Source organism: Solanum lycopersicum, chromosome 10 (assembly GCF_036512215.1).
Source record: "Solanum lycopersicum chromosome 10, SLM_r2.1".
Classification (NCBI taxonomy): Eukaryota; Viridiplantae; Streptophyta; class Magnoliopsida; order Solanales; family Solanaceae; genus Solanum; species Solanum lycopersicum.
The window spans coordinates 6,310,922-6,455,100 of NC_090809.1; the positions used below are offsets into that span (position 1 = coordinate 6,310,922).

The 144,179-nt window shown below is 32.1% G+C and overlaps 5 protein-coding genes and 4 long non-coding RNA genes across 10 annotated transcripts; 5 read left to right on the plus strand and 4 right to left on the minus strand.

Annotated features, from left to right (window-relative positions):
• Window positions 1-8,792: 8,792 nt before the first annotated feature.
• On the minus strand, window positions 8,793-10,249 carry LOC109121351 (uncharacterized). The gene is made up of 2 exons (XR_002028750.3): window positions 10,083-10,249; window positions 8,793-9,253 (listed from the first exon to the last, which is right to left on the minus strand). It is a non-coding gene; the product is annotated as an uncharacterized lncRNA (long non-coding RNA).
• A 700-nt stretch (window positions 10,250-10,949) lies between these two features.
• LOC101249310 (ATPase GET3A) lies at window positions 10,950-25,616 on the minus strand. Its single transcript, XM_004248524.4, has 7 exons — window positions 24,128-25,616; window positions 23,503-23,627; window positions 17,105-17,255; window positions 16,799-16,909; window positions 11,758-11,896; window positions 11,495-11,610; window positions 10,950-11,331 (listed from the first exon to the last, which is right to left on the minus strand). Exons 1-7 carry the CDS (start codon window positions 24,389-24,391, stop codon window positions 11,149-11,151), a joined length of 1,089 nt encoding a protein of 362 aa, XP_004248572.1. The 5' UTR covers window positions 24,392-25,616; the 3' UTR covers window positions 10,950-11,148.
• LOC104649556 (uncharacterized) lies at window positions 11,895-14,623 on the plus strand. The gene is made up of 3 exons (XR_011212165.1): window positions 11,895-12,139; window positions 12,371-12,471; window positions 14,117-14,623. It is a non-coding gene; the product is annotated as an uncharacterized lncRNA (long non-coding RNA).
• Window positions 25,617-33,773: 8,157 nt separating the features above from the next.
• Window positions 33,774-35,015, plus strand: LOC101256530 (serine/threonine-protein kinase BLUS1-like). Its single transcript, XM_004248577.1, has one exon. It carries the CDS (start codon window positions 33,774-33,776, stop codon window positions 35,013-35,015), a length of 1,242 nt encoding a protein of 413 aa, XP_004248625.1.
• A 5,625-nt stretch (window positions 35,016-40,640) lies between these two features.
• LOC109121222 (uncharacterized) lies at window positions 40,641-45,608 on the plus strand. Its single transcript, XR_002028675.3, has 2 exons — window positions 40,641-42,154; window positions 42,751-45,608. It is a non-coding gene; the product is annotated as an uncharacterized lncRNA (long non-coding RNA).
• A 4,829-nt stretch (window positions 45,609-50,437) lies between these two features.
• Window positions 50,438-53,576, plus strand: LOC543655 (uncharacterized). Of its 2 annotated transcripts, none has more exons than NM_001247534.2 (8): window positions 50,438-50,664; window positions 51,698-51,897; window positions 52,245-52,319; window positions 52,398-52,472; window positions 52,564-52,644; window positions 52,731-52,805; window positions 52,888-53,061; window positions 53,295-53,532. In NM_001247534.2, the coding sequence occupies exons 2-8, from the start codon at window positions 51,706-51,708 to the stop codon at window positions 53,328-53,330; spliced, it is 708 nt and encodes a 235-aa protein (NP_001234463.1). In that variant the 5' UTR covers window positions 50,438-50,664; window positions 51,698-51,705; the 3' UTR covers window positions 53,331-53,532. The 2 variants fall into 2 exon arrangements, with proteins under 2 accessions (NP_001234463.1, XP_069145784.1); XM_069289683.1 differs by lacking the exon at window positions 50,438-50,664 and adding an exon at window positions 51,174-51,401 and having other exon boundaries at window positions 53,295-53,576.
• Window positions 53,577-70,980: 17,404 nt separating this feature from the next.
• On the minus strand, window positions 70,981-78,769 carry LOC101249028 (F-box protein At4g00755). Its single transcript, XM_004248523.5, has 6 exons — window positions 78,640-78,769; window positions 77,301-77,481; window positions 72,580-72,996; window positions 72,271-72,440; window positions 71,946-72,064; window positions 70,981-71,596 (listed from the first exon to the last, which is right to left on the minus strand). Exons 2-6 carry the CDS (start codon window positions 77,425-77,427, stop codon window positions 71,293-71,295), a joined length of 1,137 nt encoding a protein of 378 aa, XP_004248571.1. The 5' UTR covers window positions 77,428-77,481; window positions 78,640-78,769; the 3' UTR covers window positions 70,981-71,292.
• An 11,191-nt stretch (window positions 78,770-89,960) lies between these two features.
• Window positions 89,961-91,615, plus strand: LOC138338683 (uncharacterized). Its single transcript, XR_011211869.1, has 3 exons — window positions 89,961-90,805; window positions 90,940-91,051; window positions 91,223-91,615. It is a non-coding gene; the product is annotated as an uncharacterized lncRNA (long non-coding RNA).
• A 12,002-nt stretch (window positions 91,616-103,617) lies between these two features.
• Window positions 103,618-107,270, minus strand: LOC101248523 (F-box protein PP2-A13). Its single transcript, XM_004248522.5, has 3 exons — window positions 106,163-107,270; window positions 105,607-105,725; window positions 103,618-104,270 (listed from the first exon to the last, which is right to left on the minus strand). Exons 1-3 carry the CDS (start codon window positions 106,475-106,477, stop codon window positions 103,826-103,828), a joined length of 879 nt encoding a protein of 292 aa, XP_004248570.1. The 5' UTR covers window positions 106,478-107,270; the 3' UTR covers window positions 103,618-103,825.
• Between the last annotated feature and the right edge of the window lie 36,909 nt (window positions 107,271-144,179).

Sequence of the window (144,179 nt, forward strand, 5' to 3'; positions counted from 1 at the left end):
CATTCTATTTTTTTCTCCTGTTTAAGAGTATGATGATATATGTTTAATTCGTTCGGTTAAGTGTCCACTCTTTCGTCAAATTTCTTTCTACGCCTATATTGACTAATTGTTTTATGCCATTTTAGTCATTGTTCTCTAATTTGGTTGTATACCGTTGATTCAATAAATTAATTATAGGAAGAAGGTAGTTGAATTTTCTTAATAGAAATGTTAAAGAAAAGGCATTTCATAAGATTTGCTTAACTCCAAATTATAAGAGATTTATAAAAATTAGTTGATACACTTTCTCATAAGATTAGTGTAATAATTGCTTGTGGACTTTAAAGATGTTGTTAAGTCATTACATTGAATTAAGAACTGAATGTTGTCAATACCAATATACTTCCATTTCCCCCTGAAAATATATCAATTAAATCTTGACTAATGAAATTTATGATTCAGAGAGCAAGTATCATGTATTTGTTTGGTGAATCTCGCGAAATTATAAAATGAAAAACCTACACAAGTACCTATTTGGTAGAAGGTGATTCAGAGTTGTGAGACACAACCCCTTCCGTTTCTCTTGTTAATCCTGGTGAAAATGATCTAACTACTACATCGACTCGCAAAAATTTTAATTAATCACCTTATTGTATTTTAGATATGTTAGAAGCTTAAATTTGATAATAACAGAATTTGTGTTGAATGAGGCTCAGAATATTATTGCTAGTGATCTCTTTTACCACTAAGAGAATCAGAAGACTTGAATTAATAAAAATACAAAAGAACAAGTGAAGATTAAGAGAAAAGTGTTGTTTGATTAGGAGGTTGAATGTCTGGAATTCAGATGTAAACATAGTTTTGACAGAGGTTTTGAAGCTTGGCCAAAATGGACAACATTATTCAAAAGGAAGAAAGGGTTGTCCACTTTGCCCAAGCTTCAAAACCTCTATCAAAATTCTTTTACCTATCAACTGAACTCCAGACGTTCAACTACCGAGTCAAACAATTCTCTTCTCCTAATCTTCGCCCGCTCTTCTACATTATTAATTTGAGCCTTCTGATTCTCCAACTAATCAAAGAGATCAAGAACAATAATTCTATTAGTTTCACTCAACATAAATCTTCCTGTTACCAAGTCTGTGCTCCTAATTGTATCTCTAATATAGAGATAATGCACAAGTACCCCCTCATCCTATGCCCGAAATCTCAGAGACACGCTTATACTATACTAAGGTCCTACTACTCTCCTGAACTTATTTTATTAATAATTTTCTACCCTTTTCGACCTAAGTGACTCTATCTTGTGGGTCCAACGATGTTCCATTCCAATGCACATTTGAATTAAAATCAGATAGTGAACTATATATTATTACCTATAACTCATAAAATGTTAAACCCTATAAAGTGTCAATTATAATATGACCAAATATATAATAATTTGATTCTCATATTTTTCTCTAACAACATTAAAAAATAATAATGGACCCTATACAGTGTCAATTATAGTATGACCAAATATATAATAATTTGATTCTCATATTTTAATCTCTAACAACATTAAAAAAAAAAATAATGGAAAACGATGTGGTAATCTCTAACAACATTAAAAAAATAATAATGGAAAACGATGTGGCTGTTGCTCAGATGTGCTATTTTGTCGTCATATATCAGAGAGACATTGTGAAGACCCAAGTTTTCACATTTGCACAATAATCTTCATGGCACTCACAGCTAATGGACCAGCCGTGAATCGAACTCGGGTATATACCGTGGCAGGGTACTATTCTACCACTAGACCACTGGTACTTTGATGCTATAATATAGCCTTCATTATTATTTATATGTCATCGTTTTAGATTTACGTGCATTAAAAAACTAAGCAAGTTTACTATTCTATCCTTATTCACCTCATATTCGTTTTCTATGTTGGTCAAATGAATATCTTCAAGGCTATTAACTCATATGGGTAAAATAGAAAGAACTTTGTAATTATTTATGCATTGATTTTATGAAATGACAAGTATTACGAACCAACTAATCATAGAAATGATGACATATAAAAAGAAACTGATGGAGTATATTTCATCTTCTCTACTTAGCAGCAAGGTACCACCCCCAGAATATTTTATATTAAATAAATTGAAAATGTATGATTAAGTGTGGTATCTGCTCTTACCAGTATAATATCTTATATTAAACTTTCCAAAAAAAAATATTTATAGTAATTAAGTGTGTGCATTGGTTGATTCAGTTTGATTTTATGTATTATTGGTTCAATTTTTTAATTTTTTAATTTTTAATTACGCTAAATCAATAACAATCCAATAAAATTTTTTGTGCCAAGACTGTGAGACAAGCAAATCAATTGTATTGTTTTGAAATAGTGAAACAAGAAATATAATGAGAAATTACATCAATAAAAGTAGATATAATAGGCTACAATAACATGTTACAACCAAAACATAATATGGACTTTCTGATGTAGACTAGAAGTACCATGACGTCTGAAGTAGTTAGATTGTAGTATAGTACTGATATAGTGTCTAGTTATGTTAACTTATTAATATTTTATATTTATGAAGGGTATAATAGTAACTTACTATCGTCTTAATAAGTTATCGATTTACCCAATACTAAAAATTGATACCAACCTGATAAGTTTTTTTATTACACCATTAAAAATTTGTTTACTCAATAACCCAATAAAATGAAATTGATCAGTTCGATTTTTGACACATCCCTTATTCATATTATGTAGTTGCAGCGAGGTACCACCCCAAAAATATTTTATATCAATAATTTAAAAAAGTAATTTCTTACAAGTATAATATCTTATATTAAACTTTAATTAGACTTTCAAAAAAAACTATTCATAGTAACTCGACACAATATAGTCACTATTTTAGAAAATTATTATTTTCTCCACTAGAAAATATTCAACTGCAGATATTTTGATGAACTCAATAATAAGAGAACAAATATATTTTAATATAAAAAAATTGGAAACTTCATTATTTTAGTTAGATTTTATTTCCTATCACCCTGTATTGTTTCATTAAGTTGATTAAGTGAAAAATGAATAGAGAAATAATATCCTATTACATTAATTTTTCATTGAGTCATGATTAAAAAGAAAAATTGTTTTCTAATAGTTATCCGAACCCACACTGAGTCAAATTTAGCCATGAAAGAACATGGTTTCCCAAACCCAAAGCAAAACGAATTGAATTGTATTTTGACCCGACCTGATCCAACAACTAAGTATCTATCCCTTCTAGTTCTAGTCTACTCATAAAATTCTTAAATTATATCTTATTACTCCCTTCTCTCTAAAACTACCCCTCCCTCTCTCTCTAAATATAGGAAACTCCCTACGTTTGTTTGAAACTTTCTTCCTTGTAGCTATGTTGTTTTTGGCCACTGGTTTGTCTTTCTTTTTTATCAACTTAATTGTACTTTTTACGAATAAAAGTTTAAATATATTATCGAATTTTGAGAAAAGATTCATCTATATCTTTTTTTTGAAAGAAGATTTATTTATGCATATTGTTATTTGTTAACTTAAACGATATAAATGAGAATTTTTTGAACAAATGATATATATGAGTTTTTCTTTAAAGTGCGATGAGATATTTGAATTTTTTTTAATTAAAGAATTTATTTAACTAATAACATGGTTGAATTATAATTGATTACGTATATAAATGAAATGGTTTTTGTAAAGTTGAAATTGTTTAGGGTTAACAATCCGTTCTCAAATGAAAATGCATAGATGAGTTAATTTTTTTAACAAAATACATAGATGACCTTGCCTTGTCTTGCCTCGCCTCTCGCCATAAGATTAAGGAGATAGAGCATTCAACACATGAAGTTTAGAGAAACGAATCAAACAAGATAAGAAATCATTAATAACATAAATCTTTCTCTTAATTAGGGAAAACGAATCAAACAAGATAAGACAAACAAAGTTTTGTTTCCAAAAAAATAAAAATTGAATTCCTAGATACAGAATTACTATAAAGAATTAAGTAATACTGTTGTAGGAATTAGTTAAGAAAGGTATAAGAAAAATCAATAATCACAGAGATTTCTCCTTGACCAGAGTAATGGTGCCAACAATCAATAATAACTTATAATATTAGTGAAAAACTTACAAGATAATAAAATTACAATTGAAAATAAAATGAAGAAATAGATCTCTTTTGGCTGAGGCACGGATATCTCATCTTCTTTAAGGAGATTTAAGCTCACTGCAAGAAATATTTTCACTGGTCCAATAGTAATCATCTTTGACTTGTCCCCTCCAGGATCAACAACCTTCACAAAGTATAACTCAACAACTCTGGACAAGAGTTGAGCCCAAAACTCAAAAAAAAAAAAACACCTCCCTTCAACTAATAAGAAGTCTTTTTTTGACAAACTTTATGTATTTTATATTTTCTTGTGTATTTTCTATTACAAATCAAATAAAAATCATCACTATCTATACTAGAAGAAGTCTTCTTAACAATAAATATGAAAATAATAAGGTAGTACATAGTGAAAATAATAATTTTAGGAATTAGATATGTTACTAACGAATAATGGAGAATAAAGAATGAAGAACAAATGGCAAAGGCCACCAACGACTAAGAATGCTAACAAGAAATAGTGTAACATAACAAACAATAACTCCAAAATGGAGTAATGCAACAAATAAGTGACACACACGGTCAATGTCAGAAACGTCAAGTAATTGGCAATTAAGCCTCAAAACATTGATTCCAAAATACAATTAAAGTAGCCACTAATTGGCAATTAAGCCTCAAAACATTGATTCCAAAATACAATTAAAGTAGCCACTAACATTCTGCTAGGAATAGCTGCAGAATGAATGAGAGATATGCACCTTAACCATTATTTACTAATATTAAAGTGCTCTCAAACGAACAATCCCTCACTCATTTTAATATTAATTAAGAGAGTATACCAGTTAAAGGAACATTATTATGCATCATGAAGGTGTGCTCTGCATTGAACCTTCACTTAGTGAAACAATAACTCTTACTTCAGAATCGTAATGGTCTTAAACTTGAACTATGACTGTTTAAGGAAAATAAAATATCACTGATCACGCATAATAATCAAGGTATTGGCATGAGCTTTAAAGCCACCATGTTATGGTCATATGCTATCTCGATTTCATGAGTGCTTTTGAGAATAAGTCCAATTCTCATAGGATGCAACCTACTTCCACACATCACATAGGTAAAATTTGTCAAGAGTGCTCCTGTAAGTTTAACACTCCACTCATACTGCAGTGGCGGAGCCATCCATTTTATAAAGAGTGTGCATAATTTTAAAAAGTATTCCTTAATATGAATTTTGACTAATAAAAATGTTTTTTTAAAAAGTATTCCTTAATATGAATTTTGACTAATAAAAATGTTTAAAAACACTTGAAGGGACCAAGGATCGAACCCTTAACCTTCCAACTTCGCACTTCCAATAATACTCAAGTGTGTGCAAACCTAAATATATATTAAAAATATCATTAATTTGTCTCGTAGGTACGATATAACTTTCCGACAAAGGATGTTCACTTGCGCACCCTTCATTAGCTGTAGCTCCGCCCCTGCCATACTGGCTACAGATTTTCATTAAGAGTTTTTAACAACTTAACCTTCACAAACTATAGGAAACATTGCACTCACATTATAGGGAGGGAATAAAAAGATAGTGCATTTTTCACAAGTCATCGTATGATTAGTTTTTTCCCTTTGAACCTGGTTATAGGATCTATAGTCCCCAGGTTGGGTTTCCTTATATATGACTCAAGAATTTCTAGGCTTCAATCTCATCCCCCTCGATGTGCTCCAGACTTTTTCTCTCGTTAAGGCCCTAGTAAGAGAATCTGCAAGATTATCACAAGATTTGACATAATCAACATTTATGGTACCATTTGTCAAATACGATCTTACATTACTGTGTTTTCTCCTTATAGATCTTAAAATATTTAAAAACATATAAAAAAAATTTAGTTAAGCTCTCAATATCTCATACGTGCTCACAAAAAAATTGGAACAAAAATAACATATACTATTCGAATTTACATAAAAATAAAAGTATAATAAATTACAATAATTAATAATTTAAAATATTAAATTGAGACAAATAAAATAACATATATTAGGTCGTGCTTGCACGAACTATTGTGTGTGTGTGTGTGTGTGTGTGTGTGTATATATTATTTTAGTTAAATGGGTTTAATAAATCAAATTGGTCTATTATTAAAAAAAGATGCTAATGACATGTCATGCCAACTAAGAGAAAGTGAGGTTTTTGAAGTGTCAAGTATATTTGAAGGAAAATAGTTATAGTTGAAAGATATTTCAAACCTAATGAAACATAAAGAATATTTCAAGACTATTCTCTAAACTTGGGTGATCATTTAGGAAAATAAAAATAACACTACACACACATTTAAGATGATAAATATCAAGTTATAAACATACTTTTTAATAATAAACTACTTATAGCATTTTATTATCAAGTTATAGCATATCAAGAAAAAATATATTATTCTCATTAATCTTTTAAATAATAATTAACTTATTTAAATAATTGCATTTGTTATTCAGTTACCTTTTTTAAACCAATGTATTTAATTAAATTAATTATTTTAAGTTACCTTTTTTAAACAAAACTCTTTAACTAGTGTAAATTAAATTAAATATTATATAGTTACCTTTTTTAAAAAAATTACTAAATATTACGGATTTTATCATTTCATAATTAATAACTACCCATCAATATCTAAAATAATAACAGTTTTCTTAAACTGTCAGACGTTATTAAAAAAAATTATATTCCCCAAATATATTGTTCTTCCCCAAATCCTCACAAAATTTTCTTTTTGCACGCCTAACATTTAAGCTTCACCAAATTTGGCTAAAAAACTTCCACTTTTAACATTCTTCTTCATCAATTCTTCCACTTTTGCACTCAAATCTTCCATTTTTGCACTCAAATCTTCATCTTTTGCACTCAAAAATGATATAATGCCGAAGAGAAGCAATGAAACCCCGCGAAAAAGTAGAAGGTTGAATGATGAAGCAAGATAGGAGTTCCGTGGGATAGGGTTGACGAAGTAATCATCCTAGTCAGCATCAACGACAAATTCCATTGGTTCCTTGTTGTATTCCGGATCAAACGTAGATGTCTATATGTCTATGATTCGATGATGGGAGGATTTGTTCATTCAAGAAAAGTTAAAGAAGCTGTTGATAAACTTGCAACCATGATTCCTTTATTTCTGACGAGCACAGGGTTTTATGGCAAAAGGCTTGATTTGTATGCGAATAATCTCCCTGATTATCAACAAAAGTCTCATTCTGAACCTCTCAGTATCAAGAATGTTACACATGTTCCTCAACAAGAAGAAAGTTCAAAGTATGTATACTTGTTACATTATTTTTTCTTCATCTTAAATTAAATTTGCTTTATAGTCATTATAAAATTTTTATTATTTCAATTTTTTTACAGTGATTGTGGTCTATACACATCTCTCTTTGCTGAATACATGAGCAATGGTGTTTTTGATATATCACATATTGATATTGATTCAAAATATCATCGTCAAAGATATGGTACATTACTTTGGGATTATGCAAAATCAAAGAATGATGAAGGCGCAATAAGTGAAAGTGAAGTTACAGGAACAGTTGCTAGCAAGAAGGGTGGACTTCGAACTCATAAAGAACAAGTTATGGACACCACCAATTATCCTATTCCAAAATTCCGTAACAGGAAGTAGAAATCTTCATGGCACAATGTACATTTTTTTGAATGACTTGTTTTTTTAACTTATGAACAATTTATGTAATTTCTCAAATTTTTATTATGAATACTGATGGTTTTATATAAATTATTACTGATTATTATTAATTAAAAAATGTGTCTCACTTTGTATAAATTTTTAACGCAACAAGAAAATATAGAAACATTGTATGAATCATGTATTAACATTATATGAATTATGAATGTTATATTATAATTTGATATATAGAATATAGACAATACTATTTTTTTTTAAAAAATTATATAAATGACAGTCTGCTTCAATATATATTTTATATAATGTTAAATGTGTATGATATTTGTATAAATTGCACTTTTCAATATATAATGTTAAATTCTTATATGCATAATGTATGAAAAATATAAGAAATAGTACTGACATATGATTCAACATGACAATATGAATAAATATATAATTATACCTTAATAATTGTGTATGACTTTTGCATAAATTTGTTTTGTATGAATACTATATGAATATTGTATACTTTTAAATACAAACAGAAATAGATTTTACTTATATTACTGGTATGAATACTGTATGAAAAATGTATGAATTATATCATATAAATTCTTATATGCGTAATGTATGAAAATTATATGAAAATAGTACAGACATATGATTCAACATGACAATATGAATAAATATATAATTATACTTTAATAATTGTGTATGACTTTTGCATAAATTTATTTTGTATGAATACTGTATACTTTCAAATACAAACAGAAACAAATGTTACTTATATTACTGGTATGAATACTGTATGAAAAATGTAGAACATAAACATACATTATTTTTATATGCAACTATTGCTTGTATAAATGTATAGATTTTGTATATAGTCCTCATTCATTTTGCAATAACTGTATGCATACTATATGATTATATGACTTACTAATGGTAACGAATGTTAATATATGAATAGTTGTATATACAATGTATGACATTTGTATGAAAAGTAATATGATTCAATAAAAAAAATAATGTTATAACAATGTAAATACTCAAAAAAAAACAGATGTAACAGTAGGAAATCATTGTTTTTGTACAGGATAATTTGAACATGTCTTTTTATTGTGTCCAACTTGATGGCATCTACTGCATGTGCTTTTTGTCCTCTTGAATTTCACATCAGCGAACCCCTTCCAGCATTCAAATTTGGGTCTTCCCGCTGATCTTTTTGGACCGGGTGGCATCATTTTAGGCTCTGAAATATGACTTGGTATATCCCATGTACTCTCGCACGGGATAGGCTCGACAGGAATGGCATAAGCATCTCTGAAATTCTTGAGGCTATAATATATTTTATCTCAACAGAATTTATATTTTCTTCTATATTAAGTAAAGATACTATAGCATTAACTAAACCAATATAAAGAGTATAAGTATCATATAGGATGCCCTCTATCTCAAAGTCAACGTATTTTCCTGTGTTCACAACATTAAAATTACATTTAGTGCATCACAGAATACATACAAAAGTTATACACAATTTAAATACAATTCACGGATATATACAAAAAAAATCCAATTTAATACACATTTAATACAATGTTTATACACAATTCACACATATGAAACATATCAAGTATGAAAAATCAATTCATACACAAATACTATACAATTCACTGCTACATACAATCTAAAATGCACTTCATACACAATTTATACAATTTAAAAAAATTATATACACAATTAATCCAACCTTTATACAAAATTCATATATATATATATAACAAATCAATCACTGATATATACAATAAAAAAAATTGGCGTTCATACATATTTCATACAATATATTGGTACATTACATACATAAATAATACAGTATTCATATTTCACCAATATACAAAATTTTAACATCTGACAATTTAAATATAATATGGAATAGCTTTTACCAAAAATTCACATTTCATATAACGTTCAAACAATATCAATACAAATTGTCAGATTTTGTTCATAATCTTTTCATAATAAAAACTGCAAATTGATTCAAAATCTATAAAATTTTTGTATTTTATCCAGTAATCAATTATCACACCAAACTTCATTTTAATTACACATCAAAACAAAATTATTATTACGTAATATTTATTACACATCGTAATTGTATCACAAAAAAATACATCAAATCAACATCTGCAATATAACAAAAATAAAAAAAACGACACATTCCATACACGACAACAAAAAAATATATATAATTACAACCAATAATTTATAATTAAAACATAACAAATCATAAATAAAAACTAACCTGATGAATTCCATTTACCACCATGTTTAATTAAAATTGACACAATTTTCTCCATCAAATCAAATCTAAACGTTTTCAACCTTCAATTTTAATTATTTTTCAAAAAAAAATGAAAAAATATATCAATATTCAAATATAAGAATAATCCTCACTTTCTGGAAAAAAAATCAAACAATGCACGTTTATGGAAAGAAAATAACAGGTTAGAGACATTTATGGTGTCTATCTATTATTAAAATATTTTCAAATCCCTTAAAATGTGCACATTAGTTATCAGTTAATAATAATAACTAATTTCACGCACATTATATAATTTTAAATTAATCCGTTTTTTTTGTTTACTATCTAATTTTACAAAATTAAAATTAACATTATTTTCTTTTTAAGAAAATGCTATAACTTGATATATTAAATGTTATAGAATGAAATCAAACTCTTATGCTATAACTTGAGAATATGACTATATAAAATGCTATATACCTAATTTACAATTTAGGAAATTGACTCTTTATTTAAATAGGCATCCTAATAATATTAAAACTTTATTGTATATCTTAATCATTCAAATTTCTACATGATTCATTAAGTGGTTATATCATAGAAAATAAACGCACTTCATAGTTAGATTGACATGATTAAGATCCAAATCTAAATATTACATCGACTTAATACTCGAGATCTAAATAATTATAATGTTAAAAAAATGAAATACGTTAAGTGCAAACAAATGAGGTGTTAAAGAGTCTTTTCTTAGTCCTCGCTTACAATGAAACTTAAACCTGTTGAATGCACCACGTCAAGACTCACTGATAATCGCTAACATTAATCAGAGTCCACTTTAAAATACACTATAATGGTGTGTTCAAGTTTACTTTATGAATACTATTATAAACCTCATTTATTGTCTTCTTGAAGGTACAAACGAACTAAAAGAATGAAAAAATTATACAAAAAAGACAAAATAATTATCTCAAGAAAAACATTTTCTTTTTCAGATGTCACTGTTTCCTAAAAAGGATAAAGAAAAAGTGAAGGCAACATAATGCCCTCCGCCCGCCAAGTCTTTCTACATTATACTTTCTTGTTGACCTGCTCTAAGTTTTTCCAGTTCTTCTTCAGCATCTTTCAACTGTTCTTTCAGTGTGGCTATTCTCATTTCCAGCTCTTCCACTGAACCCCGAAGAAGTGAAGGTTGATACGGTGTCAGAAAGTTATGTGAAAACACTTTCAGCGCTTCAACACCACAAACCTATCAGCGAGTAGCACATCACTTATCAGACTAGCAAAACTTTGGTTCTTGAAAAATTCAGAAAATAAATGATCATGTTCTTCCCCCGAATAAAGAAGTCATTTTATGTCAGGCGTTTGGGTGGAGGGATATATCCAGAATATATGCAAAAGCATCTTCAAACCTCTTGTGGCAGCAAAGGCAGCTTGGTAATATTGAAGTCGTCGTATAGCATGTAAAATTGATCCAAGTACTTTTGTTGCATCCGCATCCTAGCCTTCAGCAGCTTGGATTCAACAACTAAAAACAGACGCAGGTTCCAAAAGTTAGTTTTCTCTCACAGAAAACAAGCTTAAGAGGAAAAGCTGATACAGACAAGACCAAACGCAATTGAAAAGAAACTGTAAGGAATTAATACTATGTAAAGGGAACATATGAGACTTGTACCTTCTTCATCGAAAAGCACTTGGTTAATTATAATGTTATGTGTATCAATCTCGAATTTAGTGAGTTCCTGAACAAGCCTTTCAGTCTCATATAGAGAGAGGAATTCCGGAATGCAAACACAAACAAATGTTGTCAAGCCCTGTTAAAAAAAAAGTGGCATTAAAGATCAGAAGAACTTGAGAAGTACACTAAATGGTTCAATAAAACAAAGAAATGAGGAAATGTATTCAGCCATTCCAGTAAGACTCAGTAAGAAACTTTCCCCTGCCTTGGCCAAAGCTAGTAGTAGGTACTAGAAATCTAAATAAGATGAAAAAACCAAATAAATGGATCAACAGGCGACATCAACAGACTACTCCACCTCCACACTCAAACCAAAAAGGTAGAACACATTGGTATTTCAGTTATTTTACCAAAAAATAAACTGCTCAGATAAATAGTTGGTAAAACCACTCATTAACTGTTCAAACTCATTTTCTGTAAAAATGCAAGTTTTTGCAAGGAGGAAAAGAATTGAACTAGACAGCACATTAGTTATATAGCTCCGTTCATGCAAGTATGCAACTTCTATATCTGTGATAACTACTTCTAAATTCTACTTATGATTTTCAAGAATCGCGAAGAAATCTTCTTCACAGTAAGACAACAGCAGCAGATGGAGAAATGCACGACTTCTCCTGAATCCCATTACTCTGTGACATTCATGCAAAAGCTGTAAGTTCTTCTCTATTTTTGATGAAATACGTGGTTTCATTAATGGTGTTAGAATAGGGATAGAAACATGAATAGTATATACAATCCATCCAAGGATTGTAATGTAGTGTCTATAATAGGGCTTAAGTGTAGTAATTTTAGATAAACAATTCAATAATATTTTTCTCCTATATTTCTCACATGGTATCTATGCAACTGTGAGAAAAGTATTGTTGTGCATCATTCCAGCGAAATCAGCTGTCATTGTGCAGTTTTCCAGTAACCTAAACGGTTGTCTGAATAAGTAACATTTTTGTCGGTGTTTTTCAAAAGCCAAAACCACTCAAGTGGTTGTCACATGCACCCTCACTTGCAGCCAGAAGCGATTCTCCGGCGAGTGTGTCAGATATACATGCCGGTACGTGAGTCATTTTCTGGCCACTTTATTGAGAAAGAGGTAACTTTATTTTCTAGACAAACAATTCATCACCCAAAAAATGATGAATCGGAAACTTACCTCCCAGAGAAAAGTGGCACACCCGGGTAAGGTATTCTTTACAAGTTTCTTATAAAATCAACTATTTCAATGTCTCCCCCTACCAGATTCTGTTTACACAAAAAAAATTGGCTTATACAATTAATTCTAATCTTCTGTAATTTAATCTTTTGTCCATCAAAGCATCTTGAATTCCTTTCTTTTCAAAGGATCCACCATATGCATGCTGGGATGGTTCTCCATAGTGCTCGTTTCTTCCTCTGTTCCCAATACATTTCCAACTGCTTAGAAGTTCAATTGTTGTCTTAGGCATCACCAAGTTAACTCCTAGTGAACACAAACACATGTTCCATAGGCTCATAGCTGCTTTACAGTGGAGGAATAGATTATCATTGATTTCTGCTTCCTGCTCTCTCATGACAAACCTGGAGCAAATCTGCCAGCCCCTTTTCTGTAAAACCTCATGAGTTAGGCAAGCCTTTATGAATACCCAACCAGGTAAAGCAAGCTACTTAGGATAGTATTTGGTCTTCCAGACCAGCTTCCAAGACCATGTGTCTAGCACTGTATGTGTGTGTTGAGCTCCCAATAGCATGACTTAACAGTAAACACACCCTTGTTGTGTAGTTTCCATCTAGGTTTGTCAGGCCTCATGGATAAAGCTGGGTGTGAGTTAGTACTTCCAGTAGGTTGGCGACTTCCCTAATTGCCCAATCATTCAGTGCTCTTCTAAATGATAGGTCTCATCCTTGTTGACTCCAAACTTGGGATACCCTGGCATTCCTCTGCAGACTTAAAGTACAGGTGTGGGATGGCAGTTTCTAAGACTGTTCTCCAATCCAAACATCATCCCAGAAATCAGTTTTCAAGCCATTTCCAACCACAAGTGAGATGAAATGGGGCCATAATCTTATGGTTTTCCAGACACTACACCCAAAGGTTTTACAGCATGTTTTCTCTTCTTGTGTTTGAGGTCTATTCTCAGTGGTCTTGGTGATGAGTTGTTATTTCTGTCGATTTTGTGGTACTTTTTAATGATAAATAATTTATTGGAATTGCTAAAATTAGAGGTTCATAAAGAAATTAAGTCTATCTACCACGTTCAAATTACTGGCATTATTATTCATGCCCCAATGTGAGATTAGTGGACTAACAATGATATAATTTTAGGTTTTGGGAGTTTGTGGAAGGCTTAAGGAGTGGAATAGCTTCTAATGCTTGAGGAAATGCAACTAGAAGGCCAAAAGTTGAAGAAAAAGAACTAAAAAGAGCAAAGAGAAAATTTGTGTGGAACATTTGCTTCACCCACATAGGCGGCCTCATCCAGTAGCCAAGGAAGCCATGAAGGAGAGCTTCTGGAATCGCCCATGTGAGCTATGTAGCGCACCCACATAACTGGACATGAAGGGGTGTTTTTGGCATATTTGTGCACGACTTCCAATAGATTTTTAGGGTACTTTCGCAGGGAACCTTGTACTGCTGGATCTTAGGGAAGAAACCATAGCTACTTTTGCAAGGTTTTGAAGAATTTCATCATAGAGTATCTTTCCTAAGTACTTTTTAATTATGGCTTCCTTTTCTTTTCATCTTGTATTTTTCATTTATAGTATGAGTAGCTAAACCCATTAGCTGGGGTTGTAGACTCTTATGGCGTTAATATGAATGGGTGTTAGTTTATCTTGGCTATGATTACATGGGTACTGATTATCTACTTGTTTACATCCTTTTTTGCTGATTTGGTGGGTTGCAAACATTAGATTAAGCCCTACACATCTATTTCTTGCTTGGGAAAGTGGAAATTGGATTGGGTTTTTAACAAGTGGCAAGGAATCAAGAGTATTGAGGATTTTTTATGCTTGGTTAATAGAAACGAACTAGGAATAGGAAGATTCCTACTTGGTCTATCAATTAGATTTTAATATTTCTCTATCTTTGCATTTGGAAGAGAACTTGTAGAGATCAACTTGCTAGAGTTGGAAAATTCAAGTAAGTAGCTTTCAATTGTATTATAATCATCAATCCATTGTATGTAAGCAGGATACTTATATCCATGAATAGACTTGTCATATTGAGGCTACAACTCCGGTACCTTTAAAAAATAAAAACAAATCATATTTTCTCGCATTTCAAATGTTCGATTAAATTCCCAGCTCAAACAATAGTCTAGTTTTAGAATTAATCACTCAATTAGTCTTTTATTTGAAGATAACCCTAGGAAAGTCACAAATGCTTACATACAAGGGATTGCTGATTATGGTTCAATTGAAAGCTACTTGCTTGACATCCTGGCACACGCGTACTCCTCGTGGGATCGACCCAAACCTTTGTTATGATTGCTACGACCATACAACATTGCATATGAGGTGTAGGACTAGACATGATCACCTGGTCCACTTGTAAGAACTCATTTAGCGCTTTGCTCCTTCTTGCCTCTACTTATCCAAAACTTCTCTGTTCCAGGTAGTGATGTCCTTTTTGAGATCCATTAATTCCAGCATGAGCATGACAACAAATTCATGAACCTGAAGAAAAGAGAATTGACATCCCCCATTCATATTTCAGAATAACTTCCGGATTAGGGCTAATGCTGAAATATCATTAAAGCAACCAGTTTGAAAGGAACTGAGAACTGTCATTTCCTGCCTCAGGGTGATCAGCATTCTGTTAGGAACTTCTTTAGCTGTATGCCTTAACCTATCTGACCATTGATGGATTCTTTTCCCATCGGCATATGACTCTGTCCCAAGGTTGGAGAGGTTGTATCTCTGATTAGAAGATTTACCTAAGAAGCAAAAGATTTTATCAACTATGTCTCCCCATTCCTGTTGTAAAAGCTCTTCGGGATAATAGTACCAATCAAGATCCAATGCTCACATAACGACAAAAGTTGTTGAAATTCTTTGGAACTCTGAACATACATACTTTAATTTCCCTTCCCCGTCTCCGAAAACAATCACCAGTCCCACACCGAAGCTTGCTTATGCAAGTTCTCTTCATCTATTTTAATATTTACTTGTAAATCTCCTAATGCGCACTATCAGCAGAAACCAACTATTCTCAAAGGACTTATCACTAGAAACAAGGTAGGTTTTCTCCTATCATAAGTCATCGCTAAAATCAATGGCCTCAAAGGACTCCATCACCAGAAATACAGAAGATTTTCTCTTCCATAACCAAACTGATACAAAGAATCATCAGAAGAGAAGCTTGCTGGAGCAAAGTGAAAGGGAGAGAGTTTGGATAGTGGCCCATTTCCCAAGAGAGCAATATTGTGTAAAAAGTTAAAATTAAAAAAAAAAAAGGTTAAAAAAATGTGAGCTGTAAATTTATTCCAAAATCTAGTGAACATTTTTGGTAGTAATTGAAAGCTGTAAAGTTCTTCGTTCTTGTTCAAGCCAAATAGGACCTCTCATACCACTGCCAACCCCATTCGCCAAAACAACAGACTGAAAAGAAAGCTACATTGGGTGGTTTTTTCTGGGATGAGGGGTGAGGAGCTGTTGGGATGGAATTTGCAAGCAGGAGTATTATAAATGCAAAAGAAAAGGTATGAATGCTCAGTAGTATGGAGTTATAGTGCTAGCTGCTAATGTCTCATCGACAAGGAGATATTATGTGTCACTACTTCCACTAAACACAAGACATATGAGTAATTCAGCTCCCATAAGAGATATTCTTCCACAGCTTCCTGATTTTGTTGATGCTTCTTATTCGAACTTATTAGCAATTTCCCCAGGTCCAAAAAGAAGATTCTTTAAACTTTACTAATTTATCACAGTACAGTCTAGCAATAACAACATAAAAGAAACTTTATCAATATATGGACGAGCATTTGAATGGTAAAAATCTTACTGGATCCTTGAACTGTCTGTTTACTTGTTCAATTATATCTTTCATGCCTTCAAGTTTGCCTAGGATCGCATCCTCGCCAAATTCAGTATCGACACCAAAGATACGACTCATCTGAAATAGACACGTAATCTTTTAGTAAATTCAAGCTGCCAGATGAAGATGAATTATCTTTTCTGAAACATTCCAATGATCCTTCCGTTGTTAAAATAGCGACCTCCCCACCCCTGCCCTCAAATCATTACATTAGAAGCTCAAAGGGGGAAAAGTAGAAAAAGACGTTTTTTCGGGCAGGGGGCAGAGATTTACCTGACTGATAACGCCACCAAATTTATTCCTCAAACTCATTACTTTGGCAAGCCCCTTCTCTAGTGTTGATGGGAATTGTAATAACCGTAAAGTATGTCCAGTTGGGGCCGTGTCAAACACTATGACAGAGTAGTCCATTGTTTGCACCAATCTAGAAAGAAACAAGAGGAAATGAACTTTAGTCTTAACTGATAAAGACAACACATTATATATATTGGCAAAAGCTCAGCAAATTTCGTGGCCTCTAGAGAATCTACAAAATAGTGATATCTGAGCACTACGAATGTACCATAAGTAAATAAATGTTGAGAATCAGGCATGCTAAGAGTATCTGTAGTGATAAATATTCTGGTACCACTGAAATACACAAATGATCTGGAATCCTGTTCGGACACTCCAAAGCTCTATAAATATAAATCACTCCCAAGACCTTAATCTCCTATAGACGGGTTTCCTATGAGCTTTTATCAGAACTTTTGGAAGATGCTCAAGGTAGATATCATGAATACCATTAGACAATTTCATGATCAGCAGGAGCTTGAATGATACCTTTGTGGCTCTTATCCCGAAGAAAACAGAAGCAGTTGACCTTAGGGACTTCAGACCCATGTTTGATAGGCGGGGTATACAAAATTATAGTGAAGCTGCTAGCTTGAGAGGTTGAAGAAAGTAATCAGCAAACTGGTAAATAAACATCAGATGGGAATTAATAAAAGGCAGACAAGATCATGGATGCTGTCCTTATTGCTAGCGAATATGTAGATACTAGAATCAGAGGGGCTGACTCTCGAGTTATGTGCAAGCTAGACATTGAAAAGGCATATGACCATGTCAATTGGGAGTTTTTGCTCAATATGTTAAGACAAATGGGGTTGGTGAGAGATGGTTGAGATGGATTGAGGTCTGTATAAAAACGGTTAGATTCTCCATTCTGATAAATGGAGAACTTACTGGTCAGAAAGAGGTCTCAGACAGGGAGACCCTTTGTCCCCTTTCCTTTTCATCATAACCATGGAAGGATTCGATAGTATGATGAGGGTGCCAACTCAAAACTCATTGTTGCAAGGAGTCAAAGTAGGCATTTTCTCACGGGTGGATATGCAGATTTGTCACTTGTTTTATGCTGACGACACTGTCATATTTTGTGAAGCTAAGGAGGAACAAATTAGAATTGTCAGAATGATATTGGTAGTCTTTGAGGCGGTCTCGGGATTGGCCGTCAATTGGAGGAAGAGTTGTATATATCCCATCAAAGAGGTTACACAGATCCAGGCCTTAGCAAATATATTGGGGTGCAAAATTGAACCATAAAGAGCTAGTGATATGGGATGGTATATTGAAAAAATTGAAAAGAAGCTGGCAAACTGGAAATCTCAAAATCTATCCTTCGGCGGGAGAACCATTCTGATAAACTCTGTACTAGACTCTTTACTTACCTATGTGATGTCCCTATTCCCTATGCCGGCCAAAGTGGAAGAAAGACTTGATAAATTAAGGAGAAATTTTCTTTAGCCGGGAATAAAGGAAGGTAAAAGAATACATCTGTTCAAATGGCAAACTGCTTTGCTGAGTAGAAGCTCAGGGGGGTTAGGGATCAGAAACTTCGGGCTACAAAACAAGTGTTTGTTAGCAAAATGGTTGTGGGGGTTCAGAAGACAGGATCAAGCACTTTGGAAGGAAGTTAACATAACAAGTACGGAGAGAATAGCCCATGGGTTTCCGATATGGTGAATATCCAGTATGGTGTCTCGGTGTAGAGAACTATCAGAAATTTATGGGGTCAACTATAACACAATATTGGATACGAAGTGGGGAATGGGACCAGGGTTCTTTTCTGGAAAGTTCACTGGATTGGTCAGGATTCCTTGATGTCTTCTAATCGGATATATATATCCTCAGCTTGTCTCCAGATGCAATGGTAAATGAGGTACAGTCTGAACAAGGGTGGAATTCAGCTTCAGAAGTTACTAAATGACTGGGAGATAGGGAGAGCAGCCGAGATGCTACAAACACTAGATGATTTCAAGGGCACAAATCTCGAAGTTGATGTAATGATTTGGAAACACAATCATGATGGTATGTTGTCAGTCAACAGATTGTACAACAGGAAAGTGAAGGAACTTCCAGGGGAAATCTCTGGACCATAGAGTAAGGTATGGAAAAACAAAGTGCCAACTAACGTGAGGTGTTTCTCATGGCTAGTGGCTAGAAGGGCATGCCTAACTCATGAGAAGCTGCAAAGAAGAGGCTTTGAAATAGCTTCCTGGTGTTCATTGTGTAATGAGACAAATGAGACTAATAGCCATCTATTCCTCCATTGCAAAGTAACTGCTCAATTATGGGCCATTTTTCTAAGCAGAACACACACGAACTGGACAATGCCAGAACACACTGCAGACCTTCTTAATTGCTGGGTGAGAACTGAGAAGAGGGGGGGAGTAAGAGCCATAAGAACTGGTGGAACATGATACCCTCTTGTATATGGTGGACTATTTGGAGAGAAAGAAACAAGAGGTGTATGGAAAATCCTGCAGAATCAGTACAAAAGATCAAATGGCGTTGTATAAAGACCTTCTGTTTTTGGTGTAATGTTATTTGGAAAATCCTGCAGAATCAGTACAAAAGATCAAACGGCGTTGTATGAAGACCTTCTGTTTTTGGTGTAATGAGGAGGGTATAGAGGATGCTGGACAGATTTTAAATTTTTTCTCTTCTTTTTAAGTTCAGTAGCAATTTCTTGAGTTGGTCTTTTTTGGGTCACTGATGTAAATCTTTTGGGTGGTTGCCAGCATACCCTCATTACTGAGGTATACAACTTATTTTAAAAAAAAAAAAGGGGGGGGGGGGGGGGGGGGGTCAAAATACCCCTCAACTTTAGTTTATTAGTTAATTATACCCCTGCCGTTAAAACGAAGTTATGCCCCTGCCGATACTAATTTCACCATATATACCCCTCATTTAACAGGAAGCCCCAAATTAATCCGAATTTAAAAAAAAGCACCCATTTGTCATTTTAAACCTAATGCCCCGACCCCTCTATGTTTTAACCCGTATAACCCGTTCCCATATACCCATCCATTTCTCATTAATCTGGATCAATTTCTTCTTCCCCAATCTCCTTAACCTTCTATACAATTTTCTCTAAAACACCGTCGTCATTTCATCATCAAAAATGAAAAATCCTCCAAAATTCACATCATCTTCATCTTCAACATGATCTTCTTATCTTCTTCTTCCAAATAATCAATTTCGTCTAACAAAATTATAGGGTGACAAGCCCAAATGCTTTGCCAATTTTTGGACAAAATACTAGTTTTCACTGCATCAATCCGTGAAAAGCAACAGTGAATTTCACGGATGATTTCAATTAGCAAATACGAAAATCTGTCCATCGAATTTTTTGGTTGTTTTCTATGTCTGTTACACCTTCTTCTCTTCGGCATTTCAGACGGACGTAAGCGGTGGTAAAATGCAAAACTATTAGGTTTTTAAGAAGATGAAAAAATGTCTCTATTTACGAAATTGATGGAGATGAATGAGAAATGGATGGGTAAATGGGAATGGGGTTATATGGTTAAAAGATAGAGGGGTCGGGGCACTGAATTTTGGGTTTAAGATGAAAAATGGGTCTTTTAAAATAAATTGGGTCAATTTGAGTTAATTTGGGATTTTCCGTCAGATGAGGGGTATATCTGGTGAAATTAGTAAAGGCAGGGGCAAAACTAACTTCGTTTTAATGGCAGGGGTATAATCAACTAATAAACTAAATTTGAGGGGTATTTTTAATTCTTTTCCCAAAAAAAAAATAATACCTTTATCCACGGTCCACCTTATAAGCAAGTGAAAGACAGTTTGATTTTCTAAGATTTTCCAGCTCAGACTCTGAACACTAGTTCAATCTCATTAAACTATTCCAAACACAATTAAGAAACAAGACAAGAGATACAGTAACCAAGAAATTTGAAGCAACCAATTCAGTAACATTGGTAAAATATGCTACTAATACTTTCTCCTCCCTCATATTTTGAATTTCTTCTGGGAATCATAAATAGATGCTACTAATACTTTCTCCTCCCTAATATTTTGAATTTCTTCTGGGAATCATAAATAAATTTTGTCTTATCTGGAACAAGAAAGAGAAACATCTAATGCCAGATCAAAAGAGACTAGTAAACGACTTTAATTTTGGGAGTCTAGTGGCAGGCTGGATGTTGAAATATAGGAAGTTGGATTAAAACAAAAATGAAGAATAAAGAAAGTGAAACTGTCAGGATGTAATGACTAGTGATTTAAATGATGACAAGGGTATCTTAACATGATGGACATAGAAGAGAACTGATAACGATCAAGAGCAGATAGAAAATAGTGAATACCCAATAAGAAGATCAAAATCTACAAAAATATAGTATGTTCAGAATCGGTTCCAGATCCCTTAGGTAGGAAATGCTTAGGGTTGCATAACTCAAACCAAGGGAGTTGCAACAGAAACATTATCCACAAGCGGCATCCTCTTATCAATTACTCATAATTTCCATTTTACTATTTCATGGTATATTGACAATGCAAGTATAGGTTATTGCACCCTCATCAGAAAGATTTAATAGCTTGTTCGTCGCTGCAGTTAGAGATGGTAATCTTTTCTTTTGTGAACCTGGTCATGTACTCTCTGACTGTTTCTTCTTGATGGTGTTTTTCATATCATGACTTCTAACACCAACATGCCCAATTTTACTCACAATTTCCTTTTAACTCATAAACTCTTTTTCATAAACAATTAAATCATAAATATTATCGACATCCCAAATCCCAACTTCAATATTTCATGTCATTATTTCCCACCCAGCAAGTATAACTTAGACAGACTTATGAGACTTTTTATGGGAACGGAAAGCAGAAAAAAGAGAAATGGACTTGGTTAAAATTGTCAGAAATACCAGCATCGAAAGAAAAAGACGGACTAAGTATCAACAACTTGGGGTTACAACACAAGAGTTTATTATTCAAGTACTGAAGGTTCAACAATGATCTAGAATGTGCAAGGTGGTTGTCAAGATGAATTGTTGTGTTGCAGATTAATGGTGCACTAATCCAGTCACAGGACCACAATGGATTACTCTCCATCGACAGCTATAGGCAGGCTCAGAATATGGTGAAAGTGAAGGAGCTGGAAAAAGAAAAACTAGATAATGGCAGTACGGTGAATAGTGAATACCCCTTTGAAAAAATTACTTTCAGATTTATATGTTAAGGAGACTACAATTGCAGAGTGCAGAGGTGAAATGGATGGATCATATTTAGAAGAAATCTCCAAGTTGTAGAAGTGTATAGATTGCCCCAGATTTTCGGAAATTTCTGTGAATGATAAGATCTTTCTTTGCACATAATTAAGGAGAGTGAAAAAGGAAACCATAAAAGTGAAGTCATTGGACACTGTTGTCAAAGGCACTCTTAAGCTCTGAAGTGAGGCTCAAAATGTGTTGAGTGCTTCGCTTTCCTTAATATGAACTTCAGTATAGTTATATAGGTTCTAAGGCACACTTTTCCTTGCCAATGAGCCTCTTCTAAAGAGGCGACACTAAGCAATTAATATTTCACTGTCGTAAACTTTTTTCAATTTCTTTGTTCATATTTATGTCATTCATGCTTATAATTATTAGTTTTGTACTTAACATATATGTGTGTGTGTGTCTTTTCTCTCTTTTTGCGTTATTTTTAATTAAAGCCCCAACAGATCTTATAGCTTTTTGCTTTTGATAATACTAATTGGACATAATTTAGAAGACTAAAGGAGCTATATTCTGAACCTGATTCACTGGTTAGATAAAGAACGCAACTTTACTGTTTAGTTACAACCTGCTAATAGATACAGCCTACAGGCTGGATTACTCGGTTATCAAAAAAAAAAAAGGATGACAGACGGCAGCTCTGGAATAGGTTCTCGAAATCTATTGCTCCCCTAAGTGGGTTGCTTAGATTAGCTAGTACATGTGGCATATCTTCAGCACTACAATCAGCAGAAGAGAGGTTTCATCATGGGTAGAAGAAGAAGCAGCAGAATTACTCCGCAGCCGCACTATCCCTCATTCTGAAGAGGATAACTCTACACAGTACTTGAAACCACCAGCTATTTCTATTGCAATCTAGATAAGCAAGGGAGAACAACTATGGAAGAATATTTAATATTCTAGTTCAGTCCTTGAAGATTAAGATTCAAAAATCTCAGCACTATATATAATGTAGCCAAATTTCTGAATTCCTAAAACAGTAGATGCTGCAATAACCACCAAAAAAATAGAACCCGAACTTTCAGAATCGTAACAACTTATGAACAAGTATAACTACCAATTCTAATAACGGCCATAGATGGTATCTAGCTGTAATGGAGAAACATCACTTACTTGAGCATCTCGGCGAAACTCATAGCTTCATCAATTCCAGGAATTGCATTTGCCAAATCAGACAGAAAATCATCCATTCCCTCTGATCCAAGTGTCTCGTCATTCTCCACAGTTGGATCAACTTCCTAAAGAACATAATTTCAGTCATAAAATCCTGACCAAGATTGGCCTTTTAAATTCAGAAAGCTAAAAGAATCGACAATCATAGAGTAGAAACATCCTTTTGGATACAGTACACTAAGACCTGCAACAACTAGGTTTCGTCCCCAAACTAGTTGATTCAAAAGAATGATTTCTCAATAACCATTTAACACCATTCTACCCTTTCCATTCCAATACTCAACAATTTGTTTTTCAGGACAAATTAGTGGTTCTTTAAAACGAGGAGTTGTCTAAATCTCACAGTTATATACTTAACTCTTTGACACACTATTATAGACAAGCATATAGACAGACATAAAAGTTGAATTGAAAGTCATAGAGTCATAATTCAACAACAATAACAACATACTCAGTGTAGTGTAGCTCGACTATCAACTAACTTTCTCGACTTCCTCCTATCTAGGTCATATATATTTTGATAAATTTTTCCCCAGTATCAACGAAGAAAATAGAGAGAAAGTACCATTGCATACAAATTGTTGAATCCATTGACAAGTGTAGGTGCCTTTGTAAAGCGTTGTTGAAAGGCGTCACTGAGATTATGAGCAGGGTCAGTAGAAATGATAAGAACTGAAGATCTGACCTGAGAAAGAAGGACACCCAATGTAGAACTGCAGGTTGTTTTTCCAACACCACCTTTTCCACCAACAAATACCCATTTTAGGGTATCTTGTTCCAACACATTCTTTACTGTTCCTTGAGGTAAATCTTCATTACTTGAAGCCATTGATTGATAACTGTTTACTTATTCTCCCCTCAAGAGATGAATTGGGAGAAGGGAAAGTTGAAACGGAGAACAAGTTGATCCTTTGTTGGGAAACAGATCCGAATCCAATTGAGGAAGATGATCATGGTTCAACTTGGTCATTGATCAATCTAGCACTCATTTCTTTCGATTTCTACCTATTTTTATTTATTACGAAACTTGTTTAACATGTAAATTATTATTTTTCAGAATTTTTTATTTATTTATTTTTTTAAGAAAGGAATTTGGGTGTGATCTGTTCTTTAGAAATAATTTATTTATTTTTTATAAAGTAGATTGTATTTAATTAAAAATTTTTGGGGTTATCAAATTTGTAGGTATCATACCAGCACATATGGTAAAATAATATATTTTATATTATATTATTTTATTTTTTTAATATTTTTAATTAAAAATTAAAAAAATCAGTTAATTTTAAAATAAAAAAAGATATTATAGATTTTTTAAATTTCTAATCAAATTTTCTGATCATTTAGCATTAGTGCATGTACCGGTTCATTTCTATTCTCTTTGTCCAATAATATTTTATTTATTATTGACTTTAATTACATTTTAAGAAATTACAAATAAAATGAATAATAAATATAATATCTTTAAAAGATTTAAATCTTAATATGGGCAAGGCATATCTCGTTGAATCGGTCTTTTTCGCCACATCGCGTATAAGGGGAATCGAACCCCCTCTGCTGCTGTAATATTCTTTCTTATGTAAAAAATAAAGAGAAAACAATGACATTATTAAACGTATGTACCATTTTAATATGTGGAATTATGTAATGATTATAAATAATCTTCGTCATACTTTTCGTTCATCAATGCCCTATCGTTCAAAAAGCAATGCACATTTACCCCTTACTATAACGAAATGTACATGTATCCCTCACTATAACGAAAGGCTTATTTGATACACATTTATATATATATATATATATATAAGTATTGACGGAGCCATAATTTTCATTAGAAGGTGTCTATTTGAGCTTGAACTCACAACCTCAAGAAATCTTTGCAACCCCTTAATCGTTAAAATAAACTTTCAATTTATTTTTAGTGGTGTCTATATATATTTATTAAATCAAAATTTTAACTATTGCAGTCCTACGAAGAAACCCTGATTTAACCAATTAATTAAAACCAAATTTTTAAAACCACTCATATCCATTTGACCCATTCTAAAACTTTAAAAAAAAAATCCAATTCCTCACACATAACCTCACATAAACAAACCAAATAACTAAAAGAATTCCAATTTCTCCTTCATCTCGACAGACCAAGTTCATCGTGATTTGTTGTTGTTTTTGTTAATTCTTTGTTGATTTGTAGTCCAAGTTCTTCTTTTCTTAATCAATTCTTGATCGATTCTACGACAAATAAGAAAAAATATTACATTAACTATTTCAATTCAACTACACCTAAAATTCAAAATAAAAAATTTTTCTACAAGTGATAACCTTAATCATACAGCACAAGATCAGTGATAAATGAGAATGAGCTTGTTTTGGGCAACAAAAAAGCATATTTACAAACAAAAAAAAAAGTGAACTTTTGTTTTACTTGAAAAATAAAGAGAATTAGGGGAAAGGATTAAGGGAGAATTAGGGGAAGGCGATTAAGGGAAAGAGTGAGACTCAACCATAGTGAGTGAAAAGAGGTTTGAATTGAGGTTGAAAATGACTAGGTGCAAATTGCAATGTGCAGATGATATTGGCAGAAAGAATAATGAGGAAAAACGAATTTAAGTCATATTACAATAGGCATTAACACGAGTCGCATAAATCAAGTTTTACATTTGGAAGTAAATCAAATTCAATGTAAAGACAGATTCTGTAACTACAAGCCATGGATATGTGAGAAAAGGGGATTTTTTTTGGTTTTTAGATATGTTATTTGTGTGGGTACTGGGTATATCGAATGGGTTAAGTGGATATAGGTGAATTTTTAAAATTTGGGTCTAATTAATTGGTAAATCAGGTCTACGGATTGTGACACATGTATCAAAAAAGTTTTTCCTTATAGTGAGAGGTAAATATGCACTATTTTTTGAACGGTAAGGGTATTGATGACAAAAAATTATGACGAAGAAAATTTATACACCATTTATAATAATTTCGGTATATTTATTCCTTTTTCCATAAAAATAAATAAGCGTAGATCATCTCTACGCCTTCTATTGTAGTAATTTTTATAAATATGGCAAAAGTATTCATTACCCCCTGAACTTGAAGTTTTTTATTCAATGTACGCTTAAACTTTATTTTGTTTCAATTACCCCCTGAACTTGCTTATTCATCCTACACGTACACCTTTTCTGTCCACCTGGCATAGAAACTGAAATCAAACTCTACAAGGCGCGTGAGATAACAATTTTTTGCCACATCATAAAGTTACAACGGTAATATACATAAAAATCTATTTTTTCTTTAATATTTGGGTTATTTTAAGAATTTTTATACTCTCTATTCTCTGTCTATTTATTCTTCTTTATCCCTTCTCCCTTTTCAAATTTCAGATTTTTCTCACTTTTTTTGTTTTAATTGTTATTGCTAAATTCATGAACAATAACAAGAGACTTGTTTGTTTATGTGGGGCTCCTACAATTCTAAAAATTTCAAGGACAAATGACAATCTCAGACGTAGATTTTTCGGTTGTAGACACTATGGGGTATGTATTGTTACTCCTTTTTTTGCTTTTTATTTGACAAGTTCGTATTATGCAATTTCATTTTTTTAACTTTGATTTTATGAAATGCAGTCCTCATTTCGAAATTCTTATAAGTTTTTCGATTGGTATGATCCTGAATTTCCGACCCAAGCGAATATTGTAATTTTGGGTTTGTTGAAGAAAACCAACAAACAAGAAGAACAGCTCAAGTGCAAATGGATATTGAAACTGATTTTGGGTATTAGTATGATATGCAATGTGATATTGTTCTTTTATTTAGTATGTCGTTGAATTTTTTTTTAATGTAATTGTTATTAAGGAAAAATCATTTGGTTCTAGGGTACTCATTTTGTGGATTAGTTTCGTTTGGTGTTCTATTAATGTATGTTTTTGTTGATCAATCTACAATTACATGTAATAGGTACTATGATACCATGAAATAATAACATGAAGGCAACAAACATAACATAACTAGTGCTTTCTTGATCATAAAAAAGAAGCATCATAGTGTTTCATTATTTCAACCAACAACCACAATAACTTAAGTTAACTAGCAAAACATAAAACAACAACTACTTTAAGGTTAGTTGAACAAGCACGAAAACACTAAACAGTAACTACTTTAAGTTTGTTTGAACAACCACAGATTCATCAACACATAAAACACTATTTCAAGTTTGGTTGGACACCCACACAACCACACAACTAAGAAGTTTTTTTTGAAAGTGATTTTCCTTTGGCTTGTGACCTTGTTTGAATGCCATCAGCTTTTGATCTGGTTTAAATACGACGCATAACGCTTTCCACTTCAGTCCCTTGGTAGGTTTAAAACCAATATCACCTGTCACATGTGCAGAACTCACCACACTAGTATTAATCCTCCTTCTGCTAGATAATCATTGCTGTAATATCAACTACATAGTTATTTTAAAACTCACATTTAGAAGACAAATATAATTTTGACAATTTATAAGACACTTACATTAATACACGTATATTCAGTATCAGCAACAAATACACCTTGTCCAACAACTTTAGGCCTCTTCTTGTAACCACTTCCTATACCTCTTCTTGTACCAGTCTTACTGGTGCTTGCTCTTTCATAATGACCTCTACCCCTCTTTTTTCCAGTGGTGGACTAATATGAGTGGAAAAAGAACACAACAAGACATTAAATTTAATAAGTAATCTAACATAATTTATAAAAGCAAATCAATATGAATGTACCTCTTGAGTGGGTGTTGGTGTAGACTTAGGTTTAGGATTTTTTGGATAATTTCTCTTGTTATGATTTGGTCCTTTGCAAAGTTAACATGTCATACTGTCCCCATTCCTGGCAACTTTCCAGCTTTTCTCACTTCACCAATTTCTCTTCTTCTGTTCTTTGGTGGCCTACCAGACATTTGTCTTGCCTCAGGTGGTTTAAACATAGGGTTTCTACTTTCAGGCCACATTTTCATGTTTGGGACTGATTGAATGAAATGAGAATATGTCTTCATATATGTGTCTTTTCTATACCAACTAGATATTACTTGTGATGCATTCATGTTCAAGTGGTTCATTGCTGCTATACCATGTGCACATGAGATACCTTTTAATTCCCATGATCTACAACTACATTTTTGTTGTCCCAAGTTCAAAGTATGCTTGTATACCCCTTCTAACACTTCAAATCCAACATCACCATTCCATTCAATGTTGCACTGCATTGATCTTGTTACATTTGTATTAAATACCATCATTGTCATTGGAGATATTACATCTATCCATGTTTCAGCAAATGCTCTTGACTTACTCACTCTATTCATCACCTTAACTCTAATTTCTTCCAACATAGTTACAATGGTCTTGTTACTAGGTCCCAAGATCCAAGAATTGAAACTCTCTGCCATGTTGTTATCTATACTATCACACTTTGAAAATGTTTGAATAGAAGCTTTGCACCATCTCTCCTTGTTGTATTTGATAAGGGATTCAACAATACCTATTCCCAGCTTGGACAGGGCATTTATATTGTACTTAAATTGTGCCTCAAATGTTGATCTAGCACAAGCCCAAAATTTCTTTCTTTTCTATAAGCCTTTTAAGTTTTGTGACCAATTTGCTAATATGTGTCTAACACACATTCTGTGCTCACATTCTGGAAATAGTTTATCTACAACAGCTATTAGTCCCTGTAGTTGCAAAGCAAAAAAAGCAAGTTAAATTTTAGTCAAATTAAATTAGCAATTACATTAAACATAAACAAAAGAAAGATATTCAATTACCTTTTGCATATCACTAATGATAGTTAGTTGGGAACCATTTCGTAGATTAAGATCAACTTTCAGAATGGTCATGAACCATTTCCATGTCAACTTGCTTTCAGTATCAATTATTGCACATGCTATTGGATACATTTGGTTGTTTGCATCTTTAGCAACAGCTACCAAAAGTTGACCCCTACAAATTCCCTTTAGAAAACACTCATCCAGCCCTATACATCTTCTGCATCCTTGTTGAAAATCCTTTTTCATAGCATCAAAACAAATATAAAAAAAAAGTGGAATTGTTTCATCCCATTTCCTGATTCTGAATCTTTAAGCTTCACAACACAAGTGCTACCAGGATTTGTTTGGAGTAACATATTCTTGTAGTCTAGGATTCTGTTAAATTCTGTCACATGATCTCCCATAGTTTCCTTTAAAATATTTTTTCTTGTTTTTAAACAAACTGTCTTGCCTACATGAACATTAAACTCTTTCCTCACCAATTCTTGTATCTCCCACCCTTTTATATTAGGTTGAGAAATAATCCTATCTTTCAGATACTTGCATAAGAACTTTGAATTATTACACAAAATATTATTGGTGGTCCTGGTACATTTGTACCTTGGATTGTATATCTTGATAGTAAAGTTCTCACTCCTTCCTTGCTTGCATACAACAGCCATGGACAACCACTTTTACACTTCACTCTCACTTTAGTACTCTCATTCACATACTTATCTAACTCAACTCCTTTTTTTATAACATATTTTGTAATTGCCTCTCTAAATTGCTTTACACTTTCAAATATCGAACCACACTTCCATATTACAATATCACAAGAAGAATCATAGACCACCCTATTACTCTTCTTTCTCCCCCTTAAACTCCCTCCTTCAAGTTCATCATCAGAAACATGTTCTTCTTCATCACTTTGAAAACTATCGCAGTCAGAATTGTCATAGTATGGCTCATTCTCTGTTAGCTTACCCTTGAAATTATTTTTCCCTTTTCAATATCCTCATACCCTTCATCAAATCCAACTTTACCTAAAATAACCTTTTGGTTTTTCCTTCTTCTTTCTCCTCCTACTTTCTCTAAGTTTTCTCACGTCTTCCTTAACAATTCTCAACTCCTCATGCACATCGCTTCCATAGTCAATAGACTGGTCAGAACAGACAGAATCACTATCTTCCTCTGCTTTTTCTTGGGTAATTGGCTTAACTTCTTATTGAATAGAAGGTTCAGTTCCTTGTTGGATAGTTGGTTCAACTTCTTCTTCAGTATCAATCTAATCTATTGAAAAGTAATCATTATCACTTTCTTGTTGGCATTCTTGTTCGACCCTTGCAACCCCATTATTTTTAAGTCTTTCAGTAGCTGGAAAGGAAGAAGAGGATACTCATCAACATACAATAGGCATCCCACACAATATACTTAAACAAATTATAAAATACCCCACCATTTAACAATACCAGAAACCCTAATACTTAGAGCCTTAATTTTACCAAAAAGCCTAAATTTTTAAACTGATTATCAGAAACCTTAATGCTCATGCATGCATAAGGTAAAAAGCTTCATAATAATACATTCATTAAGTGAAAATTCTAGTTGAAAAGTATTAAACCCCTAATCAGAAATTATGACAAAACGTTAAACGAAAAATAGGGCAAAGTATGAATGAAAAAGTAAAGAAAACAGACAACAATACATCAAGCCTTCGCGAAATTGAGTGGATAATCACTTACTTGTAGACACAATTTCAAACAAGATCCTAAGAAGATCGACCAAACACTTCACGAAATCTAGCAACTCTTTACTCCAGAATTGCAACTGGCACAAATCTACTCGTTACTTTGTCGATTACACTTGCCAAATCTACTCGTTACTTTGTCGATTACACTTTCGTGAGAGGTTTAGAGAAAATCAAAGAGAGGTTTAGAGCAAAACCGAGAAGCTTCTTTCAGAAGTTTTAAGATGTGTGAATTTTGAAGGTCGGTATTATCTAGGTAACACAATATTTATCTAGGTGGCAAAATATTTATCTAGGTGTCGTACACGTGTAGACACGATCATATTGAGTGGACAGAAAAGGTGTACGTGTAGGATGAATAAGCAAGTTCAGGGGGTAATTGAAACAAAATAAAGTTTAGGTGTACATTGAATAAAAAGCTTCAAGTTCAGGGGGGTAATGAATACTTTTGCCTATAAATATACAATGACTCACGAATATCCTTGAATTGAAATGATGAGGTAACTAACACTTTGTTTGGATCATTGTTACTCATTGTTTCATAATGTATTGTATTGTATTATACTTTATTGAATGGTAGATACAATGTTTGGCTAGACTGTATTGTTTGTTGTTGTTTAATAGCATTTTAATTATTTATTTTGATCGTATCCATTGTAATTTATAAATTTACTAAAAAATCCTAATTATTCTAGGATAGAAGGTTTGACTAGATTTAAAGAATTAAGATAAAGAGTAAAATAGTATTTTGAAATATTATGTAAATATATAATTGAAAAAAGAAATTAAGTAACAATGGGAACATACCAAATTGGTTGTTCCATAAAATAGGTGTTTTCATTGTTAGGTAACAACGAAATTTAACGATATAATACAATACTTTTTAAGTAACAATTAAAACAAACATTGTAGGTATAATAACGATATAATGCAATACAATAGGTAATAACGATCCAAACATAATGTAATGGTCATCTCAATAAGACCTTATCAAATAATTAGGGATCATTTGGTAGAGTAAATAAAAATAATATTAAATAGAGTATAAATAATACTTATATTAATTATACATAATTTACTTTTTATATATTATTTAATTTAATATATTAAAAATAACATATATTATAAAAAAATATTCACCATAATTATGATAAAAAATGTAAAAAAGTTTTTTGAGAGATTATTGTATCTTTAAAATGCCAGTGCATGCATCAAATTTGATAAACACGTATAGGTGTTTGGACTCAGAATTTGGAGAACTAATCTTTTTCTCCCCCTTTTTTTTTTACATATAAGTTGTTTTAGTTAAAAAAATTCATTCAATTTCTAGAATTGAGACTACTATAATATATACTTTCTCTTGTTTTTTACTTGTCCATTTTTAAATTTATATATATATATATATATATATATATATATATATATTAAGGAAATAATTAATAAAATAGTAAATTTAATCATTTTACTTCTATTAATTATGAAATAAATAAAAAAATACATTTTTTAAAGTGATTAATCATTTAATTGTAAATATAATAGATAAAAAATTATTCTTTCTTTACTTATCAAAATAGACAAATAATTAAAAAATAATTATAAAAAAAATTAAAAATAAAAATAATTATAATTACATAGTCAATATAGTATCATAAAATAAAATAAGATTTTGGGAGGATAGGGTATACACAAGTTTTACGCTTACTCAGAGACAACTTTATGCATTGTAAAATAAGACATTTGCCTTAATCCCATAAATTCGTGATGTCCCCTTTTTTTTAGCAATAATATAATTATTATAGATTTTTTCAAAAAATAGGGCAAAACTAAAAAAACGTACTTCCCGTTTCAATCTTTTGAAAAATTATTATATATTAGAAAGGTGACCTTTTTCATATAAAAAGAAAGAAGTCAATTATGCATTTCTAAATAATTTTGCATCATAAAAAAAAGTTAAAAAAAAATATTTTCGATGAGACTTCAACTCAAAAAAGAACAATTAAGAATATATAAAAGTGTAAACATAATAAAATATTTTAAATAGTAACTACAAGTAGTACGATAATTAAAGTAAGAATAACAAATAGTAGCAAAATTTCTTTTTAAAAAAAATAGAAAACTAGTACTACGAAATCAAAATACAAGCAAACAAATAGTGACAAAAATTTAAAAAATAAAATAAAATTAGAAAGCTAGTAATACGATAATGAAAATACAGAAAACAACAAATAATAGCAAAAATTGAAAAAAAAAACGAGTGATAGAACATTAATAATACAATAGTTAAAGTAAAAAGAAACATTTTTTTATATATAAAGAAAAAAAATAAAGATAAAAAACTAGTAAGACGATATCAAAGTACAAGAAATAAAAATAGTAACAAAAATTGAAGGAAAAAAAATTAGCAATACGATAATCAAAGCATAAAAAATAATAAATAATAGCAAAAATTTAAAAAACGAAATATACAAAATACAACAGATAGTAACAAAAATCGAAAAAATGAAAAGACTCGATGAAAATGTGATATATATGAGTTAGTTAGTTAAACCAATTATGCGCGGGAAAAAAACAACCCAAACTGCCAAGGCTATAAATACATTTCTTCGTCGTCGTCGTCTTCCTCACGAACCAAACTCCATTTCTTTTTTTCTCTGAAATTCTGATTCTCTGCTCCAAGAAAAGATGAAGAAAAACCAAAATCCCTATAACCCATACCTTCCCAAAGAAAATGGTTCTACAAGTTTTCCAGCCTCTATTGATCCTCCTTCAAATGCACCAGACCCGGTTCCTTCTTTCGCAAGTCTCCCACTTCAATTCGATTCTAATCGATCGAGTCTATCGATGCGTTTCGCTCGTCTATCTACTTCAGAAAACCAACAAGTACGCCAGCCAATAATCACTGATCCACATAATCAAGATCAGTATCTTCTCACCTCTGACATTGGCTCTTTTTCTCATGGATCTGGCGCTGTTTTCAAAGCTCTATATACCGAACACAGACCAGATTCTGAAATAACTGTGCATTCTAGATGGGTCACTTTGAAGATCATCGATATGAATGATAATGAAAGTGAAAGTCGTGATCTCTGGCGTCAAGGTAAAACAGGTCTTATGGATACTCCTTATGGAAAAATAATTGGATCTAGGAAAATCTTCAGTGTTGTAACCAACATTTTCAGTGATAATGATGAGTTGTTATGTGTTGTTTTGCCGTATATGTCTGAGGGATCTCTTCGATATATTCTATCTACTCGCCCTCAGAAAAAATTGTCAGAGGAATTCATTTTTGTTGTTCTTAAACAAGTGCTTATTGGTCTAAGAGATGAAATTCATGTTGAGTTTAATCCAAAGGTTCATAAAACTTTGAATGCTGGAGATATCTTTGTTCATTTCGACGATGCTACTCAAGAAATATCGATCAAGTTAGCATATGAAGTATCTGCTTATGATTCCGAAACCCAAAATCAAGGCAATAATCAATACGCTCCGTTTTTGAATCCGAAAAATATTTTTAGATGGGGTGCTGCACCAGAGGTGTATGAAAGAGAAAATGAAGGTAGGAGTGGACCAAAATCTGATATTTGGTTATTTGGAATAACAGCACTGGAATTAGTGTATGGGGATTTGCCTGTTCGGAATCGTGTAGACTTCAATTATATAGTCGATGAGATAAGGAAGAAGAAGAAACTGCCCAACTCACTTAAAAGGATGATGATCAAGAGGGATGGGAGATTCAAGGAAGTGATGAGGAATGTGGTTAATCGAAAGAAAAGGGTGTTTTCGGAGGAGTTTGAGGAGATTGTTCTTGCTTGTCTTAGAGAAAATCCAGTGAACAGACCAAGTGCTGATCAGCTTTTGAATGCTCCATTCTTTAGTGATTCTAATGACAGGTTTAAGCAATATGTGTTGAATGGTAGAAATTGAACAGCTTTTCGAGCATGATGGTACTAGTAAGAGTAAAAATTTAGATATATTCAGCAGATTCTTGGATTAACATTGATGTATAGCACATGAAATCCTCTGTTTTTCTGAGTTTGTGGATTGTATACATGAAATGGAACTTCTGCTGGATTTCTTATTTTCTTCTGCTACTGATTTTTATGTGCAAATCTATGTCGAATACTTGTGGATTCGATTAGTCTAAGAAATAATGGTAAAGAAAGATATGAGATGTCTTCGAATCACCAGTCTTGATTCGATGGTTTAAATTCCAGAAGCACAAGTCTTGATTCGTTCTACGATATACTCAGTAAGCTCTCATACATAAACATATAAATTTTTGTTGTTAGAAAAGACTTGAATCATTATAAGGATATAAACTTGCACAAGCTAAAACAGGAACATGAGTAAATTTGTATGCATAATTATTAGGTGAAAGTATCAAGAATCATTTTAGTGTTTCTGCTAATAGAAAAGATTACATACTCCACCACCTTGTGTTGATCCAACATAGGTACACATATGGTAATGGATATCAACACCTTTTTAAGAACTGTTCTGTTAGTTCCTTGCTGAAACTTTATTGACATACTACTGCTTCTTGTATTAAAATAGATATGAGGCCTACTTTGATTCAACTAATGAAAAATAGAGAAAGGTGGATGTGCTATGAAAAATGGGTAGTATATGTCACGATATCTGAGACTACCTCTTAGTTGTAACACGGTGCTTAACGTCATGAGTGACCCAAGCTAACTCTTGATATTGACATAGTCATGAGCAACTAAATATGAACAAGTAAAAGAATGAAAAAGACTGAGCGGAAGCATGATTATTGGATTATTGGTTTAATATATTTTTGGACAAAGTTTTGTATACAACAACTGTGATGTGAAAGGAAAATAAAATAGAATAGACTGAATACAACAACTCTAACTGAATTTCCATGAAGTCTCTACTAATATTGATTATAGTTAGTGAGACATGAGTCCCGCTTACCTTATTCAATACATGTGAATAGAATAGCTTCAACTATCTAGGATCCTGATAGTAACAATCTGAATGTACATCATATGAAATATGCAGGAACAAGAGGTATGTGAATCAGCACGAACAATGTACTAATATGAGATATATGGATGATAAATTGTAAAGCTGGGCTTGATGAATCTGTGACGCTAGATTGAATATGAAATTGAAATTCATGAATTGATGAAATGACCAAGTAGTAAAACATGCAATTGATAAATACTGAAACGAAATTAACTAATTAAATATAATGCCAAAGCAATAATCTGAAAAGCTAAACTGTGGGATATATTCTTAATCTGTATTAAACCATGTGAATAGTAACATGGAGTCTGTTATTTTATTCTCATACCGAAAAAAAATTGTCCTATATGTCAAGGCAAAGACTATGAGTTTGACCTAAGGTGGATCTTCTAACTAATTTCTATATGAGACAAGAATCTATGGTGACACATTGTTCTGGGACTTGGGGATTTCTACTAAAGGTTCACGAACACTAAACGGAAAATCCTTCATTCCAAAATCTGGCTCGGTGCTAAGTAACTTCCAATGGAAATATATAAAATTATACAATATTCATAATCTTATTTTTTTAAAAATGGTGAGAATCTAATAATACCAATTCAATTATAAAGATTCATAAATTATAAGAATATCTCCTTTGAAATATCATGACTTCGTAACATATCAATTCATAAGAGATACTTAATCGGAAGCATCTAAATCATGAGATATTTCCATCTTTCCACTCCACCTTCTCCTCTCAAGCTCTAAGACAAAATTCAAAGGCAAATCAAAGCATAAGACTTCTAAGTAAGATTTTTTCAAATATTTTTAATGATTATTCTTTAACTAATGTTCTTTTAAATTTTTGTCAATATTCTTCTTCAAGGTAAATACTTCTCTAAAGATTTTAATCTTTCCAATTCAAGTCACTTCTTAAAATCATGAATCATTAATAGTATTATTAGCCCTTGGCCATAACATTTTCAAGAAACTAATTCTAGAACCTTGAGAAATGATTTCTTCATCGTTCTTGTTCAAATTAGGGTTCTTTTTTAAGATCCATGGAGCATGTAAGGTATGTGAGATTATTAAAGTGAGGAACTTTGTTCTTCCTCACAGCCTACTCCTACAATATATGTTTTTAAGATCAAAGCTAGGGTTTTTATCCTCAATTTTATGATTTTGATTTCATTTATCTCCTATCATTGATTTTTAATTTTTATCATCAAAATTATGATATTTATGCTATTAATGATTATTGAATCATTATTCATGATTATTATACCATATGGACCCCTTTCTAACTAAAGTTATTTAAAAATCTTATCGTAGTATTTCATGGTTCATGACTTCTTTAAAATCTTGAACATACTTTATTTATGAGATTAATGCATATGAAATACTACAATAAGGTTTTCAAATAAAATTTATTAGAAAGGGGTTCATGCGGTATAATAATCATGAACCATAAATCAATAATCAATAGTCACATAAATATCATAATTTTGATGATAAAAATCAAGAACCAATCATTGGAGATAAAGGAAATACAAAATCATAGAATCTTGGGTAAAACCCCTAGCTTTGATCTTAAAAATATATATTGAAGGAGTAGCGGCTAAGGAAGAAAAAAGTTTCTCACTTTAATAACCTTACATCCCTTGAACGCTCCATGAATTTTGAAGAACCCTAATTAGAAGAACGATAATGGAATATCCTTTCTCGAGATTGTTGGATTAGTCTCTTGAAAATTCTATGCTTAAGGGTTAAGAATTTTATTAATCATTCGTCATCGTACGAAGGAATTTGAATGGGAAAGATTAAATTCTTTGAAGAGAAATTTACCTTAAAGAAGGATCTTGAAAAATATTGGAAAGAACATTATTCGAAAAAGAATCTTACTTGAAAGTCTTATGCTTTGATTTCTTTTTTAGAATTTTGTCTAAGGGTTTGAGAGAGGAGGAGGAGTTAAAAGAAGGAAATATAAATGTTTTAGACTTCATTGAAGTTGATATATTTGTATTCTTTCAATTGTATTCATTAATATACTTGATATAGTTATGTTTGATATAAGATATAAATCAGTACTTGATACTACGAGTACAATGTGTTCATCCTCTTTATCAAATGTATTGTATGTCAATTATATTCAATCAAATATAGGTGAGACTTGTATTCTATATCAATAGTATTCGGACAAGCTATATTAGTATTTTGTATCAATTGTATTCAAAATACAACAAATACAACATATATTCATCATCTCTTCTCTCCTATCTTGCCCCTCTCCCACCCACCCACCCCCCTCTCAATCTCGCTCGTCACTCTTCTCCTCTCTCTCAATCTCGATTGTCTCTATCCCCCTAACATGTAGCTAAATACAATAGTTTTTATATCATTATATTCACTAACATACAAATCAATTGTATCATTTGTATATTTGATACAACATGTATTCAACTTCTCTCTTCCCGATTTCGTTCGCCTTTCTCTTCCATCTCCTAGTCTTGCTAACTTCTCTTCTCCCAAACATAAACTATAGCTATAGATCTCTAATTAAGCCTAAACTATAATCATTTAAAGTTCCTCTTAATTTAATTCATATTTGTTTGATTTAAATAACTAAACAAGTATCCTATATTTATTATAATCCTTATGAATTTAGATCTAATTAATTTTAAATGACGATATTCCACCAGAGTTAACCAGTTTGTAAGGATTTGCAATCTTGGATATATAGTCTTCACCAATCTCCAAATATCCACTTGAATTTTGAAAACTAACCTGTGATTGGACAACTTCTCCCCATTTTACATTTTGGTTCCTTCGATGCATTTATGTACTCAAATCTCCAAATTTCATGCATGTATGTATCAATGTTTAAAGACACGACCGTAACAATATTAATTCCATTATATTTATACGATTTATGTAATGTTTTTATGATAAATTCATAAATGATAAAAACTAGGGGTATCAAAAGTGAACCCAAACATAGACAACCCGTCCAGTCCGTCCAGAATTTTAAGGATTGGACTCAAGATAATTTAAATCGGATTCAATCTCAACGCATTCAAGCATAACCCATTTGAAGAGAATCTTTAATTGAGCCCAATTCAATCTCCAATTTCAACCCGTTTAAAAACTTTTTATTAAAATATGTTTTTATATTTAAGGTATAAATTATTATCTATATAGCATCTTTTATGATTTATCCATTCATTTGTTACTATTTTAAAAAAATAAGTTCGAGCTAAAATTCATATTGTGATTATAAAAGTTAAATATCAATATGTTAAATTAGTGAGATTAATCAGATCAAATTGGGCGGGTTAAGACCCTACCCATTTTAAGCCCATTCGATCCTAAAGTAAACTTGAGCGGGTCAAGACCCAACCCGATTTCTGTCTCAACCCATTTTAATATGGGTAAATCACATAAATGTACCATATTAAAAAAAATATTTACCATTTATGTCAATATAATATTTCTAATAAATATAAAAAAATTTATGAATTAAAAAATTGTATAGTTAATCTTACTTTCGCTCTTTCTTTGCCCTTTTTCTCTTTCTCTTTTCTTTCTGTGTCAATCTTTCTTCCTCTTTTTTTTTAAAAATCATTTAAATAACTATTTTTAAATTAGTTTTTTTCCTTATTTCACTATTTTTATTCAAAAATACGACAAGAAAAGGAATAGCAAAAACAAAAAATTGTACAATATGATGTCTCATATAAGAATTTCAAAATTTTAAAATTAAAGAAACAATAGTTCATCATTGATTGTCATTATAAAGAATCAATTATACGAACTTGCGATTAGTTTGGTAGGTTGTTGCTACAAATAAGTGAAATGTCGTTTGTAGTTTATCCCAATTTTAAGAGGGTTTGGTTAAGTTTATAATTGATTTTGGTTAAATTTAGATTATTGTCTTGTCTTTCATTAGTTACGCTTTTCATTTATTATTATTTTTCTCTTCTAATTCAACTTTAATATTATGTAATACACTTTTAATGCAAATTTAATTCATTTTGTAGTTTATTATTTGTTATTACTAAATTACTTGTTTAATTCATTATTGATATCAGTTTAATTCACTCTATAGATCATTGTCTTGTGTTTCATTGGTTACAATTTTTATCTATGCTCAATTCAACTTTAATTTAATATTTGTGTATGGACTTTTAATACAAGTTAATTCATTTTTTGCATTTTATTAGTTGATTTGTTATGATTGAATTACGTCTTTAATTCATTATTGATTCAAATTTTATTCAATTTACAAATCACATAATGCTCTTTCATTTGCTACATTTATCATTCATGTTTAATTTGTTTTTCATTCAATTTTGATATGTGTGTAACATTTTTTTTATTCAAGTATAATTCATTTGACAATTTATTATGTTTCTTCATTTGTTACAATTAGATTACTTGTCTAATTAATTGATTATTATAGTGAAAAAAGCAAAAGTAATCTATAAAATGCATATGATATAAGTTTTATTCATGGATGATATGAGATTAATTCAATTTATAGATCATTATCTTGTCTTTTGTTAGTTTACATTTTTTATTCATTCTAAATTCTCTTCTAATTCAACTTTAATATTGTGTAATACAATTTTAAAACAATTTAATTTATTTTGCAATGTTTTGATTTATTTATTACTATTGGATTACTTGTTTAATTCATTATTAATACAAGTTTAATTTACTCTATAGTTATTTGTATGATACATTTTTAATTCAACTTTAATATGTCTGTGATACATTTTTAATTCATTTTCAATTTATTATGTGTCTTCATTTGTTACAATAAATTATTTTTTAATTAATTAATTATTGATAAAAGTTTTATTCATTCTACGAATTATTCACTATTCTACGAAAAAAATTAAAGAGAGAAACTAAAGGGAAAAAAAACAGAAAGAGAGGGAGTGCGCAGCAAAAAAGAAAGCAAAACAGAGAAAAAATAATAAAAAGAAAGCAAGAGAGGAAGAGCAACAAAAAGAAAAAAATTGACAGAGAAAAGAGAGAAAGAGCGAGCGACAAAAAAATCTTATAATATCATTTATATTGCTATAAATAGTAATAATTAAAGAGTATAGCTAAAAATAATAATTATTTATAAAAAAGGATTCACTCAAGTAATTAAATCTTTTAATATTTTCAATTTCAGCCCAACTCGCCCATTTGACACCCCTAATAAACACTCATAATTTTGAATCAGACGAAGCATACATAATTCCCAGGCCCAATTCATTTTCCCTTTAATTTCCAGCCAGCCCCAATTCTTTTTGCAGCCCATTCCTCCTACCCGACCCACCAAATTTAACCCAACCCAAACCCGATTCTCCCTCTTCCTCTCTGCGTTCAACAGCCGCGCAGAACTTCAAAAAAAAAAAAGAGGGGCGCCTTCCTCTCTGTTCTTCCCTCTATTTTGCGCGTGAATCGTCCCCTATCTCATCAACTCCACTACGTTTCGTACGTTTTTCAGAGAGGGCAGAGATTGGTACAAGAGCGCAGCGAGGTGTCGAAATCTCCTCTCCCCTCTCGTCCTTTCTCTCAAATCGGACCGCTATTCTCTTCATTCCGTTGAAATAGTACAAATTTGTACCATTCCGTTTCAACCTTATCCGGTTAGGTTTTTTTGAATTTCAAATTGGGACGTGAAATCGCGAATTTGCCCCAAACCTTCTTCCGTTTTTCCCCGCTCTCCACCCTGGAGAAATGGCTATATATATTGCCATTTCCCCACTGTTCCGGGAGGTTTTTTTTTTGCTGAAATTTTATTGTTACAAGAACACAAAGATAGTCGAAATTTTTTGAAGAAAGTTAAGGCAGAATTTTCGAGGGAGTTCATATAACAGAGATTAAAAGCAACCTACAAAGTTCAAATTCGAAGCTGAAGCTAAGGCCCTTAACGATTGGAACTAGTTTCTATTCAATCTAAAGTCTAATCCCTTCCTCGTTCCATTCCTATTCCTTCATTGTCTCCGGAGCTCGTCGAAGTTATCAGGCCTCCATTGTGGTTGTGGAAGGTCGTTTCCTTTGCTTGCAAAGTCTCAGTCGCTGCACGGAGAAAGGTAATGCTTCCTTTTATTTATGTCTGACTTCAGTGTTGAATGCAATGTGATGTTCGTTGTTGTTTCCTTTGGTTGCGTTACTGTTTTGCTTACTCGTTTCGACTTATATACTCTTCTTCGAAAGGTTGCTTGGTGTGATTGATTTGCTGTTGATAATGACAGATATGCTTCAGCCTTGTTTAAGTTTCATTTGAAGCTGTTTGTAGGCAGATTTTTTATGTTTTTTTTTGGATCATATTGTGTTTCTAGTTTAATGTAAAGATATGCGAATGCCGTGATTTACTCCTATGAGTTAATATGGTTCAATGATTGTGTCTTGTATCCATTGTTGCATTGGTTTAGACCATGGAATAATCGTGATCAAGTATGTTATTCTCTGTTTATTTTTGCTTTCTCTTCTCTCCCCGAAAACCTCTTGCGAATCTGTAATACGCTTTCTTTGCTATCAAGCAAATCGCGTAGCCACTGTTTTGGCCTTAGTTTCATGGTGTTGTTTCGATAGCTGTTGTTTAGGTTGTATGTTCAAGTGTAATGTACTTAAGCTACTGGTTGAAATTTTAGCTAGTCATTTACGTTAGCTTTTGTTTTTTTATCAGTTGTTATGGCCTTAGAGAAGAAGCTAAAATGTTTTGGTTATTCGTTCGGGTGTTGCTGCATATGTCTCTTGCTGCTACTTGAGTATGAGGAGAGTTTGAGGATTTGACTGTGTTATATTCTTTGAGTACTGAATTGATTAATACTTAATGTTTTATCGAAAAAATAAAGATTTCAAAAAGAGTTTGTTTTATTTTCGACTTTTAGGAGTCGCCACTAAATTTTTAAGAAAAATCAAGAAAACTTATTTCCAAAACAACTTAAACAGAAAAATCATTTTGAAAAAAAACTTTTTAAGGGGTTCAGGATTCTTATTAGTGTCTTAGGAAGGTGTAAGACACCTAAGACACTCCGCTAACTTACGATTTTCCGACGATTAACTATTTGACTATTTTTGTTTTAACTTTTGCTATTTTATTGAACTTATTGGAAAATTACTTAGGCGAATTAACAAGTTTTGAAATATTTATTGTTTATCTTGCGATTTTGCAAATGTCTCAAAGTTGAACTTAAGGCTTTATCCAGATGAATTTTACAATATTTATCGTTTTAAGATTCGATTGTAATTTTTTAAGTTTGATAAAATAAAAAGGCGTTCGATGGGGATTCGGAGTTTCTAACCCTAACTAACGACATTCACGCAGACATGTAAAACGAATAGTAAAAGAGATAGAGAGAGAGAGGGGGAGAGAGATTCGGGTCCAAGTTCGAGTTCTGTTCGCGTTGACTGAATCTTGGACCCAGCTGCTTTTGGGTGTTTGACCCATTTTTGTACCTGTCCTAACTAAACAAATAATAATACAAAGTAAATATGAAGTAAAGAAAACGATAAGGGCTTAGGCCCATTACAAATAAAATACAAGGAATGTAAAATAAGGAAATTTCTAATTGATTATCTTCAAGTCCTTCAATCTTCGGCATCTCTTCGTCGATTTCAAGGCTTGACTCGATGAAGGAAATTTGTGAGTCTTTATGACTCTCCCAAAATGCAAGAACGGAATGGAGTCCCAAAATGGACTCGAAAGGGATTTCACATGCAACCAAACAATGGAAACGAATTAGCACCTTGAGGGATATAATAATAATATTCGTAATGGCAAGAGACTGAGATAGAAATGAATTAACTAGAGATACGTGGTTAAAGAGGAAGACGAATGACTTCAAAACAATTTGACACGAAATTAGGAACCTCCACTCGAATTAAATTCAATAAAGCAAACAAAGCTCAATTTATGCCAATAATCAGTGCCTAGGTGCTCGAAAAGGAAAAGGAAACAAAATTCGTGATACATACTTTATACTTATGACTAAGGCTCTTTTTGCAGTAATTTACTACACAAAAACAATACATCCATAACTAGAAGCCATAAGCATACCAGAATAGTATAAAACAGATGAGGAATATTCAAACAAGCAACTCTAATATGAGAGCTAACAAAAATTAATCTCAAGATGCACGAAAGCAACAAAGATCGTCATGAGGAGGCAAAGTCGAAAACCATAACGTGGTAGACAATGAAATCGCTAACGAATCGCAGATACAACAAAGTGGCTCAAAATAACTAGCGTTTCAACAGACTTGATCCAAACGATTCAGAAAAACAGCAGACATACCAGCAGTAACTCATGGAGTACTAAAGCGACAGAAAACTATTCGAAAACAGAGGAAACGAAGAGATAGCAAGGAGTGGAGGGGGTTACCTCTCTGAAAGCAGCGAACTGAGGACGACGACGAGCTGGTGCGAGCTATTCCACCACACGATCGCGAACAGCTTCCACCCCCAACGAAAGAGACGCACTGAGATTTACTACGACGATTCGACGGAACAAACAGTCGAACACTTGTTAATGAGACCGACTGTTCCTCTCTAAGGTTTCGACTTCCTCCGTTCTTGTAAAACCAACAGTGAAGAAAATAAAATATCTCCGTAGATCCTCCTTCTCTTCTTACGCAGCAAAATAGACTAGACCAAGATTTCGATTTATTTTTTTTTTCAATTTTTCAAACCCGAAAATCCCAACCAAATTTTCCCTCTCTGAAAATTTTCAACCAAAAAATTGCTAACCTCTGAAAATTTCTCAACCAAAAAACGTCCAACCTTTTTTACTGAAGGGTCTGGGGGTTTAAATAGAAGAAAACAATTAGGATTTTCGGGGGAAGGCCTGGTGGACTAACTTCGGCCCATTCGAATTTGAAATTCCAATCCCTCTCCAAAGCTGAAGAATATGCCCTTTTAGATGCCAAATTCCCAACGATTGGGAGGTGAGGTGGACGATCGAGATGAGTTCTTCGTCCTTGGCAAGCGACGTGGCTCAATCTCGCCACCAACGACAATATTTTCCAGCTTTCTCGCTTGCCAGGCCTGCGCGAGCGTACTATTGTACGAGTCGCAGAGGAAGACGACACAAAATGTTCCTTCACGCGCGATAAAGGGAGAAGGAACGCGAAGAGGAGAGAGGAGAGGGAGAGCGTGGGAGGGAAGGTTTTCGTTGGGGATTTTGCGCGTGGGTTTCTGGGTTTTGTTGGGTTTCAGCGTGGGGGGAGGTTTCTGTTGGGGGAGAGGGAATCGCGTGGTGTTGGGGGAAGAAGAAAGTGGGATTTGGGTCGGACGGGCGGGTCAAAAAGGGGAAGGGAGTTTGGGGTTGGGTCGGGTTATAAGATTAAAGAGGGTTGGGCCGGAATTTTTGGGTTGAAAGGGAATTTGGGCCTGGGGTTGGAAGTAGAAGTGGAGTGGGCCAATGGAGTGGGCTGGTTTCGAATATACACAAGATATACCGGCTATATACACAACTATGTAAACATTGTATCGTTATATTTCGCAAAATTATAAAACTAATTAATTTTAAGTGATTTGGGAAACTCATGAAGCTCGCTAATTAAATCATACCGGAGCAGGTCAAAAATTGGGTGTCAACACTTAATAGTAATGTTTAGCTGATGACACAATTGCTTACCGTTTCCTTTTTTTAAAAAAAAAAATATCCTCACATGAAGTTCTTATTTTGCTATCTTGAAGAATTGTCCATTATGTCTATTTTATCATTCTTCTGAAAAGTATTGCATGTTTGAGGTCATCTTTGCCATGACAGTCCTGGTGTCCAAGCATATATACATGCCTTATTCAAGGATCTCTTTGTTGTGGTTTTGCAAGTGTTTGAATAACTCTTCACTTGTTCATAGATGCTTTCTCTTGTTAATTCATTCATTCTATCCCATGTCTTTTTTTTTCTTCTCTATCTAATGTTTTGCTTTGTTTTTTTTTTCTTTTGTGAAACTCCTCTCAAGTCCGTTTTGGGACTCCATTTTCCTCCTTGCATCCTTTGTTTGAGCCATGAAGGCTCAAAACATCCTTCTCGAGTCGTAGACCCCCTCAAAACTGGCATACAGGTTGAACACAAAAAATTAGCTGCTGGAAATTAATTTACAGGTCGGAAGAATCAGCAAATGTGTTGCTGGAAAATCAAATCTGCAGATTTGAGCAGCAGTATACATATTGTATACATTTTTTATACACTGATACACAGGTTGAAAGGCGTACAGGAAGAAAAAATCGAAATCTGGGTTGATATACACTGCTGAAAAGGAGCTTTCAACTTTCGAAAGTTGAAAAACAGGCTGATATACAGATACGCTATACCACAAATAGGAGTAAAAAATATGAATTGCATGTTAGCGTATAGGGATGTCAAAGTCAGATAAAACACGGGAATAGGCAATGAATACGTGCATAGGATACAGACTGTATACAGTGGTATACATTTTTGGGCAGCGATATACATTTGTTAAACAGGTTAAAAATGATACAGGTCTAAATACATAGAAACGATGCGGGAAATACAGGGTGAATAGTGAGAAATGCGTATTCGAACAAATGAAACGCTCAAAAAGTCCAAAAATGGATTGAATATGCATCGTATACAATAGTATACATTGTTTGTACACTTTATGTCTCTTTTCAGGAATTGGACCAGGGCCCTTCAGCCCTTTTTATTAACAGGCCCAAAGGCCATTTGTTTCTGCAGGTTTTAAAGAGGGCCCAATTATAAGAAGGGAAAATTTCATATATGGCAAACATATTAGATTAAATAACATTATATGGGTATAGTTTACCTAATTACTTTATATGGGTATAGTTTAGTTATTTTAGGTATCTTTAATTTTGTATATAATGTTTTTTTTTTATTTATACAATTATATTTTAAAAAGTGGTTTGTAACTGAAGCGTTAAATATGCTAACAATAAATTTAGATAATGCCACAATTTTAGGGAAACGTCCCTTTTTTTAAGCTAAACGTTCAAATTCAAAAAAAAATCTGTATATATATATATGAACTTACCTTTTTTGTATATTTATATATGTACATGAATATATTAGTTAAATGTGACATTATATACAAGTTTCTAAATGACTTTTTATATACTCCAATAATATATAAAGTTAATATATACTAACTTCAATAATTTGTATATAACTACTACAATATACAAATTATAATCGCATATGATATTTTCCCATCTATATAACTAAATCCAATTACTTTGTGTACATATGTATATCAAAAAAAATAATGAGCCTTTCATATACAATTCCCTACTACCAGCTATTAAAACAGACATGTACATATCAATTTTTGTATATGTATATAAACTTAATATATACTAACTTCAATAATTTGTATATAACTAATAGAATATACAAACTCTAATCATATATATAAAAAAAAATCATCTGTATAACTAAGTTCAATTACTTTTTTGTATATATATACAAAAAACAAAAATAACATAAATATGCAATATACTATATACAATTACTAAACATGCAATTATACTATATACAATACTTAAGTAATATTTTTTGTATATTGACATCTAATTAACCAAAAAATTGTATCTAACTTTGTGTTTTAATACAGTACCTCATGAATATTATGTTCTTCAGATCAGACAACTTCAGAAGCATTTTCCTCTGATTCAATATTTACAGCTTTCCTCTTTCTTCTTCCTTGTACTATTTTAATGCCTCTAGCTTTGGCATTGTTAATAGCTTGTTGAACTGCCGTAGGGTCGTTTTTTTCCTTTGATCTAAGCTTTTCCATTGTTTGTTCTTGTATAACTTGATTTGATTTTCCCAATGACCCTACATCAAACCCAAAATCTTGAGTTAACCCCATCGAAAACGATGGTAAAATGTCAACAACATTGACATGCAAAGGAATACCTCTGGTAATCCTCAAAGATGAAGATGATTCATCCTTTGTGTGACCAATTTTAGATCTATCAAGAACAAAAAATTGATTATTTCATCAAAATATATGGAAAAAAAATTAAACAGAACACATATACAAATTTTGAATAAGTAAAAAAAAAAAAGAGGTAAACAACTAAAATTAAGGAGTACTTACGAAATTGACTTCAACTTCGGGAGGGAACTTCAACTTCGGGAGGGAGTAATCTAATTTTGGACAACAATTTGAATTTTAAACCAGATAGCTGGAGTATTAAATGTAGGAGAAAAATTTGGAATGTGACAAGGAGAGAGAAAATTGCTTTGTGTATAATTATATATAAAATTTGAAAATAATGTTTTTATACCATTGGTTATATAATAGGTTGTGGACCCCATTAAATATAGCAAACAAAAATAAACTATGATTTTATATAAGGTAAATAAATTAAACTAAACCCCTATAATATAATTAGCTATGAATGTTTGTCATCCCATGTAATTTTCCCTTGTAAGAATTAGTTTAGGACAAGTGGGCCAAAGCCGAAATGAATGAATTTGGGCAACCAAGCCCAAGTTCAAATATTTTTCTCTCTATTATTTATTTGTTTGAATTATTTAATACTTTGGTAGAATTTTAATAATCTTCTAAAGGGTAGCCATTTTTCATTATTTTAAAGTTTACTATTTTTGTTTTATTTACTTTTATCACCATTTAGTTTTCCTTAAATTAAGTCCCTCTAAATATTTCCCTTTAGAAGTAAAAATGAAATAAAAATATTAAAATAAATTTTCTCTTTACTTAGTTAAAATTTTTATTTTAAAAGTCATTTAGTCAAATCGCCAGTCAATTGCGAGTTAGCGGGCATCCCGAGGGCCTAACACCTTCTCGGATGTACATTGAACTTCACCTTTTTTCAATTGATTTTATCTGTTTTGAATACTTTGAATTTTTTTTTCTTGATTTTATCAAAATCAAGTAGCGACTCCGTAATTTGGAAAGTTAATTTTTCTTAAATAATAAGATTAATCTATTTTTCGAAACCTAGTCATCTTCACACCATTTTTTAAACCAATAGTATTTTTAAAATAAAACAACACTTTATACATGATACACTAATCTGGTGTATATTTTATACACGATACACTAATGTGATGTGCGAGATACATTAATTTGATGTGTTGATAAATTAATGTGATGTGTGAAAATGAAAAATCTTGAAAATTTATAAAACTAATAGAGAATAATGGTATAATAAGAGAACTCAAAGATGAGATTTCTATTATTTTTCCAATATTACGTATCCAATCAAAATTTCTTTGCAAATGCTTTTGCGGAAGTTATATTTCCTTTCAAAAGATGAAAAAAACTAATTTTTTGTGACCAAAAGAAGGGAACATAAGCTATATCGAAGGAAACAAACGAAAACAGATTGTGATGAAAAGTTTGGGTTTGTAATTCGATATGAAAAAATATTGTTGGATGTGTCACCACGACCAACAGGGTGCTGTGCTACAAGACACAAATTAAAAATAATTATATTGTAATATAAATATCGAATATCAAATAGTAAAAGTAAAAGATAAAATAATAAAGAAAAAATAAACTCAATCTTGCTCGCCTTTATCCTCTATCCTCCCAACATGTAGCTAAATACAATAGTTTTTTTATACAATTGTATTTACTAATATACAAATCAATTATATCATTTGTACTTGTGATACAACATATATTCAACCCCTCTTCTCACAGATCCACAGATGTTGCTCGCCTCTCTCTTCTATCTCCTAGTCTTGCTAGCCTCTCTCCTCCCTAAACATGTAGCTATGGATACTAATTAAGTAAATTATAGCTACAAATCTCTAATTAAGCCAAAACTATAATCATTTTTTAAAGTCCCTCTTAATTAAATTTATTTTTATTTGATTTAAATAATTAATCTAATTCAATCCACAAGAAAAAATAAACTCTGAAATGTACAAATTTGAATTAGTCAAGTCCAATATGAATATCAAGCACTAAATAAGAAATAAAAAACCAAAAAAGATTAATTACAAAATTCCCACACTTTAATTTACTTATTACCATTATCCTCAAGAAGTTTTAAATTTTTTCAAAATTCCTCATTTTTCTCTCAAGTCAAAAATGTCATTAATATATCCAATTCTCTTTTTATTGTATGAACGCTTTGATTTTGGCGATTTTAATGTATTAACGCTTATATTATTATATCTGTTTGAGAGAATTCTGTAATTATAAACTTTTAAGAGATATACTGTAATTTTACTATGTAATTTGTGTAATTTATCAAAAAAAAAAAAGAAGCTAAAGTAGAAAGGTTGAACCAACCCAAGCTCAAATTAAATCGAGCTCTCTTATACGTACCAAACACCGAATAAAAAATTAAAAAATATATATATAAAAAATCCAAAAATGAAAAAGTGAGGACCAACCAAGGCCTTATCATCAGAAATTGTTTCCCAATCATACCCTCTATCAATCATGAACATAAGACTACAATAAGAGGAAAGTTCAGACACAATCACTCTACATTTGTATTTTATATTTCACATACAATACTTTGCTCCTTCTTCATTTGTTTTTTCATATATTTTCTTGCTTATATGCCTTTTCCAAGAGCTCTGCAAAATTGACCAACTCTCCTTACAAGTGTTCTCCTCATCTGGTATGTTCTTGTCTTGTGGATATAAATTTTGAATTTTTATGTATTTTCTTTTTGGTGTTCACTTTTGTTAAGTGAAATTTATATTTTTGTTGGGATAAAAACCATCAAATATATGAAATTTGACTTTTTTTCCCTGTCAAAAGGTTGGATCTTTATGTGCTCCCTGATCTGTCCCAATCAGTTTTAATTTTTAAGAAATAACAAAGAGCCCTCAACCTATGTCTGCAATATCAAAGACGCAATTGTGCTATACTATACTAAGTTCCTATTATCTCTGAACTTATTGTATTAATAATTTTCTACCCCTTTTTGATGGGTCCAGCACTGATTGATTTTTTTTCAATCTAATACCACGTATGCCGAAAAGGGTAGAAAATTACTTATAAAATAAGTTCAGGGTAATAGGATCTTATAGTATAAGTGTGTCTCTAAGATTTCGGGCATAGGTTGAGGGGATACGTGTGCATTTTCCCAAATAATAAAATGAGATTTTTGAATTTTATGGTATTGAATTTGACTAAACATAGAAAGAGATTATTTTTTGGGATAGACCAAAAAAAATGTAAAAGACTTAAATTGGGAAAGAGTGAGTAGTTTTAAGTAGACTACCTGAACTCACCTTGTTGAAATTACGGAGTCCTTACTTGATTAGTTGAAATTAGAAAATCATAGTTGGTTGACTATTTGAACTCTCAGCTTGTTGGTGAGGATTCGATTCTTGAGGCTTTGTAAGAAAAGTGAGTTACCTCATTAGCCTAAGGGCTTTGTAGTGTTTCATTTTCCCTCTTTCTCCTACAGTCAGTGTTCTTTACTTAATTCTGATCTCAATCATTGGTGTCATTTGAGTATTCACTTCCTTCCAAATTATGTCACATAGTTTGAATCGCCACCGAGTTTAAGAAGCTTTTGAAAGTTATGATCTGAAGCATGTGATACGTTTGTGTGGCTATATAACTTTTGAAACATGTGCATTACGATTAGTTTTGTGGTCATCCACTTATTATATCAATCATGTGTTTTTATGATTTTGCAGTATCTAAAATGAGCACCTTAGATGTCGCACGCGCTGAGCTTGCACTTGCAGTGTTGTATTTGAACAAAGCAGAAGCAAGAGACAAGATATGCAGGGCTATACAATATGGTGCAAAATTCCTGAGTGATGGACAGCCCGGGACTGCGCAAAATGTTGATAAATCCACTAGTTTAGCAAGGAAATTGTTCCGTCTTTTCAAGGTCGGGAATGTGATGTTGAAATGCGTGACCATCTCTTTTATCTACTTAAATTATGTCTTTCAATACACCACCTCATGTACGACCTGATCCCAAGACCTTTGTCTGATTTGGTGGTACCATGTTGAAGTGTGTGACCATCTTATCTAAAAGCTTAAAACTTAAAACTATTAGAGATAACAGACTTTCATTTATTTAATTATGTCTTTCGACAATGGATTTTCATGATAAGAGAAATTCTTGTTTTAACAACAATATGGTGGTCTGTTTTAGGTGTAGCAAAATTTCTGTTCCGAATTCTCATTTCCACGTTCATACAATACGCCTCATTTTATTATGCTGTGCTACAGTTTATCAATGATCTTCATGCTCTTATTAGCCCAAATGCTCCAGGAACCCCACTTCCACTCATCTTGTTGGGAAAGGTAAAGAATCTAACAATTTATCCTTTCGGTTTCTTGTTAGTTCTTGTGTTTCCTTGCTAACAAACGTCTTGATTTCAGTCTAAAAATGCATTACTATCAACTTATTTGTTTCTGGATCAATTTGTCTGGCTTGGAAGGTCAGGCATTTACAAGGTATCAAATTACTTTGTATCATTAATCCCGAAATTTGTTATGAAGATAACGAAGATGAAATATCCTCACGCTCTTTCTTTTGTTTATATAGAACAAAGAACAAACGGAGTTGATTGGCAGAATCTCTTTCTTTAGTTGGATGGGATCCTCAATTTGTACCGCCTTGGTGGAGGTAATTACCCTCATTGGTAAATTGGATTTATCGCTCCTAATATTTGGTTTTATGCCACTAATTTTGTTCATTGTTACTTAAACCAGATTGGAGAACTTGGAAGGCTTTCATCATCAATGAAAAAGTTAGAAAAGGAACTAAAGAATACTGATAAATATATGGTTTGGGAATTTCAACCATTTTTCGCTTGTTTACTATTGAAAATTCTGCTTGTAGATTGTTATCCATATATGGTTATTGCAGAATGAGCAATATCGAAGTAAGCTTCAAAAGTCGAATGAGAGATCCCTAGCCCTGATTAAGGCAGGCACAGATATAGTGGTTGCTGTTGGATTACTTCAATTGGCACCCAAGAAAGTCACCCCTCGTGTAACGGGAGCCTTTGGCTTCGTTAGCTCGCTGATTTCATGTTATCAGGTGTGTATTAGTACTTACTACAAGTTCTGCACTCGTCTTTTCATCGATCACCTATGTTTTTTAAGTTAAGTAGAAATGAAAAGATAAAAGAGTTACAAAGGGGTGCACCCCAAGCTTCGGTTAAGTACATGACATGTGAGTTAGATGCACGTTCCATATCTGTAGCCAATTGGAATCGAGCTAGCTAGAAGCCCACGTCTCTGGTACTGAGTTGTTTAATTTTTCTCGTGCAGTTGCTTCCGTCATCGCCAAAGGACAAAGCGTCCTGATAAAGGTCTGATGCTGCTCAAGAACATTTCCCAATTCCCAGATCACCAGAATAAGTTGTTATAAGTTATTTTAGCAGTTTGTGCAACAAATTGTGGTGGAATTACACCTTGTTGTTTACTATATGTTAAAATTATGTGTTTTTAAGTCTTGTAGATCTTGTTATCAACGTTAAATAATAAAAGATTCTATATTATATATAAACTAATAAGATAAAGAATCTGTATGCTATCAGTTCAATTGTAAAAGCAGTGTTTTTCTATATTTTGGATAACTTCGGTATTCGGGAATATCATATTGAAAGCAGAGGGTTAATTTTATTCCGTAATATGTAATTAGTACTAACCTTCAATTTATTTTCAAATGAATTAAGTTTATATCTCATACATACAGTGGCGGATCTAGGAATTTAAAGTGAAAATATAAAAAATATGTGAGTTGTGGGTGCTTTAAAGTGAAAATATAAAAAATATGTGTTAACAATGAGATTCGAACCTTCGTACAACAACACTAAAAAAGTTTTAAGTACACAACCAGAAGTCATTGGGCCAATTATTCGTTGAGTGCTCTATATTAATTATATACAGATACCCCAATTTCTACATAAATATATATATATTCCGTAACGAAATTAATGGGTGCTCGACCACCCGGCGGACACCACGTGGGTCCGCCTCTGCATACATAATAAACACATGTATTTAGTCACATGTTGATTTTTACTCATCTATTTAAATTTTAGTTAGTTCACTTCATAAGTATTTAATATATCTGATTCTGTTATTATTTACATAGTTATATTAGTTTTGGAATATAACAAGTTTCTTCTAGCTATTCTTAGATTTAAATAATATAAAAATAATGTCGTCATAGTTTTGTTTCTTGAATATCTTATGATACGTACTGTATAAATTTTTTGTTTATGCATATTATTGTCATAACTTATTTTATATATATCTTGTAATAAATTATTATTGTTACTAGTTATTGCAATGAATAAAATGATACTTTAAAATTTAAAAATTAAATAAATACTTGATAATTGAATCTAATAAAGTCTGTAAGTTATATTGTTTCAACAACATGTACGTAATATGTCAATAAAATATTTTGCCAACTCTTAAAATTAGCATTACTGTTTTTGCAGATATATACAAATTAGAATTAATGTAATTATTATTATGAAGGAAGCTTATCAAAATGTAAAAATATTTTGTTAGCTTATCATTGAAGTAGAGAAACAAAAAGTAGCCATATTTTTTTCTATTATGAAGTGTATATTTCTATCTAATGTATAATCTTTATACACACAAAAATGGGCTTATTGTAAATGTTAATATGATAAATTTGGAATATATTATGTAGATCATTTAGTCTATTACTGTAGCAAATCAATATCTATTGACGGAATGAGAATATATGACATAGAATTAAATATTAATAATCTAGTTAGTCGAAAATTTTCTTTTTGTTTGTAATTGATTGGTGGAATTATTCAATTTTTCTTTTGAGTTGTGAGCATAGTCACAAGGGAGTAATATAATATATACGCAGTAAAATTCATATAAAAGTATGCATAGCATCGATACTGAGATTAACTTTTAAAAGAAAACGCCGCTTATTTTAGTTTACATTCAAATCAAAGTAAATCTAGCCTAAGCGGTCATGACATCTTATTGATATTGATTGAGGAGTTTGATGGAGTTTAGCTGACTGAATCTATAACATACATTCTTCTAATGAAGAGGATAAACACATCCAAGAGATGATGAGTTTGATCAGAACTCGATACTGATAACATGTTATGAAATGAATATTAACGTTAAAATAACAAAAAAAAATATTGTACTAAAATTAAGAAGAAAGTTAGACGAGAAAATAGAGTATAATATTTTTCTTTTCACTCATTCTTGTCTTATCTCTTTGTTACAAGAAAAAAATAATATATATATATATATATTTTCCTATTATATAGAAGAGTGAAGTGGTAGGACGATTAAGGGTGAAAATATAATTTCATTCTATTAAAAATGTATTAAGAAAGATAGTAAATAATTCTAGAAACATCTTTGTATGTATGAAGTGAATAATGATTAAGGGTAAAATGTAGTTTCACGCTAAAAAAATATATAACAAGAATGATAACAAGAAAATAAAATAGTTCTAGAAACATTTTTAGGTATTGTTATTACTATTAATTTATTTTGTTATTACTTCACTTTTTTTTTGTTAGTCATTGTAATATCTATTCATTACTCTATTTTACTATTACTTTAATTTACCTCTTAATATTTTTTCTATTCATTATGCTTATAAAAAACGTCTACTTTAATATAAAAATAAATTATGAATTAATTATTTTCATTTTTATTTTGACTCTAATATACTTGAAAATAAATAAGTGTAATAAAATTAAGGGAAAAGGGTCAAATATGCTCCTAAACTTTTCGAAAAGGTTTAAATATGCCCCCCCGTTTAAAGTTTGGTCCATTTATACCCTCGCCGTCTAATTATTGGTACAAATATGCCCTTATGGGCGTTAGTTGGCCACCTCAAAATATCCACCACATTTTACTTTTCTTTAATTGCCCAAATGGATTTTCCATGTCATTTTAATATTACATCGTGACATTTATATTACAAAAGAGAAAGGGTCAAATATGCCCCTAAAAATTCGACCCATTAAACCTTTTTATTACCCATATTTTATGGTTCAATTATACCCCTCTTTTAAATAGTTTATCCTACCCATATCCGACCCAAAACCCATATCCCTTTTCCCCCAAAACAAATCCCTAATTTCCTAAACTTTCTTTTCCTCCAAGAACACAAATCGCTAATTTCCTTCGTCCTCATACGCAACAAACCTGAACATGGGATCGCTAATTTCCTAAAGGACACAAATCGCTAATTTCCCCCAAGAACACAAATCGCTAATTTCCTTCGTCCTCATATGCAGCAAACCTGAACATGGGATCGCTAATTTCCTAAAGGACACAAATCGCTAATTTCCCCCAAGAACACAAATCGCTAATTTCCTTTGTCCTCATACGCACCAAACCTGAACATGGGGGAAAAGGAAGTTTAGCAAAATTAGGGATTTGTTTTGGGGGAAAAGGGATATGGGTTTTGGGTCGGATATGGGTAGGATAAGTTATTTAAAAGAGGAGTATAATTGAACCATAAAATATGGGTAATAAAAGGGTTTAATGGGTCAGATTTTTAGGGGCATATTTGACCCTTTCTCTTTTGTAATATAAATGCCACGATGTAATATTAAAATGACGTGGAAAATCCATTTGGGCAATTAAAAAAAGTAAAATGCGCTGGATATTCTGAGGTGGCCAACTAACGCCCATAAGGGCATATTTGTACCAATAATTGGACGGCGAGGATATAAATGGACCAAACTTTAAACGGGGGGCATATTTAAACCTTTTCGAAAAGTTTAGGGGTATATTTGACCCTTTTCCCTAAAATTAATAATAACATTACATTGAATTTCTATTATATAGAAGAGTGCAGTGGTATGACGACCAAGGGTAAAAATCAATTTCATTATAACAAAAATGTATTAAGAAAGATAGTAAATAATTCTAGAAACATCTTTCATATATATGAAGTGAATAATGATCAAGGGTAAAAATGTAATTTTACGCTAACAAAAATCTATCAAGAATGATAACAAGAAAGTCATATAGTTCTAGAAACATCTTTAGTTATTGTTATTACTATTAGTTTATTTTGTTATTACTTCACTTGCTTTTGTGAGTCATTCTAATATATATTCATTACTCTATTTTACTATTACTTTAATTCAATTCTTAATATTTTTTCTATTCATTATGCTTATAAAAAATGCCTACTTTAATTTAAAAATACATTATGAATTAATTATTTTCATCTTTATTTTGACTCTAATTAATATACTTGAAAATAATAAGTGTTTAAAATTAATAATATATATTAGATTGAAATAAAGAAAAGATGTTAAAAATTATTTTACAAATAAAATGAATAAGATGATATATTTGTACTTAAGACGACCATGAATAAAAATATAATTTTATTTTAACAAAAATCTATCAAGAAAAATAGCAAGAACAATGAATAATTCTAGAAACATCTTTCTATATATGAAGCGAATGATGATCAAAAGGTTAACATATAACGTCACCCTAATAAAAATCTATCAAGAATAATAACAAGAAAATTAAATAGTTCTAGAGATATTTTTAGTAATTATGATTATCATTAACTCATTTTGTTATTACTTCATTTTTAACGACTTATTGTGATATTTACTCATTACTCTATTTTATTATCATTTTAATTTAATTATTGATATTTTTTCTATTCATTATATTTACTACAAATATCAGCTTTTATAAAAATTCATTATTTAAAAAATATGGTTAATTATATTTAATTTTATTTTTGCTCTAATTAATATACCTAAAAAGAAATAATTAAATGTAATAAATTAATAATATATATTTGAGTGAAATTAAAGAATAAATAAAATTAGTTGTGATATTATAAAAATAATATTTTAAAAAATGTCACAAAGTAACTTTACAAATAAAATGAATAGGATGTTACATTTGCATTTAAAGTAAACTAAAAATGTTTACTAGATTATAAATGAGCAATTCTTCATTAAAATATATAATCAAATTTTTACTTTTATTTAATTTCATACATATCAACCTAAAATGAAGAGTTAATACCACCGATGGTCACTCAACTATGTATTCTTCCATCAGAGAGTCACTTAACTTTCAATTTTAATTCAAAAATCACTCAATTATGTACTTTTCTCTCAAAAAGTCAACTAACTTTGAATTTTAACTCAAAAGTCACTCAAATATTTACTTTTCTCTCAAAAAGTCACTCAATTTATTTAATTATTTTTAATTAAAATTTATTGATATTAATTATTTATATGACAAATCAATTTTTTTTTAAAAAATACCATTTAATGACCCGTTCCACTTGATCCGACCCACTAAAAATATAATATTGACCCATTTTATGACTATTTCTCCTCCTCCTCTGCGTTTTTTTCTTTCTAAAAGAGGAAGAAGAAACATTATTTGAACAACATGCATTTCAAGGAATGGGTACTCTGTTCAGAAAAGGAACAAGATCCATGAGTGATTTAATTGTAGCTCATGTAATTGAATCTGTAAATGTTCAAGAACTGAAATTGTTCAAAAAACTCATTAACAGGTCCAAAATCAGCTCAAATTTCGACATTTTGTTTGTTTTACCCAAAAATTCGTTCTTTTTAAAAACACCATTGTTGAAGAAAACATCTCGGTTTTGAAACTCAACAATGGCTATGGATGCAATTCAACCATTTTTGACACGACCCATAATCAAGTGAATGCAAGTGAAGAACACATCTGGGGTTGCAAAAAACAGAGCAATTTCATTAACGAAGACGACAACAATATTGAGTCAATTCAATTGAGTCATCGGGTTTTACGCCAATGATCTTGATCTCCAAAAATTCATAATCCGGGTTAATGGATTATGTTCCTATGAATTTAAGAAGATGGGCTTGTTATCCAATGTTATTTGGTCGAATCAGAAGAAATTTCAAGCATATAATATTGGAGAAATTCTAATGTTAATAAATTTACTAAAAGAGTAAGAAGAAGCATCAATGGAGAACTAGAAAAAAAACAGAGGAGAAAGATTCATAAAAAAATGGGTCAATACTATATTTTTAGTGGGTCGAATCAAATAGAGCGGGTCATTAAATAATTTAAATGGTATTTTTCATTTTTCAATATTGTAATTTGTTATATACATAATTATTATCAACAAATATTAATTAAAAAATAATTAAATAAATTGAGTGATTTTACTAGAGAAGAGTGGATAGTTGAGTGACTTTAGAGTCAAATTCCAAAGTTAAGTGACTTTCTGAGAGTAATGTTCATACTTGAGTGACTTTTGAGTTAAAATTGAAAGTTGAGTGACTTTCTGAGAGAAGAGTGCATAGTTGAGTGACCATTTGTGGTATTAACTCGAAGAATGAACTAACATAAGTTTGATTTAAATTTAAAGTTGACGGATCAAAATTTGATATTTTACTATTATGTAAAAATATGAAGTTGAGGACAATCAAGGATAATATGTTGTCATTTCATATACATTTCATTTCAAAATTCTATAAATTCTATTTTTAAATTAGTCAAAATATTTTTCCAAGTGGCTAAATTTCCCGCATAAGTTACATGATAATTCTAGAAACTATAAATCATAAGATTTTTCTAGAACTAAGTCAATGGCTTAAGTAAATAAACAATAACACATTCTTCATTTCATTCACTCCTCAATTCTCTCCCCTCTCATGTCATATACCAATAAATTTGTCGCATTTTATTTGTAATTTGCATCCTAAATAATACATGTTTCGGTATAGATATCTTATTAGGAAGATCAATAATGCATTTTGTTTTTAACATTAAGAACTTCATTTTTGATTAATTTTCTACATGATGGTCCTACTTTGGTAAAACAATTAAAAGACAAGTAAAATTCAGTATTTCTTAGTGTGAACACCTCATTTTTTAGACTTGTACATAGAAAAATTTTGAACAAAATTCAATTGATCTACATTTTAAAAACATTCTTATGAATATGATAATGAACTAGTTAACATGTTAAATCCAATATCAATCACAATTGCAATTCTCAAAAGGCCTAATTCATAAGCAATGCATCCAGTGAGCAAGCTCTTCCAGAATAAATTTTCAAAAAATTCAGAGCATGTTATGACCTTCCTTTTTGTTCTGTTTAGACTTTTAAATTTCATGGTGTTGCTTTTGTTTTTGGATTGTAAAAATTAATTTTTGAAGTATCTAGTTTATTTGATTTCTCTTTTTATGTATAATCCCAAAACATACATGTCATTATTATCTAATTAATTGAGAAACATATATTTATTTATTACTATTATTTTATCATCAACTAAAATCATTTTAAGCAAGTTATATAAATTATTATTTTAACCGCCTTATGTTAAATTACTGCAATATATATGATATTAACTTTTGTTAATATTTTTAAATCCTCATTATTGAGATAAAACATTCATCCATCAGGTATATAAATTAGTTTTAAAAAAAGTTCTTTCCTTACTATACTAAATTGTTCTCCTAATTTTAATGAATATAAAGGTAAAATGTAAAGTCATAATTTTTTTTATCCTTTTATTATTTTGTAAAGAATGAGATGATTCATTCTAATTTTTATCAAGTAGGTCATTGGTTTTGTTTGTTAAACACCTATAAAACAAATTTGTAAGTGTACTCAAAATTAATCTGCAGATGGACCAGTAATAAAATTTTAATATATTGAGACTCATAATTTTAATCTATTTTCTTGAATGATTTTTAAATAAAAAAGAAAAAGAATATCATTAAATTAATTATTTAATTCGAATATATATGTTTGGCATGATGTTAAAATAATCACGAAAACATCTCATATTTTATTATTATTAGTTATCATGTATGTTTATTTGAAAATGTCAAAAATAATTTTTATATTTGAATATTTGATAAAGAACTAAATTTTTGATGTATCATTATATAGTACAAACAATTTTTGGCCTTTATTAACTTTGTGCTCTCCTCGACCCCTCTCTAAAGGAGTATAACTTGAAGTCTAGACTACTGGCTATAGCGCTCATAAGTAGTTTTTTCTCACTGTTCCTTGATTTTATCGAATACGTTGTCTTTTTCTCTCTCTCTTACACACATGTTCTCCATAATAAGTTATTAAATGTGGCTATGCATTTTTATTGGTTTGGTGCTTTCTTTTTTCAAAATGTTTACTCTCTTTTTTTCTTTTTGGAATAGGAAGCAACTCTTTGAAAATTACAAAGCAAGGACATATTCTGGCCATGGACAACATTTTCAATATCCTAAGTGATTTATGTGTTCATGGTGCAAACTTTGAAGTACCAACACGGTAGAAAAAGTGATGTGTTGTGTTAATCATGTAGCATATGATAATGGATGGTGTAATGGGCCAATGACACATACGCTTGGGTTTGATTTTGCAAGTGTATTAAAGGAAGTAATAGGTAAGTGTGATATATATGATTGTATATAGGGGTGTAAAAAGAATATCAAAGATCGACCGAACCAATAGAAAGGAATCGTATTGAACCAATTTATTAAATAAATATTATCAATTTATTAAATAAATATTTAATAAAATTGTGGATAATTGTTTAAGTGTATACCGTGTCAAACAAGTAAAATGACTTTTTCATTTTGTAAAAAAAATAAAAAAATTTCCGAATCGAGCAATTTATATATATATTTTTTCTAACATTTTTCAAAGATAAATACAACTTAGGTCATAGATCACTGGTGACAATTCAGATTAAACACAATATATATATATATACTTGGACACCAAGAATATTATACGAACACCTAAATTACGTAATATAATATATTGTATATACATCTATCTTACAACACAATGTATAATGTGTCTATATTCATGTTATAACACAAAGTATTTGTGTGTACATGTATTTTACAATACAAAACATATTTACATGGACAATCATTTTACAACAATTTAAGATTGTCTATACACTTAGAGGTGGATTTGGGATTTAAAGTTTCTGGATGCCAAGTAGATTCATTGATTGAATTAACTTTAGATTTGATCAAATTATTCGTCCTTTCAATATATGTGATAAATTTATCAATAAAATATGAATAATAAGATGAATATTTATGTATTACATATATGACAAATTTACACTCCACATTCGGCTAAAAGCATGATGTGAACAAATTTAAATCTTTCAATAATATTACCAATATTATAAATATTCATCATTCATTTACAATTGTCCTCGATGATTTTTCATAGTTTGAAAACAATCGATAATGACATCATTACTAACATTTATAAATATATCACGCTCTAAATTTAAAATAGTAGATAATCATTTAAATATTGATCCCCAATGCTATTTCACATTTTATTTTATGTGCTTCATTGATGAGAATGCTCTCTCCACATTTATCGTAGCAATATACAAAATCAAAGTCAATATTACAAGTAAATAAACACGTGAATAAGTTATCACAAGATTTGCTTCAACTAGCCCCTTCACCAAATCACGAATTCCTGCAAGTTGGAGAACTTGGGATTACCACTTCATATGAATAATGAAAGTATCGAGTTGATAGCTCAAATCTCGAATTTGTCCATCATCAAATTCACTTGGATAACAGTTTGCTAAGTCATGATTTTACATTTGTTAAAATTAGAGAAAGAATTGAATGGATTTAAGCTACCCATTTCAAGAACCAAATCACTACTCACTACATCAAAACGGTCATTAAGCTCTTCAAGTTGCACATCAATGACAACAAAGAAGACTTCAACACGCAAGTGGTGTGCATAACTAACCCTTAAAGACTTATGTTTTAAATTTTCAAAAAAATAAGACTCATCCAATTTGGGAATCAAGATATCATGCAAACATAAAATGAGGAATCATCAACAAAGATTCTCATCCATTTTCCCTCATATCTTGCATTCTTTTCTGTGTAATATTAAGAAATTTCACGACATTAACAATATTTTGTTCTTATTTTTTGTAAAATTTTGTCTAACTCATTTGAAATTGCCAACACTTTCAACATAAAGTGAACCACAAAAATAAATTTAAATATTTTAATCTTTGTCAAAAGATACTCCGCTTGATTTTTATCTCTTGATATGAACCCTTCAAGTTCAATTACTTCAAGAATATGAACAACAAATGAGAAAACAACAATAAAGTTATCCAAAGCTTTGAAGTGTGATCCCTAACGAGTATCACCTGGTCTTTGAGACCCACGTTCTTGATGTAATCTTTAACCTTTAATAATTTTATCGAATTTAAATAATTGCTCAAACTTTTTAGCTTGGTGATGACGGAATAAGTCTCCACGCTTGAAATATCCTCCAACAACATTTAACACATTACTAACATGATCAAAAAATTATTTAATGTCCAAAATATTTTTTAGCAATAGCCACAAGTGTTAGTTGCAATTGATGAGCATGAATGAACGTAATATGTCAATGGACTATCTTCATAATCAAAGTTTTGAGCCCATTCATATCTTCCTTTATATTATTAATCCATCATAATCTTGTCCACATATTTTGGATGGACTTAGTGAGTGACTGGAAAGCAAAGAATATATCGCTTTCTTCATTGAGCAAGCTGATGTATCACTAACATGAACAAGATCGATAAATCGTTAGCTACTTCACCATTCTTATTAATAAAATGCAAAACAAGAGTTATTTTTTCTTCATGAGAGATGTCTTTTGACTCATCAACAAATACACCAAAGTAATCTCGGTCAGGTCTTCAATTATTGCTTTCAACATTTCTTTCGCACAAGCATTGGTAATATATTTTTGAATCATAGAACAAGTCAAAGTATCATTTTGTGGGGCATTTTCTAATACCAATTTTTCCACATCCGGATGTTTGTCCCCGTGCCATTGAAAAAATCCTAAAAAGAATTCTTGATTAGTTAAACATTCACTATTATCATGAGCTCGAAAAGATAATTCATATTGCAAAAGAAGTCTTGATACATCAATTGAGGCTTCCAAACGCATTCGATACTTATTTTTTAAATTTTGACTTGTCAAGAGCAACTTGAATTGATATAATGATGATTTGACTAATCTAGCATCTTATCGAAACATTTGTCATGAATACTATTAACATTACCAACACGTTTACAGAATCTTTCAAATGCATTATTTCAAGTCCTAAAATCACTTTTTGTGTAAACTCATTGGTACTTCCATGATAAAATTCATCTTTGAATAAATAACAACATAGAAAATAGACAGAATCTTTCTCCAAGCTATATTCCAACCATTTAAAATATGGACATTGAATCAATTTTTACAAAATTGGCGTATTCTACTTCCAATTTTAGTTGGAGGATATAAAATAATTTGAGGTTGATCAAACCCCTTTTGAATATAATATTTTCTCACTTCATCCTTTATTCAATGATTATAGTGAGCAATTAGTACTCTTTCTCCTGGATCCACTTCAAGTGAATCCAAATTAATGTCCTCTATAAGAGTATAAGACGAAAATAATTGACATTCGTACTAGAACTTGCTTGAGAATGATTAAATTTCGCAAGAAAGTTTTCCATCTCAATACACGAAACCGAAACACTTTCCTACAAAAATTAGTATAGAATTCATTTCAACTCACAATAATTCAAACTTAATAGGATAAGTCATAATTAATTCAAATTAATGTGGTTCATATCACACAAATTTCTAACTAATAATATTCTAACAATGTTTGTTAGAAAATTAGAATATCAAAGTAAAATCAAAATTCTTGTCTAATATAAAATCAATCATCGCTCATCAAAGCCTTAAAGAACTCAAGAAAGAGAAAAAAATCTTACAAAAATAGGATTACAAACTTACATTCTATAAAAGATTGTGAATAAATGGAGAAAAGTGAAAACAATAGAACTCAACAACAAGTAGGCACGTGAGGCTTAGCTGTTGGACGAGATGCTAAGGTAGGCAGTGGGCCACAATGACAGCAAGGAGCATGGATTTGGAGTGGTCAATGAGGACGTTGGAGAAAGATTGAAATTTGGAGAAAAAAGGGTTTTAGTTGAAGAGAAAGAGAGAATATCACTTTTAATTATGTTTAATCAAATAAAAGAAAAGTCAAAGTGTTATGATTAAGTATTAACTAATTTAATTTAAGTCAACAATAATTATTTAAAAAACTCTCTATAGAGGCTATTTCTTTCTTATAAAACGTACCTGAAATGCAATCTCACAACGTCAGCGTCAGTACTTCGCCCTATTACCATGGGCACCACATGGCAGTTTAGTTCCTAGGTGTCACGTTATATATTTATTTAAATACTATATATATATATATATATATATATATATATATATATATATATATATAGATTTTCGGTTGAAGTTTCAAGGGTGACGTTGTCACGATCCGAGAATAACCCCTACAAGTTAGGCCATTCTCGAATCGTGGCACGGCGTCGTCTACCTCTCGGAGGTCTAAGACAAGCCCTTTCGTACCATTCATTGCATACATGCATGAAAAGTAGTGCGGAATTAAAATTTTTTATGCGAAATAATACTACTTCAAAATATCACTTTTTATAGAAAAACATCAATGTGGATGATGCATTTCAAACGGCTGAGGATGAGAGATATATCCCATCGGTTGATTCCGAATTTGGCACAAGTTCAAGCACTAACAATGAAGAAAAAAATATGGATGAACAAAATGATACTTATTGGATGGGGCTTCGTGACATGATTGCTAATGAAATTGGTAAGGTTTGATGTTTGTATTATTGTAGTTTTTCCACTTTTATATTAGTGAAGTGTTCTCTTTCATTTTGATATTTGTATCTGAATCAAACAACTCATTTTTGAAATATGAATTTATATTCCTCTTATAAGTAATTTGTGTTGATAAAGAAGTATGTGAATGATAGATAATTACTATTACTAATGAATGGAAATAAAATAAATCTTAAATCTTTCAAGTGAGATATTCAAATTATATATTATTAAAATGTAAAATAAGTTGCACATATATAATTAACTTAAATAAAAATTTATATTCCTCTTATAAATAATTTTAAGATGATAAAGAAGTATGTGAATGATAGACAATTATTATTACTTATGGATGAAACTAAAATAAATCTTAAATCGTTCTTTGATCTATTCAAAATTATATATCTTTAAAATCTATAATAAGTTTATATCCTCTTATAAATAATTTGTGATGATAACGAAATATGTGAATGATAGTAAAATATAATTACTTATGGATGTAAAATATAAATTAATCAACTTTTATCATGTTAACAACTTTTAAGGGTATTTCAGACATTTTGATTAAAAAAATTATTTATCAGCACTTAATTACCAAACACATCAACAACTTTCTTTTTAACTTCAACACTTTTATTCAAACGCATAACTGCGTATTTTAAAAATAAGTTTCAGCACTTTCAAAAGTACTTTTTAAAAGCTACCTTTTTAAGCCCATCCAAACGGGCTCTTACATTAGCACTTAAACTATACATACGTTTAAATACTCTCCTTAACATCTTTGAAATAAATTAAAAACCACTCTGAGATTATTATTCCACTTTCACTTGTCACATCATAGTCATGTAAGTGTCATAACATAGTCATATCAGCACCACATCATTAATTATTTTCATACTTTTCTTTAACACTTCTTAAAATTAATTTACACTAATTAATTCATTCAAAGTACATTTTCTAAAATTAAAATTAAAAATGTTGACCCATTTTTATTTTCCCCATACCCAGCCCTCATCCACCCCCTCACTTCTTTCTTCTTCCTTCTTCTTCACCATTTCTAGCTCTTCAATATTCATTTTTTTTCCTCTCCATATTTTCCAACTACCTCCACCATTCAAACTCCTTTCATCGTAACTCTCAAATCACATCGAAACTCCATTACTAGATTCTCCAAAACTTCAACAAACAACCGAATCACCACTTCGTCATCACTTTCACCATCAATAGTAAGCTTCGAAGCTCTTAGACAGAGCAACAAAACAACAACAATCAAACGTTACTTTCCATTTATCTTCCTTTCGCGTCTTGTTTAGTAAACCTCCAACACCGGAGAGATAAAAGATCTGTCATCACTGCCTCCGATTGTCACCTATGTCTCCAAAAAATTCAAAAATTTAAAAAAATCATTGATTCTTCCTCCCCAAAATCCAGCAAACTAGCAACTTTTTTTTAGCTCCGGTGAAGATCGATAAAATTTATATGTCTGAAATTAACGTCAATAATAAGATAGTGGAGTTGGATTTTATGGATTACTAAAGAGATTGTGAAATGGAAGTAGTTAATAGAGTTAAAGGTGAAGATGGAGGAAAAAATAATGTATATTGGGGAAGACAACAAAATAAAGAGAAAAAAATTAAAGTTTTTATGGGCCAAAAAAAATTCAAATATATTAATATAAGTTAATATATCATGAAATAATATCTAAAATATTTATTATGTATTGACCAATAAAAATATGTCAAGTGTATGATTTTTTTTAAATTTTTTTTTTTTTAACTCCTTCACACGCTATTAGAAGAGTGAACTCACTCTCGTTCACTCTCGCTGCCATGTCATCCCCCTAGGTTTGTATTTAATCTCTTCAAAGATGTTAAGAAGGGAATTTAAACGCCCTATATAGTTTAAGTGCTAAAGTAAGTAGGGGTGAGCATTCGGTATTTCGGTTCGGTTCGGGTTTTTTGGTTTTCGGTTTTTGTAAATTGCGTACCGAATACCGAACCGAAATATTTCGGTTCGGTTCGGTTTTTGTTAATTCGGTTCGGTTTTTATTAATTCGGTTCGGTTTTTTATTTCGGTTTTTTAATGGGCCTGTTTAGTGGGCTTTTTAAAATTTTAAACTTAACAATTTTTTCAATTTTTTGTTTGATTTTTTAACTTAATGGGCTTTGATATTTCAACTTAATGGGCTTTGATATTTCAACTTAGGGTTTCTTATTTTTTTAAAAAAGATTATTTAATATTAATAATTATTAAATATAATATAATTTATAATTTATAATTTAATATTTCGGTTTAAACCGAAATACCGAATTCCAAAATAACATGTACCGAAAACCGAACCGAAATGCCGAAAATACAAAAAATTAAATCGAATACCGAACCGAAAACTGAAATACCGAAACCGAAATTCTGAAAAATTTCGGTTCGATTCGGTGTTTCGATTTTCCGATTTTTATGCCCACCCCTAAAAGTAAGTTTTCTTACCAAGTTTAATTTTTGTTAATGTATTTTCTCTATTTCATATATATCAATCCTAGTTATATAATTAATTGAAACCTCATAGAACTATCTATCAATGTTGTAGGTCTTTGCCCATGGGTTATCGTATTTGATAACTTAAACATGATTACTTATATTTATTAAGTAATAATATAACCTCCAGTTAAGTAATTTTATAGTTTATATATTTAAATAAATTTAAATCATATGTTTAAATATTTTTTAAATAGTTGTTTAAGTTATATCAAATCAATAGTTATCCATTGAATTGTAATCACTTGATAATTAAAGTTAATATAGTTTTTTGATCGTATAATTTAAAAATATACCTTAATAGAATTTATTAATTATATATATACATGATTTTATTGATAATTTAATTAAGAATAGGGCCTAAGTATTTATAAACAATACAATATATACATATGTATATGATTTTTATTATTATTTATATTTTTATTTTAAAATATCTTCTTTATTAAAGCGTACAATTTTTTTAATCAACTGAACAATATTTATTTTTAAAAATAATCGAATGAACTATGCACACATAAATATGCACAAAAACACTTTTATTTTCTTGGTAGCCAAAAAGTTTGTATTTTAGTTGTTCAGTGAGTTTGGGATTAGGAAAAAGTTACTTTTTTTTAAGAGAAAAGTATGATGGAATAAATGCAAAAATTAAAATAAAGATATTATAGTCTTTTTGCGGATAATTTTTTTTTGCCATTTAGCATTATTCTTCTTACAAATTGAAATGATTAGATTTCTTTCCCTTTTTTTAATACAGAGTAATTAATGTGAGTAGAACTGTCAATATGGGCTAGCCCACTCTATTCGAGCTAATTCATATATGCTTTGACATTTTACGGGTCAGGTCGGGCTAGTTCATTTTTGGTGTGGGCTAGAAAATGCTCGGTCCAACCCACAAGTACGTGAGCTACAGGCTTGCCGGGCCAACCCACTTTTTTAAAAAATATATTTTTTTATAATTATTAAATTAAATTATAAATTACAATTTAAAAATATTATCATAAATATCGACAAAACAAAATTACATTATGTTAGGCCTCATTTGTTTGTACTTAATGGGTTTGAATCTTAATAATTCAGTTTTGCCCCATTAAATGTATTTCTTTTAAGAACTGACTCTTAATTATTTAGATTCAGTTCATTAAGTTCGTTTGTTTTATTTTCTTATAAGTCTCTTAATGGGTCTGTATATATTTGAATGAATCAGATTTGTAAGACACCCTTAACACTATTTAGACTAAAAAAATAAGACTCTTATCTTAATTCAGCTAGATCACAAACAACTCATAAAAGTTATTTTCTTATTTAATTACATGCTTGCCATTATAATTTCCCTTATTCATATTAACTTACTATACATCTTTTAATTTCATAAATTAATTAATATATTTAAATTGATAAGCACTCCATGATATAATATTTAGAACGGTTTCAAAAATAAGAAAGTATTAGTTATTTGATCGTTAACAATAATAAATTTCTATGATAAAATAAAACAAAATATTTTCCAAAACTATATATTTACTACTCTATCTAAACTATTTTAAATTGCATTATATTAGATTCTTAAAGTATTTTGAGTGCAAAAAATAGTCATATTAATGATGTAACTTGATGTTGAGTTCTTAAAAGATAAATCATATTACCTTGTTACGGTAAAAATGTTCAAAATATTATTTTATATGAAAAAAAACTATTTTACTAACAAGGTTTTGATAATATTTTTTTGATATAACGTTTAATTTCATATGTGCGTTCATATATTGAGAACAAACTGTCCCAATAATTTAGTGTTCAAATTCAGATACAATATTTTAATATTCAAATGTTTATTACACATCTTAATATTTAAATGCGTATTCAAATTCAGACGTCTTAATCTTAATGAAAACAAATAAGACCTTAACGTCACTACTTGTTAATCAAATTCACAAATAAAATTATCTTTATAATATTTAGGAAAAATGCACAAGTACCCCCAAGACTATAATCGAAATCCCAAAGACACACCTTACTAAGGTCGTATTACCCCCTGAACTTTTTTTTTTTTTTTTAATTTTGTGTACCTCTTTGACTTACGTGGCATCCAAATATCTCTGACGCACCTCAATTGCGTGGAGTTACACAGAGTGTCACATAAGACAAAAGACGTATAAAATTACAAAGAAAAAAAATATTCAGGGGTAATAGGACCTTAGTTTAGTTAAGGTGTGTCTCTGGGACTTTGGTCATAGTCTAGGGGATTTTTCATTGTTTAAAACAATTGAATTGTTTAAAGTTCAAGATGAATGTTTGAATTTTTTTATATTTACCCTTTCATTTATTGAAGTTTTAAATTTTCTAGGAAATAAATTAGTACTTTCTCCCTTCGTCGACAAATTTTGGCAGGTATGCTAAAAATAAATTTCAAGATCAATTTTCAATTTAAACAATCAAGAAAGAATTAGCTATTTTTCTTCCAATTCTACCCTTAATAATTACTCCTGTTCAATTAAAAAGTTATGTAAAGTTTTGATACTCTTGTATTAAATTTTTCTTGAGGGATGTGCATGCCCTTACTCAGACAAACAATTGTGGACGGAGGGAATGTAAAATTATACTCCCTCGTCATGTTGAATTTTGCAAAAATCAATTTAACTAATTTTTAAAGTAAATTAGATAAGATTAATTCGATAGATTTATAATTTCACAAAAAACAATATGTTCTTGAATGATTTTCTTAATATGTGTGTATTATCTCACAGGGAATATCACCATCCAAACATGCATTCCCCTATGTTTTTTAAATAGGTTAAAAAAAATGGTTGGTTTGGAGGTACCAACCTACAATAGAGATGGTGCACCTTTTTTGTGACTGAATTAATTGCTTATTTGCATGTAAGCAAGCCTCATATATAAGAAGAAAACTAGGACAAGCAAATTGCAAAGCCAAACAACTCAAGGACACAAATTTGACAGTTATTTGGTGGAAATTTTAAAACTAAATACAAGAGATTATCATCCAAGTTCATACTACTAAAGTACACCAAGTTCATCCATTTCTTCATCGTTGTCATCCCATTCCATGGGTTCATCCCATACCATCGGTTCAATACCCCCATGGTAAGCCTGTAACAGAAACCCCATAACACCTACATTTTCAACCGCTTCTTCCTCTGCTGGCATTGGAGACATATTTGAGTTTTCTGAAAAGCTTGGCAACATCCATCGGAGAACCCCTGGGGTGTACTTCAACGCAAACTTCCCTGATGGTTCGAGGATATCTATGTCAAATGCAGGGCACAGAGGACCACCACCCATGACTTTCACATGGCTAACGCTGCAAATGTGAATGAAACAGCATATTATCAATCACAACATAAACAAACAACTATTGCGCCTCAATTCCGATCAGTTGAGTGCGATTATTTGAGTCCTCACAGATCATATCGCTAAATCTAAGATCATCACTGACCAATACTATACCAAATAAAAAAAAAAGGCACTAAGAATTGCTCTATATTGTCTGCAACATATTGACAGGAATATAATCACATGAGAGAAATTAGCGTAGATAGAAGCCTCAGCAAAGATCTCTATGCTTATGACACAAGCGCATAAATCTTGCCAATGGGTAGAGCAATAGAGTCATTGATTTTTTTAAAGGAACACGAGAGCGGAAAACTAACCATGTGTAAAACAAGTTGTCTGAATGTTGCCTCTGAACTCTACCCAGCAGTTCAATCTGCAGATATCCACCAATGCAAAGCACTGGTTCTGGTAGCTTGTACTGCTGCAAGCAGTTTTTCTGCTCATCAATGTTAGAATATGTTAATTCTTTCCATGCAAAATACCATGCTCATATTGAGGACTTATAGATAAAGTTCAAACTAATTGAAATAATACATGACACTACTTTGGCAATATTTTAGTGGGAAATACTTGCCATGACAAAAACAAATTAAATTAGAATTGATACCATCTTTGTAAGGAAAAAAAGTTATAAAAGATTACCTGTTCCATAGGGTATACTTCTGATGTATACGTCCATATAAACTTGTCATCAGCAGCCTGTTGCTGAGGCATTTGCAGGACATCATTTTCGTCTAGTGAATTTTTGGGGTGTCCTAACCGAAATCGAACAGATTTTGCAGAGTATATAGGCTGGCCGGGCTGGTAAAAAGCTGAATAAGATATTACATATTAATCAAGAGGATCAAGTGAAACGTGCAAAAACTTTGAAACTTATATCGAAAAAATTGAGGGGTATCTAAGGCATCTGGGAGATACAACAGAAAGACAGAATAAAGACGAAGCAATCACCTTCAAAAGGTTGTACACTAATTTCACTAATAACACACAGATCGGCTTTCAATTTGTAAATTAATGTCTCGGGGGAATCTGGATCAGCATGTCCTTTACTTGACCAGTATGAATGTCCACCAAGATATCTCCTAGTTGTTAAAGTATTGGCAACACTTTCGGCAGGAAATCTATCTGTACTAGAAGCACTAACTGCATATGCTATGCATTCACACTGACATGTGTTTAATGTTGTAATAGCATGAAGGAGAGAAGCATAAACATTGTGGTCTCTCTTCAGAATATCCCAACTGGAATTGTTGGATCCAGCACCATTTGCTTCTGTTGTTATCCAATCTGGTTCAGTTATACGTGCAATCCCAGAAAGCTGAGGAAACCTTTTCAGACATAGTTTCTTGGAAATCCCATTCGTAATCACTGCAAAAAATAAGTCACCAATGTTACTATTCTACTTAAAACAAGGACATTCTTCTCCCAAATGATAATGAATCTCAAATGACTTTTCTGCTTCACCTTATCATTCCCCACTTCCTAGTATTAAAACTGGCATGCCCATATTTTTTCTGAATAAAGGGCCAACTAAACTAATTTTGTGTACAGTGATTGTGAAATTTCTAAGAAATTTATGTGGCATTATCAAGCTGGAAATCCAGAAAGTTTAACAACTGGCATTCCAATGTATTTCCAGGAAATTTTCCAACTTCCAAATAAATTAATTGGGTCAGACAGCAGCTTATAAAGAAATGGTAAAAATCTCTCCCTTCTGAATGTTTAGTTTTGTAAAAATCATTTTACAGAACTCTCCCAGGCACGTCTATCGAGAATATGACCTAAAACACACCTCCCCTATGATGATCCTTCTGATCAATTATAGTTTAAAGGACTTGTTTAACTCATGAGAGACTACAAAGAAGAGTCCTTCCGATTTGCTTAAGATGCCTGCATTGTGGACAGGAAGCTGAAACAATGAGCTTCTTTTTTTGTATTGTGAGACAACTGCAATTAGTGGCATATGTTCTTTCGCATGCTGGGGTGAATCACGCAATGCCAATAAATTCTCTGGAAATTTTGAAGAACTGGAGAAGTATTGGAGGACGAGGGTCAGCGGAAGATTGGTGGCAAAGCTAGCTCCTTCTCCTTCTCTTTTATGACCGACTAATATGGTTTAACATTGAATAATTGAAAATGCGATTATTCAGGAAATCACATTGAATGCTGAGACTATGCATTGAATTTCTGATAATAAATCCATACATCAAAAAAGTATTTGTGATTGTTCAAGAAGAAATGAAAAAAAAGATATGATAAGAGTTGGGACAGTTGAGTGTTAAGTATATCTTAATAATAGTATGAAAATCTAGTGGCCATGATTATCTGTTCACTCTAAGGCGTACAAGTGGCTTTTTGAAAAGAGTTAGACACAGTAGTAATGCTCTTCTAGTGCTTCAATGGACTTTGGACTTTTTTTGTTATAAGTATTTATTTGATTCGGAAGATGAACTATTAGCCAAACGTGTTTGTTGCCAATATTTGTGTATAAAGAGAAAAATAGTCCTCTAGGGAAACCCAGAGTGTTGCATAAAAAGGACCAAGGAGAATCCTATGCTTAAGGAGGAGGAGAAGGAACTAGCTTCAGAAGGCCGTTATTACAAGACCACGTGCAACAAGGAAGGCAACACTAAATTAGATCAAATGACCAATACTTGAGAATTTTTTATTGTGATCACATCACCAATACTTCAGAATTAGCAAATAGACCACGGGGATCACTTCTAGATCAAACTTCTTGACGGAAGATCATCGCACCATTTGCAATCAAATACCTAGTTATATCAGCTAACAGTGTATATGTTAAACAACATCTGTGTTTTCATCCTATTCTATAGTAAGAGGAAACAAAAGTGTTTCTTATTCCAGTTGAAGTTACAACCACAAATTCATACAATTGACCGAATAATCATTCTCTACACATTTGGATGCAAGTAAGTTATCTAACATCCTATAGACTACCTCACTTGACCTGCTCTTCCTCATTATCATCCTTCTTTTTCTTTTTTCTTTTATTTTCTTCGAGGTGGGGGTGTTTTGGGAGGGGAGTAGACAGGGGATCACTTCTTTAATTTAATTATTTTGGACATCTGAATGAACATACAGAGGAATCGAACATTCTTGACAAAGCTATTTATGTAAACAGCAATATGTCTTCATCTCAACTGACCCATTGAGTATAGATACCTCCCATCAGTAACGATACAAAGTAACTAAGCTCAACAAGGCCTATTCTCAAAAAAAAAAAAAAAAAAAGCTCAACAAGGCTTAGAAAAATGAGAAGAAATTATCGTCTTTTTGGTTGCCTCTCTTAGAAATTGAACCCTGGCCTCCTATAATCCATGTTAGACTATACCCTTTGGTGCAACATTCTCGATAATGACGAAACTTGTGTGACAGATCATTTGCCCTATGCTCTACCTTAGTTGACACAAGCTGGGAACATAAACAAGTAACTAGAATTTGTGTTTATATCATCACTATTTTCTCAAGGGAAAGAGGAAGATGAACGAAATGGTTTACCCATTCGAAGAATTATTCTTCTATGACTTAAGTAAGAGACACCCGCAGCATGATGGCCTGATTTCTTTTTAAAACACTACATTTCATAATGTTTTCTCCTTTGCACCTTGAGAGAAAGCTCGTCTTTTTTATTTTGAAAAAGAGGAGAAAGCTCAGATTTTTGGACCATTTATAGTTAGTTTTTTATTAGGTTGGCAAAATCACCAAGACCATCCCGTCATGTAGGTATTGCCACATTCTCATTGATTAGATTCAAACCTGGTAACACTGGAAACAAGGAATATAATAGGTAATATCTTCATGAACATGGACAGGGGCGGAGGCAGCACATAAGTAGTGGGGTTCATCCGAACCCCCTCGGCGGAAAATATTACTATTTATATATTGTTAAAATTATTTTTTAGATATGTATAATTGATGTCGAACCCCCTTCCACTAGTTCGTGTGTTCACTTCTCAGATTTTGAACCCCTTATTAAAAATTTTAGCTCCGCCACTGAATATGGACACTACCATTGTAGAATTTAGAGTCAAACACATACATATCAATATAGAAAAAACCCAAGATATACAACATAATATTTGCCTAGGATAGACGGCAGCTTCTTCTTTTTTTTTCACAATTCGAAGTCTGAGTCATTAATCAATACATAAGAGCCTGTTTGGATTGACTTATTTTAAATGCTTTTAAGCCAAAATAATTTTTAAGTAGTTTAAATGTATTTGGATAAAAATAAAAAGTGCTTATAAGCCCTTGTTTTTAAGTAAAAATCCGTAAGACTTTTGGCTTATAACTCACAAGTCAAAAGTCAATCCAAATAGGCTCTTAGGAGCTGTTTGGTTATTGTATAAGAAACATCTTATACATGTATTAAAAGTTACATTAGTTTTACTATGTTTGGTAGAAGTTGTGTTAGGTATAAAAGTTAACATAACTTATACCATGTTTGGTTGGTAAGAATTTAAATGTTGTATAAAAAGTTATTCATGTATTAATTTATACGGTGTTTGGTTGCATTTTTTGTAGTCCTACATAATTAATACCAACATAACTTATGAGGGAATCTATGTATAAAGTTATGCAGGGTAGAAGGTGGAATAAGTTGTGGGTATTAGTTATACATGTATTAAAATGATAAATTACACATTTACCCTATAAATTTATTTTATTTTTTAATTGGCAACTTTACTGTTTTCTATATATGTTTATTTTTTTATTTCTTTTTATATATAGACCATTTTCATTTCTTTTAATTTTTTTTAATTGAAAACTTTACTGTTTTCCTATTATATATGGACTATTTTCATTTTTTTTATAATATTACCATTTTTATTTATTTATGCAAATATAAACATTTTTTTAATATTAAAAATTTAATTGTATATTTTTTGACAGTGCATATGCTAATCAAATATTAGCATTATATATTATTCAATATATTCCACATTTTATTACCATGTATTATTATTTTGTAAATAATTTATATTAATAATTTACAACAAGTTTAATATTCAAATTTCAATAGTTAATAATTCATGCATTATGATCTCTACATAACAAGATAATACCTACATAACTAATATCCGCATAGCTAATACCGCATAATTAAACTCAACATAACTAAATCCTGCATAATTAAACCATGCATAACTAATACCTGCATAACTAAACCCTGCATAACTAATACCTGCATAACTTAACCCTACATTACTAATATCTGCATAACTTAACCCTGCATAACTAATGTCTGCATAACTCTAAACAATAACAAAACGGCCCCTTAAGTTATAGCCTGGTTGCTAAAAACAGGTCTAGCTGCAAACAAAGAAACTGTTGTGAATTGACAATCCTAAAATGGCTTACATCTCCAGCATTAATCTACGATCAATTAATATGAGGGTAAATCTACATTAAGAAGATACAAAATGGTTTCATTTTTGCAGGTTATGGTGGTATGGCCCTCAAATACCCATAACCACCAATTAAGTGAACAAATATATTCAGATAGGAAACGGGTACAGTAGACTGCTTCAATACTAGAAGAAAATGTGAAGCTCAGCAAGATGAGTTATTATTATGAGAAAAGAAATACTTTTTAATATGTCACTGCCAAGAATAACTTTCATCACACTTCAGTTTGCGTAACTCACCAAAATGGTGCCAAAGTCTTGAGACGGAGCCTGCACGGACCACATCTACTGGCTCATTCAAACATGCCAGAATATTAATTGACATGTCACTTCCAAGACATTGTACAAAATCAGCCCGAGACTCCATTCTGATTGACCAGCCACTATAAAAGTCAATCCAATCGACGTCAAGCTCCAAAACCTGGTACAGCACCATATATAAATTCGCATGAAAATCATCAATATTTAAGAAATGGAAAAGGAAGAACAGTAAAAGATAACAACTATCATCTACAATATTTGCCAATTCAAAAATAAATAAATAATAGCAAACCAGGTCCCTAGAAGATCGAACAATCAATTAATTATACCTCTATCCAAATTAAGTTGGCATCAACTAAATCAATCCTCTATGTCCATTATGTTCATTCCACTTCCAAAGAGTCTTTTAACGCAAATCAAGGGTTGCTTAAATTCACAAATATCTCTACGTAGACATAAAATCCTCAACAAACTAGAAGGATTCCTAACCAGTACCCGAAGCCTTAGTTGGGCGAACTCTTTACTTTTGATGACGAACCCGTGTCGGATTCTTCAAAAACACACTACTTTCGGAAAATGGACATGCACCCGTTTGCATTTTTGAAGAGTCCGAGCAACATAGCCTGAAGCTGAAGTGTAACAATAAGAATTTAAAGTCTTAATCCTAGAAAATCAGTATAGCCTATACAAGTATTTAGCTTTCATTTTGTTCGATTTTCGGCTGAATAAACATCAACCACAACTGGTTGTATGCTTGTCTAAACTACTTTTCACTCCTGTAAATTCAGGTCTATCTCATCCCTTTTTAATCAAGCAAGGAATATACTCCTTAATAATGGAAGAAACAATAAAAAAAACCTACAAAAATAAATGGATCTCTACAAGGCGCCCACACCTTTCATTACAAGGATGCACCAAAAGGATACTTAAATACAAGAGTTTAATCTTCCACTATAGAAAATTATGCTCATTTCCTTCAAAAGCTTTCCAATACCCCACCTTTATTTATCTCCATATAATTAACTCAACAAACCTAAGGACTTGCCATTCCACCAGATATCTCCCGATTGTTACATAAGAAACCTTCATATCAGTCATCCAATTATAATTCTACTGAAAAAGCCCTATAAGACTACAATTATAAGATATAGAGCAATTTTGACCTCCGCTATATCTTATGGTATGAAAAAAGTTGAAGTCGTCTAAAAATTGGACCACACTATACATGGCTGTCAACATAAGCATATACAGCTGAGAAAACAAATAACCCATAAACCGATTAAGCAATTGGAAGCACATAGAAAAATCTCAAAATTACCTGGAAATCGGTGAAGAAGAAAACTGAAAAAGGGTTCTCAAGTACATGAAATCATGTCGTTTTTTGTTCTATACGATCGAGATGGGGGCTTAAAAGGAATTGGGCCTTACCGGTCCAAAAGTTTGCGGGAAATTTACATGGAAAAACTACCTAACTAAATATATGTTATTACCGGGGGGAAATGACAGAAATTTCATTTTTAAATTTTTTTATTACCATTATCCTCTATTAGTTTTATAAAATTTCAAAATCTCTCATTTATATGCATCAAATTAATGTATTTGTGCATCAGATTAATATATCATGTATAAAATGTACATCAGATCAGTGTATCATGTATAAAATGTAATGTATCTTACTTAACGATTAGTATATCTCGTGCATCAGATTAATGTATAAGCGCTTATATTATTGTATTAGTTTGAGGGATTTCTATAATTATAATATATATATATATATATATATATATATATATATATATATATATATATATATATATGCGAAAAGTTACGCCTAGAGGTTCTGTATTACGGGTCAATCCTACTTTACTAGCGCTAATAGGCAGCATAGGGGAAGAAGTGCTACACCTAGGAATCAACAACACAAATTCTTTGTGCTAAGTCAGCCCTTTTCTTAGCGGGCTTGGGACTAAAAGAATGGTTGGGACAACAAACATCCATCTCGTTCGTCCTTTGGATACCAGTATAACCATCGAAGGCTATTGAAGTGACTAATTCCTGGAAATTAGGAGGCGTTAAAAACAAAGAAATTGTGGGTGTTATCTTATCATTTCTATCTAGTCCCAATAGGCTTGATGTTAAGAAAAAAAAAACTCTTGCATGAAGGTTGGCTAGAGATTTCTTGTAAACACACTAGCCCTGCTGAGTTCATAATGAGAGTATTTTCATCGTTGAATCTTTTTTGATTCCATGTATTATTCTCATTATGCACATAAGGGAGGAGCCCTATGAGGTGAAAATCTCACGTACGGTTTTGGAATGGAGATTCTTTCAATTGACTGACGACCGTAACGGATGTCGGCTCAATCCGAAGGAAATTACGCGGAAGCTTTGCAGAATTATTATGAAGCTATGTGACTAGAAATTGACCCCTATGATCGAAGTTATATACTCTATAATATAGGGCTTATCCACACAAGTAATGGAGAACATATGCAAGCTTTGGAATATTATTTTCGAGCACTAGAACGAAACCCATTCTTGCCACAAGCTTTTAATAATATGGTCGTGATCTGTCATTACGTGTGACTATCTCCACTATAGAAAGAAAAAAAGAAAAATCTAGTAAAGTAACTACTAGAACCAAATAGGCTTTCTATATGTGCATCATCTAAAACAACGATTTTTATCAGCTGTAGCAAAGAACGAAACTTCATATAAGTCAAAATAGGAAAAAATAAAAATGTGTAGCAACTTTTTTCTATGGATATAAAGCTTTAATTGAGAGAGATAGAGGAAGCACCGTAAAGATCAATTAGCGAGGTTTTGGACCGATACAATAATAACTGCGTACTTATCTCATGATGTGAGATAAAGATTAGGAATTAACTTATGTAATAGATTCAATCCACTAAAATCTTGAGCAGCGGTGTAGGATCAGATGCCAAAGATAGTAAGTATTTTCTTTCTTATGAAAGAAAGTCTTTTTCAAAGATTCTATATAAATTTATCTATGAAACCGAGATAGTTCCCTTTCAGAAAATTCTAACACTAGTAGAAATGACTATGCTTTATTCTTCTGAAGGTGGGAAAAAAGATAAAACTAATTAAACGGATTATTCATCCAAATTTCAGTTTGAAACTCATGTAATTAACCTATTTTTCTTTTGGTTAACCTTAAAACTGGGAAAGATCCATGAGAAATCTGATTAGATTTTATTAGATATGGCATAGATCAAATGGGACACCAAAAGAATTGACTTCTGAGCAGTATGAGGTAAGAAATTCTCAAGTACGGTCTAAGGGAAGGAATTGAACTACCTATTCCGGCAGGGGGAGAACAGGACATTCAACAGGGAGATTCTTAAATTGCAGAGTCTTGGTTCGATCAAGCCGCTGAGTATTGGAAACAGGCTATAGCACTTACTCCCGGTAATTATATTGAAACGCGTAATTGGTTGAAGATCACGAGACATTTCAAATAAAAGAGGACCCCGTTATTTATTATCCTTTATTAAGAATCTTAGTGTAGTATTTTATTTTTTATTTAGAATTTAGATATTTGTTATAATTAATTGTTTGTTGGACCCATCAGATCAGTTAACGAAAAAATGGATTATTCCTTTGCTTTTGGAAGACCCAATCACATAATTTCATTGTCTCCCCTCTAAGCCTTCTTTTCACTTCTATTTCATTTTCTATTTATTAGGAATAAAAAAGGATACACAGATAGAGTACAAAATAGACTTCTTTTATTAAATTAAACAAAATTATTATTAAAACTAATAAAAGAAACCTTCGAATCACTAAATATATATATATATATATATATATATATATATATATATATATATATATACCGGGTATGTCTCTTAGTAATGTCTAATACCTACTCGCGTGATTTGGGATAGAGTTAGAGTTATTAAAATCTTCTAGGTAAAAAATTAAGAGCTCCCTCCATTTAATAAATTATATGAATATACACTAGGTTGCACAAAAAAGTCATTTTTGGATCAATCCAAAGCCCAAAAAGATTTTTAAAAGGTTAAAAGGTCAGTTGAGAGCCTCAAGGCTATATCATAATAGATCCGAACACTTGCCCCGGATCGACTTCCAGATCATAATTGCTCTAGTAAATAACTAAAGAAAATAGATAGGAGATAGAAAAATAGAAGAGAAACGAACTAATTATAGAAGTATCTCTCTATCTCTAAGGTTCACTATTATTTGACTGTTGGGGAGTCTCTTTGTATGTGTTGTCCGGAAAGAGGAGGACTCAATGATAATTCGTTCGCAGGAACCAGAAGTTAAAATTTTGGTCGATAGGTATCCCCTAAAAACTTCTTTCGAGGAATGGGCCAGACCGGGTCATTTCTCAAGAACAATAGCTAAAGGGCCTGATACTACCATTTGGGTCTGGAACCTACATGCTGATGCTCACGATTTCGATAGCCGTACCAGTGATTTGGAAGAGATCTCTCAAAAAGTATTTAGTGCACATTTCGGTGAACTCTCCGTCATCTTTCTTTGGCTGAGCGGCATGTATTTCCACGATGCTAGTTTTTCTAATTATGAAGCATGGCTAAGTGATCCAAAAAATATTAAATGGTGACGTAGGCGGGGGTTTTCGAGGAATACAAATAACCTCTAGTTTTTTTCAGCTTTGGCGAGCATCTGGAATAACTAGTGAATTACAACTCTGTTGTACAACAATTGGGGCATTGGTGTTTGCAGCGTTAATGCTTTTTGCTGGTTGGTTTCATTATCGTAAAGCAGCGCTAAAATTGGCTTGGTTTCAGAATGTAGAATCTATGTTGAATCACCATTTGGTAGGGCTACTAGGACTTGGGGTCTCTCTCTTTGGCGGGGCATCAAGTACATGTCTCTTTACCGATTAACCAATTTCTAAATGTTGGAGTAGATCCTAAAGATATTGTCCATCACTATTTAGCTATTGCAATTCTTTTCCTGATAGCGGGTCACATGTATAGGACCGACTGGGGTATTGGTCATGGACTAAAAGATATTTTAGAATCCCATAAAGGTCCATTTACAGGTCAGGGCCATAAAGGCCTATATGAGATCCTAACAATGTCACAGCATGCTCAATTATTCTTAACTTAGCTATGTTATGCTCTTTAACCGTTGTTGTAGCTCATCATATCTATTTCATGCCCCCTTATCCGTATCTAGCTACTGACTATGGTACACAACTGTCATTGTTCACACATCACATGTGGATTGGTGGATTTCTCATAGTTGGTGCTGCCGCGCATGCAACCATTTTTATGGTAAGATATTATGATCCAACTACTCAATACATCGATCTATTAGATCGTGTCCTTAGGCATCGTGATGCAATCATATCCCATCTCAACTGAGCATGTATATTTCCAGGCTTTCATAGTTTTGGTTTGTATATTCATAATGATACCATGAGCGCTTTAGGGCGTCCTCAAGATATGTTTTCAGATTCCGCTATACAATTACAACTCGTTTTTGCTCAATGGATACAAAACACCCATGCTTTAGCACCTGGTGCAACAGCTCCTAGTGCAACAGCAAGCAATAGTTTAACTTGGGGGCTGGTGATTAAATGGCAGTGGGTGGCAAGGTGGCTTTGTTGCCTATTCCATTAGGAATCGCTAATTTCTTGGTACATCACATTCATGCATTTACGATTCATGTGACAGTATTGATACTCTTGAAAGGTGTGTTATTTGCTCGCAATTCTCATTTGATACCGGATAAAGCAAATCTTGGTTTTCGTTTTCCTTGTGATGAACCTGGAAGATGGGGTATATGTCAAGTATCGGCCTGGGATCACGTCTTCTTAGGGCTATTCTGGTTGTACAATTCAATTTCCATAGTAATATTCCATTTCAGCTAGAAAATGCAGTCAGATTTTTAAGGCAGTGTAAGTGATCAAGGGGTAGTAACTCATATCACGGGAGGAAACTTTGCGCAGAGTTCTATTACTATTAATGGGTGGCTCCACGATTTCTTATGGGCAGAGGCATCCTAGGTAATTCAGTCTTATGAATCTTTATTATCTGCATATGGCCTTTTTTCATAGGTGCTCATTTTGTCTGGACTTTTAGTTTAATGTTTATATTCAGCTAACGTGGTTATTGGCAAGAACTTATTGAATCCATCGTTTGGGCTCATAATAAATTAAAGGTTTCTCCTACTACTCAGCCGAGAGCCTTGAGCATTATAAAAGGACACGCTGTAGGAGTAACCCATTACCTTCTGGGTGGAATTGCCACAACATGAGCATTCTTCTTAGCAAGAATTGTTGCAGTACGATGATGGCTAGGAGGATTTGAAAAGCATTATGTCATTACGATTTCCAAGGTTTAGCCAAGGCTTAACTCAAGACCCCACTACTTGTCGTATTTGGTTTGGTATTTCTACCACACATGACTTCGAGAGTCATGATGATATTACTGAGGAACGTCTTTATCAGAATATTTTTGCTTCTCATTTCAGTCAATTAGCAATAATTTTTCTGTGGACTTTCAGAGATCTGTTTCATATAGATCGGCAAGGAAATTTTGAGTCGTGGGTGCAGGACCCTTTACATGTAAGACCTATTGCTCGTGCAATTTAGGATCCTCATTTTGGTCAACCGGCCGTGGAAGCTTTTACTCGAGGTGGTGCTCTTGGCCCAATGAATATCACTTATTCTGGTTTTTATTAGTGGTGGCATACAATCGGTTTATGCCCTAATGAAAATCTTTATACTGACGCTCTTTTTGTATTATTTCTTTCTTCCATATCCTTAATAGTAGGTTGGTTACACCTACAATCGAAATGGAAACCGATCATATTACTGGTTCAAAAATGCCGAATCTCGTCTGAATCACCATTTGTCAGGACTCTTAGGAGTAAGTTCCTTGGCTTGGACAGGGTTTAGTCCATGTTGCTATTCCTGCATCCAAAGGGGATTACGTTCGGTGGAATAATTTATTAGATGTATTATCACATCCACAAGGGTTAGGCCCACATTTTACTAAATTCTGAGGTGTCGGTATCAATTTATGCCGAATTGCTCCACATATAGTCCCCCGAACCATATTTTCTAAACGAACCAGAGCCAATCCAAATTGATCTTGTAAAAGATTTACTACAGAACGAATATGTTTATTTTTCAAATGATTCATATCGTCAAGTGCACCCATTCCAAATTTCAGTCCAATCAAATGATCGGCGGCTGCCAATATATCTCGTGGTAACAATAATATATTGTTCTGGGGTATATCAAGGTTCAGTTTTCGGTTCATATTTCGTCGACCAATCCTTCCTAATTCACATCTTTGTTGAAAGAATTTCTTTTGTAATTCCTTACAATAGGATTCAGAAAAATACCGGATCACCACCTACACAAGAAATTTGTTGATAAAACTCCAAAATGGAATTTTCTTTTGACCCAATTTTTTCTCTCTCCTTATCATTCAGAAAAAAATAATTTTAGGATAACAAACATTCTCTAGAATTTCTCTTAGATTTAAACCCATAGCTGATGATAGAACTAGAATAGATATTTTTTGTTTCCTACTTACACGAACCTATATCCTTGCTTTTCTATCAATTTCTATTTCTGATCTTCCTCCCCAATATGATATTATGGTACCGGTATAGACAGAAATTTCGTTATGGTCCAATTCTGATCGGTAATAAATACCGGGACTTTGCAATATTTGATTGATCACAATTCTATATAGTCCATTGACTATAGAAGTTCCCAGGGAATTCATTAGAGGAATGTTTCCGATAAAAATTGTTTGTTCTTGCATATCCCTACTGTTTTTTCAAATTAATCCTGCGGATACATATAATTCAGAAGAACATGTGAGTGATTCATACACAACATCTCTTTCCTTTATCAAGGGTTCGACCAATTGATATGTTTCCACAAATAATTGAAATTCAATTTATTGATCTATATCTTCAATTTTTGGAAACTTATAAAGTTCTTCCGTCAAACCTTGATCAATGAACCTACAAAATCCTTCAAATTGTATTTGATTAAATTCAGGTATTGTAGATATTCCCTTATTTCCATCCCCAAGCATTTTAAATTTCCCATTTAGCAAATAATCCCACTATTGGTTCATTCTTTATCTAATTAGATAGACTAGATAAATGATCTGGCAATGATGACATTTCTATTTTATTTACCGAATCTCATGAAATTTTACCCAACTCCATATCTGAAATGTATGAAATACATATGAACGGAGGAAGAAAGAGAATTTTCTACTTAAATTGAATTGAATTGGAATTTTCAACAAATAAATGGAAAGAAATTGATAAAACATCCCTATGAACCTACTTCTACTACTTAGACTTATTAATGAAGTTATAGGATTTTGTATAGAATATAAAAAGAAAAATGATTCCAAGTCTACCATTATTATGATAATACATATTCCAACCTGCTTGAATACCAGAAAAATAAATGATTGGACATTTGATTATTTTGCTGAGATAAAGGCATAAAAATCAGAAAGAATATATAGAATTAGAATCGATTTTTTAGAATTTAACCCCCCTTTATGTTATGATTTCATTGTTCAAAAAATGATATGCAGAGAAGAGAGATATTTTGTTTATGGATTTTTGAGTAGAATATAATTGTGAAGTGGATAAGAAAAGAAGGTTTGTATGGCTTAAACACGTGTGGAGGTATCTATAATATTTGTCTTTCTTCTCTTTTATTGTTTTTATTGTCGTTTTATGTTCTAATCGGGCAACACAGGTTGTGCTCTCCAAAAACATAATTTCAATTTTCTATTAAATTCAAAATTCAAATTGAAGTATGATACTTTCCTGATATCTCATAATTCTATATCGGGAACATATATAAATAATATATATCCGTCTAACAATTTATCTTGGGGGATTTACATATACTGATAATTGTTGTTATAATTATTATTAATAATTAAAATTGAGAAGGATTTTTTGATTGCAAAAATCCATACTGAACTGATTGGTTATATATCATGTATCAACTTGTATATTCTTATGTCATTAGGAAACCAAAATTGGGAGATTCAAATCCAAGAATCATACATGCATTCTAAGACAATAGTTATTGGGTCCTATTTTCAGAAAGTTAAATTTTGTATTTTGCGAATGAAAATCCACATTTGATTTTTCAATAGAAAGATAAGAGAAAGGATGAATCAAACCCAATCAAAAGGGAAGAAGGATTAGGATTTCTTTGACTTTTAGGAAAAATTAAGAAAAACAGAACTCAAGGTGCAAGTACAATAAAAAAAGCAGTTCAATAATCTAGGAAAGTTTTCATCTATTTTGTATTGTATCATTGTGGCGACATGGCCAAGTGGTAAGGCAGAGGACTGCAAATCTTTTTTCCCCAGTTCAAATTTGGGTGTCGCCTGATCAACAAAAAACTGGAAAACTCTATTTTTCTTTTGTTGATATAACCCGCCGAATGATTCTCCAGCAGAAGCAGAGAAAGCAGACTATTGATACTTGTTTTGGTCTGGGTGTTTTTAGAAAAAATTGTAAATATCCTTACATTGCATATTTGGGCTTAACTTTCAAGTAAATATTTGAATGCTCGAGGGGCTATCAAGACTTAAAAATTACCTTCTACTACAAATCAAAATTTTCTACTATTATTGTATAATGACTGGACCTTGGAGAGCTTGATAGGAATCGAAATAGTTGTGGAAGGGGACGGAAGATACTTTATTATATACGAGGAACTCATAAAAATATCTCAGTGCTCAAGCATCCAATCAATTCAAATGAGGGTCAACAAAAAAAGAATAGGACCTATTATTCCTACATGTTCCATTAGTAACATTCCCTTGAGGTGTTACAGCGGATTTTGCTTAGTTTAATCTTTTCCGATTATAAATCATATAGAAATTTCTTATAAAATGAGCGAATTTATTGGATTGGTTTACTAATAGTCTTCATTCTTTTTGACTCTGCCCCATTGATTCTACTATTATTAGTGAGGAATAATGGAACGATTCCTTTATATTTATAGAGATAGGGGACATAATTCATATGGATATAGTAAGTCTTGCTTGGGCTGCTTTAATGGTAGTCTTTACTTTTTCCCTTTCACTCGTAGTGTGGGGAAAAAGTGGACTCTAGGGGTTCTAATAATTGAGATAAGGAAGCAAACTGTATCAATATCAATTGCTTTCTAGATGGTTCTGCAACACGTTTGGAACAAAATAAAAATATCTTCATTTTGAAATTCCATTGGACTTGACTGAAGTAATGTATTATAGGAATCAGCCTCTTTCAATCACAGATCTATTTCAACGATTCTCATGTTTGTAGTTTGAAAGGAAAAAGATCCCATGAAATTTATTCGAACCTAATTCCTACTAAATTTTCTATTCCAATCAACTTCCTAGGTGATACTGAGAAGGGCCAGACCCTTTTTTTATTTGGTTCTCTCTTTATTGTTCAAAGAAAAAGTGGTTTTGTTAAGTGTATACACACTTTGTATGAGAAATAAAGGATATAAATATAGTGGATGTCTAACGTGATACTATTTATAATAAGATCGTCAGGTGAGTCACATATTGCACATTTTCCTTTCGAATTTTGGAAATTGGGTTTAGACTTTATCGACTTATTTCATATCATGGTTTAGGCCTTAAGAATCAGTGAGGTTTACTCTTCCTTTTCGATGCCCGTGGAACTACTGTCAATGGTTTACTTCTTGAGAATGTTAAAAAAAAATATTAGTACGTGATTTTTTGAATATGCCTATATCTATCGTTTTTTGCTTCATTGATTTGATTTTCTCAATAGATACTGAGATTCATATTGGAAATAAAAAAATATAGTAATTCAAACTATAAGACATAGGAGTAAGTCAGATTGATCAGAACAAATAGATATAACAAATAAATGGTATGGTAGAAAGAAATAGATGAATCTTTCTACCATACTATCTATCTATTAGAATACTGCCGATTCTAGTCCACCCATTTAATTTAAGACATAAAATTGGAATCTTTTTCATTTTATTTCGTCAATTTTGGCTAAGAACTCAGAAGTCAAGTCTCATTCAAATTAGTTAATAATTAATCGTTCTGACTAGCTGTTTTTACATAAATGATAAGTAGAAAATCGGTAGGAACTAGAATAAATAGTGCAGTATCAATAAATGCAAGATATATTTACTTCCATAATCTCATCGATTTTTTACTTCTGCAGTATTGGGCTTTGGAGGCTTTTATCATGCACTTCTGGGACCTGATACACTTGAAGAATCTTTTCCCTTCTTTGGTTATGTCTAGAAAGATCAAAATAAAATGACCACAATTTTAGGTATTCACTTAATATTGTTAGGTATAGGTGCTTTTTTTTAGTATTTAAGACTCTTTATTTGGGGGCATATATGATACCTGGGCTCTGGGAGGGGGAGATGTAAGAAAAATTACCAACTTGTCCCTTAGCCCGAGTATGATATTTGGTTATTTATTAAAATCCCCTTTTGGAGGAGAAGGCTGGATTGTTAGTGTGGACGATTTAGAAGATTTAATCGAAGGACATGTATGGTTAGGTTCCATTTGTATACTTGGTGAAATCTGGCATATCTTAACCAAACCCTTCGCATGGGCTCGATGCGCACTTGTATGGTCTGGAGAGACTTACTTATCTTATAGTTCAGGGGCTTAGGCGTCTTTGGTTTCATTGTTGTTGTTTTGTCTAGTTCAATAATGCCGCTTATCCTAGTGAATTTTACGGGCCTACTAGACCAGAAGCTTCTCAAGCTCAAGCATTTACTTTTCTAGTTAGAGACCAACGTCTTGGGGCTAACGTGGGATCCTCTCAAGGATCTACTGGTTCAGGTAAATATCTAATGCGTTCTCCAACCGGAGAAGTCATTTTTTAAGGAGAAACTACGCGTTTTTGGGATCTGCGTGCTCCATGGTTAGAGACTCTAAGGGGTCTAAATGGGTTAGACTTGAGTAGGTTGTAAAAAGACAGACAACCTTTGCAGGAACGGCGTTCCACAAAATATATGACTCATGCTCCTTTAGGTTCTTTGAATTCCGTGGGTGGTGTAGCTAACGAGATCAATGTAGTCAATTATGTTTCTCCTAGAAGTTGGTTAGCTTCCTCTCATTTTAATCTAGGATTCTTTTCTTTGTAGGTCATTTGTGGCATGCAAGAAGGGCTCGTGCAACTGTAGCAGGATTTTAAAAAGGAATTCATCGCAACTTTAAACCTGTTCTTTCCATGACCCCTTTTAATTGATGAGACAGGAGATCCAATTCTTGAATGAAGTACAAATTACTTTGATTCAATCATACATCTTGGAATCAACTTAAGTATTCCTTTTTTCTTTTTTTTTTACTCATTTATTTTATGTAATTTATATCTAATCTATTTTTCTGGCTTGGCTAGGTGGGATAGCCGAGCCATTCTCTTTTCTTTCAAATAGAAGATCGGGAAAAACCACTAAATAAAAAAATCTATTCAATTAGCAAAAAAGGAGAGAAATGGATTCGAACCCTCGATAGTTCTTTGTTCAAAATTATACCGATTTTCAAAACCAGGGCTATCAACCACTTAGCCATCTCTCCTAAACTCCGAATAGAACATGGCTATAGGGGTGGATACCCTCAGTATTTAGAAAGATCTCAGGTGCAAATCCATCGGTCGATCTATCTATCAATATAGATATATATGATCTAGCATGTCCATTTTTGAAATAAAAAAGAAAATTCCATTTCCCCCCACCCCACTCCAAGTACGAATAAAGTGCGAAAGGGGGAGTAGTAATAAGTCATATAGAATCAATGAATTCATGATAAAGTAAAATCCCTCTATGACATATTTTATCACTATTAATATTTTTTGGCTGATAGAGGGATCAAATGGTATATAGTTCATTTGTTGGTATCTTGGAGGATTAAAAGCATGACTCTTGCTTTACAATTGGTTGTTTTTGCATTAATTGCTACTTCATTAATCTTAATGATTAGCGTACCCGTTGTATTTGCTTCTCCTGATGGCCGGTCAAGTAACAAAAATGTTGTATTTTCTGGTACCTCCTTATGGATTGGATTAGTCTTTCTGGTGGGTATCCTTAATTCTCTCATCTCTTGAAACTATTCGTCGCAGTCCCAAAACCAAAATGACCACCCTAATTTTTTTCGATTGGGAGACACATTAAATTTGAATCTAAGTCCCCAAAGAAAATCAAAATCAAATAAAGAAAACAAAAAAATTAGAGGGGGGTCAAACTTCTTGAATAAAAAGATATAATGAACAAAATTATTGGAATTGTCCCGAAGAGAATATGTGTCCCGACACTGCACAAGTAAGATCCAATTATATATCATATATGTGGGTACATATTGTGTATCAAGAACAAAAAAAATGCGGATATGGTTGAATTGTAAAATTTCTCTTTGCCAAGGAGAAGATGCAAGTTCGATTTTCGCTATCTGCCCAAGATCCAAGATAAAGTAATTTTTTTACTATTTATTTTTATTATTGAATTTCATAAATAGCATTAAATATATCCTTACATTAAGGAGTTACTGTTCTCTGAGTTCTTTTGTTTCAAAATTAAGTAATATGGCGGTCAACTACTCTCCAGATTGAGCATGGATAATAATTCTAATGAAAACAGAAGGATAACAAAACGAAAAGTGGGATAAGAGAGACAACCAAAATGGAAGGGGAAGTCACATAAAGGAACACATGAAACGGTAAGACACAAAAAGGTCCTTCTATGTGATTTTTTGTGAATTCGAATTTATCGATAAGTCATTTGATCTATACATCAGTTCAGTCATAAAAAAATTATTCCGTTTAGAATCAACAGATATCCAATAAAATGATCACATAATTGACATGACAATTGTAAGTTCAATTTGCAGAGAAAGAACATGTGTCGTACAAGGAACCTATGCTAAGTTGTAAGAAAACTAAAGCAGATTCATCATATCTAACCAGTGAGCTATTACGCTTTCCTCAAAGGATGACTGCTTCCAAGCCCAGAATAATAAGCAGGTCAAATTAAACAAAAAGATTGATTTCGTGTTCTCCAATTTCCAAGCCTTCAGGTATAATTCCACATTCTTTCAGATGCTTCAAATTGATGTTGAAAGAATTTTCAGTTCTCGAGTTTGTGTATTGATAATAGACAGTTACCCATTTTGGTGTTGTATTTGTATTGAAAAGTTGTTTTTGGATTAAATAAATGTTGCAACTATAGTATTCGAACACAAGTTAGAGAACACTTCACCAATAAATTAAGTTTTTGTAGTGAATTGGATATTTATTTTAGTTGAATATGGTTTAGAATTTTTCATCAGATAGTGTGAAGCAATAAATTAACACGATGATTGTTGCATGATCCTAATAATTAAATTTGTGTAATTGAAAAAATGATCATGTAAGGATAAGATATGATGCTTAAGATCAATTTGGTAATCTTAGATTATAATACATTATACGATGGATAAAGTCGACTACATGCTTATATAATATCATGAATGATAGAATATGAGCCTTCACTTAACAAGTAATGGACCAGGTCCCTTACTACTCTCCAGAAAATTACCAGAAAGTTAAATGCAGTAAAATCAACACAATGATTTTACGTGGAAACCTCCTTGCTTAAGGGAGTAAAACCACGACCTGTCTCACAGGATTTTCAATCGTTTTCACTAATCTTCAAAAGCAAAAGTAAAACACGATTACACCAAACGTAAGAAAAAATTATCAATCTTACAGTTAAGCAATAGCCCTCTATTGCTTAACAAGACTAAGTAGAAAACAATCTACCCACTAAGCTATCCCACCTGGACAACCTAGACTTTTAATACAACATACCAAATCCTTTATAGATTCAGGAATGGTTTACAGTTTAAGAATAAGAGAATATATTCCTAAACAACTAAACGAAAAGCTCCAAATATTGCTATTGTTCTTAGAATAATTCTGCCTTTGCTTTGTGTTAGCTTTTGCAAGAGTTCTTGAAAAGTTTTTATCAAGTTGCAAAAACTAAGCAAAAATGTTTAGGAAAGTGCCTTTTATATGAGTACGTCACTTTCCCAAACTTCTTTGCCATTGGCTGGAAGAATCACACTTTCTGACGCCATCGGGAAGTGTGCACCTACTTTCTGTACCGTCTCCAGCTGGCAATCAACTGGCTCCTCATCATGAGAGCCTGGTACCTCTACTAGGTCCCTGAGTTAGTTTCATCTGCAATACTCAAGCAAGAGCCCTGCAACATACGATTTAGAAACTGGTACCTTTACAAGGTCCCCAGGTTTGTCAAATCATCAAAACTACAAATAACATTTTCCCCCTTTTTGATGATGACAAACACTGAAACCATGATTTAATATCCTTTCAACTTTGTTCCCCCTTTTTATATTCCCCCTCACTACATTCCCCCTCACTGTTTGTTCCCTCTCACTAAAATATCATTTAGTTACACACAGTTTTACTTCCCCCTTTTGGCATCATAAAAAAGAAACGCAGTAAACCAGTGATGTGAGCATAAACACCAAACAAGACCAAAGCTTAACAAGCAATCAAATAGTAGAGGAAGAGCATTCGCAAGAGAACATAGGAAGAACAACAAAGGAATAAAGTAACCAACATGCCATTTCAACATAAATACATTAAAAATAAACTAAAAATTCATCAACACGATGATCAGCCACACAACAAAAAATTACACAAGGAAGGAGTGATTGACAGTTTAGGAAGAGGGGGGAGTTTGAGATAGGGACTGGATAACGAGAGTGAGTCGTGCATTGGCAGCATCATTATCCTTGATGGCCTTTTCTTGCAGCGCAGTTATCTGCGCCTTCAACTCATTGTTCTCTTTCTCCAAATCTTGTGCAACTGAAGAACCAGGTCCCTCACTCTGTGCATTAAGCAGATCTGCTTTGAGTACAGCAATTTCAGCCTCTTTACCACTCAAACGCACAGTGAGTTCTTCAATCTCATCCTTAAGCTGATCCAGGTCCTCAAGAAGTTGAGCCATCTTGCTTTTTGGTAAACCTCTGCGTTCAATACATTCACATTCAAACAAGGTATGCTCAGAGATAGTTTGTTTAACTGTCCCAACCTTTCCAACACTGAGAGGAATATGAAAATGCTTGAATACTTCAGTGAGAAAGTATCCATACCCCATTTCATGTACTCCTTTCCTATCAATGACGGTTTTGTGAATGTGCTCAATCATTAGACTAGGAAGGCTCAGAGATTTAAAGCTGCATAGCATCTCCATCACGTACAGGTCAGCAACATTAGCAAGTGTCCTCTTTTCTGTGCGAGGAAGGACCACCTTGTTGACGAACTCAAATACCAGCTGATACTCACTCTTCATAATTTTCTTATAGATCCCAGCAACCTTAGTTGTGGGAGTCTTAGAAATTATAGAGGCAAATTCTGAAGAGCAAGTTTTGCTCAGCACAGACCGGGTGTCCTCTGTAGGCACTCTGAGGATTTTGCCCAACACCTTCTCATCCAAAGAAATGGCAATATTGTTTACCCGTGTGAGGAGACTCCCATCTTCCATGAATTGAACATTGTAATAGAATTCACGAACCTCTTCTTCATGGAGGATAGGGAATTTCTTGTCAAACAGGTGCATCCAAGATTGGATCTCCACCATGTCATGCAGAGAATCCATGCCAGGAAGAGTTATAATCCCCATATCAAAAACTCTTCTGGCGAGAACTGCTTGTTTCCTCAGACTGTCAACTACTTCCTGCAAGTTGACATTCTCAACTTTCCTGGCTTGAGGACCAGGTCCCTGTGTCCGCTTTCTCTTTTTCTCAAATCTCTTCCCTTTTGACTGTGACTTTTCAACCTTCCTTGTAACCCTTTCCCTTTTCTTTTCTGACTTCTTCTTGTTATTTTTCTTTTCAACCTCTTCTTCCGACAACTCAACCAATTTCTCTTCAGGTATTCAAAAATTTGATACCTTGAAGGTTCGTGCACTTCTGACTGCAATAGCAGAGCGTGCACTTGCCTTCAAGGCATCTACCATCAATTTTTGTGCAGCAGACCTTGTATTAGGTCGTCTCCTAGGAGCCTCCTCCACGACCTTTTCCTTCCCTTTTCGACTCTCAACCTTCCATTTTAATGGTTCTTCCTCACTTGCAGAGTCAGATGAAGAGGAAGAAGAGTACTTCCCTAAGTCGGGGGTTTTATCGAAAATGGGTTGAGAAGGCCTTACCTCTTCTCTTTCCAGGGAATCAATGTGTTCTGCTTTGGCCTCTTCTCGCATCATTGTCAGGCTTTCAATCACGAGTTCCTCACTCGCTGCCAGTATATTAGACTCAGAAGCCCTATGTTTTGGTAGATCTCCTTCAAACATGTTGTCAGACAACATGTCTTCAAATGGACCAGGTCCAGTGGGCACGCAGAAGTGTTTAGATCGATGGAGAAGAAAGGTTTATCAGGAGTATTTTGTGGAGGACTGGGTGGGGGAGGAAGTCTGGCTTGAGCAGTTGTTGGAGAATAGAATGCAAGGGGCTCAATTTCACTAAGGGCATCCAACATTTGCTTAGAAGAAGATGAAGAGGAAGACATGTTTGTGATACTGGAAGGTTTCATTGAAAAGCAAAAAGAGGAAGAAGAAGACAGATTTTGCCTTTGAATTTGATAAGCCTTTTGATAAAAAGAGAGAGATAAAGTTAAGAGACGGATGAGAGTTCCAAAAAGAAAAAGGCATTTTTAAGAAGTGAAAGGGTGCCAGGTCCTTGATTTGATGCATCGTTTGAGGGAGAAACAATTGGACTGATCGGTCAGAGTAACCGATGACTGACACGTGGCATTTTCAAAGGTCAAATTTTTTCAGTTTAAATTTAATGTAAAAATGCTAACCTGGACAGGTACCAGGTACCATGATAGAGTTTAACTTCATTCCTTAATTGTTCTAGTCTCTTCTTTTGCTGAGCAGGTCCCTACTGAGAGTATACCTATTTAAAGATACAAAAAGAGATCTTGTTCAGATATTTAAAAATTCACACAAAGGATACCTGCATTGCAATTTTAGCCATCAAGGGAGTTCCACTGTTGGAGGCTAAAAGCATCACTTGGAGATCAACATCCCCAACTTTAACCGATTCCTCTCAAATTGATCCTTGCTGAGAGCCTTGGTGAAAATGTATGAAATCTGTTCCTCCGTTGGACAATATGTGAGCACAATATTTCCCTTCTCAACATTATCTCTCAAAAAATGATGTCTAACATCAATGTGTTTTGTTCTCTTATGATGGACTTGGTTCTTTCCCATACTAACAGCACTAGTATTGTCACACATAAGAGGAATTACTTTGATGTGGATTCCAAAATCTTCTAAGTGTTGCCTGATCCATAACAATTGAGAACAACAGGCTGCAGTCGCTACATATTCAGCTTTAGCAGTTGAAAGAGCCACAGAGTTCTGCTTCTTGGTACCCCAAGAGATAAGTGATGATCCAAGGAAATGATCCAATCCAGAGGTGTTCTTCCTATCAACTTGATAACCTGCAAAATCAGCATCTGCAAAACCAACTAAATCAAAAGTATCACCTGCAGGATAGAAGAGAACCAGGTCCCCTGTTTTCTTCAAGTATCTAAGAATACGTTTTGCAGCCTTCAGGTGAGAATCACGAGGACATGCTTGAAACCTGGCACACATTCCAATACTATACACAATATCAGGCCTGCTAGCAGTCAGATATAACAAGGAGCCAATGATTCCTCTGTACATTGTCTGATTCACAAGGGGATCAGATTCTTCTACTATCATCTTGGAATTTGTTCCCATAGGAGTATCAATAGGTTTAGAATCAAACATATTGAATTTCTTCAGCAGCTCTTTGATATACTTTTCCTGGCATATTGAAATCTCATTTGATGATTGCTTGATTTGCAGCCCCAGGAAGAATGTCAACTCACCCATCATACTCATTTCAAACTCCCTTCCCATCAGTGATGAGAATTCTTCACAGAGATGTTCTGAAGTAGCTCCAAAAATTATGTCATCCACATAAACTTGAATGATAAGCAATTCTTGTTCTCTTTTTAATAAGAACAAACTATTGTCTATCTTGCCTCTTTTGAAACCATTCTTCAGCAGAAACTTTAACAACCTTTCATACCATGCTCTTGGAGCTTGTTTCAGACCATGTAGTGCCTTATTCAATCTGAACACATGATTTGGTAGCTCTGCATCTTCAAAACCAGGAGGTTTCTTGACATATACCTCCTCTTTGAGATCTCCATTCAGAAATGCACTCTTCACATCCATTTGATATAGCTTGAACCCCATAAAAGCAGCAAAAGCTATTAAGATTCTAATAGCTTCCATTCTGGCAACAGGTGCAAAAGTCTCATCATAGTCAATTCCTTCTTCTTGATTGTATCCTTGCACCACCAGCCTGGATTTATTTCTAGTAATCACTCCATTTTCATCAAGTTTGTTACTGAATACCCACCTAGTTCCTATTATTGTTCTGCCTTCAGGTCGAGGAACCAGATACCATACCTTACTTCTTTCAAACTGATGGAGTTCTTCTTGCATAGAATTGATCCAATCTGCATCACCTAATGCTTCTTTAACATTCTTAGGCTCAATGGATGATGTGAATGCTCAGAACGCAACTAGATTTCTTGTTTTTGATCTAGTTTGAATTCCAGAATTCAAGGGAGTAATGAGATTATCAAGAGGATGTGATGAACTATGCTTCCATCCTGACTTTGCGGCAGACTGATATGGCAGATCAGCATGATCTTCTTCATCAAGAGTGACATCATCTTTTGGGGAGTCTGATGTACTCTGGCTGAAGTTTTGAGTAGTACCAGGTACCATGTCATCCTGTTCAACCTCAGCATCCTCTTCAGGTAGACTGTGATTCTGATCATCACAATCATTTTTCAGTTGTTGATCTGCATCAGCTTCATCTCCTTCAATCTTCTTAGATTTGAGCATTTTCAGCACATCATCATCATCATTTGGTCCATCATTCTTCAAGCTTCCATTTTCATCAAAAACAACATGAATGCTTTCTTCAATGCATTGTGTTCGTTTGTTGAATATTCTGTAGGCTTTGCTGGATGAAGAATATCCAACAAATACTCCTTCATCACTTCTGGGATCAAATTTTCCCAGATCATCCTTCTCATTATTTAGCACAAAACATCTGCATCCAAATGCTCTAAGATAGCTCAGTAGTGGCTTCCTGTTGTTGAGCAGTTCGTATGGAGTCTTATTCAGCACAGCTCTTATTAGACACCTGTTGGTAACATGACATGCTGTGTTAACAGCTTCAGACTTGAAACTTTGAGGAAGATTTGATTCAATAATCATAGTTCTGGCAATGTTCACCAAGGTTCTGTTCTTTCTTTCCACTACTCCATTTTGTTGAGGAGTTCTTGGAGCAGAGAAATTGTGGCTTGTACCATTTTCCATACAGAATCTATCCAGTGTTGAGTTTTCAAACTCTGTCCCATGATCAGATCGAATGCTGCAAACAACTTGATTCAATTTGGTTTGAATCATTTTGAAGAATACCACCAGCTCATCAGTTGTATCTGCCTTTGATCTCAAGAATCTCGTCCAGGTGTATCTTGAATAGTCATCAACAATTACCAAAATGTACTTCTTACCATTTCTGCTTTGAACCTTCAAGGGTCCACAAAGGTCCATATGAAGCAGCTCTAAGGTTCTTGATGATGTTACCTGATTCTTGGGCTTAAATGATGATCTGATTTGCTTTCCTTTAACACAAGCTTCACATATTTTATTTTCAGCAAACTTCATTTTGGGCAAACCTCGGACCAGGTCCTTAGAAATCAACTTGTTCAATAAAGATGAACTCACATGTCCCAGCCTACGATGCCAGAGATCAACATTTTCATTTTGAGCACTAAGACATGTTAAGTCATCTCCATGAGAGATTTCCAAGTTTTCCACATACATATTTTTACTTCTGTGTGCAGTGAGAATTACTTTGTTTGTAGTTAAACTCACCACAGTGCATTTCTCAGAAGTAAACTTGACCTCATTTCCTTTATCACAGATTTGTGACACACTTAGCAAGCTGCACTTCAACCCATCCACATGGTAAACATTGTCAATTGAATCTTCAAGAGATCTTCCTACTTTGCCAACTCCCAAAATGTACCCCTTCTTGCCATCACCAAATGAGACACCTCCTCCTTGGAGGGTCTTGAGTGAGAGGAAGTTCTTTACATCACCAGTCATATGTTTAGAGCAACCACTATCCATATACCAATATTGACTGCTGCTCCTCTCACTCGCCTGCACCAAAAATCACTTGTTAAGCTTGGGAACCCATTTCAACTTGAGTTCCCAGTAGGCAGACAAGGAATGACCAGATTTTACTTGGCCCAATATGGTAGATTTTGAAGCTTTCTAGCAAAAAACATAGGAGCAGTAACAGATTTTTTCTTTGAGAATCTGTGAGTTGAGACAGGCTCTATAGGACCAGGTCTCTCTTTTGATACATTTTGTCTTTCAGCATAATTAGAGTACCTTTCACACGGTTTCTCCAGCTAACACACTCATTCTTCAAATGTCCAATCTTACCACAATGAAGACACAGGAGATTGTCAGACACAAACACATACTTACTGTGAGGATTATAAGGAGGACTTATGTTCAGACTTCCTAGTCCTTTCTTATTGAAATTACTCTGATTTGTCGCATTTGACAGCAACTTTGAGGATTTGGTCCACTTAAGAGATTTTTCAAGTTCTTCCTTAAGTTTCACAATATCTTGTTCTAATTTGTTACTCTTTTCAATTGACAGACTAAAATTTGTCTCAGAGTTTTTCAATTTTTCTTGAATTTCAGCTTGCAAACTATTTGACTTTCCATTCAGTTTTTCAGCTTCTTCAGTAATCTGATACAATTGGTTCTTAAATTCAGAGTTATTTGACTCTAGAGACACCATTCTTGACATAGTCTCTTCAAATTGAACTTTGTTTTCAGTTAAAATTTCAAGTTCAGCATTCATGGTATCTCTTTCAGATGTTAACTCTATCACAGAATCTAGCATGACTTTTGCCAAAGTTCTCAATTTTTTAAGAGAATATTTATCCAAGTCATTTTTCATGTCAAGAAGAGTTACCTGATTGTCCTCTTCTTCATTTTCTCTGTGTGCCATAAGAGCAAACATTTCATTGAAGACAGTTTCCTCCTCATGCACAGCAACCATAGATACATCTTTTGGCTCATCAGAATCTTCTGAATCACTTGAAGAATCCCCCAAGCAGCAAGAGCCCTTTTTATAACCATATCAGCAGCAGCTTTACGATCTCTGTTACCAGGTACCAGGTTCCTTCTATTTTCTTTGTCACTCCTGTGTTTTTGATGTTCCTTGTTTTCATTCTTGAGCAAAGGACAATCTCTGATGAAGTGCCCAGATTTTCCACACTTGTAGCAAGTATCACCTTGAGCAGCATTTCGAGTCCCGTTTGTTCCTCTTTTATAAATTTTGTTTTTCCTCACAATTTTTTGAAATCTACTAATGAGATATGCCATATCATCATCATCACTTGAATCTTCATCTGATTTATACTTCAGCATCAATGATTTGTCCTTCTTGGCTTCCTTCTTTGACAAGTCATAGTTTCGATTCATCTCATGTGTTTTCAGATGACCAATCAAAGCATCCATAGTCAGCACCTTCAAGTCCTTGGCTTCTGTAATGGAATCAACTTTGCTCTCCCAAGACTTTGGAAGAATTCGAAGCACTTTCCTGACTTGTTTGTTCATGCTTATAGATTCACCCAGACTCCGCAGTTCATTTGTAATGGAAGAAAACTTGGTGAACATGTCATGTATTGTTTCTCCTTCCTTCATCTTAAAGTTCTCATATCGTGAGGTAAGCATGTCAATCTTAGATTCTTTGACTTGCTCAGTTCCTTCATGTGCAGTCTTCAAGCAATCCCAAATTTCCTTAGCAGACTCAAAGGCTGACACTCTGTTGTACTCATCAGGTCCTATCCCACAGACCAGAAGAGTTTTAGCTTTGAAACCTTTTTCAATCTTTTTCCTGTCAGCTTCGTCATATTTCTGCCTAGGCTTTGGAACAGTAATGGTCTTCTCTCCATCCTTTTCTTCCATCATCGGAACAAATGGTCCATCTAGTACAATATCCCATAACTCGCTGTCTTCAGCCATGAGGTAGTCATGCATTCTAACTTTCCACCAACTGTAGAAATGTCCCTTGAAACGAGGAGGTCTGTGTGATGACTGACCTTCTTCCAGGTTAAGTGGAGCTGCCATTCTAGAGCAAATGTTACTTCCTTGGTGTTAACCAAATAGATAGTGTCTGCTCTGATACCACTTGATAGAATATGAGCCTTCACTTAACAAATAATGGACCAGGTCCCTTACTAATCTCCAGAAAATTACCAGAAAGTTAAATGCAGTAAAATCAACACAATAATTTTACGTGAAAACCTCCTTGCTTAAGGGAGTAAAACCACGACCTGTCTCACAGGATTTTCAATCGTTTTCACTAATATTCAAAAGCAAAAGCAAAACACGATTACACCAAACGTAAGAAAGAATTATCAATCTTACAGTTAAGCAATAGCCCTCTATTGCTTAACAAGCCTAAGTAGAAAACAATCTACCCACTAAGCTATCCCACCTGGACAACCTAGACTTTTAACACAACACACCAAATCCTTTATAGATTCAGGAATGGTTTACAGTTTAAGAACAAGAGAATGTATTCCTAAACAACTAAACGAAAAGCTCCAGATATTGCTATTGTTCTTGGAATAATTCTGTCTTTGCTTTGTGTTAGCTTTTGCAAGAGTTCTTGAAAAGTTTTTATCAAGTTGCAAAAACTAAGCAAAAATGCTTAGGAAAGTGTCTTTTATATGAGTAAGTCACTTTCCCAAACTTCTTTGCCATTGGCTGGAAGAGTCACACTTTCTGACGCCATCGGAAAGTGTGCACCTACTTTCTGTACCGTCTCCAGCTGGCAATCAACTGGCTCCTCATCATGAGAGCCTGGTACCTCTACTAGGTCCCTGAGTTAGTTTCATCTGCAATACTCAAGCAAGAGCCCTGCAACATACGATTTAGAAACTGGTACCTTTATAAGGTCCCCAGGTTTGTCAAATCATCAAAACTACAAATAACAATGAAATAATACTAAACTCTACTTTGGAGTCCCTATAATGTGTGACGTTTTCATCTGAATGTAAACTCCCTTTTTTGGAGTCTTCATTTTTTTTGGCCTTACAGAAACATTATGGGAGATAACAATTATGTTCTGCAAGGGAACATTTCAATTATCTAACACTCTTTATTTGGACACTCGTAGCCTGACAAATATCATTCGTTGAGATAACCATATATCCTTGATATCAGATTGGATTATGCCTTTAAAATTTGAAGAGATTAAGTTATTTTTCTACACAGTGAACCTATTTTTCCCCTCATGATCAGCTTTATGTTTTCCTATCAAGTGCAAAAAAATTCTATGCATACAACTATTAATTCGATGACTTACAACAGAAAAAGGATGATGATCATTTGATCATTAATATCACTTAGGCTTAAATCAATGAAAAAAACCTTTGTATAGATAGATCTCTTCGGTGAACTCACAATATGTTGATTTCTTGTGAATGTAAGTTGGTCTTGCCAATTGAAAATAAGTCAAGTTATCGAACATGATATACTATTCACATCACTAGAATCATTATGGATTTTAACTTTAGCATCCATTCTTGCTTTTGATGGATGACGTGCAATTATAAGATTTAAGCTAATATACCGCTAGATTTAGCCAGCAAATGCACTGGTTATGTTTCATTGGAGAACTTAAATCTTATTGGGTGAAGCTTAACATAGGTTTTGTTTAATAAAAGACATGTTTACTTCGGATTTAGTGTTTCCGTTTTTATTTCTTGTGGTTCTGCTTGAGATTTGAATTTACTTTTATTCCTTTTCGTGTGCTTCTCCGGCAGAAGCAGAGTTTCAAAGATAGTATTGGTAGGTGAAGTTTAGGAAAACCATAAAATGGTTTCATATTCTTAACCTTGACATTTTTGACATATAGTAATGTCATGGATGACATTAATAGAATGAATTTATTCCTATAAATAGGTAGCTCCTTAATTTAGTTTCAAATCATCTTCTCACCTGCCTTCTCACCTTCTAAGGCATTTGAGTTCTCTCTCTTATAGTATTTCACTTGTATTCTTTGTAGACTGAAATAAATATTGGTGCAGTTGTTCTTTGGTGGACGTAGGATCATTTTGATCCGACCCACGTTAAATATTGTTATTCTTCCTTGTTCTATAATTTCACGTTTCCGCTAACAGTTGATTTGATGTTTGTCTCGATCTGTTGTGGTAAACTATAATTTATCCTACTGATCTAGGAATGATGATCCACTTTGTATCAAATAAATTCTGTCAACTTTGACTTGTTCATAATGCCTACCTCTTTTTAGCCTAGGAAGATCTATGTTCTTGAAAAACATGTTGTATTAACAGAGATGGTACAAGTCATGAAGTGTTGAATATAATGTAGAATTGTTCCAGCTCATAAATTGAAGACATGGCATATTGGATTCAGCAAGTGATATCCTCAAGAATATGAAGCTAAAAGAATATTCTTTTGATCACACTACATATTCAATGTTAATACAAGGGATACAAAAATCGAAATCACTTTTAAAAAGTTGTATCCTTAGTTGATGAAATGTCCAAGAGTGGTACATGTTTCACGTTGATGTTAACACAAATACTTTTAAATGCATTTTGCTGAGCTTCAAATGTTATAAGATACAGCAATTGATGATATATATATATATATATATATATATATATATATATATATATATTATGCTGTTTAGCAAATTTATATAATTTAATTACTCATTATAGTTATAGTTTGCTATAATTACCACTCACAACTAATATTATACATCAATTACGTGGGCTAACTTTGAGTTTGTATAACTAGTCACATTTGTATATGTATCTCTGCCCTGTCTCACTTGCCTCTCGCCTCTGTCTTCTTTCTCCCAATCTCGCTTGTCATATATACAAATGCATATATATAATATACAATAATTTAACCGATATATAAATACAATTAGTCTCTATGTCTCTCTCGCCTCTCTTATTCCTCTCCCAATCACGATCATCTCTCCCTCCTCACCCAATTTTGCTTACTAGATTTACAAATATATGTGTATTCTTGATACATATAGTTCATTATTTTGACTGATATAAATATACACAAGTGCTTCAATCATCTTGATTCTTGAACAACCAAAAGAAAATCAAAATTCAATTCACTTTGTGAAAAAACTCAATAATAATGTACATACATTCCTCTAAGATCCAAAAATTGCAATAATAAAGAAAAACATAAAATCAATATATACAAGAAACAAACAACATATACTAAAACCAAACTATACATATACACTCATGATTTCTCTACTATATGCCAAAACATGATATGATCATTTGGTAACTATCAAACTATCAAAAGACCTCAACACTTTTGCTAAACTAATTGGACAAACTAAAACAGAATCTACACATAGACCACCTTTAGTATGTGTACAATCTATTTGTGTCAATGAAAATCTTATTTTTGTCATGATCATGGGATCCTCAACTACAAAATCTCCCACATGATGATGTGTCCATGTACCTACGTTGTCCAAATAACAACGAGATATGGCACGTTCACCATTTGATGTTGTTAATTGAAATTGAACTGGTTTTATGTCCCAACCATGAACGTGTTCTGAGTTATAGACGACTCGACGCCCTAGCCTCTTCGTGACCCTGCCTAGCTGAAGTCTAAAGAATAGACTATATGTCCCTACTGGGAATTGGAACTCAAGGTCTCCACCAACTTCAAGCCACCACATTTGTTGAAGATATGCAACAGTTTGAAACCTATAAGAAAATAGTGGTCAATCAATCAGTCTATCGTGAATTATAAGATGGGGAATCGAACCCTCACCAAGGGAACTTGGAAAGGAGATTATAAGGTGAAGAATCGAACCCTTAACAGCCAGGTGAAGGATAGAGCCTCGTGTATATAAAATAAATTTAATAGTGTAGAGTTAAAACAAAGAGCATAATTTAGTGAAATATAAAATTGAAATAGAATCTTGTTTATATAATTCAGCTCTTGCCTTATTTGTAGTAGTAATTATTCTGTTGATTTAGTCCATAACTTCATATAATAATGAAAGTTGTTGAATTAAAATACTAAATTCATTTATGAAAAGAGGAAGTTAGTTAATTCATTTGTTCACTTTTTAAATCCTAGTTTCAACTATACTTCATTTTAAAATATATTTAATCGAAAATTGATAAATATAATAATTTTTTATATGCACAATGCCAATAAATTATTGAAATAAAACAAAAATATACTCAGTCTGACTTTTAAATCCCTATTATATGCTTCTTTCCTGTTAAGGAACCTTTTAAACTTATTTATTTTATTTATTGAAATAGACTGCATCTCAAAAGAAAAAAAGAAACACTCAACTTGTGTTTTTATCTATTGCCTTTTCTCCTTTTATTATTAATAAAGTATCACTTTCTTTTTTCCATAAAAAAAAAAAGGGAGCATATATACGTGACCTATTACACGTTACTTTTAATAAAATGAGTTAGACAATAACACTTGGCTTGATCTCTATCATTTTAGTCAAATAAAATTAGTTTTGTTAATAATAATGAATTATTAACGGTGTATTTCTTCTCTTTAGATATTATTACTATATTTAAAAAATGAAATTGCAATTGCGTAAATATCTTATTTAGATCCAATGTTAATTATTTCAAACTATTTGGTGGACAAATTTATATATGAAAAAGGTATTTGGCTAGAGTTTGTTCTTTTTTAACACATAAATCTTTTTTCAAATGAAATGAGAATCTACTTTGATAAGATAACTTTTTCCTTTCAGGCAAAAATAATTGGCTAAAATTTCATTATTTTTACCATTATTACAAAAAAGTGGTAAAAATAAATTAATTTAGAAAATATTCACGAGATTAGATTTATGAGGAGGTCATGTAAAAGCTAATAACCAGATTGAATAATTATGACTATTAATAATCTTCAAAAGTTTTTTACGCCAAAATTTTATAAAGAATTCGAGTTCAAATCTCAAATAAAAACACAAAATAAAAATAATATCTTTTTATTTATCTATCTAGTTTCTTTTAGATAGATTGAGACTAATATATATAGTAATTAATAACTATAACCCACCTTGATTCATCCGTGGAAATATAATTCCAATATCTCCGATCATCAATACCAGTAATCCTCATTCCCTTCGAACAAATTGCCAAGCAAACTCCTCCATTATTCTTATCAATCCATATTTCCTATAACCATAAAAAATTTCTTGACTTCAGTCAAACTCGATAACTTTTTCTTAAAATAGTATATTTGGGAAAAATTATAAATATACTTTCGAACTATCGTAAATTGCATTTACATACTTTTCGTCATACTTTTGATATATTTATGCTCCTATCGTTCAAAAACTAGATCGTATATGTCTTTTGCTCTAACGGAAGGAAGACTAAATAGAGACACGTGACACAATTTTATTCATCGATCCGATGTCGGGTCGAAGGATAAGATTGTGCCACGTGTATGTCTGTTAGTATAAAAGGTATATATACTCTAGTTTTTGGACGATAGGGACACCAATGTCCCTAAAATATGACAGAGAGTATCCGCATACCATTTACGATAGTTCTTTTATCCTTTTTTTTCCCTTTAAAAATTTATCAAATAAGAAAATTTTCAAACTAACCTTTGTTCCATCATCAAAAGAATTAGACCTGAAAAGCTTAGCAAAAATATCCTTTTTGCTTATCCCGGTGACACTCAGGCCAAGTAATTCGTGAAGAATATACTTATAATTAGAAGGCAATTTGGATTCCCAGATAAAATCCGCCGAAGAAGCTGCATGAAAGGCCCGATTAATTCGGGCCATCATGCAAATCTCCGACGGATTTAAATAAGATAATACTAGAGCAACGCAGGCCTCAGGTATATCTTCGAGTTTTTTTGATTTTGATAATTTATTTTGTGTTGAGTCAATGGAAGAAGAAACATTAGCGCCCATGACTCTAAAAAAAGAGACTAGTTAGAGAGAGAAATTACTCCTGAGTTGTTGAGTAATGTGCTAACGCTAACTTTAAAAATATACTTTCTATGCCTAACCAATTTGAAATTTTGATGCTTCAATTTATGTGACGTAATTTAATTTGATATTAAAATTTTTGAAATAAATATTCATATGACTATAATTCATTCTATTTATCGTAAAAATTTGTAGTTGAATATAAAAATATGTCATTATTTTTTAGATTGACAATAAAGAAAAACAAGTCATATAATTTGAGATAGAGGTTTGTTGTACACACAATTAAAAAATAAAATGAAACTTATGATTTTAGATTTAAAAATGTATATAATCTTATAAATTTTGTGGTTAGAAAATATTAAATAAAAAATATCACATACTCATTTTTTTCATTTTATGCGCATCTTTCTTTCTTGATCTGTTTCTAAAAAATGTCATCTTACTATAGTTAAAAATAATTTAAATTTCATTTTTTTAAATTATTAATAAAATAATTTATAATTATATAAAATATTTAAAAATTATTTTAATTCATAAATTTTAAAAATATGATATCAAAATAAATATCATCAAACAAAATGATACAAAGAAAATATTAAATCTCAAAGGAAAAATTCACAAAACATATCACAATAAATTAAGATGGAGAAAACGTGAAAAATGGAAAAACATAGAAAATCATGGAATTTCCATATAAGGGTGTGAATAGTATTGGTGTATATAGGAAGGTGGATGTTTGAAGAGGTTAAGGTGTCAGTCTCTGATGGTATATACACAATAGTTTTGGGTTTGATGTTTGTGTTTGTAGAACAAGTCAAAAGGTATTTGCTGTATGTGGGGAATGGAGATTTTTGTAGATTGTAGTTTTATCATTTATGACTAGGATTGTATGTGGAACAAAATTGATAAATTCTTATCCATTGCTCTATACATTATTGGTTACTTCTTTACACTCTCCTTTGTGTTGCGTGATGATACCCAATCTATGCATATCTAATATCATTTTCAATTCGAGAAAATGTAGAAGTACCTTATCACTTTGTATTGAAATTTTAGAGATACACTTATATTATACTAAGGTTCTATTTACATTCTTGAACTTATTTTATAAGTAATTTTTTATCACTTTTCGGCCTACATGACATTAACTTAAAAAAAAAGTTAATCAGCATTGAAGTCATAAGATAATGTCACGTAGACCGAAAAGGGGTAGAACATTATTAATAAAATAAGTTCAGGGGTAATAAGATCTTAGTATAGTATAAGTGTGTCGCTAAGATTTCGGGCATAAATTGAGAGGGAACTTGTGCAGTATCCCTTTCCGATTCATTTCTATTTTACGTTTTATTTTCTGTAAAATAGCAAATGATAACCTCAATGCTCTTTTATATTACTTTCTATACTCTATTAATAGAGAAGTGAATAGTAGTTCTCTAAATCGGCTTGTTTCAAGTTAAATTATGAGAAAATTATGCAAAATAACAAATATTTAGCCTATATTATGAACTATAACTAGAGCTAAAGAAAATTGTAATTAGTTCGTTGTTTGATTGTATAAATTCAAATTTTTCTATATGTTTATCCTATAACTACTTGTATACTATTATTTATGAAAATTCATAATAAATTATCATGTTTGCATATTTGACAAAAGAAATGTAGAAAAGGAGTTCTGAAAAATTTCTAAATATATAAATACATAATTTGTATATACTTATCCTATTTATATATTTGCAAGCGAAATATTATACAAACGGACAGAAATATACAAATCACAGCCTCCATAGAAAATGAATTATAGCTACGGAGTGCAGTTATCAAAATTATAATTTTAGAGCCTTTTTTTATCTATTATGTTTGCTATATCTTACAATTTCTCTTAATTTATTTGTGTTTATATTTTATCTATTATTTGATGATTTATGAATAGAGTAAAAGTTATTTATATATTTTAATTTTATGCGTTTGGTTGGTAGGTTTATGTATCAAATTAAAGTTATTCAAGTATTAATTTTATATGATGTTTCATTGAGTTTTGGTAATTATATATAATTAATATTTACATAATCTATGAAAAAATTTATCTGTAAAATAGAAGGTAAAATAAATTATATAAATATTAACCTTTATTTGTTTTCATTAAAATTTGGACTTCTAAATTTGATGAAGATTTAAATAATTAGATGTTTGTCTCCAAAACTCCATACTAGTTTTGTGAATCCAAAGCTACATGCTAGAACAAACCTATATAAAGGGCATTGTTGTATTGATTCAATTATATTCTAGCTTCACTATCTACATACTATTCTATTTTTTACGAATAAATTTATAGAATTTATTTTTCTTAGTATATAATTAAATTTTTTTATGCCTTTATCTATAGTTTAATATGTATTCATTTCTTTAAATTTATCAACATATTTTTTTTAGACATTTGAGCTAAGTAATAATCTAATTGAACACACCTCAATTCTTAATTAATGTTCCAACTAGACATCTTCGATATAAATTTTGAAACTTTTACCTATCGTTTAATATCTGCTCATCCCTTTAAATCTATCAAAATATTCCTTTTAGACACCTGAACCAAGTAACGTTCTAATTGAACATCTCAATTTCTAATATAATGTTTCAACGAGACATCTTCGATGTAAATTTTGAAACTTATTTGTGTTTAAATTCATATTTGTTTATTATGTAATTATGTTGACTACAAAATATATACTATCATATTTAATTATACATATTTATTTTGAAATTTCAAATATTTTCTACTCGAGATTAATGCGTATAATTGTAGGCGCCTAAGAAGTGGTGCATGGCACGCGACCCTATCTAAAGGCAATGAAGTTTGCCAAACAACTTGTTAAAAAGTTGCCACTTGCCAAAAATAATTGCACTAAAGAAATAGCCAAAATTAGATATAAAATATTTCTGGATAAATATATAAATAGTGCCACAGTGTCCCCTCCTAATAAATTTGATTTTCCAATAAAGTATGATGAATTTGAACTTTTCATATTCCAGGTGTTGGTCTTGTATAAATCACTTTCTTTATATTTGTGGTGAGCCACTTAAACAGCATATATATATCATCTTGAAAAAAAATTGATGCACTATGCCTTTTATATTAAAAATTTAAAGTCCTAACTCCTATCTCCTTGTGTGGGTCTATGTTTAAGAGGTTAATTCTAAATAAGTTAATATTCAAAACTCCGGCTTTAACTTTCGAAAGTTTGAAAATTTGAGTTATTTAAGTTATAATACATTTTATTTGGAAAAAAAATTGTTGTTTTGTAAGTGTGAAAATAAAATTTCCTTCAAAAATTGGACTGGGCTAATTTTCCAAATGTTGAAAATATTGGAAGATTAGATTTTCAAATTTCATAACAAACAAAAATTTATGATTAAATGACAACTAAAATTCTTAAAATATTTTGTTCGTATAAATTAATTTAGATATAAATATAAATATACATTTTAATTTGATTTTTTCTAATGTTTATGTGCATTTTAAATTTGGGTCTACACAAATACCCATTAAAATTTGTATAAAGTTGACATATGTGTCCTACGTGACATAAAACAACTATCACATAGGACGCCATGTAAAATACATGTGTCTATTTGTTCAACTTTAGACCAATTTAAATATTTACTTGTGTATACCAAACTAAAGGACACAAAAATTTCATCTAAAAGCAATTTCGAGAATACGTTTATATATATGTTCAATATATCAAAAATAAATTAGCAGCAGTTAATTAACGACAACAACTTAATAGCGACATAATTAGAACTTTATATATATATATATATATATATATATATATATATATATATATATATATATATATATATATATCCTTAAAGCTTTAATGACATTAGATCCAATATTATCAATTAATTGATGCTCGTATAAAGACTTTGACACTTTTTATTAATTTATATATTTATTAACGTTTAAAAGTTATTTTTTGTGTAGTAATTACATCTTTAATTTACTAATACTAACCTTATCGATAAAAAAATGAATAAAGAAAAATGTGATAACAATTTTTTTTAATCTTATGACAGGCTAAAATACATAGTTTTTTTTTCCTGTGCAACACATATTGCAGGTGTATATGTTTTCACTCTTTTCAAATTGTTATAATGATTAAAAGGAATATTATCAATAAGAATATCATATACTTAAACAAAATTGATAAATACATCAAGTCACTGCTAATGACGATTAACGCCTATTACTTAATAGCTTATCATGGCGTATACGTATTTAATTAAATTAGAGGCTGATGCAATAGTTTAAGTGATAAGAATATGATATTAAATTCAATCTATTTAAATTATATCAAAACCATTAATTTAAAATGAAAGAAAATGTTTAAAAAATATTGTCTAAAAATATGATATTAATATTTTCTTATTTATAAATTAAATTTGTACTTGTACTTAATAAATAAAGCACTCCCCTCTCCCCTCCTTCCTTCAATTATTATTTCTCATTTTTTAAATCCATTTTAAAAAGTTTAATTCTTTTTAAAAAATAATTTATGATAATTAATTTTAAATTTTTACCTAACATGTTTAATCATAAGATTAAAAGATATTTTTATATGTCTTATATATAATTAATTTAAGATCGTAAAATTCAACAACTTATTATAATTTTTAAAATTTCATGTCAAATTAAAATTAGTCAAATAAATTAAATCGGAAGGAATATCAATTCCTTTTAAAATTGACTAACTAAAAGAGGGTGTTAAGTATAGAAGAAGCCAACCCAATTATGACTTTTGGTGAAAGGAAAATTTAAACAAACAAATCCAACAAATTTGTCTATCGAAAATGAATTATTTTAAGGATATATAAAGAGACTCTTTATCCAAAAGAATAGGACCATTTCTTGGCCGGCTAATTAGCATTTGATAGTCCACTATTTCCTTTTCACTATTGCACTTTTGCATCCATTGAGGAAAAAGTGTTACTTTTTAATTAGCACTATAGACGTTATTTTATACCCCCAGTCACTTTCCTAACCACTAGTATTAATTTGATTTAAAAAAACAACAAATGTTTATTTTACTAGTCCTAATAGAATATATTTTTGTTCTAATGTTTTACTACCTAATCCTCACAATTGCTTATCTGAATAATAGTAGAGTTGAATTTATATGAGGTCAAAAATATGTCTTAGATTAATTTGTCAGGTTCGATCATTCGTAGCTGAAGTAAAAACTAATGTAGATGAGAAAGAAGGTAATAAGAAACCTGTGTAGAGCGTTAGAACTCTAATGATAAACATTTGTATTAGATTCAATGTTGTTCGAGTGCTCTATGCCTTAGATGCAAGATCGATATAGTCAATCAGTATTGTAAGATAAAGACTTGGTAAAATATGAAAAAAAATTGGAGTAAAAGAAAATAAGAGTGTTGTTGTATTCCTTGGAATCAAGTTCCTTACAATTATGTGTAAACTACTATTTATAGGTTATAAAGGTAATACATTAATCAATAGAAAAACTTCACTCAAGTCCTTAAGTACTACGAACCAATGGATGTCATTTGGGGAGAATATTCGTGAGTGGTGCCACCTAAAATATTCCTCTGTCAAATTTTGGATATTTGTTCTACAATATATGGCGTATCCGTCCATTTGTCCTTCTTGTCATGTCATCAAAATACAAACTCCTTCTAATCTTCAAGCCAAGAGATCTTATATATTTATAAATCGACATGTAACTTCAGAGAGACTTATCGAGGTTAGGCCTTTGAGACTGATAGATTTTTGTAATTCATCTTCCTTGAACCTTCTCTAGTGTTATCTATCACTTTATACTACCATGTATTGAAGACGTTTATTTTACCAATTCAAATCATTCCTCGATTTTTTAAAGATCATTAATCCATCAACTTTTACATGTTTTATTTTTCAACCTTTCCCGGATATCTTATTTTCGTTTTGCTATTTGGGTTGACTCTGAAATTTTGATGATTTAAAAAACTTTGGGATCTAATGCAGGACCATATTCCAACAAAGTTTAATGAAAGTTTCCATACATGAAAAAGGCGATTTTCTAAAGTCTGCTACTTGCAACTCCGCAACACCTGTTGTGGTTGGTGCACGTCTCTTGCAGAGCAATAGACTCTCAGCCACTGGCATTACTCCAAGATTTGGTTCCCATCCTATAATATGTCCACTCCACATTGACATAAACACAAGTTTTTGTAGATTAGAAATATCAAGAGTAGATGTCATTGCCTCAAGGAAATATTACTCAAAGAGCAACAAAAGAACTAATAAAGTTATCATCGTCCTTTGTTGTTGCTAGGATTTATCTTTTAGTGTTTGTTCTTATAAGATCTATTCCTAAGCTATAAAGGAATTGAATCATATTTCAATCAGGGTTAATCATTTCAAAATTTAGTTAGGGTTACAGTAAGGGGGAAGGGATTAAGAGTGTAATTCCTAAATTACTAGGCTTTGTGACCTTAAGCCTTGCTCATTTATAGTTAATGGAGTTGAGTTGAAATCTTGTGGGACAGATCATGGTTTTCTCCTCCCTTGAGCAAGGGGGCTTCCACGTAAAACTCTTATATTTGTTTACTTTCAAGTTACTTAATTTCTGCGATATTATTCTGTCAAGGGACATAGTTCATTGACTGTTAGTGAAATCATGCATTCTATGTTTGCCAATTACTCCCCTTAACGCAACTTTGACCACTCTCTCGTTGAAGGAAGGATACCCTCTACTCCTACTTCAACTATTTCTCTGGTTGAAGAACTCCAAAACCTAACGACTCGTTCTAGTTTCCCAATACTACACAATCTTAAAAATGGCCTCCCCTGTACCTTCCCATACATTAAATCTCAATAAGTCCCATAATTCATCCCTAAAGGATCTATTCAATCTGACGATCAATTTAAGAAAGAGATCTGAGATCTTACTATTAGTGAGTCTCAATCTGATCTAGTGCTCCCTACCCTCTTTGAAGGTAAGGTGCATAGCCAAATTCTTGCTGCAGGTGATGAGTAAGTGGTATAAAAAAGACTAGCGAACAAATTTTCTGGAAGAAGATCCCAGTCGTCTGATCCAACTTAGTCTCCTTTTGAGGGTTTCCAATCTAAATTTGAGCAGAAACTTGTTGAAAATGAAGATAACAAAAGGTTGATCATGAAGATGACCAACAATTGATAACAAGGGAATAAAGAGAAAAAATCGTACATTTGAAGTTTAGTATCAACAAGGATTAATTCTTATGTTGTTCTCGAAGAGAAGGATAAAGATAATATGCCTTTGAGATGAAAAGTTTGAAGAAAAATTGTTTCAAGTTCTAAAGGAAAGGGGAAGGTTACTTATGAGGGAAATGTAAAGTCCAAGTTGTATCCTACTAGCGGCACCACTCAAAAATTGATGAGTGATGCTTTGAAGTCAAACAAAGTTCAAATTGAATGAAATAGGAGACAAAAGAAGTTCACTATTATAGAAAAGGACCAGTTATCATATGTTGTACTGGATGAATGGAGTACTATTGAGTCGGATTATATCGTGAATGAAGTGGCAAAAAGGAAGAAGTTTCCTTGAACAAGACGTCGACTAAGTCATCCAGGGCAATAAAGGATCACATTAAGAAAGTGAGGGTCTATGAAAAGAAGGAGCCTAAGAAGAAGTTGGTTGCAACTAAGAAGAAAAAAGAAACAACAAAAATGAAAAGGAAGATTTCTCTCTTAAGTCAGTTGGTGCACCAGGCCCTGTGTCTAATAAGGGACCTAGTTCATTGGGGAAGATGAGAAAAGTGAGAGAGGGTTGAGATACTTTTGATATAGAAATAATGACCAAACCAGATATGGGAAGCCTAGTTGATGTAGTGGAAATCAAAAGTGGACACACTTGTTTACTGATCATGTACCAGTTTCCCACGAATCAAAAGTGAGAAAATTCTACTACATGATAAAGCTAAATGAGGATGAGAGTCTTAATGCTCATATAGGGGATATGCAATTCCATATCAATGAAGCAATTTTGGGAGAAATTCTATGAGTGCTTTTAGAGGGGATCATCAGAATCATTGGAAAATCTCCACCAAAAGACTTTGTGCTACAAATAAGAAAACTTCCAAAATCAAATTCATGTTCGTATTCAAAAAAGTACCTTAAAGGTAAGTATCAATTGTTTTTCAAATTTATTAACAAACTGATGTTTCCTAGATCAGAAAAGAGAATAGTCCCCTTTGTTTAGTTCATGTTCCTCATTAAAGTTTTGCACACAAACTGAGTTGATTAACCTACCGACAATCATGCTTTATATGCACAAGATGATATCTATGAAAGAAGGAAGCACCTTTGGGGGTATAACTACTTTCTAACTTAAGTGTTTAGTCAATTTGGAACCCTAGGCATGGAGTGAGGGAAACAATGAAAGAAACTACCTTCATTAACACTCTCATTGAGTCTGAATAGGTTGAAGAAAAAAATGGTAACAAGATCAAGGAATCTAAATAGCTTGTTGAACGGTCACTACACAAGTATGAGTTGGAAACTATGAAAGTCACCTTGGGAAAAAAGATGTAGAGATCTCATTAACACTCTCATTGAGTGTGAATGTGTTGAAGAAACGAATGGTAACAAGATCAAGGAATCTAAATAGCTTGTTAAACGGTCACAACACAAGCATGAGTTGGAAACTATGAAAGTCACCCTGGGAAAAAAGATGTAGAGATCACATGTCTGAAAATTTAAGATGCAGTCATCTGTATCTGAAGGAATCGGTGGAGTTGAACTAACAACCCTAAATGTTGAGAACAAATTCCTTGTAGACAAGAATATTAAACTTTAAGAAAGGATTCTTAGCCTTCTTGAAGAGGTAGATGCTCACTTACCTCTTGTCCTCAAGTACCTTGCCTCCAAGCCTCCCTTTTTCTTACCTCTCCTCCTAATTCACATCCCTTACGTTTTGTTACTAAATGGGTATTGTCTTAGTTCTCATACAAAATAAGATATACATTATTTGAATGCTTCCCTTATTTCTATATTCTTGCTTTCATTATTTTGTACATTTCTTCTTATGATCAGTGTTGTCCAAGTGGTTACGAATTAGTTGAACTTCATTTTCATCAACCTAGTTTATTGTTTTAACTGTTTTTATGATATGTCAAATAGGGGAAAATTATTAAGGCCCTCTCGATTAATGAACACTGAAAATCTAATGGGGACCTATTTGTCTTTTGATTGTGGCATAGGATCAATGTTGGGGATCATTAAAAATCAAAAGAGGATCTAGTTTTCTGTTGATTGTCTGATGATAAGTAGAAAAAGTGATAGAGGGAATACGGTCAAAGAGGGAATAAGTTGGAAGTTGAATATAAGTTTTCTATGGAACTAAGAATGTCCGTATACATAAAAGACAATTATGTAAAGTCTGCAACCTTCAACTCTACAATATTTGTTATGGTTGGTGCACATACTTTGAAGAGAAGGAGACTCTCAACTAATGAAATTGCTCCAAGAGTTTGTGTCCAACCTATATTATGTCCATTCCACATTGAAACAAACTCAAGGTTATGAAAATCATGAATTTTGAAAGAAAAATCCATTATCTCAAGAAAATATAACTCGAAGAACAAAAAAGAATCTAATAAATTTATCATCGTTCTTAATTGTTGTTGGAGTTGATATTTCAGTGCTTATTCTTGTAAGATTTATTTTTAGGCTATGAAGGAATTATATCAGTTTTTAATCCTTGATAATCATTCCAAAGTTTAGCTAGAGTTACCCATGTTGGATTCTTGAAGTCTAGATTGACTAGAACTAGTTTGTTTAGTGGGAAATAGGGTTATTGCTTAATTATTATTTTTTTGTAATAGAATTGTTACAGTAAGGGGGAAGGCATTTTGAGTTCAATTTCTTGATTACTAGAGTTTGTAGTTGTAAATTTTTCTCATTTATAGTTAATATAGTTGGGTTGAAATATTGTGAGACATGTCGTAGTTTTCTACTCCCTTGAGTAATGGGATTACATTAAAACTCTTGTGTTTTTTTTAAGTTATTTATTTTTCGTACTGCTATTCTGTCACGGTATACATTGATTGTTTGTGTAAGCATATATTCTTTTTTCATATCATACATAAAAGTATACTATTGAGATCCCCCTTGACATTCAATTATTAAGATGGATAATGACTGAAAATGGAAACCAAAAATCCATGATATCTTATTTTCATTTTCTTTGTATTGCGAACTATCATGGTAAGTTTTATTATCCTCATAGTTTTTCGCACACACAAGTATCACAAAGAGTTCATTTTTTCTGAAAGCGAGTACTAGTATTGTCTCTTGTAGTGAGATTTAACAACATATTGACCATACCCCATGAAAGTCATCAATAATTGGGTTCAAGCCCTATCGAATATGATGTAGTGGAGGGATCCAAGTTCCAACCTCCTAAAGTGACGAAAATCAAACAAATTCTTTTTGTTGCTTGAGAATCTAATGAACCACCTAAGGAATTAATGATGTTATAATATTGCCAAGAGACGATCAAAAAATGAATAGTCTGATGATCGTCCAAACAAAATGTTATATTCTAGGTATTTTGATGATCCTCACAAATGCGGGGACCTAGTCCCTAGAAGAGTGCTCACGTCCAGATAGAAATACAGTATAACTATAAAGCTGTTTGTCAGGTGCTAGGTGAAAAAGTGCAGTGTCTTACACCAATAGGAAGAGTGGACGAGATTGTATGTTTTAGTATCTCACAAATGCAGGGACTTGGTCCAAGATAGAGTTCTCTCCATCTGACAGATACTGGTTACAACTATATATATGTCTTGTCAGTGGTAGGTGAGGCACCAGAGTAGTGAACCAATCAGAATGGAAGAGGTTGTTTGTCCTGCGGTTAATAACTCTTTATGGTTGATACTTTCAACATAATAAACAACATACTAAGTTCATTCATTGAAGAAGAGAAAAAGTCAACAAGTCTTTGTCAAAGAACTTAAGCACAAAGAATGCAACAAGGGACCTGATCCCGAAAAGTTTACGTATGAGAAAAGGACAAAAATACAGTTGTCAAAACGTTGCCAACTCTGATGTGGTTGGTGCACAACTTTTGAGTACACCAGGTTCTTAGTCAATGGCCTTTTCCCAAGGATTTGTGTTCATTTCAATATAGTCTCTTCTCCAACAGCACAAGCATCAAGTTTTGGCAAACAAAGTTTTGGATTTCAGAAAATGCAAAAGCTCAAAAGCAAAGGCCATATTCAAGTAGTATTATCCTCGAGAGAAACAGGGACCTGATAAAGCTACAAGCTATCTAGTTATCTTAGGATTATATCTTCCGTACTTACATCGTAAATTTGTTCCTAATCTATATAGAATTCAGATATTTGTTTCGCATTTGTAAAAGTCTAAATCAGTTAGGGTTAATTGATTTAGTGGACAACATTGTTTTGTTGCTTAGTCAAATTCTAAGTCATCTAAAGTTAGGTGGTTTAGTATGCGGTGTGGTATTCATTTTGCAAATTAACGTCTAGGTCATTTGGAGCATGGTGATTAAGTGGGCAACCTGTGTGTTGCTTAGTTGAATCCTTAAGTTGTCTAGTGGTGATAGCTCAGTGGGCAGAGTATCATATGTTTAGGTACTTCAAGCAATAGGGTTATTTCTTGGTCGTGAGATTAATAAATTTTTCTCATATTTTTGTAACCGGGTTTCACTTTTGCTTGTGAAGAATAGTAAAGACGGTTGAGAATTCTGTGCAAAAAGTCATGGTTTTACTCCATTGAGCAAAGATGTTTCCACATAAATTGCATATGTTGTATTCCCTATATTGTTTACTTTTTTGTACTATTTTTGCTGCGTTAAGGGACCTGGTCCATTGACTGATAGTGGACGCACCCATTCCAACAATTGGTATTAGAGCAGGTGCTCTCTAGCTGGTTAACACCAAGAGAGATTCCTATGGAAAGATGGTTTGCTCCACTAAATAGAAATCAAGAAGCGTCAACGAAGGAGTTGAAGAAAGATAAGTCTCTATCTATCACAATGATATCTGGTAAAACTTTTGATGAAAATAAGGACATGACATGCATCACGATAAAGTTTCAAAAATGGTAGAGGAAACATAGAGGTTTACGAAAGGCAGAAAACTCAAATAGAAGATGCATATGCAAATTTCCTGTGCCACAAGTGTGAAAAGCCAGTACATTTCATCAGAGTTTTCCTTAAGCATGAGGTTGAAGCCAAAAATTATTAAAAACCTAGAGATGAGAAAGGTAGAAAAAGGGACCCAGTCCCCGATAAGAAAGAAGGAAAAGTTAAAGATGACTACATTGAAAAGAAAGATCTTGTTGTCTAGGGAGAACCCTCAAGTTATTCCAATAAATTATAGTGTCCTGACGATGCATCCATGCTGGTTATTCAAGATGAGGCTAACATATTAAATGTCATGTTTTCCCTCATGGCCATATCAGATGATGAGGATGATGAAGATGAGGTAACTCTTCTTGACATTAAGCAGAACTTGAATACTCTTTCTATTAGAAAATTGAGAAAACTAACCAATATTTTGATTGACTCTATTATAGAGTTAACTATCGAAAAAGATTCTATGATCAGTAACCTTGATAGTTTAAGTGAAGAAAGGGTTGTAATGACTGTAAAGATGTCAGTCATTAAGGAACAATAGGTAGTTCTTGAATCTGAAAAGCTAAAAATCAAAAATCAATTGGACTTAATGATTGAGAAACTTGGTAAAAGAAAGGAGGAGTTCACCAGTTTGCAGATAGAGCTAGAGACAAGTTTAAATACTGCTAAGACCCGACTTGCTCTAGTTTTGGAAAGAAATGATCAGCTGGAGAGGGACCTGGTCCATCTCAGGGAAGAACTCAATAATTCTATTAAATGGACCAAAATCCTCTAAAATCTCCAACATAACCAGTCAAAACAACTACAACAAAAAAGGTTTATGTTGTTTGAATATTACTCCTCCCTACACCCTCACAGTAAATATGTGTCTGTGTTAGATAACTTACCGTGTCTCCATTATGAATGAAATGGTCACTTGAAAAGGGATTGTCTTGCCTGGAAAGGGTCACTAGAAAACTTTTCAGTCTATTTCGAACACAAAAAGGCATTGAAAGGGGGAACTAGTTTTGTTCCCAAGTCTTTGAACAGGAAAAGGACAAACCTGCCTCACTAGGCAAGAAACACCTTGTTACACCACTATCTTCTTACTGGGAACTCAGGTTAAAATGAGTTCCCAAGTCTAAAAAGTGATTTTTCTTATAGGAGAGTGAACGAAGTAGTAGTCAGTGCTAGTTTGTGGACAGTAGATGGTCGAAGCACATGATTGGGAACAAAAAAAACTTCTTTCGCTCAAGGCACTTCAAGGGAGAGGTTTCTCTAAATGGTATATCTTTGGTGTTGGCAGGATTGGAAAATCTCTCGAAGACTCCATTGAAATTATTTACTATGTGAGCGGGGTAAGGCATAGTTTTCTCAGTGTTTACCCGATATATGATAAGGGAAACGAAGTCAAGTTACCACAGAAAAGTGCTTTGTCACTAGCTTTTCTACCAATAAGGTGATCTTGAAAGCAAGAAGGCCGAAAAACATAAATGTGGGTGACCTAGAGACATCTCATGGAGACGATCTAACATGTCTCAATGCTAAAAATGAAAATACTGAATTATGGCATCAGAGGCTAGGTCATGTGAGCTCGTATTTATTAAATAAGCTAGTTTCTAAGGACCTGGTTTGCTGTCTACTAAAATTGAAGTTTAGTAACTACAAAGTGTGTGATGCATGTGTCAAAGGAAAGCAGCCAAGATTATTATTCAAACTAAAGAAACCAAAGCTCAGGGCTTTTGGGTGCAAATGTTTTGGGTTGAACAGTGGCAAAGATGATTTGTGAAATTTCGATCCCAAGAGTGATGAAGGCATTTTTGCAAGGTACTCTTCTCGAGCAAGGCGTACAGGGTCTTTAACAAAAGAATACTATGCATTGAGGAAAGTGTTCATGTGATCTTTGATGAAAGTAGTGATTTGAAGAGCCTAGAGATGAAGGACAGCGATGATCTTGATTAGTTGCTCTAACTCCAGAATAATGAAGCCAACTGGACTGAAAATGAAGGAGATCTGGAATCCGATTATGTTGATCCTACTACATATGAGAAAGTAAAAAGAGATGACCATCCTATTATGGGACCTGGTTCGTCTTGTGAGGCAAATTAAGAGAAAACCCATCCTCTTGAGGATGATGACCCCGAAGATGAAGAAGAACAAATGGATCAACCCCAATCCTTGACCTTTAAACCAGGAAGGAAGCACAGTTGATCTCACTCCCTTGAATTCTGGAATAATAATAAATCCGGTTTCATGCTCAATTTTTCATACTACTTAGGAGCCTAAAATGTGAAGGAAGATCGGAAAGATGCTGATTGGTAAAGTTAATGCAAGAGGAACAACTTCATTTTGAGCGGAGCAATGTGTGGTACATGGTCCCAGACCTGCAGACATAAAAATCATAAGGACCAGGTGAACTTTTAAAAAAACAAGATTGAAGAGAAGGTGTATATGAAACAGTAACCTTTATTTGAAGGACTGAGATAATCAAGCTGAAGTTGGGAATGCTGAAACTCTCTTGAACTGATCCTGCCTAAAGCAATCAACCCTCTCATAACTATGCAAAGGGAGCGGTATCCTTGTTTTTCAGTTATGTACTTTTTAGCAAGTTCACTTTCATACCTTTTGCAGGTACACACACATGGGAAAAGGGCTTAAGAAAAAATGGAGGTTTCAACATCTAGAGAGGGACTTGGTTTGTTCTCGAAGGTTAGCACTCTTAACATTGCATTTTTTATTATGCATGAGAACTGTTGCAACTGCCACTTGTCTGTCATCCAGGTATCTGTTTGTTGAGCCATTTTTGAATACCAAGATAACACTCTCTTTCACATGATACCCCCTCCACTTCTCTTGTACTCCATATTTCTTTCCATATCCCAAGAAAACTGCATCTCCCCTTCCAAAAATCATAAAGCTTCAAAACCCTCTTTTCTATTCACTCAAAAACACTTCAAATGTTTGAACCGTTTGTTCATATTGGAAAATGTTCTGTTAAAAGAAATTTTAAAGTGTGAAGATGGACCAGGTCCAGCAAGAAAAATGAAGAAGGATGAAAATATGATGATAAAAAGGGGAAAGTTTGATACTCTAAGAGTTCAATGTATTCTGAATAGAACGGTGTCTCACTTTAGAAAAAAAAAGAAATGGTCCCTTAGTTATTGGCCTATTCATCTCAGAGGCCTTAAGTAAGTTTCATCTTGCTAATGTTTCTGTCATAAGAAACTTATGATTTATTTGAAAGCTATGTCAACTGCTCTTGCAACTAGGGATACTAACATAGTTGTTTGAAGGTTTAGCTTCTTGAGGAACAATGGAGGGACGAGGTACAACAGAACAATAAGGTTGCAGCATGCTATGCAGAACCTTAAGATAAGCTTCTAAAAAAACCGTGCTAAGGGATATTTTCTACCTATTCTATTCTTTTCATCCCTTGCTCCTAAGTCATCTCCTCTCTCCTTAAATTTCCATGTCAATCCTCCTTTATATTTTCTATGACACACAATGGGTATTGCCTTGGTTCTCATTCATAATGATGTTTGCAATGCTTGATGGCTGATCTTTTATTTGTGAATGGAAAATGTCTTGTTTCTATAGACTTGTCTCATTACTTTATGCTTTTTTACTCATGCTCAGTGCTGCCCAAGTGACCGACCATGAATTTTCTTGAACTATAATTCTGACAACTTAGTTTACTGTTTTAACCCTTTTTATGATGTCAAAAAGGGGGAAAATTGTTAGGGTATGAGATCAATCATGACGGTATGGTATGCGATTAATGATTTCATGGTATAGTATGAAATCAATAAAGACTTGGTCATATCAATAGGGGGAATCAATAGTAGCTACTTGAAGAGATATGGCCATGTCGATAGGAGAAATAAATTCTATCTACTTGAAGAGGACCTGGTCCTGTCGATAAGGGGAAGAATATGTTTGTCATTATCAAAAAGGGGGAAAATGCTATTTTGTTGTTTTAATGATTTGACAAACTTCGAAGATGATGAAACTCTAGCTACCTGAAGAGCTCATATTGATAGGGGAACTGGTAAATATGTTTGTCATCATCAAAAAGGAGAAAATGATATTTTGATGTTTTGATGATTTGACAAACTTCGTGGATGACGAAACTCTCGTTACTCCAAGAGTTCTTGTTGATAGGGGGCTGGTGAATTATTCTGTTATCATCAAAAAGGGTGAAAATGTTAATTTTGAGCTGATAATAGTTTTGATGATTTAACAAACTTAGGGATCTAACAAGGAACCAAATCCTTGTTATTGGGACTGCTGACACTGAAATGAATGATAAACTCAGGGTGAGGTATATTTGTGTGTTATCATAAAAAAGGTATAAAATATTATATTCTAGGTTTTTTGATGATCCTCACAAAAGTGGGGACCTGGTCCCTAGCAGAGTGCTCACGTCCAGATAGAAATAGGGTACAACTGTAAAGCTGTTATATCAGGTGGTAGGTGAAAAGTGCAGTGTCCTACACAATAGGAAGAGAGGACTTGTATGTTTTAGTATCTCACAAATGCAGGGACCTGGTCCTAGTTAGAGTTCTCTCCATCTGATAGATAATGGTGTACAACTGTAAATCTGTCTTGTCAGTGGTAGGTGAGGCACCAGCATAGTGAACCAATCAGAATGGAAAAAGGTTGTTTGTCCTGCGGTTAATAACTCTTTATGGTTGATACTTTCAACATGACAAACAACATATTAAGTTCATTCATTGAAGAAGAGAAAAAGTCAGCAAGTCTTTGTCAAAGAACTTAAGCATCAAAGAACATAGCAAGGGACTTGTTCCGGAAAGTCTGCGTACAAGAAAAGGACGAAAAGATTGTTGTCAAAAAGCTGTCAACTCTGATATGGTTGGTGCACAACTTTTGAGAACAACAGGCTCTCAGTTAATGGCCTTGTCCCAAGGGTTTGTGTTCATTTCAGTATAGTTTCTTCTCCAACAACATAAACATCAAGTTTTAGCAAACAAAGTTTTGGATTTTAGAAAAATCCAAAAGCTCAAAAGCAAAGGCCATATTCAAGAAGTATTATCCTCAAGAGCAACATGGACATGATAGAGCTACAAGCTATCTAGTTGTCTTAGGATTGTATCTTCCGTGCTTACATTGTAAATTTGTTCATAATCTATAAAGGATTCAGATATTTGTTTCGTGTTTATAAAAGTCTAAACCAGGTAGGGTTAAATGATTTAGTGGGTAACATTGTTTTTTTGCTTAGTCAAATTCTAAGTAATCTAGATTTAGGTGGTTTATTGTGCGGTATGGTATCCTCTTAGCAAAGTCTAGGTCATCCGGAGCGTGGTGACTTAGTGGGCAACCTGTGTGTTGCTTAGTTGAATCCTAAGTTGTCTACTGGTGATAGCTTAATGGACAGAGCGCCATCTACTTAGGCTCTTCAAGTAATAGGGTTATTTCTTGGTCGTGAGATTAATAACTTTTTATCAAATTGTTGTAGCCGGGTTTTCATTTTTGTTTTAGAAGATTAGTGAACACGGTTGAAAATCCTATGCAACAGGTTAAGGTTTTTAATTCCTTGAGCAAATAGGTTTCCACGTAAACTGTCTGTGTTATGTTCTTCGTATTGTTTACTCTTTTGCACTATTTTTGCTATGTCAAGGGACCTGGTCCGTTAAATGATAGTGGACACACCCATTCCAACACAAAAAATCTTACGAGGATGATATTCCCATCTTGATATGGAGACATAGGAATCCTTCCCCTAAAGTGATTCTGATTAGACTCGATAGGTGTATTTTGAGGCTGAACATGCAATTTTGACTAACTCTTATTAATAATCACCTTTTATCATCGACATGAAAACTTTAGGAGCCACATATATCTATTTATTTCCTTCTTTATTTTCAGGTTCAGACCATATAAGAACTTTTAAAAGTTGGCACTCCAGAAAGCCAACTTTCTCATAGTCTTTGGTGTATTATCTTCATCGACCTCATTGGATGCCTACTAATTCCACATCAAGTGCCAAGGCTCGTGCTCCATATTTTAATATTATGTATCTGGTACCTGAGTCCTTGGACCTTTCTTATACTTCGTTCATTCTTATATGTCTCCTATTCAAAATGTCAACATGAGTCAATCTAATGTCTTATTGGTTTCAAACAAGGTTGATCTTTTGTAACATCTTGAATTCTCGGACTTTGGTGTGAACCAATATACCTGTAAAATTAGATTCAGACCTAATGAATATCATTGCACATTTGTGAAAAGTTCAATGTGGGAAGTCTATTGGATGTGAATTAAGGTCCTAGGGAAATTCTAGCATAAAGTTGGGTTGTAAGCTTCCTTACGGATGAATTTTCTCATATGAGTTTGAGAATCTTCAAACAAGTATATGTCCCAGAATGTCAAAATTATGTGGATATTTGAGTCTAGTTTTCAATTTAATAAAGTGTTTATCAATATGATATTTGTACACAAAGTTATGCCTATTTTACTAGACACTGCCTTAGTGCACACCGTCTACGCACCCAAGCTCTTAGATGTGTGATAGCATACTAAAGGTAGAAGCTACTTCCTTGATAAGTGTTGCGCAATAGCGCACGTCAGAAACATCATAATAATGCTCTAAAGTCATGATCCCTCCTTGTTTAAAAATTCACCCTAGAAAGAGAAGTTCTCAAGTCAAACATTCTCTAAGGTTTATCCATTATTTAAGGTAAATTTGACCATGAAATATTGATGATTTATTCATCATTACACAAATTAAAACCTTATATTCTTAGAATCCATAGATTTTCAAGAAAACTCATCTTGGAACAAGTTCTTGATACCTTTTGCTTCAAAGATAATACCTTCTCAAGAATTTGGAGGATTTTAAGGTATGTAAGGTTGTCTCCACACATGGGAATATCTTGCTCTTCTCTATGAGTTTTGTTTCTATATTTTTAGAATATCTTCCATGATTAGTTAGGGTTAGAACGAAATTTTGTTCTTATATTGTTCTTGATTCTTTATGAAACCTCAAGAACCCTCCATTAGAGTATACTATTTTCGTGAATATTCTTGCCCCCGTGAGTTTTACAAGATTTCCTTTGTGAAATTAGAATGCGTATGAAAGTAATAATTTCTATCTTGAAATTTAAGTGTATTGATGACTAATGACGTCCTAATGATTTTTTAGAACTTCTTAATGATTTCTTAATGTTCGTCCAATGAATTCTGAAAATTCTTATATTATGATGAACCCTAGAATCATGAATTATGAAATTTCCTAAATGTAAATTTTATTATGCTATCCCATGTTTCCTTGACTACAATATTATGATACGATATACTAATGAATGCAAAATTATGATATACAAAATGTAACCTCATAAAATGATGATATGAACAAAAATATGAGATATGGTCCTTGAAAGTTTAAACATAAGTTTTCGGGCTCTAATCCATGATGATATGAGCTTAAAGGAGCTAAATAGTTAATCGAGAAGGTATCCGTCTAAATGATGGATGTCTGAAACTATGTTTGCCAACGTAGATCAAAGATCATATAGTTGATTCGAGCGATTCTTTCATTTATGCCCCTGGTAAAGGTTAGTTATGGATCCACATGTAATGAACATATGTGTCTCATACCCAACAAAACATACTATTTCTTAAGTGATTGAGCTGAGATCAAACTCCATGCGCTCACATGCTGTATATGTCAGTTACACGATTAGACTCTCATAATGAACAAATTATGATGATAGACATATACTAAGGTAGTCTAATGACCTCATCTCTAAACCTTCCTATGATAAAATTATGACTATATTGGTTTCTTTTACTGATCTTGATATTTTATATATCAAACTGCTCTCTAGGTTCCGTATCTTTTGTTATTGGTGAACCCCTTATGTGTTTTCAGATGCTTAGTTTTCAGTTTTCTAGTATTTTATGATTATCTGTTTAAGTTTGTTTAAGTCATGTTAGGGGGACTTCTGGCGATAGACATTACTTAATTATTTTTAGTGCTTTCATAAATGGCCCCCTTCTCGCATAGACATTACTCGATTATGTTTAGTACTTTCATAAATTGAAAATTTGTTATGTTTTAATTTGGACTTGTGTGTCCTTTGTCAGTGATTTGAGCATTATGACTTACATTTACGCAAAGTATTTCTTTTACAAGACTTTTCTCTTCAAATATTTTTAAGATATGTTTCTGCTCATGTCTAGATGTATACTCATGTTTAATATGATGTCATGAATATTCTCGGACCAACAATAACATTGAATGTTACTCTTTCCCAGAATCTAGGCTCGGGGTGTAGCACCTTATTTTCAAACTATAGCTGTAGTGGCGAATTACTTGAAGCCTCTTGTTACATTCAAAGAAGATGAACGTTGTTTCTCCCGAACGTCTCCTAAAGGAATTTATATTTTTATATACATTTGAATTTGTAGTTATTTATAAATTCGTCTTATAGTTTGATATATTTTACTAGTTACTTTTACTTTTATACATAAATTTTTTAAAAATAACACACTAACTCGAAAATATTATTTCTTCTATTTAAATTATAAGTGACTATTCGAAATTTACCATTAACAAAATAAAACATCCACACATCAGCGTTAAAGTGTAGGCTACCGACTAGTGGCAATAATAAGTGAGTTAGTCCTCTATTTTTTGTTTTTTTCCTTATTTTATGGTTGATATTCACATTAAAATTTTGCCAATTTCAATCTGTGTCGTCTATGATTTAATTTGGAGCTAAATACTCTCTACCAAATATTTTTCATACCCAAACCTCAAACACAAAATCTCTAATTAAGGGAGGAACAATCCTATCACTTCACCATATTGTTTGTGGTTAGTGCCGACAAAATGAGCTCATATTTTGATAACCGCCCAACTCCTCCATATTTAATGGGTTGGGTGAGTAACTTTTTACATGGGTAAAATATGATTTGGTACACATTTAACCCATACAAATAAATATGTATAAACTATGGATAAAATATGAGTAAAATATTAATTAGCTAATGAGTTAAGCTTCTAATTTTTATTCACTCAAAATTCATTATATCACTAAAAGTATTGTAACTTCTCTTCTTTTTTATGTTCTTCTAAGAACTATTTATTTTTCTCTATAATTGAAAATGTGAAGTCTTTAGTCCCCCCCCCCCCCCCCCTAAATTTTTTTTTTTAATTTTAAATGAACATTTATTTTGTTAATTATTATTATATTCTTTTTATTTATTTAATTTTATATTGAATAATAAATAATAGTATAAAATAAGAAAATTATGTATTAATATTGACATTACTTAAAGTGCATTAAACATGTTTTAGTCCTAACATGCAACTATTTATGCACTTTGAAATTAAAAATATTTTCCCCTTGTTATTACATAAATTTATTTTATATTGAAAATTTATAGGATTTTTATTTTTATGATACAATAAAACTAAATGAAGCTTTTTAAATATTTTTCATCTAAAAAAAATTAAAATATTTTTTCCATGTTGAATTCTCAAGTAGAGTACCCATTTACTCATGAAAATATGGATAAATATGGATAAACTAGTATTTTACCCAACTCATTTGTTACTCAATTAATTTTAACCCATACCAAATATAGGAGAATTGAATTATTATCCATTTTATATTGACCCATTTTCAAGTCACTCAAATAACCTAACCTGTCCATTTACCACCACTATTTGTGGTAGATGATCCTCTATTTCGTTTTCACCATTTGCACTTTTGCTCCAAGTTGGAAAAAAGTGCTAATTAATTAATTAGCACTTTAAAAGTGATTTATGCCTTAATCATTCTTCTAACCACTAGTTTTTTTTAAGATTAAACAAAGATGAAAAGCAACAAAGTGATGTATATTTTACTATTGAATAGGTTCTATCACTAATTGTTTACTAATCCTAATTGAATATGTTTTGTCACTAGTATTTTAGTAATCCTAACATATAGTATAGGTACTCTCCTTTTTTTTTTTTTTACAAGAATTTTTATTTCCGTACTTTCCATCATGCATAATACTATATTAATCTTAATAATTGTTCCTCTTCAACAATTGAATAAGGTAATGAGACATTCATCATTCACTAAGAGACAATATGCATACATATATAGTTAATAAAATACATTATGTTATAATATGTGTATTTGACTCAGCATTTGTGTAGACCAAAAATTATTTCCATTTGCATCCACTGACAAGAAACATGCTGGGTGGGGGTTAATGTATTTTATCTTCTTCTCTATGTTTCTAAGCTTTTGGAATGTCTTCCATCAATGATTTAGGATTAGAATGAAATTCTCTTCTTGAATCTTTATGAAACCTCAAGAACCATCCATGAAAGCATCCTATTCTTTTTTTACACTCATGAGTTTTACAAGATCTCTTTCATGAAATTACTAATGATTATGAAAGTAATAATTTTTATTTTTAAAACTAAGTCTAATGATTTCTTAATGAATTTTTTTATAGCTTATTAATGATTTCTTAATGATGAATGAACCCTAGATTTATTAATTATGAATTTCCATAAATGTAAATCTTATTATGTTATGGCATGTTTCTTGACTACAACATTATGATATGATATACTCACGAATGTAAAATTATGATGCATGAATTGTAACCTCATAACATAATGAGATGAACAAAAATTATGAACTATGGTCCTTGAAAATTAGAACATAAGTCTTCAGATTCTAATCCATGAAGATATGAGCTTAAGGGAGCTAAATAGTTAATTTAGAAGGTATAAGTCTAAATAATGGATGTCTAAAATTATATTTGCCAACGTAGATTTAGGATCATACGATTAATTCGAGCGATTCTTTTTTTCTATGTCCCCATTGAGGGTTAGTTATGAATCCACCTGTCATGCACATGTATGTCTTATACCTGACAAGGTATGAGATGTCTTAATTGATTGAGTCGAGATCAAACTCCATGCGCTCACATAGTGATTTATGTCAGTTACACTGTTAGGTTCTCATAATGAACTAAATTATGACGAAAGACATATTCCTAAGGTGGTCTAAATAACCCCATCTTTAAACTTTTTCTATGGTACATTTATGACTATGTTATTTTCTGCGACAGATCTTAATACGTACATTAAATTTCATTCTGACATTTTATATGCAATACTATTTCACGTGTATTTATGTCCCTTCTTTCCAAATTAATTGTAGTGGCCAAATACTTGAAGCGGCCTCTTGTTACGAAACATCATGAGAAGAAGAACATTTTTCTCCCGCATGTCTCCGAAAGGAATTTGTAGTTATACATACATTCAAATTTGTAGTTATTTATAAACTTCTTTTGTTGTTTCATATATTTTACTAGATATTTTTACTTTTATAAATAACACACAAACTTAAAAAAGTTATTGTCTTCTATTTAAATTGTAATCGACCACAAAAATATCATTTCACTTCAAAATATACTATTAGCAAAATAAAGTAATAAGTACACATCAGTGTAAAGCGTAGTCCGCCGACTGTTGACATTAATAAGTAAGATGAATTTTTTTCCATCTAATATTCACATTGAAATCTAATTAATTTGAATTTGTGTCATGTAGAGTTTCATTTAGGAGAAAATTCTTTCTACCAAAAATATTTTCATACCAGAACTCGAACACAAAATCTCTAGACAAAGGAGCAATCTATCATTTCAGCATACTGTTTGGGATAGATGGTCCTCTATTTCGTTTTCACCATTGCACTTTTGCTCCAAGTGGGAAAAAATGCTAATTAATTAATTAGAACTTTAAAAGTGATTTATGCCTCAATCATTCTCCTAACCACTAGTTTTTCTTAGATTAAACAAATATGAAAAACATCCAAAGTTACATATATATATATATATATACATATATATATATATATATATATATATATATATATATATAATTTACTAAATTCCTCATTGAATAGGTTCTGTCACTAATAATTGTGGGAAAATTAGAAGAAACAGTGAAGACAAAAATGTGAGGAAATTTTTTGAGTGAATTTTATTGAACAAGAAGCAGCTATTTATTCTTATATAAAATGGAAGAAACGTAAAATAATTTAAGAGGTTAATGAACTCCTAACAAACTTTGTGCACCCATACAATTTCTAGAAGAAGCATCTAACAGAATGATCTTATGCTATGTATAAAAAGATGATGAAATGTAATGGGACACGAGTGTATGGGCTTTCTTGATTGAGAACGTTGATCTGAATGATGGGTCTTGAACATTGGGTCGAATTTGATTTTAGGAACAACTCCTACGACCTGTTCCTCTTCATTCTTCGGATAAGACTTAATTTTAGGGACTATGACCTAGGCCTGGTTATCATGAGTACGGCCTGGGCCTCGTGTTCATCACCATTCCAACAATATTTTATTAATCCTAACATATAGTATAGGTACTGTCGCTTTTTTTTAAAAAAATTTATATTTACTATATTAATCCTAATGATTGTTCCTCTTGAATGATTCGATAAGGTAATGAGACATTTCATTCACTAAGAGACAATATGCATATATATATATATATAGTTAATAAAATACATTATGTATTAATATGTGTATTTGACTCAGCATTTGTGTAGACCAAAAATTATTTCCATTTCCATCCACTGACAATAAACATGCTGGTGGGGTTATACACGTACACATATATGTGTTCAGGAAAAGAGAAGACAAAAAAAACACATATATTTATGTGTTCTTTAGATTTAGAGGGCATCCGTGCTTTTATAAATGTATACGTATACTATCTAATAAATAATTACTTCTTCTGTCTCAATTTATTTAATAATATCTGAATTTAAAGAGTTAAATTTTGTGATATCATATTAAAAATATGTATAATATATCAAAATAATATTTAATCCTATAATTTTAAAACACCTGATAGGAAAATTAAAATTTTTAGTCATCCTTCTAAAAAGACAAACAAAGAAAAATTAAGATAAAAAAGTACCTTGTAGTAATAAATAAGTGCACTATAAGTGGAGAGAATACTTATAGCTTTTATTGAAAGGGGAGGTGCCAAATAAAGTTAGGTTAGATTCTGATATAATTTGTAGGATACATAACATATGACTATAATATATAACAGATATTGATGTCAGAGGCATGATCATTTTTTAGTTGTTTTTATAGATTGATGATTGATACGTTAGGTAAGTTGACGTTATTATTATAATGTTCTTGTATCGATCATGTGATACTAACAGAAACATGCAGCTGGCCATGTCCTAAAAATCTATAAAGTACTTTTATTTTATTAAATAATAAAATAGTTGTTATGAAAAATTACACCAAATATTCTTATGAAAAATTACAACAATCATTGAAGGGAGTTATAACTTGTGAAGTGGGATTTTTAACATGTGATTGTTGGGAAATCGGGGTAGGAGAATCCATTCTAGAACTTGTATCGTTATTTAATGAGAAAATACATAAAAAAAAATTTGTTGATCGGATAATTTATTTTAACACTTAAACAATTCAGACGTTTAAATATTCTTTTAACATCTTTAAATTGAATTAAATGCAATCATAAGAGATGACATGTCAAAGAAAATGGGTTCACTCAGCTAATAGGGTGTGAAAAATTAAAAAAAGATTTTTTGTAATAAAATCATACACATGTCATCTTTTTTAATTGGTCGATATATGATTAATATTTTAAATATTATTTTCTTAGTATATTAACTTTTATTAAGCTATATGAATTTTCTTATTGGCCCACATAAATTTAATTTTTTTTCTCTTTATTTTATTGTCTTCCCCAAAAGTTTCTTGTTGATTAAAGCATTCTTTTTTTCCTCCATCTTCATCTTCAACTCTATCAACTACTTTAATTTCATAATTTCTTTAGTAGTCTACAAAATCTAACACCCATTTCCCTTCGAATACATAAAATAGAGCTTTTTTCCCCCCAAAAAGCATAGTTTTTTGAGACACTCAAATCACATCACTACCATATTTGTAATTTTTGAAATTCGTTCACAAAAGCAATATTCAGGCAGTTGAGGCATAAAAATTCTCTTATATTCAGATTGATTGCATTTCCAAAGTGTCACGATCCAACCCGTCATGAGAGACACCCACATTAAATCTTCGATGGAAGAACCAATAATTCACTAGCATACAAGCAATTGATCACTTAAAACATTTTGAATACGCAAAACAAGTCCTTATACGTATCAACCACCATCCAGAAACCCCCACTCTCTGAACAACCTGAAACTCGCGTATTCAAATATCTTTGAAATCTAGAATATAGGATGCAACCCCAAAAAAGAAATCAATCTAAGTCCAATAAATAGACCATAGGGAAAGATGAACCCATATTGAAAAAGGTAACTCACCTTGGATTCAAGAAATGTTGGACTCATAATTGAAGTCGCCAAGGACCCATCAAAATATGCCATGTAGTTAACAAAGAAAAAACAAATGCAGTATCAGTACATAAAATCCTTGATGTACTGATAAAATCATCATCCAACTCCATATATATGGAATGTGAATAGGTAAGCACAACTTCGTAAAACAGATAACATATGCAATAAATATTACTAATGACATTACAACAAAGCTAACCTGGTCCACTCAATGAACTAATGCAAACCTGTGCGAGGTTATATACTTACAACAGAAGATTTAGATTGTAAGAATAGAATTGTGAGGTGTTATAACGAAAGATTCAGATTCTAAGAATAGAATTGTGTGAATTAAAAAATATCTCACCAAAGTACAGAAAAGCAAAACTAAAGAGATATTGGCCAACCTAACTATGTTTCAAAGACCATTTGTTGACTTATTCAAATTTGAACACGGTTGGAGTAATCTAATATGTGGTTCGTTCATTTCTAATATTCACCATGGAATATCATGAGCAACAAGTTCTTGAGGTTCTAAATTCAAAGCTTACTCTTTTGCCATAAATATTGCTTTATATTATTTCTTTGAATAGTTTTCCACAAGTAGGTACAATAAAGGGGGAAATAGAGAGTAAAATAGGCTCAAACATTGACCTATTACTAATAATCTTGAACTAGACTCATTTTTATTTTGTGTACAAACGATACATACGTTATCAACTTGAGCTGATAACTCTCTTAGTACATAGTCATAATCGACACAAATTGATGACTCATGCATACTAGGACTAAGCTTCTAAGTTGAAAACCAATGATTGCAGTACAATCAATTATTAATGGTAAATCATAGATCTTGCTGTATTCAATACTTTCTTGCAATTTAATAAATTCTTCTTCTCATTAGTGTACCCAGGATTTTTGTTCAGGAGGTACAAAATATAAAAATATAAACGTGTAAATAAATCTTTCGAAATGAGCCCTTTGAATAAAAAATGCTTGAAACTCTAAAGGAAAATAAATAAATATAGGCCATTTGAATAAAAAAATGCTTAAAACTATAAATGTTGTTGCAGAAATTCGAACCTTGGGCATGCAGCTTAATATTCAAGAGTCTTACCATTGAGCAATCTATTTTATTTGGTTATTCAAGGAGTTCAAAGTATATCTATCTACAGGAATATAAAAAATTTACCTTATATATCGTGTTTTTTTTTACCGACCCGAACACCCTAGACCCAACGTGGATCCGACCCTGCTTCTTCCCCTTTTTCTTCTTGCAAGGAAGTAATTTTTTCTGCAGTTATTACCCAAAAAATTGCCTTTTATATGCTTAGAAATTCAGAAAGATCAAATCTATTCAAGACTCCACTTTACTAAAAGTTGAGAAAATATATACGAGAAAAAGTTGCAATTAAATAAGAATCTTTTATCTAGTAAGTGTTTGCACACTTTATGTATACTAACTTTTTAATTTGTCAAATATTATTGTATATTTTGCTTTTTATTATATACTATATATTAGTCGACTACCACGCCGTTTAGGTCCATGTATGGAGTTTGCTCACTGAAGATCATGAATATTTGCATATATAAATCACTTAGCATTTGTGTATGCTTTAATTTACTTATTGTTGTTTTGTTTCATGATGTAGTGAGTTTCGTGTACTATTTGTCCTGAGTTTCTGACCATATATACATTTTTATTTTAGAAAAAGGTTTTACATTGGCTATCCTTTATCTTGTAGGAAATGGTTTAGAATTGGCTTGTCCGTTTCTTGTGGGAAAATATTTAGAACTCTATAAACAAAGATTTGTTCCTTCCTGTTGGAAAATAGCATACACAGCGGAAGCATTCTAGAATCATACATCTTGCATGAATATAAATAACAATCACAAATAGTTATCACATACAAAGTATGCTGAAAATTAACTCAGGATTACCTCTTGAAGCGTGTGCAAATATCTTGAAGTAAATCCAACTCCAGTTCTATGGTCTTCTACAGTGATCCCAATCAACAACTGAACTCTCTCAATACTTGGGTGGGCAAGTATTGTATAGAATACTCTTATTAAATCTAGGTTAGAAAAATCCCTATTTATAGAGATGTCTTCCTAGTCCAAAGAGGAGAGGAAAAATCAATTCTTTTTCTTTTAGGAGATGTCTTCCTAGTCCAAAGAGGAGAGGAAAAACCAATTCTTTTCCTTTTAGGAGAACTTGAAAACACACGTTTTCCTCCAAAGAAAAAGAACGCTACTTTTCCATCTTCTACTAGAAAATAAGATTCTGAGTTCTAGCTAAATTGGGCACTGGAGGGACCACAAAATTTATTTCTGAGGCTTCCTATTATGGAAATAATTCTAAATAATTAATTTGAATTATTCTTACCATAATAAATTACAAATCATTCCACTAAAAATTCGTAATTGAACTCCTCTATTTATTTCGAAATTCACCACTAAACACTTATTTGATTCCCATGTTAAGATTACCAATACTAATCAATAAATTAAATTACTGACGAATTTAATTCAATGATTAACTTCTTTTAGAGCAATACTTAAATTATTTCATGTGCCAGATTCATAAATCTACCGGCCGGGTTTACACATGAAAACTTACAAGCTTCTCATAAAAGGTGTATCATCAATCTCTATACTGAGACGTGGATTCCATCAACTAACTAATTATTTCACCAATATATATTATTATCATCCAATCTACCAGACATATTGACTCATCTCAGAATCTTACCTTTTAATAAACCAAAATGATAATTAATATATACAGATCATAATCGTTATATCAAGATTAAGAATATAAGTACATTTAATAGTTTAGAGAATATGTTTTTATCAGTCAGTCTAAAACAACTATCTCTGCTTGGTCCCGTTCAATACATACCAAATGCACTAGCACGAGAAGTTAGAACTATGTCATTCTCATAATCAAGATAAATTACATTTAATCTCGTGCTACAATCTTTCTGATGATTTTGTCCAAATTTCCATCTATGATTGTGAACTATAAATTTTAACTTATAAGAACTGATGATTTAATCTTCTGTATATAAGCTTAAACTGTATACACCAAATCATCTACTATATAAGTTAAGGACACATATATGACAATTGATCTATTTAATGTAACACTTTATTGAATTGAATAAATAAATAAACAATTGTTCAATATTGATACTATATCAAAACGCATGGTTAATAGTATATCCTAACAATCTCCCACTTAGACTCATAACCATGCACCTACAACTCTAACACCCATTCCTCTTTTTGTACACACAAGACTCATCAAGACATTGCCCAAAACCAAAAGACTTGACTGCAGTGTCGAAGCAAGTGTTCCATGCCCTAGAAGCTTGCTTTAATCCATAAATAGATCTTTTAAGCTTGCACAACATGTGTTCTTTTCCTTTTTCTATGAAACCATCTGGTTGTCGCATAAATATGCTTTCATCAAGACTTCCATTAAGGAAAGCTGTCTTGATATCCATTTGCCAAATCTCATAATCATAATGAGCAGCAATGGATAAGAGAATTCTAATAGACTTAAGCATGACTACTGGCGAAAAAGTTTCCTCATAGTCGATCCCTTCTTTCTGAGTAAACCCTTTTGCAACAAGTCTAGCTTTGTAAGTTTGCACTTGTCCATCTACTCCTCTCTTTTTCTTATATATCCACTTACATCCAATGGGTTTGACTCCATCTACAGGTGGTTCTACAAGATCCCAGACTTTGTTAGAGTACATAGAATCCATTTCTGATTTCATAGCAACAATCCATTTTTCTGCATCTTTATCTTGTAGTGCTTCGTCGTAATTCACAGGTTCGGTATTTGACTCTTCAGGGATTCTGTCAAAAGACTCTCCCAAGAGTGCATACCGAAGTGGTTTTCTTATCACTCTCCCACTACGACGAGACACTACAGTTGCAGTGGTAGGTTCAGAGAGATTTGCATTATTATGATCTTGTGGTGGAACCACATCATTTTTAGGATCTTGAGTTTCCATGTTATCTTCAGTATCTTGCGGTGCAGAGATATCAACAACTTCTTCCTCTAATGCAATCCGCTCACTATCACTCCCACTACCTTGATGCAATGAATTTTCAAGATCTTGTACTTGCAGAATTTTATGTTTGTTAACATCTCCCCCACTATTATAATGCAATGGTATGTTAACTCTAACATGTGGGGTTTGAATTTGGTTTTCATTATTTTCAGTAGATTGATTTGTTTTCTCTTTGCTCAATTCCTGTAAAACTAGTTTACTTCTAGGAATATGGTTTGTTAAAAAATCCGTTTCCAGAAACTTGGCATTGGTAGACACAATTACCTTCTTTTCTTTAGGATTATAAAACATACCACCTTTCGTTCCTTTAGGGTATCCAATAAAAACACATACTTCTGTTTTAGGTTCCAATTTTTCTGCCTTCCCTTTTAATACATGTGCTGGACATCCCCAAACCCGAATATGTCTCAAACTAGGTTTGTGCCCAGTCCACAGTTCAATGGGTGTCAAAGGAACAAATTTAGAAGGAACTAAGTTCAGAATGTAATTTGCAGTTTCTATGGCATATCCCCAAAACGAATGCGGCAAATCAGAGTAACTCATCATTGATCTAACCATTTCTAAAAGAGTTCTATTTCTTCTTTCTGCTACACCATTTTGTTGTGGCGTTCTAGGTGCAGACATTTGAGATGTAATTCCTTGTTCTGATAAGTAACTAATAAAATCATTAGAGAGGTATTCGCCACCACGATCAGATCGCAATGACTTGATACATATTCCATGTCGTTTCTCTGTTTCAGCCTTAAACTCTTTGAATTTATCAAAGCATTCATACTTACGGCGCAACAAATATATATATCCATATTTTGAGTAGTCATCAATGAAGGTCACGAAGTACTCATATCCACCTCTTGCTTGAATGTTCATTGGGCCACACAAATCAGGATGAATTAACTCTAGTTTATCATTGACTCTATTTCCTTTTGAGGGAAAAGGTCTCTTAGTCATTTTTCCTTCTAAACAAGATTCACATGTTGGTAGTGACTCCACTTTTAATGAACCTAAAGGTCCATCTCGAACCAACCTTGAAATCCTATCTAGATTTATATGACATAGACGCAAGTGCCATAGATAAGTCTCATTAAAATCAGAAGAACGTTTTCTTTTACTTGAAAGGTTAACATTATTCAATTCTACGAATTGTTGCAGTTCTGGAGAGACATTAATAATAAAAAGACCATCAATCAATGTACCAGCAGAGACAAAATGTTTATTATAACTAATAACACAACCGTTATCAGAAAAACTAACATCATAACCATCTCTCAAAACTTTAGAAACTGAAATCAAATTTCTTCTAACAGCAGGTGCATATAGTACGTCTTTTAAAATTAAAACTCTACCACTATCAAACGAAAAAATAATATTTCCTAATGCTAAAACTGGAGCTGCAGAGCCATCTGCTTGAAAAACACTAACTTCACCTCTAATCATCTTGCACGTTTCTTGAAACCCCTGCATAGTAGTGCAGATATGATCAGTGGCTCCTGAATCTACACACCATGAAGTGGTAGAAACAGTCGCTAAAAATGTTTCAACGACAAGTGAAAGTGAGTTACCTCGTTTATTTTTCTTCTTGGCTAAGAAAACTGGACAATGTGCCTTCCAATGACCTGACATCTTGCAATGAAAACACTTACCCTTAGACTTTTTCACTCCCCCAGTTGGAGGTGCAGTTGCCTTAGCTTTGTGAGACTTTTTCTTCTTCTGTCCACCTTGCGGTTTAGAAGTAGAACCTTTCTCAACATTAAGTGCCATTGATGGTGCATGTTTTTTGACAAGGGTCTCTGCCGCCTGTAGCTCATTCAACAATTGTGCCAAAGATAAACTTATCTTATTCATATTATAATTTAGGCAAAATTGTTGAAAACTATCAGGCAGAGACTGCAATATCATCTCAACTTGGGAGTCATTGTCAATTTCAGCCCCCAAAACCTCTAGTTCATTCAGAAGACCTATCATCTTCAGAACATGGTCTCTTACAGGAGTGCCTTCAACCATCTTAGTGTTCATGAGAGTTCTCATGGCAGTCTGCTTAGCTGATCGACCCTGGTCTCCAAACATTTGTTTGAGATTCTCCAGAATTTCAAAAGCAGACAACATAGTTTGATGTTGATGTTGCAAAACATTTGACATTGAAGCCATAATGTAACATCGCGCCATCTCATCAGCTTTGCACCATTTCTGATAAGCTAACTTATCCTCATCACTAGACTGATCATTTGGTTTCAATGGACATTCCTCATGAAGCACAAACTTATATTCTTCAGCAGTTAACACAATGTCAAGATTTCTCCTCCAGTCAACATAGTTAGAACCCTTTAATTTGTTTTGACCCAAAATAGTACTAGTGGGATTAAAAGGAGACATGTTGAATTTGAGATTAAAGAAATAGTTACAATAGATCAATAACATAGTCATATAACATTGAATATTTACATTCAAACTCATGATATACATACATTCATGCATCTTAAATAGCCAATCGCTGGGATTGGAGAACTATTCATACAATATACATATATAATGACCGATTATTCACTTTATAAACTGATACAGACCTAACTCAGTTGGAGAGTGTACTGTTACTTTAAGTCAAGTGAAAATCCTCTAGTTGCATTGATCCAATCATATATTACTCAGTTTAGGAGAGTTAATACAAATTGTCAAACTAGCGATTAAATACGTAATGACTTGTATTAAATTCATCCGATGGGGAGGAAGGTCTAAGCCAACACATAAACTTAATACTTCATTAATATTTAATCTTGGTAAAAAATTTACTCATCACCATTTATTTTCTTCCAAATTTCATAAAAAAAATTTCCAGAAAGAAAATATACGCACACCAAATCTTCGTACATTCCATGTATCATCTCATATATATTCAATAATACACCTTTTGATTAAAAAATTATGGCTGCCTATAATGTGAACAAGAAAACTACAGCCATACTATTTTGTTTTAGTCGTACAAAATCAAAAGTTTCTCTCTATATTAAAACATGTGAGCCAAAAAAAAATTAACTTTTTTTTTTATTATTATATCAAAAACAGCCAGCCACATAATTTAATTTTTTTTTAATTATCATATCAAAAACAGCCACATAATCGAGACATAAATCACACATGCAATCATGTATTGCTGCCATGGCGTGGTATGCTTCTCTTTGGCCTTGCCATAACACAAATCTCTTATATACAATTGCACATTAGTGCTGCCACAAGAGAACAAAAAAAATTGATCGGTGCAGCTATCAAAATTTCTCTTGAAATTATCCATCGAAGAACACCGTGCATGACAATATGAAAATATTATCAAATCTTACAAATCAATTTTTATAAGTAACTATTACCGTATGCATTTAACAAAAACAAATCAAATCAAGTTTTTATCCGTTCTGTCCTTTTCGTGATAAAACAAAATTCACAATCACGAATCATACATATAATTTCACATATGCATATTTTAGGTTATGTATAAAGATGCAAGTATGACTCTTGATGCCAATTGTTAGAAAATAGCATACACAGCGGAAGCATTCCAGAATCATACATCTTGCATGAATATAAATAACAATCACAAATAGTTATCACATACAAAGTATGCTGAAAATTAACTCAGGATTACCTCTTGAAGCGAGTGCAGATATCTTGAAGTAAATCCAACTCCAGTTCTATAGTCTTCTACAGTGATCCCAATCAACAACTGAACTCTCTCAATACTTGGGTGGGCAAGTATTGTATAGAATACTCTTATTAAATCTAGGTTAGAAAAATCCCTATTTATAAAGATGTCTTCCTAGTCCAAAGAGGAGAGGAAAAATCAATTCTTTTTCTTTTAGGAGATGTCTTCCTAGTCCAAAGAGGAGAGGAAAAACCAATTCTTTTCCTTTTAGGAGAACTTGAAAACACACGTTTTCCTCCAAAGAAAAAGAACGCTACTTTTCCATCTTCTACTAGAAAATAGGATTCTGAGTTCTAGTTAATTGGGCACTGGAGGGACCACAGAATTTATTTTTGAGGCTTCCTATTATGGAAATAATTCTAAATAATTAATTTGAATTATTCTTACCATAATAAATTACAAATCATTCCACTAAAAATTCGTAATTGAACTCCTCTATTTATTTCAAAATTCACCACTAAACGCTTATTTGATTCCCCATGTTAAGATTACCAATACTAATCAATAAATTAAATTACTGACGAATTTAATTCAATGATTAACTTCTTTTAGAGCAATACTTAAATTATTTCATGTGCCAGATTCATAAATCTACCGGCCGGGTTTACACATGAAAACTTACAAGCTTCTCATAAAAGGTGTATCATCAATCTCTATACTGAGACGTGGATTCCATCAACTAACTAATTATTTCACCAATATATATTATTATCATCCAATCTACCAGACATATTGACTCATCTCAGAATCTTACCTTTTAATAAACCAAAATGATAATTAATATATACAGATCATAATCGTTATATCAAGATTAAGAATATAAGTACATTTAATAGTTTAGAGAATATGTTTTTATCAGTCAGTCTAAAACAACTATCTCTGCTTGGTCCCGTTCAATACATACCAAATGCACTAGCACGAGAAGTTAGAACTATGTCATTCTCATAATCAAGATAAATTACATTTAATCTCGTGCTACAATCTTTCTGATGATTTTGTCCATATTTCCATCTATGATTGTGAACTATAAATTTTAACTTATAAGAACTGATGATTTAATCTTCTGTGTATAAGCTTAAACTCTATACACCAAATCATCTACTATACAAGTTAAGGACACATATATGACAATTGATCTATTTAATGTAACACTTTATTGAATTGAATAAATAAATAAACAATTGTTCAATATTAATACTATATCAAAACGCATGGTTAATAGTATATCCTAACACTTCCAACTTAATTAACATTGACAATGTCGTTAGGGGCTTTTAGAGTTTTGGTTAGGGGAAGAATTTGTGGAACACAAGTTTGATACGTTATCACTTGTGTGATACTCCCTTGTAATTCCTAGTGAATTAATTGATGTAATAAATTCTCTCTATATTTTGTACTCTCATATTTATATAGTGAATTTTTCGTTCCTTTGTGGACATAGATCGATTGACCGAACCACGTTAAATCTTTGTGTCTTTTGATAAATTTCTTGTTTGTCTTCTTACTAACGCGTGAACTATCAAGGTCTATCGAAGTTTGCTTTGTTAACTTTCGCATTACATATAATTATTTTCGATCCTAACAGTGAGTATTGAATGACTGGACGATCTTTATCGATATAGTTGATCATGTGGTAATTATACTTGTTGACTATAAATTGTGTATGTGTTAAAGTCTAATCTATTTGTTATTTGATTTGCGCGTTGCTTCTTTCTAATTTGAATTCGACTAGTTATTTGATATATATATTTAACACATGGCTGATAACATGATATGAAAAGTAAAATTATTTGTTTAAATCTGAGATTTTAACCAAACTAAGCCATTATATAAAGCCATTCACCAAAATAATATGTTTTTCTAAAATTTTACAAAACTAGTATAAACATATTCCACAGTAACGTTTTAGGATATATTTTATTTTTTAAAAGTTGATGGCGTCAGATTGATATATGTTACTCATAGTAACGTTTTACTCCTAAAACGTTACTCACAGTAACGTTTTAGGAGTAAAACGTTACTGAAAATAACGTTTTAGGAGTAAAACGTAACTTACAGTAACGTATATCAACCTAATGATGTTAGTTTTTTAAAAATTTAATATACCCTAAAACGTTACCATGAAATACGTTTATACTAGTTTTGTAAAATTTTAGAAAAGTGTATTACTTTGGTAAATTGTTTTATATAATGACTTAGTTTGGTTAAATTCTTTAAATCTAATAATACTTAATTAGTGGACATTTTTATTAAGTGGTTTTTGACCATTCTTAATAAACATCACATTGAAATAGAAAACAAACAAACTAGTACATATATAGTGTTCATGACCAGACACTATATTCTTGTTCTTGTGAAATTAACTCACAGTACATAATGTTCCCACTTTATTCTAGTAGTACAAATTTATATATTTTAAACACACAACCACATGGATATATATTACCTTATTATTATCATAGCCTTTAAGCTAGAACGTACACACAAGACATAATTTAGTTGCATTGACTCTGGCATCCCTGTCCACAGTAATCAGGAGTAGTGCCACAATAACCATATGGACTACAACATAACCCATTGGCACACAAAGCTCCACCAGCTTGACTTCCACATTGTTGTGCATTTGATACACTTAGCAACAATGCTAAAATAGTTACAACAAGCACAAAAAATTTCATCATTTTCATTTTTTCTTATTTTTATGAGATATTTAATCAGTAATATTATTAGTTATGGATGGGATTTAAGTAGAAGAATGCATGTGGTATTTATAGTGAGTGATGTGCCTACTTTTGTTGAAAAGTTTAGGTTCATGTGGGGGAAAGAAGAAAATTAGTAATGTGTGAGAATGATATTTTTATTTGTTTTATTTTCTTATATAAGTAACACTTCTATATTAGACATAATATATAAACGTGCCTTTACCTTGATCTCATTTGACATATATATCCACTAATTTTGAATGTGCACAATAGAAACTAAAAGTATTATAGATTCAACAAGTAGACACTCAAATCTTACTTGGCGTCGTATATGACAATTCACATCCTACATAGCATTTTATATGACATCATACGTGTATTATATGATACATGTGTCTACTTGTGCACACACAAAATAGAAAAATATAAATGTGAGTTAATACTAAGTTAAAGAATCTTATGTTTTTATTTTATTGCACACATAATATTAATTTTTAAAAATTAATTGACAAACATAATTCGACACGGTATGTTCCTAAACATTTTCTTATTTTCCACAACATTAGTGGAAAGGACAAATTGAAAACTTAGAAAATAATAATATTTTCAAGGCTCCTATCTCAAAAAGGTGGTTTTTACTATAATAGGGAGAATGAAGTAGAATCACAACACTACCATATTTGTAACATTCAAA

Excerpts from the sequence above, each read along its gene's own strand:
- LOC101249310 (XM_004248524.4), bottom strand. The coding sequence starts at position 24,391 with ATGGCTTCAAGTAATGAAGATTTACCTCAAGGAACAGTAAAGAATGTG. Across the intron at positions 11,611-11,757 it reads AGTGCTTTTCGATGAAGAAG|TTGTTGAATCCAAGCTGCTG; the intron begins GTACAAGTCTCA and ends GTCTGTTTTTAG. Across the intron at positions 11,332-11,494 it reads TGCCTTTGCTGCCACAAGAG|GTTTGTGGTGTTGAAGCGCT; the intron begins GTTTGAAGATGC and ends ACTCGCTGATAG.
- LOC543655 (NM_001247534.2), top strand. The coding sequence starts at position 51,706 with ATGAGCACCTTAGATGTCGCACGCGCTGAGCTTGCACTTGCAGTGTTG. Across the intron at positions 52,320-52,397 it reads CACTCATCTTGTTGGGAAAG|TCTAAAAATGCATTACTATC; the intron begins GTAAAGAATCTA and ends TCTTGATTTCAG. Across the intron at positions 52,645-52,730 it reads TTTGTACCGCCTTGGTGGAG|ATTGGAGAACTTGGAAGGCT; the intron begins GTAATTACCCTC and ends TACTTAAACCAG.
- LOC101249028 (XM_004248523.5), bottom strand. The coding sequence starts at position 77,427 with ATGGAGTCTCGGGCTGATTTTGTACAATGTCTTGGAAGTGACATGTCA. Across the intron at positions 72,997-77,300 it reads AAGACTTTGGCACCATTTTG|TGATTACGAATGGGATTTCC; the intron begins GTGAGTTACGCA and ends TATTTTTTGCAG. Across the intron at positions 71,597-71,945 it reads GACAACTTGTTTTACACATG|CGTTAGCCATGTGAAAGTCA; the intron begins GTTAGTTTTCCG and ends TCACATTTGCAG.
- LOC101256530 (XM_004248577.1), top strand. The coding sequence starts at position 33,774 with ATGAAGAAAAACCAAAATCCCTATAACCCATACCTTCCCAAAGAAAAT.
- LOC101248523 (XM_004248522.5), bottom strand. The coding sequence starts at position 106,477 with ATGGGCGCTAATGTTTCTTCTTCCATTGACTCAACACAAAATAAATTA. Across the intron at positions 105,726-106,162 it reads CTTTTGATGATGGAACAAAG|GAAATATGGATTGATAAGAA; the intron begins GTTAGTTTGAAA and ends TTATGGTTATAG. Across the intron at positions 104,271-105,606 it reads ATTTCCACGGATGAATCAAG|GTTTCAAACTGTTGCATATC; the intron begins GTGGGTTATAGT and ends ATTTTCTTATAG.